The sequence below is a fragment of the Somniosus microcephalus genome, chromosome 10, assembly GCF_052327205.1.
Source record: "Somniosus microcephalus isolate GS21.2 chromosome 10, FLI_Smic_1.0, whole genome shotgun sequence".
Taxonomy (NCBI): domain Eukaryota; kingdom Metazoa; phylum Chordata; class Chondrichthyes; order Squaliformes; family Somniosidae; genus Somniosus; species Somniosus microcephalus.
In genome coordinates, this window is record NC_140996.1 from 175,764,735 (window position 1) to 175,908,913 (window position 144,179).

Sequence of the window (144,179 nt, forward strand, 5' to 3'; positions counted from 1 at the left end):
AAATCTGAAATGCAGTTCATTCACCCAAAGGATCACCAATGCCTGCATATAGATGTGTGTATTATAGATGTGCCAACTCATTTAACATTCAGTTAGCAGCATCAACCAGTTAATCAGGCTTTTGCAGTTCACCCTCAACAATTGAACAAATGTCACAGAAAACAATAGGCTACATTTCAGATGTGTTTTGTTTATTTGTTGGTGTGTGAATTTGAAAGACTATGGTTAGTTCATTGATATCTTTGAAAGGGTGCAGGACAAATACAGGTCCAAAATTCAGAAAAAGTATAGTTTTAGGTCTCAAGGCTTTTATTACAATTAATCTTCAGCAAGGGTGTATTATCATATATTGCTTCCTAATATACAATATACGTGGCAAAATGTAGCAGGTATTACACTTTTACAAGTATTTGGATATATACTTGAAAAGGAAAAAATTGCAGGGCTATGGGGAAAGAGCTGGGGAGTGGGATGGATTGGATAGCTCTTTCAAAGCTCTTCCAGCACAGGGATGATGGATCAAATGGCTACCTTCCATGCTGTATGCTTCTATGATAAGAATGGCTTGTAGACATCCCTAGCATCTAGATCTGGTATATCACAGTCCAGGCAGCATCCGTGGAGAGAGAAATAGGAGTTAATATTTGAAACCTTAATGCTGTTTCTCTCTACACAGATACTGCCTGACTTGCTGAGTAATTCCAGCATTTTCTGTTTTTATTTCAGATTTCCAGCATTCGCAGTATATTGCTTTTGTAGATCTGGTATTTGTCAGTTATTCACAGATGGATTGCTACAGTTGCCACTGTGTGAATACCTAACACAGTTTTGGCTTAACTGCCATAACTTGGTGAATTTCTTCAATTGGTTGTTTTGACATGAAGAAATTATTCTTCGATAAAATTCCTGGTGTTGACTGTGACAAATCTTGCAACTTCATAGGATCATAGAAATTTACAGCACAGAAGGAGGCCATTCAACCCATTGTGTCTGTGCCGGCCAAAAAAGAGCTATCCAGCATAATCCCACTTTCCAGCTCTTGACCCGTAGCCTTGTAGGTTACATAGAATCACAGAATCACCAATCTACCTGTCGCAGATGCATCTGTCCATGACAGCAATGGCAGCAGTGACCACCGCACAGTCATTGTGGAGACAAAGTCCCATCTTCACACTGAGAACACCCTCCATCGTGTTGTGTGGCACTACCACCGTGCTAAATGGGATAGATTCAGAACAGATCTAGCAGCTCAAAACTGGGCTTCTATGAGGCGCTATGGGCCATCAGCAGCAGCAGAGTTGCATTCCACCACAATCTGTAACCTCATGGCCCGGCATATCCCTCACTCTACCATTACCACCAAGCCAGGGGACCAACCCTGGTTCAACAACGAGTGTAGAAGAGTATGCCAGGAGTAGCACCAGGCGTACCTAAAAATGAGGTGCCAACCTGGGGAAGTTGCAACACAGGACTACATGCATGCTAAAAAGCAGAAGCAGCATGCTATAGACAGGGCTAAACGATTCCACAATCAACGGATCAGATCAAAGCTCTGCAGTCCTGCCACAGCCAGTCGTGAATGGTGGTGGACCATTAAACAACTAACGGGAGGAGGAGGCTCCAAGAATATCCCCATCCTCAATGATGGTGGAGCCCAGCAGGTGAGTGCAAAAGACAAGGCTGAAGCATTTGCAACCAACTTCAGCCAGAAGTGCCGAGTGGATGATCCATATCGGTCTACTCCCGAGGTCCCCACCATCACAGAAGCCATTCTTCAGCCAATTTGATTCACTCCACGTGATATCAAGAAACGGCTGAGCGCACTGGATACAACAAAGGCTATGGGCCCCGACAACATCCCGGCTATCGTGCTGAAGACTTGTGCTCCAGAACTAGCCATGCCTTTAGCCAAGCTGTTCCAGTACAGCTACAACACTGGCATCTATCCGTCAATGTGGAAAACTGCCCAGGTATGTCCTCCTGTCCATCAAAAGCAGGGCAGATCCAACCTGGCCAATTACCGCCCCATCAGTCTACTCTCTATCATCAGCAAAGTGATGGAAGGTGTCATCGACAGTGCTATCAAGCGGCACTTACTCACCAATAACCTGCTCACTGATGCCCAGTTTGGGTTCCGCCAAAACCACTCGGCTCCCGACCTCATTACAGCCTTGGTCCAAACATGGTCAAAGGAGCTGAATTCCAGAGGTGAGGTGAGAGTGACTGCCCTTGACATCAAGGCAGCATTTGACCGAGTCTGGCATCAAGGAGCCCTAGTAAAACTGAAGTCAATGGGAATCAGGGGGAAAACACTCCACTGGCTAGAGTCATACCTAGCACAAAGGAAGATGGTTGTGGTGGTTGAAGGTCAGTCATCACAGCCCCAGGACATCGCTACAGGAGTTCCTCAGGGCAATGTCCTAGGCCCAACCATCTTCAGCTGCTTCATCAATGACCTTCCCTCCAACATAAGGTCAGAAATGGGGATGTTCGCTGATGAATGCACAGTGTTCAGCGCCATTCGCAACTCCACAGATAATGAAGCACTCCATGCCCGCATGCAACAAGACCTGGACGACATTCAGGCTTGGGCTGATAAGTGGCAGGTAACATTCGCACCACAGAAGTGCCAGGCAATGACTATCTCCAACAAGCGAGAGTCTAACCACCTCCCCTTGACATTCAATGGCATTACCATCGCTGAATCCCCCACTATCAACATCCTGGGGGTCACCATTAACTAGAAACTTAACTGGACCAGCCACATAAATACTATGGCAACAAGAGCAGGTCAGAGGCTAGGTATTCTGCAGCGAGTGTCTCACCTCCTGACACCCCAAAGCCTTTCCACCATCTACAAGGCACAAATAAGGAATGTGATGGAATACTCTCCACTTGCCTGGATGAGTGCAGCTCCAACAACACTCAAGAAGCTCGACACCATCCATGACAAAGCAGCCCGCTTGATTGCCATTCCATCGACCACCTTAAACATTCACTCCCTCCACCACCGGCGTACCGTAGCTGCAGTGTGTACCATCTACAAGATGCACTGCAGCAACTCGCCAAGGCTTCTTCGGCAGCATCTCCCAAACCCGCGACCTCTTCCACCTAGAAGGACAAGGGCAGCAGGTGCATGGGAACACCACCACCTCCAAGTTCCCCTCCAAGTCACACACCATCCTGACTTAGAAGTATATCGCCGATCCTTCATCTTCACTGGGTCAAAATCATGGAACTCCCTACCTAACAGCACTGTGGGAGTATCTTCACCACACGGACTACAGCGGTTCAAGAAGGCGGCTCACCACCACCTTCTCAAGGGTAACTAGGGATGGGCAATAAATGCTGGCAATGCCAGCGACGCCCTGATCCCATTAAAAAAAAAATGTTTTAATCATAGAAAGTTACAGCATGGAAGGAGGCCATTTCAGCCCCTCGTGTCTGCGCCGGCCAACAAAGAACTATCCAGCCTAATCCCACTTCCCAGCTCTTGGTCCGTAGCCCTGCAGGTTACAGCATCCCAAGTGCACATCCAAGTACTTTTTAAATGTGGTTAGGGTTTCTGCCTCTACCACCCTTTCAGGCAGTGAGTTCCAGACCCCACAACCCTCTGGGTGAAGAAATTTCCCCTCAAATCCCCTCTAAACCTTCCACTAATTACTTTAAATCTGTGCCCCCCTGGTTTTTGACCCCTTTGCAAAGGGAAATTGGTCCTTTCTATCTACTTTATCTCGGCCCCTCATAATTTTATACACCTCAATAAGGTCTCCCCTCAGCCTCCTCTGTTCCAAGGAAAACAAACCCAGCCTATCTAGTCTTTCCTCATAGCTTAGATTCTCTACTCCCAGCAACATCCTTGTAAATCTCCTCTGTACCCTCTCTAGTGCAATCACATCTTTCTTGTAATGTGGTGACCAGAACTGCACGTAGTACTCTAGCTGAGGCCTAACTAGTATACAGTTGAAGCATAACCCCCCTGCTCTTGTATTCTATGCCACGGCTAATAAAGGCAAGCATTCTGTATGCCTTCTTAACCATCTTATCTACCTGGCCTGCTACCTTCAGGGATCTGTGGACATGCACACCAAGGTCCCTTTGTTCCTCTACACTACTCAGTGTTCTACCATTTAATGTGTATTCCCTTTCCTTGTTAGCCCTCCCCAAATGCATTACCTCACACTTCTCCGGATTGAATTTCATTTGCCACTGTTCTGCCCACCTGACCAATTTATTGATATCTTCCTGCAGTCTACAGCTTCCTTCTTCAGTATCAACCACACAGCCAATTTTAGTATCATCTGCAAACTTCTTAATCATACCCCCCTATATTCTAGACTAGATCATTGATGTATGCCACAAAAAGCAAGGGACGTAGTATTGAGCCCTGCGGAACCTCACTGGAAACAGCCTTCCAGTCACAAAAACACCCATCAACCATTACCCTCTGCTTCCTGTCTCCGAGCCAGTTTTGAATCCAACTTGACACTTTGCCCTGGATCCCATGGGCTTTTAATTTCGTGACCAGTCTGCCATGTGGAACCTTATCAAAAGCCTTGCTAAAGTCCATATACACTACATCAAATGCACTTCAAGTGCATATCCTAGTATTTTTTAAATGTGATGAGGGTTTCTGCCTCTACCACCCTTTCAGGCAGTGAGTTCCAGACCCCCACTGCCCTCTGGGTGAAAAATGTTCTCCTCAACTCCCCTCTAATCCTTCTACCCATTGCTTTAAATCTATGCCCCCGGTTACTGACCTCTCTGCTAGGGGAAATAGGCCCTTCCTATCCACTCTATCTAGGCCCCTCATAATTTTATACACCTCAATCAAGTCTCCCCTCAGCCTCCTCTGTTCCAAAGAAAACAATCCCAGTCTGTCCAATCTTTCCTCATAGCTAAAATTCCCCAGTCCTGGCAACATCCTTGACTTCATTTAAGCTAGAAAATAGAAAAACATTTTGTATCATGATTCTAAACTACTGTCAAAGTTCTCTCGACAGCATATCTAGTGAATAGTTAAGCTACACAGAACAGAAAGATCCCAGGTTCATTACTGGCCTGTGCTGATCTGAGCCAGAGTGGCTGTAGGAGCACTCAGCATCCCTGGGTTAAGGAGGGGAATATCAACAGGAATCCCACTTTTGATTACCATTGAACAATCCCTACTACACGTTTGGACATTGGATCAGACAAAATTTGGTTTTGAAGCTCCTTGCAGTCAAATAAGCTGTGGCACTCGTTGTCAAGGCTCACACATGAACAATGATCACTTAGGCAAGGTACTGGAGGACAACCGGACCTACACTTCAGCTGGGAGTCAACACCTACTGAACAGGGGAAGGGGGAAAAAGCTAGCAGAGAAAAGTCAGTGAGAAAAATAGCAAAGCCAAATTCCCATATAAAAAATCCTGCCAATGTCAAGATGCATGAAAATGATCCCATTTTTGCCCATTTTGATTACTTTTTGTATACAGCTTTGTGTGGTTGTATACAACTTTGTATGTATTCTGACTCATTACAGGGGGTAATATTCCATGCAATACAGTTTCAACAATAAGAATCTTGCAGTCGTTATTATTATTATATTATATAAATATATAAGTGCGTCCACGCATTCATATTGATTCACGAGATTTTCAAAGATGCATGTATTGAGAGTAAACGAGATACTGCATCTAGCTGTGGATGCTTTGCTAGTCAGGATTAGGCTCTCCATTTAAGCAGGCATGTGTGCAAACCCAGTCTGAAGAAGGATTAAAGTTTTGTTCTATACTATTACCAACTTTCCCCAGGATGCCTCATTCCTAACCAATCCCTTTGCCGTCTGAAGTTTAGATGATGTCATGGGATCTGAAGACCGAGATGAAAGGGATAGACTGAAACCCCTGGCGCTGAGAAGTGCTTCACACACAGTCTGAAACTCACAAACACTCCAGAGCCCAGCGATTAGACTCAGATAAAGCATCACACAGTGCAGGAAGTCTGGCACGGCTCGTTGCTTTTTTCGGACTGCTGGGCACAAGAAAAGCGATCGCATCCGAGAGAGAGAGAAAAAAAACAAGGGGTCGACTTTGGAGGTACAGAGCAAGGTTGTTAAATGGGGTCTGCGATCTAACTCTGCGGTCGGTGCTGTACCTGTTTAAATGCTCATGGTCCGCAGCAGCCTTTGATCGCGCAGTGATCCGCGATCAGATTACCAGAGTCTGATGGCCGTGGCTGCTCCCTTTGAAGTGGTTGCATTGCATTGAAATGTTGCTGGGCGATCAGAGCGTTCGGCGGGGAGGGGAGGGGGGGGGGTTGCGGACAAGCTCGGCGGGGAAGGGTGGACGGGGACTTTCGATTGAACAGAGCGAAACCAGAGGAGAAAGTCAAGGGAATGAAGATCGCCACGGGTTCGGGGCAGGTAAAAAAAAACGATGGCTTGTGGGCTTTAGGGGATCGGCGGCTCGGGGTTTTACTTGTCCAAAAGGCGAGTGCAGTTTTGTGTTCCCTGTTTCCAACTTTAATGGAATGGGTCGATCGGAGTGATTGGAGCTTCTGTCGATCACAAGCCTGGCTCGCCAAGGCACCGACACTTGGTGCTTTTGTTTCCACAGGCAGGGAAAGTGTGTTTGGGGTTTTATTTTTGATGGGTGAAGGAAGGGGCGAGTTCACCCGCGGGATGGTGATGATGTTCGCTCATCCGTGCCACTCGGGACAAATATTCGCCGTCTACTGTCGTCATTCACTTCACCAAATCCTCACCCTTTTTACCATAGAATCGGCGAGTGTGCGTGGATTAAGTATCGGTGTAAATCATGTGTGGAGCTCCAAAACCCGCCATCAGCTGCCAGACCCCGGGGTCAGGGGGTCGGGCTGTGAGGAGGCTGCGGAAAAAAAGGGAATGTTCATTGAAAATCAGCAAGGGGCATAAATGACCGTCAACGCCGTTACAACATGAACTTACAGCGAGGAGGGAAGAATTGCTCTGGTCGGAATGTGTAGCGACATCGCAAACACTTTTTTAAAAATGTACTCACCCTGTCGCTACACGTAGCGGCCAGAGAACATTCTTTGCCCCGAAGGTGCGATTGAAACAAGCTGGGGTCTAAGTCGGCAAACTATCTGATCCCTGGCCTCCGGCAATCCGCCGCCAGTTTGGGCGGCGCTGCAGAGAACCGTGCGAATTTAGCCACCTTTTTTGGGAGACACTGCCTGTGGAAAAACCGCCTCTGCCAGTCAATAAATAAACAAAGCGGAGCTGTTTGTGCAAAGATTCCTTCATCCAGGTCCGTATTTCCAAAATGATCGGGTCTTGCTTAAAAGTAGAAAGTTCTCATCTTTAAATTTTATAACAGGAATTCGGCACTTCAGGATTCATAAAAGGGTTTTATGATCAACCTCACAAACTCTTAGTTAAAAAAAATACATTAAGTACAAAAGAAAGAGGGAAAAATTGGGAAATCTGAAACAGAGTGTGTTGGAAATACATTAACAAGACCCTCAGCATCTGCTGAGGAAAGATATGCTAACGTTTGGATGTAAAACTTCGTCAGGAGCATTAAATATGTCTACAATTTCACAACAAAAGAACAGAATAGGTTTGCTGCAGTTTAATTTTAGAACTGGACGCGGTTTTGGATACTTATGAATAATTCTGATATTCCAGAATTTCATTAAAAGGAACCAGGATTGAATCACATCTTGCAGCATTGTAACAGTGTCACTTATATATGGCAAAGGCATTCTTCAAGCATTCCACGGGAGCATTTTATTATTGCGATATATAAGGACCGATTGTTTTGTGATACAGTTCTTATTATAACTCTTTGTCCACTTGAGATTTACTAGAAAGTCTTTTACTTTCCAGTCCTATTTATTGATGAGAAAGCCGAGGCAGATCTCAGTGGAGATACTTTGTACAGCAGGAATGAGAGTCGGGATGTCCCACAAACAAAAAGGCATGTTGCAACACCTGCTGATCGCTTTGTTTTGTCTGGTAAGGAGTTTGTATTTGATGTCTTTGTACCAGTCCTTGAAAAAGTCTCTACTTTCTAGCAAATTACAGTGCATCATTGCAGGAACTATTGCAAATATCAGAATACTCCAAAGTTATGATTGTGATATTTTGTGTTCAAATGTGATGGGGTTGCACTTTGTGTCCAAATATAGAATATACTTTCACCAAAATGGGGACTAGTCACTCCAGAAACATAATGCTGCACTTCTTTTGCCAAATACAGCTATGGTGGATAATCTTTCCAAAATATTCTTTTCAAATTGATATGTTACAATTAACCCTTCAAAGTGCTTATTAGTTGTGCACATTTTCTAGAGTTCTTGTTTATTCAGAAGGGTCAGGGAAAGGGTTAGCTTATATACATAGTTTATTCAGAAAGAACTAAATACAGTCAAACCTTGTTATTACAGACTTAGGATGACCAGCAAAGTAGCTCTTATCTGGAATTTGGCTTTTTGAGGTTTGAACTTCTACTGGATATAATGATAGCTTCTGCCTGACCTGAGAGCATGTTTGTTCTAATGAAATGTTTGTAATTACAGTTCCACTGATTCTGAAGTGTTTGTCTTTGTCTTAAATCACCAGGCAAACACACATTACTGTCAATGAAACATTTTAGATCCTGCGCTATTCTTTGTTCACTGAAAGAGATCAAACAAAATATGCAAAATCTATGTAAAACAGCTACTTTTTAGAAAATAGATTTTCTTTTTACTTCCTTCTTTTAAAATCTCCATAAGAATCTATGGTGTACTACCAGATACTCTTAAATAGATATCTTACAGCTGTGCTCGCTGACCTACATTAGCTCCCTGTTGAACAACGCCTCAACTTTAAAATTCTCTTCCCTGTTTTCAAATCCCACCATGGCCTCTCCTTATCTATGTAACCTCCTCCAGCCCTACAACCCCCCAAGATCCCGGTGCTCCTCCAATTCTGACCTCTTGCGCATCCCCGATTTGAATCGCTCTACCATTGGCGGTCGTGCCTTCAGCTGCCGAGGCCCTAAGCTCTGGGATTCCCTCCCTAAACCTCTCCGCCTCTCTACCGCTCTCTCCTCCTTTAAGACGCTCCTTAAAACCTACCACTTTGACCAAGCTCAGTGTCAAATTTTGTTCGATAACGCTCCTGTGAAGCGCCCTGGGACGTTTTACTACGTTAAAGGCACTATATAAAAGTAAGTTGTTGTTGTTGCTGGGTCTGTCTCATCGCAGCAAGTCCTGCTCACCCATCACTCCTGTGCTCGTTGATCTATATTGGCTCGTGGTCCCTCAGTACCTCCAAATTAAAGTTCTCATCTTCATGTTCAAATCCCTTTCCTTTCTCTGTAACCTCCTCCAGCCCTACAACCCTCCGAGAACTCGCATTCCTCCAATTCTCCCCTCTTGTGCAACCGTCCATCCCCTTTGCCCCACCATTGGTGGCCATGCCATCAGTCATCTGGGCCCTAAACTCTGAAATTCTCTCCTTAAGCCTCTCTGCCTTTCCACCTCTCATCTCCTTTAGGACCCTCCTTAAAACCTACCTCTTTGACCAAACTTTTAGTCACCCTCTTAATAGCTCCTTCTTTGGCTTGATGTCAATTTTTGTCTGATAGGGCGTCTATGAGGTACCTTGGGGTGTTTTTATATGTTAAAGCCACTATATAAATGCAAGTTTGTTATCTCAGCAAAGGATCTGTCAGATTTATAAATCAAGTATTTGCTCGACCTGTGCACAGGGTGACTTGGAAGTAAGGCTAAAAAGTAAATCAGTTATTCTAATAGAATTTAATAACCTCTCAAAACAATAATTTGAGAAAAATAATTCAACCAGAGGGCAATCAATGCACATTTGGTTCTATTTATGTTTCAATATTAAGCTGAAAAGTGCTAAGCAAAGTAATAAGAGCATAAGAATATTCGATTAAGAAAAGGCTATTCAGATTGTCCAATTAGGATGTCTTTCAGGGCTCATGCTGGGCTACTCTCATCTGTCTCTTACTGCAAAACATTTCACTCCACTCCTCGTTGAATCAGAAATCTTTCCAATTCTTTTTTGAATACATTAGTTGGGTTGTAACTAACCACACTAGGTGGCGGTCTAACTCAAAAGTTAACAAAACTTTAAAGGGCTACAAGTTATTTCTCACATTACACTCAACTCATAGTTTAACCTAGCTGATTGCATAGAATTTACAGTGCAGAAACAAGCCATTTGGTCAAACAGGTCGATGCTTCACACGAGCCTCATCTCACTTTACTTCATCTCACCCTATTAACATATCTTTCTATTCCTTTCTCCCTCATGTACTTATCTAGCTTCCCCTTAAATACATCTATGAATGACCTACCATGCTGAGAATATGCTGTCTTGTCATTTTCAATGTACTGTAGTACATAATTGTTGTAAAAAGCAAGTCCAGTTGGGGCCATAACAAATTTCCAGCCCTTTAATTATGTAAAATGAGGAGTTACTCAGTGAGTAGTGATTGCAAAACATAAATCAGACTAAATGCCCATGTAGTCGCAGAAAACTGATGTAATGGACTCCCAAGTAGATTCTTTACAATCCTTGTAATGTCAGTCCAGCTAATCTCTCTTCATATATCACAATGCAGCAACAGCACTAAAATTACTTTGCAATTCATAGATGTTTGTTTCTGTGAAGCCAATAATAAGGCCTTGTTTATCCTGTCTTTTTAAATGAATCTCAAGGACTTTTCACGCTTGCTATTCCTTAACCCTTTATATCTATATTCAGATTTCAACAAGGGGCAGTTTATGTTTATGTTTACATTGCTGTCTTTCTTTAACCACATGTTCTCACACCTGTTTTAACATTTCTGAATTAAATGAAACCAGAGGTAACCAGACAAGGAATTACCAGAATAATATGCAGGAGAAAAAATAGGTATTGTCTAACAATAAATTTGGAACTTAAGTTGATACCATGCTGAGGCCATTGCATGACCTAAATGCTGGGAGTTCCAGAAATAATGTGTCTTTTGTCAGAGAAGGTTTTGATGTTGTAGACCACGCTGCTTATATAGTGTTACCTCCCACAGCAAAGTCATGCAGGTATGGCTCATTCTGGGTCCTGCTGAGATGTTTGATGTCCCAAACATTTCCACCACTACAGGCGTCAGACCATGGAATCAAGCCGTGCAAGCAGACAGCGTAGATAGTAAAACAGTAACATCATACTGCCAGCCTCCCATTGTCGGGAGGACAAATGGCGCAGATCAAACATGGACTCCATTCTTTTCTTTTCTCTCCAGTTTTGAAGAAGGGTCAAACCCGAAACGTCAACTCAAATTTCTCTCCACGGATGTTGCCTGACTTGCTGAGTTTTTCCAGCATTTTCTGTTGTTATTTCGGATTTCCAACATCTGCAGTATTTTGCTATATGGACTCCATTATCTTGCCAGAAGCTTTGTTTGCAATGGCAGTGCCAGTATGGAGCCTGCAGTAGCAACTGGTACAACAAAACTCGCTCTGGCATTAATTCCACGTCAGAATTCCTCCCGCACCAAAAATCGGAATACTGCAGATGCTGGAAATCTGAAAACCAAAACAGAAAAAGCTGGAAATACTCAGTAGGTCAGGCAGCATCTGTGGAACAACACAAGGCAGTTAGTTGATATTTTAGGTTTAAAAGACCCTTCCTCAGGCTTTATCTGTTTTTGATTCCTCCTGTACCAGCTTGGTTTAGGGCAGCCAAGTAAAATTTATACATTTAATATACATATATATATTGCATTTATCAATAGCTGCTTTTTCAATATTATTCTGCAGACTGTCTATATACGAACAGAAAAAACACCCAGTTACTACTTACCAAGTAGTACTATTTTGCTCTTCCAACTTCAATGAAAAACAAAAGACTCTTTTGGAACTGAGTTTGTTCAGTAAATCTGCCTGTTTTCATTAGGTTCTGGGAGCTGCAGGCGAGACAGGAGACTGCCGGGAGCAGGAATACAGAGACCAAGCTGGGAACTGTGTGGCCTGCAAACAGTGTGGTCCAGGACTAGAACTCTCAAAGGTATGAAGAGCTGAAGAATTTGTTTCTCCAGTTTCATCCTCTGCTTCCTATAGGCATAGAATGCATCAATGAATCAGATTCAATCTATCCTGAGCAAGTTCATTCTGAAATTTGAATCTCCATTGCGTACACTTGCCAGCACACATTCTCAGTGAATGGAACTGCAGACTAGTACTGACAGAGTACAAAACACAAGCAGAGAGCCACAGCTATAATCTGTGAGTTAATGCTCCTTCCCTTGAGTACATTTGAAACAATTAATTTAAATCAGTCGCTGCCTTAGACTTGAAAAGTGAGTGAGTTCATGTCATTTGGATTTGTTTATGGGTCCTGGTACACAAAGGGGCACTGGTTCAGAGATCACAAGGAAATACAAAAAGGTCAGGCCCGACGCCCTGCTGTGCTCTGCATTGTCTTTTTGTGCATACGTAGTAAAATCAACTCTCTACACACTGGGGCTTAGACTGATTCACAGTGATTACCATAAAGGCCCATTTACACAGGAGGCACATACTCAAGACAGAATAAAGTAACATTTGCGTTGAACTAAGCTATGTTGTAAATGTGGTTAGAGACCATTTTAGAATAAATTTAGAACTATTGACAAAAAACATCCTCTGTGTTTTGAACTAAAACCAAGTTTGCTTTTCCTCTTATGTTGTTTCGAGCTGTCAGGCAATCTGATGAAATGGTGGTAGGCGGTGTTGTCAAAATGTGTGCGGCAGAAGTTTTGTCGATGATGTTGCGTGCATAGCCCAGGCTATGGGTCTGGCATCCCAATGCTGGAATTTGAGGGTTAGCCTGATTTAGATCTTCTGGGGGCTCTGCCAATTCCTGTTGCAAGTTCAAAATAAAAGTTAACAGAATTGACTCCAGATTCACTGTGAAAATGAAGCTTAAGGCCAGAACTGATTAAGAGGGCCTTTTTTCCAAAGGATATTAGAAACATACACTGTTCTTTTGAAGAAAAAAAATGATAAATCATTGGGTTTGTTAACTCTTTATGTCCAGAATGTGATAACCCCTCACTGTTATTTTCAAAACTGTATTCTGAAGGCTGTGTGTTTGAATTGAAAATGAAGAGAATATAGTAGTAACATTTTCTTAGCAGCTAATTGAATCTCTTGCCGAAATCAACAACGTAATGTTTAAAAATAAGTCCAAAATGCTCCCATAATTCTCAAGAGGTTAATAAACTTGCTATCATATGATCCAAACTGGCATGCAACAATTAAAATCCTGATATAAAATACAACTTGGGTTAAAATCGATTAATGATTAGCATGAAAATGGGAGGGGGGAGAGAGAGAAAAGTGATTTAGAAGTCCTATTGTTGGGGAAACTAGATTAAGTTGTTGTTTACTTTGTCAGACATTGATGACTGTTTTGGCTTCAAGTTATCTTTAGTTCTATCATCTTGTTCCTACCCACATTAGAACTGCTTTACATGGTCATGCTAAGAAGTCAGGAACAATGGTGACTTTTTGTTTGTGAGCATGCCATGTCATCCATTGAAATTCAAGTGTTTGTTCTTGTGCACATTGTGCCTTTGTGCTGAACTAACCCTTTGTTGTTCATGGACCATTACGAATTTTGATCATTGGCCCGAAGAACCGAGGAGCAAAATTACACACAAGTTTAGGCAAGGGTAGCCAAATTAGTAATTCCTATTTACCATCTCATCGTCTTCCTCTGATATTCCGGCAATCCCAGCACAAACGCTTTCCTTGCCTTTTACACCCCTTAGTATTGGAAAGAATGTTTCTGTTAGAATTATTGCATTGCGTGCTGAGCTAGCTGATCTCAGCTAGGGAAGCAGCAGGAGCACTGCAATTGGGCTGCATGCCCCTGGGCTAGGGAGTGGAAATATCAGCCACATTTCCAACTCATGATCACTATTTAGTTGATCCCTGCTGGAAAGTGTATGTGTGGATGTCAAGTGAAGACAGGTCAGACTAAGCTCTGATGCCTCCCGCAACTTTATGGCTCCGTTGGGAGCAATCTTCAAACTGGGTCAGAAGGATGTGGCTTCAAGCCCCATAACAGGGTTTGAACTCATAATCTAGGCTGACACTCTAATGAAGCACAGAGGGAGTCCGTTGCATCGCTGAAGATACTGACCTTTGGATGAGATGGAAACTGAAATCCTTTGCTTGCTCCAGTCCTGTCTCCGTACTCTGGTGGTTCAAGTGAATGTTGAAGGTCACAAGACACAATATGAAGACAAGCAGAGAGTTCTCCTGTGTCTTGGACAATATTCCTTTCTCAACCAACAACAGCAAAAAGCAAAATAAACTAATATTCATTTAATTGCCTGTTTGTGAATGCTGTTAGTGCAGGAATCACAGAATCACAGAAACCCCACAGTGCAGATAGAGGCCATTTCAGCCCATCGAGCCTGCACCGACACATATCCCACCCGATCCCCGTAACCCCTACACCAACACATATCCCACCCTATCCCCGTAACCCCACGTATTTAATCCCCCTAACACTAAGGGTCAATTTATCAGAGCCAATCATCCTAACCCGCACAGGATGGCTGCCTCATTTGGTTACATAGCAACAGTCAAAGTCATTTATTTTGTGAAGCATTTTGAAAAATGTTAATTTGATAAAGCATGATATAAGTGTATGGCTTACTATTAATTATTATGATGATCGACTAGCCCGCCAGTCCTAAGTGTCTAAACACAACAACAACTTGCATTTATATAGCATCTTTAATGTAGTAAAGCATCGCAAGGTGCTTCACAGGAGCCAACCACATATCTGCACCATCACTAAGATCACCTGTTTCCACTTACGGAACATCGCCCAACTCCGCCCCTGCCTAAACTCATCTGCTGCTGAAACCCTCATCTATGCCTTTGTTATCTGTAGACTTGACTATTCCAATGCTCTCCTGGCCGGCCTCCCATTTTCCAACCTTCAAAACCTTAAACTCATCCAAAACTCAGCTGCCCGTATCCTAACCAAGTCCTATTCACCCATCACCCCTGTGCTCGCTGACCTACATTGACTCCCGGTTAAGCAACGCCTCAATTTTAAAATTCTCATCCTTTATTTCAAATCCTTCCATGGCCTCGCCCCTCCCTATCTCTCTAACCTCCTCCAGCCCTACAATCCTCCGAGATCTCTGTGCTCCTCTAATTCAGGTCTCTTGCGCATCCCCGATTTTAATCTCTCCACCATTGGCGGTCGTGCCTTCAACTGCTGAGGCCCTAACACACTCTTGAAGAACAGCTCACTTGGCTGAGCCATCAGTGCCAACCGTACTGCAGCATAGATCAGCATGGACTAGAGAGGGGAGAGAAAGTTGCTTAGTCATTTTTAAAATCTCTTGCTCTGTCAGCTTAGCTCAGCTGGTAGCACTTGTCACTGAGTCAGAAGGGTCAAGCCCCAGTAGAGTACATTATCTAGGCTGACACTTTAATGCAGTACTGAGAGAGTGCTGCATTATCTTTCCAGAGTGATTATCTGCGGCCTTCTGCACATGCGCGCTGTTTACAGAGACCGTGCATGCACAGTACCCAACAGTTGTGGCCTGCAGGAGGCCATGCTTTCTCCAGCTCCGTGGGAGAAGGTCACTGGATCCGTTGGTGGCCAGGGTAGAGAGAGGATCAAAAGGGGAGAGAGAGAGGGAATCGGAGGGGGAGAGGGAGGGGAGATCGGAGGGGGGAGAGAGAGGGGAACAGAGGGGGGAGAAAGAGAGGGAATCGGAGGGGGGAGAGAAGGAAGCAGAGGGGGAGTGAGAGGATTGGAGGGGGGAGAGAGAGAGGGGAGATCGGAGTGAGGAGAGAGAGACGAGATCGGAGGGGGAGAGAGAGTGAATCGGAGGAGGAGAGAGAGGATTGGAGGGGGAGAGAGAGGATCGGAGGGGGGAGAGAGAGAGGGGAGATCGGAGTGAGAAGAGAGCGACGAGATCGGAAGGGGAGAGAGAGGACCGGGAGGGGGGAGAGAGGATCAGAGGGGGAGAGGGAGCAGATCGGAGGGGGGATAGAGAGATAGAGGGTGAGAGAGAGAGGATATTGGAGGGGGAGAGAGATCGAAGGGAGAGAGAGGAGGGGGGACGAGGAGGTCAGGAACTCAGGCGGAGAGACGGTCAGGAACTCGGGGGGGTGGTAACGAGCACAGAGAGCACAGTGGGGATGGGGGAGGAATGTGATCCAGGTCTAAAGGGGGGGATGAGAGCAAGAACGTGTTCCAGGTGGTAAGACAGGTCACATTCTTCCAACCCCACCCCACCCCCTTTACACCTGTACCATGTTCTCCCTCTCCTCCCCCTAGACCTGGTTGATTTCTTGGAAAGCTCGATACGTGTGTGGCAAGTGACATCATTGGACTGGACAAAATCCGGAGGTTATGACACTGTTACTATTCACTTCATACCCAATAAAACTGTTAACAATCCGTGACCCACACACAATGCCCCATCTCTGGGGAGGTGGGGAAAGTCAGGAACTTGTTGGGGGGAGAAAGTCAGGAACAGGGAGGGGGGAGGACCTTGGGCAGGGGGAGAAGGTCAGGAACTGGGCCGGGGGGGGGGGGGCGGAGGTGGAGGTCAGGAACTTGGGTGAGGGGGAGATCAGGGACTTGGGCAGGGGGAGATCAGGAATACAGGGAGGGGGGCGGTCAGGAACTTGGGCAGGGGGAGGTCAGGAACTTGGGGGGAGGAGGTCAAGAATTTGGGATGGGGAGGAGGTCAGGAGCTTGGGCAGGGGGAGGTCAGGAACTCGGGGGGAGGAGGTCAAGAATTTGGGATGGGGAGGAGGTCAGGAACTTGGGCAGGGGGAGGTCAGGAACTTGGGATGGGGAGGAGGTCAGGAACTTGGGATGGGGGAGGTCAGGAACTTGGGCAGGGGGAGGTCAAGAACTTGGGGGGAGAAGATCAGAAACTTGGGATGGGGAGGAGGTCAGGAACTTGGGATGGGGAGGTCAGGAACTTGGGCAGGGGGAGGTCAAGAACTTGGGCAGGGGGAGGAGGTCAGGAACTTGGGATGGGGGAGGTCAGGAACTTGGGATGGGGAGGTCAGGAACTTGGGATGGGGAGGAGGTCAGGAACTTGGGATGGGGAGGAGGTCAGGAACTTGGGCTGGGGGAGGTCAGGAACTTGGGCAGGGGGAGGTCAGGAACTTGGGCAGGGGGAGGTCAGGAACTTGGGCAGGGGGAGGTCAGGAACTTGGGCAGGGGGAGGTCAGGAACTTGGGATGGGGGAGGTCAGGAACTTGGGATGGGGAGGAGGTCAGGAACTTGGGCGGGGGGGGAGGTCAGGGATGGCGGGGGGGGAGGTCAGGAACTTGGGCGGGGGGGAGGTCAGGAACTTGGGCGGGGGGAGGTCAGGAACTTGGACGGGGGGGAGGTCAGGAACTTGGGGGAGGAGGTCAGGAACTTGGGCAGGGGGAGGTCAGGAACTTGGACGGGAGGAGGTCAGGAACTTCGGCGGGGAGGAGGTCAGGAACTTGGACGGGGGAAGGTCAGGAGCTTGGGCAGGGGGAGGTCAGGAACTCGGGGGGAGGAGGTCAAGAATTTGGGATGGGGGGGAGGTCAGGAACTTGGGCAGGGGGAGGTCAGGAACTTGGGATGGGGAGGAGGTCAGGAACTTGGGATGGGGAGGTCAGGAACTTGGGCAGGGGGAGGTCAAGAACTTGGGGGGAGAAGATCAGAAACTTGGGATGGGGAGGAGGTCAGGAACTTGGGATGGGGGAGGTCAGGAACTTGGGCAGGGGGAGGTCAAGAACTTGGGCAGGGGGAGGAGGTCAGGAACTTGGGATGGGGGAGGTCAGGAACTTGGGATGGGGGAGGTCAGGAACTTGGGATGGGAAGGTCAGGAACTTGGGATGGGGAGGAGGTCAGGAACTTGGGCGGGGGGGGAGGTCAGGAACTTGGGATGGGGGAGGTCAGGAACTTGGGATGGGGGAGGTCAGGAACTTGGGATGGGGTGGAGGTCAGGAACTTGGGCGGGGGGGGAGGTCAGGGATGGCGGGGGGGGAGGTCAGGGATGGCGGGGGGGAGGTCAGGAACTTGGGCGGGGGGGGAGGTCAGGAACTTGGGCGGGGGGGAGGTCAGGAACTTGGACGGGGGGGGAGGTCAGGAACTTGGGCGGGGGGGAGGTCAGGAACTTGGGCGGGGGGGAGGTCAGGAACCTTGGACGGGAGGAGGTCAGGAACTTCGGCGGGGAGGAGGTCAGGAACTTGGACGGGGGAAGGTCAGGAACTTGGGCAGGGGGAGGTCAGGAACTTGGACAGGGGGAGGTCAGGAACTTGGGCGGGGGGGAGGTCAGAAACTTGGGCAGGGGGAGGTCAGGAACTTGGGTGGGGGGGAGGTCAGGAACTTGGGCGGGGGGAAGGTCAGGAACTTGGGCGGGGGGAAGGTCAGGAACTTGGGTGGGGGGGAGGTCAGGAACTTGGGCGGGGGGAAGGTCAGGAACTTGGGTGGGGGGGAGGTCAGGAACTTGGGCAGGGGGAGGTCAGGAACTTGGGTGGGGGGGAGGTCAGGAACTTGGGCAGGGGGAGGTCAGGAACTTGGGTGGGGGGGAGGTCAGGAACTTGGGCAGGGGGAGGAGGTCAGGAACTTGGGCAGGGGGAGGTCAGAAACTTGGGCAGGGGGAGGTCAGGAACTTGGGCGGGGGGAAGGTCAGGAACTTGGGCAGGGGGAGGTCAGGAACTTGGGCAGGGGGAGGTCAGAAACTTGGGCGGGGGGAGGTCAGGAACTTGGACGGGGGGAGGTCAGGAACTTGTGGGGGGAGGTCAGGAACTTGGAACTTGGGCAGGGTGAGGTCAGGAACTTGGGCGGGGGGAGGTCAGAAACTTGGGCGGGGGGAGGTCAGGAACTTGGACGGGGGGAGGTCAGGAACTTGTGGGGGGAGGTCAGGAACTTGGAACTTGGGCAGGGTGAGGTCAGGAACTTGGGCAGGGGGAGGTCAGGAACTTGGGCGGGGGGAGGTCAGGAACTTGGACGGGGGGAGGTCAGGAACTTGGGCGGGGGGAGGTCAGGAACTTGGACGGGGGGAGGTCAGGAACTTGTGGGCGGGGGGAGGTCAGGAACTTGTGGGCAGGGTGAGGTCAGGAACTTGGGCAGGGGGAGGTCAGGAACTTGGGCAGGGGGAGGTCAGGAACTTGGGCAGGGGGAGGTCAGGAACTTGGGCAGGGGGAGGTCAGGAACTTGGGCAGGGGGAGGTCAGGAACTTGGGCAGGGGGAGGTCAGGAACTTGGGCAGGGGGAGGTCAGGAACTTGGGGCGGGGGGGAGGTCAGGAACTTGGGGGGAGGAGGTCAGGAACTTGTGTGGGGGGGGAGGTCAGGAACTTGGGCGGAGGAGGTCAGGAACTTGGGTAGGGGGGAAGGTCAGGAACTTGGGGGGAGGAGGTCAGGAACTTGGGCAGGGGGAGGTCAGAAACTTGGGCAGGGGGAGGTCAGGAACTTGGGCAGGGGGAGGTCAGGAACTTGGGGGGGGGGAGGTCAGGAACTTGGGGGGGGGGAGGTCAGGAACTTGGGGGGAGGAGGTCAGGAACTTGGGGGGAGGAGGTCAGGAACTTGGGCAGGGGGGAGGTCAGGAACTTGGGGGGAGGAGGTCAGGAACTTGGGCAGGGGGAGGTCAGGAACTTGGGGGGAGGAGGTCAGGAACTTGGGGGGAGGAGGTCAGGAACTTGGGCAGGGGGAGGTCAGGAACATGGGGGGGAGGAGGTCAGAAACTGTGCGCAAATTGGCTGCCGCGTTTCCCTCATTACAACTGTGACTACACTTCAGAAAAGTACTTCATTGGCTGTCAAGCGCTTCCATGTCCCCTCTCACCATCATCCCTCACATGGGCCACCCGCACTTCCCTGCTAGCAAGGAGCTGGAGAGCACCTTGCTGCACAGCAGTGAAAGAAAAGAAAGACTTGCATTTATATAGTGCCTTTCATGACCACCGGACATCTCAAAGCGCTTTACAGCCAATGAAGTACTTTTTCTATTTTGTACAAGCTCAAAAAAAAGTACTGACTGGCCTTACAAACCTCGAGTAAACACCAACCTTGCTCCTGCCATCTTTAAAATATGTTTTATAGTTTGGATGTCCTGACATAAATTGAAGACCAGTAAAATATTATAATGGGATTCTCAGCTTTTTTCAAGCACTGTTTGTGGTTTTCCATTTAAGTTGTTTGGTCTTCAAAGGATAGAACTTCTGATCAGTAAGATTCACATACAAATGCTTAACACACTTGTACAATATTCCTGTGTGAGCTATTTTTGCACACATGTTAGCCCATTTATATTTTAAACATAGAATACATAGAATGTAGTGGGAGCACTTTAAGCACATGTACATGAAGTTCACTGATATGAAATTCTATCCTAAAATGTTTAGTGAATGGTCCACATACTTGGTAACAAATCACAGGAGTCAAACATGTTTAGTGGCCAACAATAAGGACTATATTTTGGGGGGGAATAGAAAGGTTAACAACACTTTTTTTTTGTACAATTTAATGGCTCTCAATCCAAACAGTGGCTATGCCTGATTTTTCTGTGGGAAATTTCATGACACCCCTTCTCATTAGAAACAATGACAGAAAGTCAAGACAATCACAACACATCTGTAATAATACTGCTTCACATTTTGAAGTATAACTAGCCATTCAAATGGTTACACCGAATGAAAAGTTTGGTATTCCAGCTGTGGAATGCACAATAATTATATGTAATGACACCATAAAAATGGAGAAAATGCCAGTTTAGCTACACAACCCCATATCCAATACTTCTCACTGATCTGTTCTTCTGTTTCACTGGTCCATTCCTGCTTGTGCATTCGCTGTAGGGATGCAAGCTTTACAGCCATTGAACACGATTTAGACACTTTAAGACGCTCCTTAAAACTTACCTCTTTGACCAAGCTTCTGGTCACCTGCCTTAACTTTTCCTTACGTGGCTCGGTGTCAAATGCTTTGTCTTATAACACTCCTGTACAGCACTGGGACGTTTTACTATGTTAAAGGCGCTATATACATACACATTATTGTTGTTGTTGTAATCTGGACAGGTTCCAAACTTCCAGCTACTTACATAGCCTACTCTGTCCATTTACCTGTAAGCTGTGTGAAAGCACTTAATGTGTGAACAAATGTTGCCTTGAAAATTGAACACATTGTACAAGCTACCAATTGAATAAATATGTGCAGAGATTACACAGGGATTAATTTGTGCAAATCTTAACAGTCAGTTGTCTCACCAAATGAGGATGATACTTAATCTGGCTGAGGCCAAAAGATAGAAAACTATTAACATATCAGAATTTAAAACCGCTTGTCTGCAAATTTATATAATTAACAGAATGGATGTTGATACAAAAAGTACCGACACAAATCTGTTTATTTAAAAATGCATACATAATAGACATATTCTTAAGCGCAGTCTGCTGAATGAACAATTTACAGCAACTTTCCATTTGTTTTCAATTTATTAGGTACAGTGTTAATTGAGTACTGTGGAACTTTGTTTAAAAGCACATTTTTTCCATTCCAAGCTACTTCATCTTAACAGTGTCACCTTATATATCATTCACACTGCGTAACTCCAGTATTGCTTGTTTCTTCCTTTAATGTATCACACACATCATTTAATGCAATCATGTAACTTTATAAATCACTCACCTGTCTTATGTTCAGTTTCAATGTAGCATATTTTGCGTATAACCCTGAATTGATAAGGAAATCTTCATGCGTTGCCTACTTTTAGTTTTTTCTAAGGTATCATAATTAAACAAAAGTACAGAAATTATATTTATCAATACAATATCTTTATATCTTTATAACACAGGCATCAAAAGAAGAAATATTGGCCCAAAATTTGCGATCGGAGGCTTCCCGCGGGCGGATGCCTCCGACCTGTAAAAAAATCTACGCATTTACCTGGTGGCCCGGGAGGTACGGAGGCTTGCGATCCTGGGCCTCTCCGGGTACGCGCAGGCAGAGGCCCACGTATCCATGGGGCGCAGGTGGTTCACAAGCGCCCCTGGGATCACGTGGGCCAGCCCAACCAATAAAAGAAGGGAATCCCCATTCATACTTGTGGGAGTTGCATCCGTACGGAACTCCCATAAGTATGAATGGGGATCACTTAAAAAATACATGAACACATGAAATAAATAATTAAAAAATTACATATTTAAAATTAATTAAAATGCCATTTAATTAAATATTTTAAACGGAAATTAAATTTTTTGGAAAAAAAATTCTATGTTTTAACGGGGCTAAAAATAAACTTACCTTATTGGACAGGGTTTTTAATGTATAAATGAGTTTTCAATTTTTTTAAAACTCTTATGCTGGTAAAAGCAGGCGTAAGAATTTCACAGGCATTCAGCGGGTGGAAGTTGGGCAAATAGCGCAACTCTCCACCCGCAGTGGCCCATCTCCCGGGGATGTGGAGGATCTGGATTCTTGACAGATCGCGAGTTCCGGGTTTTAGCACATGCACTTCGCATGCCCAAACCCGGAACTTGCGCGGCCCCTATGGGCGCGTACTCACCCGTAGGGGTTGCAAAATACGGCCCATTGTCTCTGACCCCAGCTGCGTCACTGTGATGATACTTGGCATTCTTTCTGTTCAAAGCTGGCCAATCCCAGTTCTGGGTTTGTTAAGAAGCTACTTTTCATTTTCATCCACAATGCCCCATGTGCAGTGCTGAGCCATTTTCTCATTATTGGCATTTACCAATGCTTTAACAGCCCTTAACAAACAACATTTTTTGGTAATCTTTCACACATTTTAGGATGGAAGCAAGGCTTAGAGTAGTGGTAATAACAAACAAAAAGCTGGTTACTGCTTTCCATCTGTCTTGCTCACCTATTAGCTAATTCTTTTGTTAAATGAACTCAGAAGAAATATCTCCCAATTTTACTTTGCATGTGTGCTGTTATACTATTTTTAACCATACTAGCAGATTTTGCCTGGTGCTGCTCGCAGGTACTTTGGGGCTTTGAGTGTTAATGTTACCTGTACTGAACTGAGGTCAGCACTTTGTTCCTGATCAAGGTCTTACCTTGTTTATCTATCAGGATGAGGATGGATAGCAATCCAGCAGAGCGGATCGGCCACCCTTTGTAGAACGTGCTCGATTTTCATACCATTGAAATCAAATGTATTCTATAAAGGGCAGACGATCCACTCCAGCAGATTAGTGTTTTGAGCGTTGAATTCGTAAGTCTACCCCCATGTGTCCATCTTGGAGCTACCTGGTATACAGAGTTTGTTGAGAATTTTAGGGGCCTCTGGTAAAGCTACTCTGTGTCACTCACTTTTGCACTCTCTTGCAGTGACTTTTGCTTTTTCTCTCTCTTTCTCTATGCTTGTTATTCTCCCTTTCTATTTTTTCATGTGTTACTCCCTCTGTGTGTCTCTGTTACTCTCCCTCTTTCTCTCTGTTTTCCTTGCTTTGTAACTTTTCCTGGAACCGAACCACAGTATGCCAGAGGAGAGAGCAAAACAGAGGAGAGCAGGCAGCAACTTCAGCTGGCAGCAGCATGCAGGGAGTGACAGACTCATCAGCAGATTTGTGCCTGATAGGCTCACGAGTTCTTCAGCATCAGACCTTACCACACTGGACCAGGGCACAGAGTACAGGCGTGGTAGTGTTTACTAGTGATAGAAGGTTTAAGCGGGATTCATTCTTCTTGCTCGTGGGGGATCCTCGGAGAAATTAGAAGGTGGAATGGGCAAGTTTATGAGTAGCTTTGGGGGTTACTAAATTTGTTTTCTATGTTAATTATGTGGTAAAGTTTAGGAGTCTGTGGTGGAGTGGTTGAAGAACTGCCACAGCATCTGCATGACAGAATTTGATTTGGTCGAATTTGATTCATTGACTTAGTTACCTGAAATGACTACAGTGATGGTTGTGGGATCTGATTGGTTGAACGGAGACTATGGGATCTTTCCAGAGCCATTTATATTATAAGACAGCTCTAAGGAAAGCATAATTAAGACTGTATCACTCTCCTGTATATACTTTCAAATCATGACTTTGGATTGTCTGAATTGAAGGCAAAAGAGAAGTGCATGATGCACAAAACTTGTCATATGCATGATGACGTCATGATATCATCCAAATGGGGCACGCTTAGTGCCACCAATGCACTACTTTACAAGACACGAGCAGGCACTAAGATCCAGGGGAAAACATGTTTCCTAGATGCTGATCTAACAAAATCCAGTAGTGTTACCTTCATCTGACCTCTGGCTGCATGAGACCTGGGCCACAGGAGCGAGCAACAGCAACAATTTGCATTTATAGTAGCTGCTGTTGCCAAGTAACAATGTAAAAGGCTTAGGAATTGATGGATTAAAATTCTGAGATATGATTGGTTGAAGGGAAAGTGATCTCTGATGCACCTACATTCACACAGATAAAAGATTAAAAAAGATATATAGTATAGGTTTCTGTCTTTCTTGTTTCCAGCCCTAACATTTTGAAAGAGATAAATACACTTTAAAAGCCAGAGTAAAACAATAAAAAAATTGGTGGAAAAAATTTGTTAGCGACCATTTTGGGTCACCAACATCGCCTGGGCGCTAAATTTAGTGCCTGGCGAAAAATAGCGCCGGCGATCGCTAACTTAATTTTTAGCGCCCCCAAGAGGGAGGTGGAGCGCTAATTCAAGTACTCCACTTCCTTGTTCGAGCGCTAACCCCGAATATCAGGGCGGTGCATTCTGCAGTGCTATGCACTGGGCCACGTAGCGCTGTCAGAAACCTCCTGCCGCTCCGTTCCTGCCCCGCAAACCTCCTGCCGCTCCGTTCCCACCCCGCAAACCTCCTGCCGCTCCGTTCCCGCCCCCTGAATTGGTCGCTGTCATCGCCCAGCGTGCATTCAGAGGCGCGGGCCAATTTTGCAGGCGGGGCAAAAACGGGGCGCTGCACACGGTGATGACGTCGTCATCGCCTGCGCAGTGCAGCTGGGCGCTACCAGTTACCGCCACCGCTAAACTTCCGCTGAAATTAGCGGCGCCGTCCCCAGGGGGTGCTACCGAGCAGCGCAAATGCACCGAATTTCTAGCTCATAGTGTTATTCAATATGAGTATGGCCAGCTACTTTATTTCAAGAAACTAATGGTGGCTGAATGAGAATTTTCACATGGCAATCCAAAAGGATAGACATATTTGATCATCAAAAGTGGGGTTAACTTGAGGCCTGGAGTCTATTATATTGTTTAATCTTCTGATTTATTTAACATGCATCTTATGAAATGACTTAAAAGGATTGCTTTTACATTGAAGATTGTATTGTAAAAATAAACAAAAGACATTACAACTCTTCATTACATTGGAATTGATTCAAATGATGCACAAAACTTGCTGTTCTGACAGGTACTGTCAGATGTATTCTCTTTTACAGCTGAAAGTACAGAAGGAAAGATATTTTTGGAATTGTTTAAATGAAAGGTGCATTCACAAAGTGCCAATGGGTTGCTTGTATCTGCTGATATTTTGGCAATTTTGTTCTTGTATTGGAGTGTTACTATGGTAACTAAAAGAAAACGATAGAAAATAAAGCCATTCAGCATAACGTAAAGTGAAAAGAATGTATTACAAAAACTGTGATTTAAAAAAGATGCAAAGCCCATTTCACAATGGAATAATTTTGTAATCTCACTTGATCTTTTAATTGAATAATTAAGTAAATGTTTGTTCATTTGAGCTATTACTGATATTCTTTTGAATATTCAGCCCAGGAGAAAAAGCTAAATACTGCAGATGCTGGAAATCTGAAATAAAAACAGAAAATACTGGAAACACTCAGCATCTGTGGAGAAAGAAAGGCAGACTTAACGTTTCAGATCTATGACCTTTAGTCATGTAGGATGGGTGCAGCAGCACTTCCAAGAACGGGGGAGGTTGTGGTGCTTCGAATAGGGATCTCCAATCGGTACACAGCTCTTGGGATGGCCTGCACCATTTTCAGGTGTCAGCCGTGGCTCAGTGGGTAGCACTCTCACCTCTGAGTCAGAAGGTCATGGGTTCAAGTCCCAATCCTGTTGTGTATGTACCTTTAAGAGAATAGCTGGTCTCAGACTGCAGTACCGGCAGTGACCACCCCTGTATAAAAGGCGCTAGTGAGCCTCTGTTGTTTCAGTTTCACTATTGACTTCCATCAGTAAAGACTTGTTTTGTTCAACTCCTGCTGTCCGTGTCTCAATCATTCACGGACGTAATACTGGCGACGAGCAGATACGAACCTACCTACAGTCTGCACCACCTCCTGGGATCCATTCTACAGCGAAGTGAGCAGAGGTTGAGGCCAGAAAGAAAAGAAAGTAAGAGGCAGTAGAAACGGGCGTCGACCGTGGGCATCCGCCCGTGTGTTTGCGGAGTTGAAGATTGCTGGAGAAGCTGTCGGAAGCGGGGCCTGGTTCCTGTCGACGGTGCTTCAGCTAATCGGGCTGGTGGCAGGTAGTGCACTGATCCTTCCTGGGCTGCGGCGGTCGCGAACTCGAGCGGGTGGTTTGCAACGGGGCCGAGCAGCGTTGTCGGGAAGAGAGAGAGAGGGTGGAGCACACAGGGCGCGGCCGGTGCTACAAAGCCGGGCTGCGTATAGACCCGCGAAGAGGGAGGCAAGAGTCCCACAGGGTTGTTCCACGACGGGAAGATAATAATAAAAAAAAAATATTAAACGCGCAAGAAACCGCGAGGAGCTGCAGGTTGCAACGGGAACCGCGGAAAGCAGCGCTAACAACAGCGGGGAAGAAGGCAAAGCGCGTGAGGCGCCATCTTAATCAGCGGGGAAGAAGGCAAAGTGCGGGAGGCGCCATTTTGTTAAATCGGGGAAGAAGGCAAAGCACGGGAGGCGCCATTTTAGATTTGCAAGATGCCGAAGACTGGCTGTATCACTGCTTTTGATAATACAATAGAGGACTGGACCACGTATGTGGAAAGAGTCGAGGTATATTTCGAGGCAAACGAAATAGCGGAGGGGAAAAAGGCATCGATATTGCTAAACTTAATGGGCGCTAGAACGTACGGCCTATTGCGGGACCTGATTACTCCAGCCAAACCAAAGGCGAAGAGTTTTAACAAAATTGTTGCTGTCCTACAGGGACACCTAAACCCTGCACCGCTGTTGATAGCAGAAAGATTTAAATTCCACAGGAGAAATCAGCATAAAGATGAGAGCAATGCTGAGTACCTTACGGAACTACGCAAGCTATCAAAGCACTGCCAGTTCGGAGCAGGACTGGCAGATACCCTACAGGACAAATTTGTCTGTGGACTCCTGAGTGAAGGAACACAGAAGAAGTTACTCTCAGAGAAAGAGCTGACGCTAGATAAGGCTTTCAGCGTGGCAGTATCGTATGAAGCAGCAGCCAGGGGAGCTGCAGAAATTCAACAAAAACCACAGGAATACGGCACCCACGAGATGACACGGGGATTTGCAAAATGTTATCGCTGTGGCAGAACTAACCATGACCAGAAGGACTGCTGGTCCAAAGACAAAATATGCAGGCAATGCGGGAAGATGGGACACATTGCACGAGTTTGCAGGTCTGGGAAGAAGACCAGCGACAACAAAAAGGCTACTAAGGAACCGTACAAGAAAGTACAAAAGATGACGGACAGTAGTTCCGAAGACCAGATGAGCGATAGTGAATCCGGGAACAGGAGACTAAGCTGTCTCAAACTTCACAATGTAATCGCAAAAGAGGATCACCGAACCATTTGGGTCACCCTCACGATAGCAGGGTCCCAAGTTAAAATGGAATTGGATACAGGATCAGCGCTAACCGTCATGAATCGACGAGACTACGAGCGGCTATTTTCACACATACCCTTGAGAGAGACATCCATCGTCTTGACGACGTATACGGGGCAAAAAGTATACCCCAGAGGAAAAATAAGGGTGCCTGTCGAATACAACGGCAAGAAAATACGGAAATTGTATCTCTACATACTGCCAAATGGCGGACCACCGTTATTGGGACGGGAATGGATCAGGAAGATAAACTTAGATTGGCACTCCATTCATGCAATGACGGTGGACAGTAAAAAAGATGAAGACGTCACTCCTGGACGATTGTCAACAATCTTAGCTAACGCCAAAGAGGTATTTCAACAAGAACTGGGCACGCTTAAAGGCGTAACCGCCTCAATAAAAATAGAAGAGAATGCAGTTCCCAAGTTTTTCAAAGCAAGACCGGTACCATATGCAATTCGCCCAGCAGTCGAGGCAGAGCTAGAGAATCTGGAGAAGGCAGGCGTGTTGTCTAAGGTTGACTGGAGCGAGTGGGCGACACCCATCATTCCTGTCATGAAGAAAACGTTAAGCAATAAGTCCGGGGAGCCAAGGAAGATTCGCATCTGTGGGGATTTCAAGGTGACGGTGAACCCAGTCCTTCACACAGTACAATATCCTCTTCCAAGGATAGAAGACATCTTCGCCTCACTGTCTGGAGGGAAGCGTTTTACAAAAATTGACCTAGCACAAGCATATTTGCAGATGGAGGTGGAAGAGTCCTCTAGGAAGTATCTCACGATAAACACTCACAAAGGTCTTTACCAGTATCATCGATTGGTATTCGGAGTAGCATCGGCTCCGGCGATATGGCAAAGAGCGATGGAACAAGTCCTGCAAGGGATTCCGGGGACTCAGTGTTACTTGGACGACATCCTTGTGACAGGTGAAGATGACAGTGAACACCTTAACAACCTAGAACAGGTGCTCACTAGACTCCGGGAACATGGGCTGCGAGCCAACCACCCCAAGTGCGAATTTTTTAAGAAACAGATATCGTATTGTGGCCACGTGATTGATGAAGAGGGGTTACATAAGTCCCCTGACAAAATTGAAGCGGTTGTTAAGGCCCCAGCGCCTGAAAATGTGTCGCAACTGAGGTCATTCCACGGATTGGTGAATTACTACCATAAGTTTTTGCCGAACTTGTCGACAATTCTGCACCCACTGAATGCCCTGCTACGAACGGGGGTAGCATGGAAATGGAGCGATGATTGTAAGTGGGCCTTTCAGAAGAGTAAGGACTTAATCACTTCAAGGGAAGTATTGGCTCATTACAACACAGCACTGCCGATCAGATTGGCATGTGATGCGTCTCCCTACGGCATTGGGGCTGTACTGTCACATAAATTCCTTGATGGTTTAGAGAGGCCGATAGCTTTTGCGTCACGCTCGTTAACTTCTGCTGAGCGTAACTACGCCCAGATTGACAGAGAGGCCCTCAGCCTAGAGTGGGGGGTGAAGAAGTTCAATCACTACCTGCACGGTCAAAAATTTACTCTACTTACCGATCATCAACCTCTTGTCTCCATTTTCAACCCTCAGAAGGGTGTACCGATAATGACAGCACAACGGCTGCAGAGGTGGTCCCTTTTCCTAGGGGCACACCAATACGACATCGAGTACAAAGGAACTAAACAGCATGGAAATGCTGATGGATTGTCACGCCTACCGTTGCCGACGGTGGAAGAAGAAGACCTTGCAGTGGATCCAATGGAGTTATTCCACTCGACCATAGTCGAATGTCTCCCTGTGACGAATGCAAACATAGAAAAGGAAACACGGAATGACCCGACACTATCACGGGTCTATGATTTAACGGTGAAGGGATGGCCAGCACATGGCGAACCACTGCTTCCAGCATTCTCACCGAGAAGAGAACAGCTGTCAGTGTGCAGAGGAACCTTGATGTGTGGATCCAAAGTAGTAATTCCACCTAAGTTGACGGATAGAGTGCTCAATGAGCTTCATGAGGGTCATCTGGGTGGGGTAAAAATGAAGAACTTAGCCAGAGCGTTTGTGTGGTGGCCGGGAATCGATAGAGAAATCGAAGAGATGACCAAGAGCTGTGCAGGATGCCAGAAGGTTCAAAACGCCCCACCACAAGCTCCTCTGCATCCATGGGAGTGGCCCTCATCTCCATGGCAAAGGGTGCACATTGATTTTGCTGGTCCCTTCATGGACTCAATGTTTTTAATTGCGGTGGATGCACATTCAAAGTGGCCAGAGGTAATAAAAATGTCCTCAACCACCACGGAAAAAACTATCACAGTTTTATGAACCATATTCGCCAGGAATGGGCTGCCTGAACAGATTTGCTCTGACAATGGACCACAGTTTGTGTCTGAAGAGTTCTGGAGGTTCTTAAAGAACAATGGTGTTAAGCATTACACATCTGCCCCATATCATCCAGCCACTAATGGATTGGCCGAGAGGTTTGTCCAAACATTCAAGAAGGCTATCAAGGCAATGTGTAATGAAGATATACCCCTACAACACAAGGTGGACAACTTCTTGTTTGCCTACCGGAATGCAACACATGCGGTTACCAACCAAACTCCAGCCATGATGTTCTTCAATCGAAGACTACGATGCCGCTTGGATTTGGTTAAGCCAAACGTCCGAAGAGATGTGGAGAACAGGCAGTTGCAGAATATGAATGAAAGGCTGACCAGGAGTTTTAAGATAGGTCAACCAGTTTTGGCCCGGGACTACCGCACTGAGAAATGGCAGCCAGGAACAATTTGTACACGACAAGGACCTCTCGTATACCGTGGACGTTGGGGAGAGCATTGTAAGACGCCATGCTGACCAGATTCTAGAGTCACTGGAAAACGTCAACTCCACACCACGATCTGATACACCTGGTAATGAAATCGACGTTCCAATTGCAGCTACCACAGAACCGGTAATATTGGAAGCAGATGAACCAAACAACGACATTGATTTCAACTCAACATTGCCAGAAGAACCTGATACTCCAAAGAGGCGTTATCCAGACAGAATCAGGAAGCCTCCTCAAAGACTGAACTTATAATTGCTTAAACTTAACCAATGTATCTAGCAACCGTAATTGTGATTGTAATTAGTTATCATTTAGTTGTTAAATGAATGTTATGTACTGTTTATCTAAAAGGGGAGGAATTGTTGTGTATGTACCTTAAGAGAATAATTGGTCTCAGACTGCAGTACCGGCAGTGACCACCCCTGTATAAAAGGCGCTAGTGAGCCTCTGTTGTTTCAGTTTCACTATTGACTTCCATCAGTAAAGACTTGTTTTGTTCAACTCCTGCTGTCCGTGTCTCAATCATTCACGGACGTAATAAATCCAGAGACTTAAATCTAGGCTGACGGAGGTGCTGTCTTTCAGAGGAGACATTAAACCAAGGGCTGTCTGCCCACTCAGGTGGATATAAAAGATCCTCATGGCACTATTCAAAGAAAAGCAGGGGAGTCCTGGTCAATATTTATCCCTTAACCAACATCCCTGCTACATTTCCCTTTATTACAACAGTAACTCAGGCTGTGATTTTACAAACCTCGGCGGGTCCGTGGCGGGCGACGTCGGTGGAGGGTCCCGACCCCGCTGCTGTCCTCATCCCAGCCTCTGAAATGACTTTCCATTGATTGGGCTTGTTAAGCCCGCCCAGCGTGTCTCCCGGCTAATTAGAGGAAGTGGGTCTGGTGACGTCATTTGATGCCGTATCATCAGCCAGTTTCCTTAAAGGAACCATGGCCAACTTTCTTTTGACATTTGTGCTGTCAGTGTTCTACAGCATTGAGGTGCTGCAAACACTGACAAGCACTGCACAGAGGTGCACGGCTGTACCCAGGCTCTCCCATGATTTCCTCTATAAGCTTATGGAGGGAGTCACAGCACACAGGGAGGACCTCTTCCCTTCCCATGGGCGGAAGAGACCTCCATAGGAGATCAACACAGCCTGGTTGCACATTGCATAGAAGGGCACAAGCAGGGATGTGGTCAGGAGGACCTGGGTGCAGTGGCGCAAACCTTTCAATGATCTCAGTAGATCACAAAACTTTAGTAAAGGCCACACTCAACCTCATCCTGCTGTGCCTCTCATCACATCCCCATCACTCTGCCTTCCCTACCCTACTCCTGCACAACCTTACTCACACCAACTTACCTTGCACCTCCACCCACCCCTCTTAATCTACATTATCACATCCCCATCTCACTCGCCACCCCTCACACTCACCCTCATCCTAGTCCAATCATACCAACTAACAACACACAAGGGTAGGCACTTGGGTATTTTATGCAATGTTCATGTAAAGTTTCTGTTAATGTAATGTCAAACTTTGAAACCTTTTTTCAACACTTTGCGATCTTGGACAGATTTGTGTGCATCTTTGGAAGTAGCTTAGTGAGTTGCAATGAATGGTGAGACATAACGGTACCCCGCAATGGTCATGAGTGTGAAAGGAACGGCTTGGACATTGTAGGGATGCTTTATGGTGTTGGTGTGGGGTGGTGCCAATCTGGCACATCATGTGGCAGCCAGTGTGTACAAGTAAATCTGGCCATGGTGAGGCCATCCCTGGCATCCCGGACAGCAGTGTGGTCGGGTGTTGATGCCCTGTGTCCTGTGCAGCATCAGTTGATTGTGGAGAAGGTTGGTGTTGTTGTTGGTGCTGCTGGTGTGCCTGGTGCTGATCGTGGTGGGATTCTGAGGACCAAGGTGAGAGAGTTTCAAGGGCATCCATGCTAATGGAATAGATGGCAGGTGAAGTAGAGATGACAGAAGCGATCTGTCAATGGTGGGAGAGGAAATGAGGTCAGACTGGATGGAGACTTGTGTAAAGACTTGCAGCATCCTGAATCTGTAGTGGAAATGCAGTTTGGAAAAACTAGTGGTTAAGGGAACATATCTCAATCAGCTGGGAGTTTTGACTTGACATTTGAAGCGGTCAACTCATCAGCTGATTCAATGGCCACTGACCTCCTGCCTCAGCTTCACAGACGAGGCCTAGGCACAGCGGGAAATCAGTGGGCGACCTGTCAAATCTAAAAAGCTGGGAAAAAAACTATTGATAGGTGGCTGTAAACAAGCCACTAATGATTTTAATTGCCTTCCCCACCATTGCTTGTTGGGTGTGCTCAGCGCTGACAGACCCGACATTGGGGAAAACACGTGGCGGCGGGTTTACACCGCGGTCCCAACCCGCTGGGGGAAAAAAATCTTTCTCATCCAACCCGCCACCGATCATGCCCGCTGACCCCCCCTCAAAATCTAGCTCTACATTTTCAAAAAAGTACTTCATCAGCTGTGAAGTCCTGAGGACATGAAAGGTGCTATATAAATGCAAGCTCTTTTATGTTACAAAATCAACAAATCCAACATTTAGCATTCGTTGATGGACTATAGTATTTCTAAAAAGTTTAGGTATATTGTTTGTGCTGAAGATAATAAACCCATTCTATCAACTGTCACTTGTACATTGATGGTTGCTTGCCCGAAGTGGATCCATTCAAATCAAGGACAAATTCCAAAACTATAGATCATTAATCCCTACCCGCAGGACAATGCACAAATGCCCTTAAGCAGCAAACGATTAACTTTATTAAATGAATACTGTACTAGTGTTACTGTCTTTTGACAGAAAGCCAAACGATTCTGTGTACTGCAGCCAAAAAGGGATATGATGCAGAATGTGCAGTTTCCACTATAAACCTGAGTGAATATGTAATCTGGACTAAAAAAATTAATTTACCAGCATTCAACAAAGATTATAACATGTACAGACATGGTTGGAGAAGTGAATTTCTGGTTATTTAACAGAGTTCATTTATATAATGGAATAAACCATATCTATAATTTGGGATCTGTGGATTGTTTTTCAAAGAATTGCGTTACTCCTACACAACCCACATCTTTGCTCTTATCTAAACGTTACCCTGCATTCTTTTTAACAGACTGTCAGGAAGTGGGCTTTTCATAAAGCCACTTCTATTTTTTATTCATGCTTGGCACCCACTTCAAAGTCATCTGAACTTGTTAATATTACAGCAGTTTATATATAACTGATTTGGTCTGACAATGCCCCACTTTCCATGTAGTCTGATATAAGCTCATCATGTTTGAGATCTTGTTTGCAGCCTGATCCTGACAGGCCCCCTTCATCATTTTCTTTGGCAGGGGATGTTCTAATTAAAGTTTGTTTTGATTCTGTCCCATGTATTTTGGGAAGATAGCTTTTAAAGCCGGGCCAGATCAACAAGAGAGTATGCTGCAGAAGTTAAGGATTGGTCACATTCTCCTTGTTAAAGGAAATAACATGGCAAGATTATTTTTTTTTAAAAACAATCAATGATAAATGCACTGCAGATTGTGGAACTGAGCTATATAGGCAGAAAGTAGGTTCTGCTGGCCTGTCTGCAGTCATAGTGGTTAGCACTGTTGCCTCACAGCGCCAGGGACCCGGGTTCAAATCCGGCCTCGGGTGACTGTCTGTGTGGAGTTTGCACATTCTCCCCGTGTTTGCGTGGGTTTCCTCCGGGTGCTCCGGTTTCCTCCCACAGTCCAAAGATGTGTGGGTTAGGTTGATTGGCCATGATAAATTGACCCTTAGTGTTAGGGGGATTAAAATGTGTGGGGTTACGGAGATAGGGTGGGATATGTGTTGGTGAAGGGGTTACGGGGATCGGGTGGGATATGTGTCGGTGCAGGCTCGATGGGCCGAAATGGCCTCTATCTGCACTGTGGGGTTTCTGTGATTCTGTGATTTGGACAGTGGTGGGTGCTTCCTAGTAATATCGATACCTCGATTAGGAAAAGGGAAAGGAAAAGTCAGCCTGGGTTCTCATTCTTATGCAGTGACTTCTGCTGGAAAATGTGTGTTAATGTGGGATAAGAACAGGATTGAGCACACCTGTGGTGGCCCAATGCCAAAATACTGCAGCCTGCCAACTCTCACTATCTAAGCTCACACATGAGAAATGGCTGCTAAGACAAGGTGTTGAGTGCGGCCGTGCCAATGGAGCCATATGCCAGCAGAATTCACGCGGGGGAGTGCCCGGCCCAGTTTCCCTGGCCACGTGTTGTAAAGGCACAGATTCAATGGACGCATCACTGCGTCCCAGTATCTGATGCTGGCCAAATTCAGCCTCCAGTCACTTGGTTGTATGCTCGGCTAATCCTTCTTTTCCTTTGTAAAAATGCATCTGTGGGGATTTGGGGCACCAAGTAAAAGGACGTCAGGGAAGATTTTTTTCTGAATAAAGCAAAAATCCTTTTTAAGCTGTGTTTATGCAAATAAATCCATACAAGTTTGGAAATCCAACGTAGACTTAAATTCATGCTCATGATTCTGCAACTTGGCCTATTTGACCTGCCAGAGCTGTTTTAAATTGAAAACACTTTTCTTTTCTATATCGAACTATCACTTTAATGAAGAAACAAACTTAAATCTCCAAATAGCAGTTGATTAACAGCCTGTTAATGGGAGCCCCTCTTCAGTGTGCAAGTCTTTAGTTTTTATCCAGTTATTTCTAATGTTTGAGTAATGGTCTTTCAAGGCACTTTGCCAGGTACTAAACAAAGAGTTCAGTGTTGTGATCAGTGACAGAATCACATTGCCAATTAATTATTTTAAAGTGACACTTAAAAGCTAAAATTAAAAGTGAAAATTGCATCAGATGTAGCTGGAGGCCTGTCTGAAATCTCCACTGTTGCCCCTTAAGAAAATGGGACAGCAAATTCTGTACTGATCCCGGTTATTGATAACGTCCCAAGAACTGATGTTATTTTATAATAAGAGGGAGCAAAACTGAGCTCCTTAGAATTGGACCTGCTGCTAACCCTAGAGGGAGATTCCAAAACAAATTACTTAAATAAGCTGATAACTTGCCAAATTACCAACATTTACAATACTCGGCTAATGAGTTGAAGACTGTTCAAGAGAGAAAGTTGAGATTCAGAATAAATGTAGGCTATGCAGATTTATTTTAGAAGTGTATTCTAGTATTCCCTCACCCACCCACCCGCAATGTGTCCCTTCCTCTCTTGTAGGCTTTATCTCTTGCAGGGGTATAGTACCATTACACCAGCTACCCTCCCGTACCTTGCCCAAGGGATCATTCTTCATGTGTGAGCCTTGACAATGAATAGTGGCATCTGTACATACACACACTTCCCAGCAGCACCTCACTGGATCAGAACCAGGAACCTGAGGGATTTGCCCCTCTTTAGCCCAGGGGTGCTGAAGCTAATTGTAGCACCCCAACTGTTGCCCTGGTTGCTAACAACAAACTCAGCACGGACTGGTTATTGAGCCTGTGACCTTCTGATCTGCATGGCTTAGTGCTGCATTCGATAATACCTTACCCAATAGTTATTGAAGGAGCTGCTTATATGAAAGTAATTTTCAATTAGTATTTACAGACATTGAAGTCTTCAACATTAGATTTTTTCAGGAGTGACCTTCATCAAAGGAGATGCACCAGTTTCAATGGTTGCTTTTGGGTGTGTGCACAGTTAGAATCTCGTCTGTATGCGAAGGAGGTGTTGTTTCATCAGAGTATTTGTATCATGTTATAGTGTGTGCAAGATGCCTCAGTATGTTTGGTTGTGTGTCAGGCCATTTATAGCCATATGGTCCATGTGTGTGGAAGACTGGGAGCTGGTAATATCTCTTCAAACATTGTTTATCTGAGTCCCTTTGTGTATGACTGTGAGATAATGCACTGAAGAAAGAATCTGTTTTATTAAATCAATAATGGGTTTGAGCTTTCAAAGGCAATAACTCACTATAATGACCCAATAAAACCCGTTGAACTCTGACTTCAAAGGGTTTTCCTTTTTCAAATAGCTAAACAAATATTATAAAGTAACTTTAGGACAAATAATGTTTCATTAGAAACTAGAAAGAATTAAAAACCCGCTTTTAAGTAAACTGAGACCGTTTATTTCATGTAGCAATTCCTTGTTAGTTGTCAAAATTGCTGTAATGCACACCTGATGGTAAAGTTTCTATTAAAATTATTTTATTACCTGAACACATGGAAAATTACTTCAATCCTAAGGCAATTGCTTCAACCTGCACTCAAATCTATTCTTTACCACATCTTAATGGTACCCAGACTGTCTCTGTTAGGCTCACTTTGAGCACAAGGCTGAGGTTTATAGTATTTGCACTGGTTCAGTGACTTAAAGCTGGCATTATAGTGTTTTCAAGTCCACTGCTGCCTGTAAACAAACCAGGAGGCCCTTCTACAGTCAGGCACACCATAATAATAAGCTCAGGCAAGAACTGGAAAATGGATCCCAAACATTGGCACCTGATGAGGAAGCCAGAGGTCTTATCTGCAACCATTGTTTGGGAGATAGTCAACACCCTTTAACTGTACTATCAGAGATCCAAGCAGATAAAATAAAAGCCACGGGGGGTACGAATTTGCTCTTTGCAGTTAAAAACACACACTGACCAGTACAGAGACAACAGACATGTCAATCTGAAACATTTGTAAAAGGTGACCAAGAAAAGCTGACACAGTCCATCAAAGCTGAAAATTCAAACACAACTGATAACTTAAAAATTCCCTGAACATAGGCTTATGATGAGGGCCACTGGTTTCTGATAACCAGATAAATCAAATTCTGACATCATCAATTTGAATTCTGGGACTTTTACCAGTCTTTAGGGGACCATATTCCACAATTCCATTTGCTTTTCTCTGAAAACTGAAACTCAGTTGCTTTAGCTATAATATGAAAACATAGAAACATAGAAGCTAGGAGCAGGAGTAGGCCATTCAGCCCCTCGAGCCTGCTCCGCCATTCAATGCGATCATGGCTGATCATCCAAATTCAGTACCCTGTCCCTGCTTTCTCCCCACAAGTACAGCGATTGCACTAAAACTGCAGTGGGACAGAGGCTTGGCTTAATATACCCAGCATTCATCACTTGCATTACAGGAAAGAAAAGGGCATGAAAATGCAGTTGTACAGTAGCAGATTTAGAGAATTTTCAAGTGTTGTGGGCATTGAGGGTATTTTTATAGGGTTCTGTGCATAGGCAAAACAAGGAGGTTTCATTGAGGAAATTCTCCGGGGATTTGGGCGGGCAGTAACTGATAAGATCCTTATAAAAGAAACAAGAAGAATGGTAGAGGGTTAGGTGCTCAAAATAGACAAAAGTGTCAGAAGAGTAGGGGTTGATATAGAACCATGAGGGCCATGGGTGGGACAAGTGGCGAATCTTGTAAGTGGGGCAGGGCAGCCGGCCTCTGTGAAGGAGGAGGAATTGCCACCGGGGAGTCAGGTTTTGGTCAGGCTCAGGATGTCGATGGACTCATCCAGTGTGAGATTGTGGAGAGTGGATGAGTAATAGGGTACCCACAAAGGCAATCAGAGGGGTTACAGGGGAGCAGAGAGAGATATGAAGGAGGTTATAGAGTTTTGCTTCCAGGGAAGGAGGCGGCCAGGAGTTGTGCCATCGGAGAGGAATGAAGTGAAGTAGGTTGTTGCTTTAGAAGATCAGGAACAGCAGTGGGCATGGCAGAGGATGTCAAGGGCGGAGCAGAGGGAAGCCATGGACCTATCCAGGGAGGGACACAACCCTGGGGCAGTGGCAGGAAAGGAGATCAGCAGAGACGCAGCAGCATATGGGTTGCAGAATCAAAAGGGAGATGTGGGATGTATTGATAATAGGGGCCTAGTAGGAAAGGGGACAAGTGGAGGAGAGTGGGGCTAAAAGATGAGAGAGAACATTCAGAGCTTGAGTCCAGAGCAACAATGGTTTGAAAGGGGTGTGGGGGAACCTGGTGGAGCTTGTATCCTAGCAGAGCAACCTCAGTGAGGAAGAAGTGACTTGAGTTACATGTACAAACCAGATGCCCTATACGAGTCAATGATTGGGGATCAAAGCCTGGGGTAAAAGGGTATTCAGCTCGGTTAGTTGGCTGCATTCGGGGTCTGAGGTTTGGCTAGCAGTGAGAATCTGAGACCAAGGCAGTCAGGATTTGGGTCTGGTTAGCTGGCTGGCAGGCAGAGTCTGGGGTCTGGCTGGCTGTCAAATGAGGCCCAGAGCCTGGATGACACTGATTGTTTGTTTGTCGACTACCAAATATATAGATGACTAATAATACTTAAGAGTAGATGGAGTAAGGGAATTGTTACATTATACTCAGGGTTCCAGTGCTTCAGTGCTGTTCTTGTTTCATTGGACTGGAAGATGGAGATGAAATTTCTAAGCACACAAATTAAATTGAGCAGCATAATTTACAAATAGAATTTTAGCCTCAAACAAGTCCTTAAAGGTACAGAAATAATCTTCTGTTCCTCAGAAACAAATGAATCCCACAGCACTGTTCAGATTTTAGAACACAATGAATGAATGCAGAAGCACTTAATTTACTCCCTACTCCTGGACATTCACATGACTGACTTAATTAAAAAAATAACTCCACCATAGCTATTAATAATATAGCTGTAGGAGACCTCAAGCCTTATTGTCATTCAAATTATCTGTGCGCTGTGAAATGACTGAATGATTAAGTGTTGATTAAAGCAGTAAGGGAGATTATTAGTAGTGAAAGGGACATTTGAATCCACTGAAAGGTTGCCATTGTCTCCTGACTGAGGCCTGTCTGCAGTAATCATTACACATGCCTCTTGTTTTTATCCTAGTAATTTCTCCTTATTCACGCTCCTTTTTTTCTCTAACAGTGGGTATTTCTTGTTAATCCTTACAGGAATGTGGGTTTGGATATGGGGATGATGGACAGTGCGTGACCTGCAGGCCAAGCAGGTTCAAGGAAGACTGGGGATTTCAGAAGTGTAAGCCATGCTTGGACTGTGCTCTCGTAAACCGCATCCAAAAGGCCAACTGCACAGCCACCAGTAATGCGGTGTGTGGAGACTGCTTGTCGGGGTAGGTTCAAGGAGCATCAGATTTGATCTGTGTGCTTGCCAAGTATCTGGGATGACCCAATTTCAATCTCCCTCAACTCATAAAGTGTTGTAAAATTCCCACTCATCAGTTCCCACAGGATGCTGGGTTACAAAATTGAAATCTGCTCATTATCTGCGCACTTTTGTAAAATAATCCACCTGAACCATTTTAAAACCTTCCCCGTTCATCTTAATGTCATTTATCACACTTTCTGTTGTAACAGAGCTTTTTTTGATGGTGGGAAATTTAAAGGGACTGTGTATACAACAGAAATTGACAAAATTAAATATCGCCTGATTTGGGACAAATCTACAAGATAGCCAGTGTGGAATCTGCTGTCACTTTCTTTGGATGGGCAACCCTCTTCTCTTTCTAAGTTCTATTCTCCATATTTTCTCAGTTGGGTTTCCCTGAATTGTGCAACAATTTGGGTTTTGCCTTTAACATAGAAAAACATCCCAAAGCATTTCACAGAGGCATATTTGCTGTAAAAAGCATCAATGAGAGGACCTGCAGGCAGTGCAGGAGGACAATCTCCCCATGGACTCAACCATGTTGTTCTGAAAGCAGGCACTGGGAGGTGGACGAGTCACCTAGAGGATGATGATTCCTCCCTCTCTCTGTTGGGAAATCCCTGCATGCACCCAGTGCTACCCCACAGCAGCTCAACTAAGATCAAGATCAAGAGCTGAGTGGTGTGTGTTTTTATTTCGGGGTAGATGGTTGAGGGAAAGGTTTGCTGTGATCCCACATCCCATTGCTCCATGGAGGCACATGTTTGCACTTCATCAAGCTGCACTGTCACACTTGCATCAATCAAAATATGTCAGGCCACAAAATTCCTGTCAATGAGAGGGGTGATTGTGGGCTCTCGTTTTAAACTTGGTTAAACTTCACCTAGGATTCTCATCATAAACACTGAAAGCACTGCCCTGCAAATGGACTGTTCTACTCAGAATGGGAACCCCTGTTCATTTTGTACTGCAATGTGCTACACGTCAGTAAAACTAGCATCTACACATAACAGGGACAGAGACGGGGAGTGCTCAGATAAAAATGCTTGGTCCCCATCCCCCCACCACCACGCCAAGATAGTTTTACCCTCTTTCCCACCCCTACCTCTGTCCCTTTATCATCTCCCTTCCTCTTTCCTCCTCTCTCCCCAACCCACTCCCTTATCGTCCCTCCCCCAACCCTTTCCTTCTTTCCTCCTCCACCCCCTCCCTTCTATCCCCTAGCCCCATCAACTCTCCAGCCTCAGTCCAGTTATCCCCCCTGAACTCTAATGGCATTTGACCTGAATGCTGCACTTGGTCTTCACTCCCCCTGTGTAACCCCACAGGAGATTGATTAGTGTTTCATAATGTTGGTTTTGATTGAATATTTTGAGGCATCTAAGGCCTGACTAGATGTTACTATTAATCAAAAGCTGTCCAATGTGACTGTCCCACCAACTTTCGCTTCTTGCATGTAAAATAAATGCATAGCCTTCAATCAATACCTCCTTGTAACATCTCAAAATTGGAAAATTATGGAGAACCATGAATACAAACTTGGAATTTACCACTCTACAGCACAGAGCAATAAAATACACTATGGTCTGCACCAACCTTGAGTTCATTAAGGTTCACCATGATCTGTGCCACCCTCAATTCATTTGTTACAATATGGTAACTTATTTTTAAAGAAATGCTGGGTTATATACATCGTGAAATTAAATTGAGGTATTAGATTGTTCAAAGGTTTTCAAAATCACAACTGCCACTATTTTTTATTTGTTTTTGAATGTGACGTCTTGATCCTTTAGCTAACATTGACAACTGTGACTATTAGAGCAGATTTTTACAAGCCATTAGGCATGTTTCTCAGTTTTATTGCCTGCCATTCTGTTTATTGCTCACTCTGTGATGAACAGCCTGATGCTCTTTTGTTGCGACGCTTTTCCCATTCCTTTGTTCAATATGTATGCTTTTAAAAGAGGTAATGGAAGGTCAGCTTATAAAATGGAATGTCTATCATTTTAGTTAAATACTTGAATTTAATACTCTGTCAATTTACTTTAGTGAGGAATTAACTCAGGAAATGAGAACTGTAAACAAGGGTGGATACTAAGAATGTTCCACAATTGTTCAACTAGTCAAGTAATGTCCCCGGCCCTGCTATATGTGCAGGAGCTACTTTTAGTGAAGTGTAGCACAGTGCAGCACAAAACAAGCAAACCGTCCCATTTTAGTGGGACAAAAATCTTTTACAGAGCAATGATTTCAGTATGTATGAGAGGAAGAATTTTTGAGAATCCCAGGCTGGGCAACACATCACCGAGGTTAAAAAGAATGAGTGAAAACAAGGAACGGTTTAGCCGATGCCAAGTTTCAGTTTTAAAAGCCTGTAGATTGCAGGAGGAAAGGAGTTCCACAGTTTTGAGACAGTGTTTCAGAAAGTTCTGAGTTGTTGAAGGGGAAATAAATATTTGGTATGTAGGAGGAACTCAGCTTCTTGGATGCTGCACAACAGGCAACAGGACTGCACAAAGGGAAATTTTAAAGTTTTTTCTCCTTTTTAACCCTTCCAAAAATAGAATAGACATTTGCAATATGAGAACAGTCTACAATTTTGCTATAGTGATTTGTCACATTATACACACTTAAGCCCAATGTAAAATGAGTCAGTCTGAAGCTTTTCCTACTGTATTTCCTATCTGTAAAACCACTGATTAACCCAAATGGATGCAAGAAAGCCTCTTGTTATATTTCTGTTTTATAAGTAATAATCAAAGGACTCCCAACCACTAAACTTTTTTTTGATGTTTTTCAATGTGATTCAGCCAGTTTTATATTAGTTTTTCCAGCTGATCTTTAGAGCACCTTTAGAATGACTTTTTCACCCTTTAAAATCTGAACCTTTTTTTTCAACTATAATTGGAAAACTTGACTTTTTCTTAAATGAAACTAAGGTGAAGGGCCGTGGGTCACAGTGCAAGATGCACCAAGTTTGAAAAGAATAGGAAAGAAGTCTAGGTAAATCAAGAAACGATGATTAGATGACACCAAACTTTGATTGTAAAAACCTTGTAGATTGTAGGATGAAAGGAAAATTAAAAGGAGCAAGGAGTTCCACAGTTTGTGGTCTTTGGAAAAAAATGAGTTCAAGTAGGAGATGCTGGAGTGCTTCTCGATTTCAATACAGTGGTTGCAGGGAAAAAGAGGAGCATGGAAGGGAAGATCGTGTATTTGAAGCTTAGGGGGAGAGTTCAGAGGAGCACTGGGCATAGTAATTTCATTACAACAGAGTTAGGGAAGTTGATAGCCAGAGGTGAAGAAGGATCACTGGTCAGACAGCTAACGTTTTCTTTTTTTTGTTATTTTTTATGCATTTTGTGTTTTTCAGGGTGAGACATTGTGGTTTCAGGAATGGAACACCTTTCAGATCAGACACCCACCCAGTTTCAGTATTAGCATTCCCAGGTTAAGTATAGCATAGTTAGATCCTGGGTAAAGCTCCCTTTATTCCAACAATGTGCCTCAGCCTCAACCTCAGAAAAGCACTTCCTATGGTAACAGTATAAGATTTTCCATTTCCCCATGACTCCTGTGGTGTCTCAGTGAGACTGCCAATTTAGTGCCAAATCGTGTCAGGTTAGAGGCGGTTTTATGCAATGGGCTCATGCTTACTAGGAATTGAATGAGAATACCAAAATAACACCTCATGTTTGTAGAATGGATTTGAACCCAGGTCCTTGAGATGAAACCCTTTCTAATACTGAGAGTGGAATTAAAAATTCTATAGAACAAAAACATTTATTAATTTTAAATATTTTCGCAATCAACGTTTTTTCTCTCCAAAATGTCCAGTTGTGTAACGTAATAGATTTTTTCCGTGCAGAACTGTAGTTTAAACAGCAATAAAACCATTTCCTTTGACTTTCTGTGAGATTTACCCTGCAGCAGTGCCTCAGTTTACACTATTATTACCGTGCACAGGGTTTGGTGTTGGGTAGCTACCTTCAACACCATGTCCTACAATAGATCTTTAAGGAGGCAGTAGTACTTTGAAGTACTCAAAATTAGTTTTTAAAAAGCATTTCCTCTAGCATTAATTTAACGTGTCATTCCTGCTCTACATGTGCTTTGATCCATCTCTAGCCACATGTACACAGTAACCTGTGAATAGACTTCTCCCTTCACTTAATCAATGAACCCTTCTACAATTGATTTACCTTATATATTGCACATCCCTCTCTTTGTGTTCCTCTTGCCTCCAATTACCTCTCCTTCTGAAGGCATTAACTCCCTAACTGGGGTAGGATTCCATAGGTAGCAGTCGCCTCTCTATTATGCCACCCAACTTTTACTATTTAGCTGTGAAGCATATGGTAAGTGTTGGCCAGCTATCCAACTGTAGAGGTCACCACAGTCAAGACCAAAGGTACAGCACCATGTTTAGAGTGCAATATTTCTCCTTTATTCAGAAGATTTTTATTTTGAATATTATATTAGTCAAAGGCAGAAGCATTTTACATTATAAAATGCATATGCTTCCTTCCAGTTGGTATCCTCCCGCCTTACAAGGCCTAAGGCCTTCCATTTTTTACAGCTGGTATTGGTATGAAGAGTGAGCCAGCTGGAGTCTCTCTGAGTAGTAGGACTACAGTGGCTCCTGGGTGCTTGGATCCTGTATCCCAAAAAGTGAGAAAGGCAAATATTGAGTGCATTGTTAATCCCATAAAATTATATTCCAGAAAACTAACATGACGCTCTCTCCTTCCAGGTTTTATAGAAAGACCAAATTGGGTGGCTTTCAGGAAATGGAGTGCATTCCATGTGGGGACCCTCCTCCTCCTTATGAGCCTCACTGTGAGTATACAAGCTTGTTTCATGTATCTTGCAGACCCAGCGCTGCAGTTGCAATTCATTTAGAGCTGGAGCTGCACCAATATCTTTTGAAGGTATATCAGAATCATAAGGAGATAGTAAAATGCATACCAGGTAATCATTACCACATTCAGTCACCTCTTTCAGGGTATGATATAAAGTGATTCATTTTTTCAAATCATTTTTATGGAACAAATGTAACAGTCACTGGCATATTTTACGCAAAAAACGGTAGATATCAAATTAACTACACACCAGCAAGTATATAAAGAGTTTAGAGTACAGATACAGAGTGAATCTTACTGTATTTATTCAAGCAAAATCTACCAGTTACTCCTTGCATCCAACTCTATGAAGAAAATAGTGATCAGCAAGTAGCTGCAAGAATGTCAAGATGCATCATTTATATCCAGCCTGATGCAAGAAATAAAATATGCAACTGTGAACTGGACAAAAGTGAGTCCTAGAAGAAGTATATCTAAAGGTCTAGTATAATTGCTGAATCTCCAGTTGACTCATTCACACTGAACTATTGCCACAGAGACATAGAAAAGATCCACAAACATACATCTACTACATCCCTGAAGAATGTGTTTCCAGTGTGGCTTTGATAGACCACTCAATTTAATCTTTAATATTGTTGAATAACAAAGGCTGACAAGAATTGGGATTACACTAACTTGCTGATACTTCTTCCTCCATTAAAGGATTGTCTTTAAGAAAGTGTTTGCAAAATATTTTTTACAGTTTATAAATACATGATTGATAATATGATTCATGTCAGGATGAATTCCCATGTGACACCATTATGATGAAAATGGTGCCCATCTCTCCTGGTTTGCCCCCAACAAAGTGTTTTTACATGAAGACACCCTGGGGTCAATTTTAACTCCAGACCGGTTTCAGGTGGGTGGGGAAAATTTGAAACCTGGGCTATTTTAACTCCCGGGCCTTACTAACACAGAGCTGGTCTAATTTCCACCTGTTCCATGTGGGAAGTGGGTGGGAAAGAGCTGCCGGCCTTGCAAAATTCAGCCAGCCCATGGTTGCCCCCCTTGGCATGAAGGTAGGTATGGGGAAGGGATTTCCAGGAGGTTCTCGTGGGAGTGAAGCTTGGGGGGAGGGGCTTATGTCCGGGGCAGGGGAGGCCACGACTTTCCTTGTGGGATCGGGAGGAGCACTTCTGCTCTGCCTGGCTACTCAAAGCAAAGTGAGAAACTTAGCTGTTTGGGCCTCTTCATCTTCCTGGCATGTCTCACTTCTCTTCAGTCTGGTGGGAAAGCCTTGGCGACCTCCCCATTTAGGCCTGATTTAAAAATCGTAGCCGGGGCCCAATGATGCCATCATACACTGATCAGCATATTTAAAGAAGGCTTTGGGCAGACGGCTTAGCAGCCCGTCTAGAAGCCTGTGTAAAAGTCAGTGGGATCTGGATGGCCTTCTGGGAGGTAAGTATACCAGGACATTGCAACTGCCCACCTGCTCAGTTTCTGTCAGGTGGGTAAGGTTAAAATCGACCCAGGTGTTTCTTTAAGATATTTATGCTTGACTTTGATTTCTCCTGAGATCTTAATTATTTGAAATTCAATCTTTATTATTGATTAATCTGACACTTGACTAAATGCCATACATAAATTGAGATGTTGTGACTGTTATCAGAACAATGTACAGATAAGTAGCGTTATATTTTAATAGTCAGGTTTTTTTTTACAGGGCTAACCATAGAAAGAAATTACAGAAAGCTAAAGACAGAGTAAATGGGGGCAATTTAGTAAATTTTATAAAAGGATACCTAGGCTTTAGTTTATTTAGTGAAGGGTTGGATATGCATGTGGTATTTATCAGGTCTGAGATATCCAGTAGATGGTGTTCAACTGGTGTTTGAGTGTGATTTTCTGAAAGCAGTTCAGTGTGGAAGGGCAAGTGGAGAGTCAGTGATCACACTGAGGTTAGACTAGAACAGGTGTGCCAAGTCAAGCATGCTTATGTAACATAAGCCCTTTTAATATCTGGGAGAAGCTGACAGTGATTAATGAATATTACCACAAGCTACAGTGCCTTTGCCTTCAAATTAATCAACGGCCATTGTACCTCAAGTACTTTTCCTGCATAAAAAAGCATCTTACTGGAATGACAGCCAGTAGTGGATTTGCTGTTCTAGATTCTAGAGCTATAAAGGCAAAATGTCACTGGAATCTTCACATCATTGTCTCCCGTGGTGTCTTTTAAAGCAAAGGATGACAACTTAGTATCAAGACTGACAAATGATACCCCTGCATTGAGGACTGCTTTCATTCATGCATATACATAAGCCAAGGACCTGGGAGACAAAGCTCCCTTGAGTTTGCTGCAGTGTAAATGTGTGTGGGTGGGTTGGAGATGCTCCAGACCAAAAGGACAGCAAAGTGGAGTCAAGAGCCTTCCTCCATAATGGTGACAGTTTAATGTTTAGATAACAAATTGTCCACTAGCATTCCTTCACAGTTATCCAGCATTGCTTGTTGAAGTTCTTCCTCTGAAATGTTAAGTGGTTGAACCCACATCAACATTAAGGCCTCTTTGTGAGCCTCTTGGGTTATTTTTTTCTTTCTTTTATATTCCTTAAAAAGGTTTTCCACTTGAATAATTAAATAAAGTGTAGTCCCGATCTGCAGCGCTGTAAATTTGTTTTTATTAAAGTTTAAAAAAACCTTATTTGAATTGTTTGTAGATTGATTTGCTCAACTGATGACAGACCTGTCAGTTTTGTTCTGTGAGAATAAATATAATTCAGGAAGAAGGGGAGTGGAGGGGAAATCCCATTGAATGTTAATACATCCTTATCCCGTTATGGCAATCTTCAGAAGACTGCTATTTGCTTGTGGTCAGGCCAGTGTGCTCCAGACTGAACAAGCACACATTCAGGTGTAAAAATAAATAGAAATGGGCTGATGGATGACTCCATCTGCTGACAATATCACAATGAGGTACTTCAACACAAGCTTTTAACTTTGCAGCCTGAGCAATTCTTAGAAAAATATTTGATGCAAGAACTTTAACTGAATTCAGCCTCTGAATTCTTCTCTTGCAAAAGGAGATTTAATTTAGGTTTCCTTTTCTACTCATTTTTAATTACATTAAAAAAATCCAGCCTCTTTTATCCTGACCTGCAAAGATTGTGTTCTTTCCCTCTACTGCTGTCCATATGTGAGATTAGTTGATTTTTTTTTAACTTTCCCCCTCAGTTTTCGCTCCTTTTCTCCCCTCTCTTGCTCGAGTATGGTTCCCACAGCCCTAGAGTAGCATTCCTCATGTATGAACCCAGCGAGCATTGATAGGCAATTAATCCACTGAAGGCATCACAGCCAAGCCTGCTTTTACCCAAGATCCTTGGGCTAGCATACTATACTTTTCCACCTAAAAGATCTAGCAATGCTTCCTTAGTGATCACACTGCCCAGTTTGCTAATGAGTCACAGAGACTAGGAAGATCCCATTGAGTCACAGAGACTAGGAAGACCCCAGTTTTTAATCCTGGTTTGCCTTTTTACATTTTTTCTTGGGATGTCGGTGATGCTGACAATGCCACATTTATTTCCCATCCCTAGTTATTCTGAGAAGGTGGCAGATGGCCTTCTTCTTGAATCACTGCTTCCTTGTGGTGATGGAACTCCCACCATTTTGTTAGGTAAGGAATTCCAGAATACCAGCGGCAACATTATGGCCTAGAAATTCGGTGGGCTGCGCCACCAGTTAGCGCCTAAAGAGGGCACTCAGTGGCTTTAGCGCCACTGGCCACGCCTCCCGCGATATTTAGCGGGACGCTAATGGCGCTGTTAGCCTGTAGTGCTGCGCCGCCACCGATTACATCATCGGTGTGCGCAGCGCCCCGCTACCGCCCCGAGCGCAATATTGGGTCGCGCCCCCCCCCCCCGTAGCGCCGGTCGCAAATCGCGACCGGTTCACGGGGCCTACCTGTGGCGGTAGTGGCGCAAATTAAGATGGAGGTGCGGGGCGGCCCTTTTTTTTCGGTGGCCGCCTGCCAGCACCCCCTTGCGCCACCCTCCCCAGCCTCCTGATTTCCCCCCCCCCCCGGACAGTGCCGGCTGTGTCCCAAGAGCCCGGCACTTCTCCTCGGTGCCGGGCTCTTTTGCCGGCGATCGGTGATCGCGCTGGTGCAGGCCCCTCCCCCTTAAGAAGGGGAGGAAGGCCTGCAGTACCGCAGCACGCCGTGCCGCAGCATGTGGCGCTGCGGCACGTAGCGCTGCGATATTCAGTTTGAGCGCCCCAAGTCCCTCTTGGGGCGCTCCAACTGAATATCGGGAGGGCGCAAGCGGCTCCACCCGGAGCGCAAATTCCGGCGCCCAGGCGAGCGTGGCGCCCCAAACGCAGTGCCACTAAATTTTTAGCCCTATATGTCATGAGTCAGGAAGGTATGTGAGTTTGGCGACATATGTCATGAGTCAGGAAGGTATGTGAGTTGGAGGGGAACTTGGAGGTGATGGCATTCCAATTATATTGCTGCTCTTGTCCTTCCCAGTGGTAGACATCATGAACCTGGAAGGTGCTGCTGAAGTAAGCTTGGTAAATTGCTGGAGTGCATTCCATAGGTAGTACATACTACAGCCACAGTGCACTGGTGTTGGAGGGGCTGAATATTGAGTCCAGTGGCAGGAGAGCTGATCGAGCAAATTGATCTGTCCTGGATAGTGTCAACCAGCTTGAGTATTGTTGTGGCTACACCCATGCAACTGATCTACTAAAATTGGTCTCAGTGGTTTTGGGCTGGGGAGTGAAAAAAATCTGCCAGGATCCCTATTCTTAATCGCTATCAGTTGGAAAGTGCATGTTTGTGGCTGTCATGTGAGAACAGGATGTCAGGGTTCTTCAGTGGTCGCTGCGGCCTAAGCAGCGACCACCACCAAAGAATGTGTTTTTTTTTTAAAAGGAGCAGGCACCGGCAGCTCACCCAAATGATTGAAATGAGACCTGAGCCCCGGTCTTAGGTGAGCCTCGGGTTTCCCGGTTGGGGTAGCACTCCATGCACACCATATGCCCCCGAACACAGGCCGTATTCAATTTTTACCTCAATTTCTGTTTTTATCCATGGTATGAAATGAAAATACAATGAGCAGCTGGAGGAGCCAACTTTCATTCAGTTGGTAGAGCCAACATGGTAACAAACGCTTGGCTGTGTTCCTCTGTGTCATTCAGTCAGACCCACTCATCAGTTATGGGAAGTGGAATTTTTATATTCACAGTTCAAGGACAACACAAATATCTAAGCAATTAGTATTTGCTCTTTCTACATCATTTTATTATTGTATTGCTTCTGCCGGTTATCAGAGCAGTTCAGCTATGTTGTGGTGCAACTTTTAATTTCCTAGTGATTACATTCTTCCCAGTTTCCCATTTTTTAGTTCAAATCTATCCCCCCAAAATACTCACACACACACAATATATATCTGTGCATGGTGAATAGGTTTTATTGGTATCTGAAGCTGAACTTAATACATAGAGAAGAATGGGCAGAGATTTGGCAGATGCAATATAATGTTGGAAAGTGTGAGGTTATGCACTTTGGCAGAAAAAATCAAAGAGCAAGTTATTATCTAAATGGAGAGAAACTGCAAAGTGCTACAGTACAAAGGGATCTGGGGGTCCTGGTGCATGAAACACAAAAAGTTAGTATGCAGGTGCAGCAGGTGATCAGGAAGGCCAATGGAATCTTGGCTTTTATTGCAAGGGGGATGGAGTATAAAAACAGGGAAGTCTTGCTGCAGTTATACAGGGTATTGGTGAGGCCACACCTGGAATACTGTGTGCAGTTTTGGTTTCCATATTTAAGAAAAGATATACAGGAAACTTTGTGCTATCCGGAAGTTGAATGTCCGGCAACTTTGATCTAACGGCAGAAATCAGCAGCCGTTTTGGTTAGGTGTTTTTTTTTCTCCTAGCATTCTTTTCACAGGCAGGCTCTGGAAAGTGTCTTTGTCGCTTAGCAACAGCTTCAGAGACGCTGCCAAGCTACTGGGCCGAGTGTTTACAAGCTGTTGCTGAGCAACAGTGTTTGTGGTCAGATACTGCGATGAAAAGCTCCTATCTGATAACATTGACGCTGGTCTATCCGGAGCTTTTAAAAAAACAGCAGTAGCTCGGTCCCATGGGTGCCGGATAGCACAAAGTTTCCTGTACTTGCTCTCGAGGCGGTTCAGAGAAGGTTCACTCGGTTGATTCCAGAGATGAGGGGGTTGACGTATGAGGAAAGGTTGAGTAGGTTGGGACTCTACTCATTGGAGTTCAGAAGAATGAAAGGCGATCTTATCGAAACATATAAGATTGTGAGGGGGCTTGATCGGGTGGATGTGGTGAGGATGTTTCCACTGATGGGTGAGATTAGAACTAGGGGGCATAATCTTAGAATAAGGGGCTGCCCTTTCAAAACTGAGATGAGGAGAAACTTCTTCACTCAGAGGGTAGTAAATCTATGGAATTTGCTACCCCAGAGAGCTGTGGAAGCTGCAACATTAAATACATTTAAAATGGAGATAGACATTTTCCTAGCAGATAAGGGAATTAGGGGTTACGGGGAGAGGGCAGGGAAGTGGACGTGAGTCTAGGTTCAGATCAGCCATGATCCTATTGAATGGCGGAGCAGGCCCGAGGGGCCGTATGGCCTACTCCTGCTCCTATTTCTTATGTGGCGATTTTGATTTTGATAGCTTTGGAATTTGCTTTCGAAATGAAAACAAAAGAAATATTGTTTAAGTGATTGCCACTGTTCCATGAACTGGCACCAATCTTAATATTTTTCATGTCTGTACAAAGGGATTGATTTAGATCAGACACAAAGGTACAATTTTTACTTTCCATGTTCTACATTAAAGTAAATATAGAAACATAGAAGATAGGAGGAGTAGGCCATTCGGCCCCTCGAACCCGCTCCACCATTTAATGAGATCATGGCTGATCATTCAAATTCAGTATCCTGTCCCTGCTTTCTCCCCATATCCCTTGATCCCTTTAGCCTTAAGAAATATACCTAACTCCTTCTTGAACATATTTAATGAATTGGCCTCAACTGCCTTTTGTGGTAGAGAATTCCACAGGTTCACCACTCTCTGGGTGAAGAAATTCCTCCTCATCAGGTAAACCGGTTCACCTGAGATCTTGGGCAGGCAGGCGCATGATTACACAATATGTTGAACTTACAAAGGAAGAGTTCACCTTAAATTGAAAAGCTACAGACAGTAGAGCAGCCACTCTTTCTCTTCTTATTGATGAAACTCTGTGACATCATTCACCAATCCTGTTCATTAGGAGCCCAGCATCAAAATCCCAATTTCCTGTAGATGCTCTCAAACACTTTAGCCATTAGCCTTTAAATTATAGTGCATATCCCCAAAGATTGTATTTCATTTGTAACTAGGAGATCTGACCTAAGTAAGGACATCAAATTTCCTTGGCAATCCGGTGGATCCTACTGAAAGTTTCTGGGATTTATTAGTCAGCCTTGTAAGGTGCGGAATCTCCATTCATCCATTACAAAGCTAATGACATTAGTGGATGGCTCTGGTGGGGCGGAGATTCCCTACAACGGGAGTTTTCTCTTCACCGTCATCGAACTGGAACTGGAAGCTGATACACTGAGTGCAATCAGGAATACTGGCCTCTGGGTGGGAAGGTGGGCCCCACCAGCAGTGAGAGGTCCACGAGGCCTGGAACTCCAAAGGAATTGATACTTTTGATATCACCGCTGAATGATTCATTAAACACATTGAAATTCATGAAACTGATGTAGTCTCTAATTACTGAGTGTTAGTCATACTATGGCTGATTTTAACTATTGGCCCACTGCCCACCTGTTCTTGTCAGTATGAGGCCGTCGACAAGCTGTGGGCTCCCCGCTGCAGGTGAGTTGTGACTGTACTGAAACCCCTATCCACCATGCTTTCACACAAACTGTTGAAGCCTGTGGAGATGCTAGAGCCAAGAGCCTGAAGGCACCACATTGAGCTTTCATTGAAGCTGTTAGAGCGGTGTCACCACTGGCTCCATTACTGAGGGCACCACCACTGACCACACGCTGCATGGTTGAGTGCATTGTCTCAGTGCCATGCACTATGACCCCACACAAGTTGGAAGTGGACTCCTCCACATTGTCCGACATGGTGCAGGGGCTCCATGCACCAAACAACTTCTGATGCACACCTATTAGTCTTTTAAAGGCTAGGCCCTGGAAGTCCTCATCTGCACCCTCTATAACAGAGCTAGGACAGGAGCTGACCCTCTAGAGAACTGGTTTCTGTGTCAGTCTTTTCTCCTGCCCTCGCGTCTGCTCACCAGTGTGCAGTAAATTACTCAGTGCAGACCCCTGAAACGCAGTTCATAAAGTAAGCAGAGTATCAATTTCTGAGTTGGTGCTTGCAAGGGTCAGAGTGAGTGACAGTACTTATTCAGGTAGGCTGCTCTCATCTTTTTCTGTTGCAGATGGTCTTGGGACTTCCAAATGACCTTGAAAGAAGGGATACAGTCAGGAAATAGTACTTCAAGGCAATGGAAAGCAGCAGATGAGTGGCTGCACATTGGGTCATTAGATTGTCTTTCATGTGTGAGGGAGAGGTCAGTCTCAAGAGAAAGAGAGGAAGATGGTCAAGCACCCTGCAGGCTGCTGCCTCCAGCCTCGCATTTGCCACACTTTGACCTCTCCCTTTGTCCACGACATTGATTACCACCTCCTCCATCGGCGCGAGCTCCTGGACAGATGATGGGCCTCCTCCAGATCTGGAGAGCTCCTTCTTGTGTGCCAGCTTGTCCTGTAAGAAGAGTGGGAGTGTGTTAGTATGTGGCCTGTTGAAGGGATGTGAAAATGCCTGTGGCAGCTTAAAGAAAGAAAGCAAGCCTTGCATTTATATAACACCTTTCACAACCACCGGATGTCTCAAAGCGCTTTACAGCCAATTAAGTACTTTTGTAGTGTAGTCACTGTTGTAATGTGGGAAACACGGCAGCCAATTTGTGCACAGCAAGCTCCCACAAACCGCAATGTGATAATGACCAGATAATCTGTTTTTGTGATGTTGATTGAGGGATAAATATTGGCCAGGACACTGGGGATAACCCCCCCCGCTCTTCTTCAAAATAGTGCCATGGGATATTTTACGTCCACCTGAGAGAGCAGACGGGGCCTCGGTTTAACATCTCACCCGAAAGACAGCACCCTCCGACAGTGCAGCACTCCCTCAGCACTGCACTGGAGTGTCAGCCTAGCTTTATGTGCTCAAAGTCCCTGGAGTGGGACTTGAACCCACAACCTTCATGATTCAGAGGAGAGTGTGCTGCCCACTTTTTTTATATTACTTTATTGAACATTAAGAACATTTACAACATCGTGATCATTACATTGTATGATACAAATCAATTCCACCGCCCTGCACAGCCATTCCGCCACCACATTTTAACATCAAAACCTGAAGTTTAATTTGTCACCTGTAACATATATTAATCGATTGTACTTTAAAAATTGGTTGTAAAATACTGTCCTTAAATTCCTTTCTGAATAAAACATCCACAGAGCCTTATAATGGTCTTTTAGTTTGTATTTAAAATACTCTTTTAGATTGATTCTCCTCCCCTTAAAAAACAGAGCATTCCTTCTTTGCACAATCACGAATCTAGCCAAACTGAACATTAAATTAATTGCCGCTCCGCTAGACTCTGGCAGACTCTCCTGCAATCCCCATCTCAAAATTGAGTCCCACGGGATTCCCATTCTCGCTGTTCGGTCCCCACCCAGCAAAAAAGCTTCACACAACTGTCGAACATAGTACTTAAAGTCATTTAACTGCGGACATAACACCAGTAAATGGGACAGAGTCTCATCCGGTGTCCCACACATTGGGCAAGTTGCCGCTTCCACTCGTCCAATCTTGCACAAGACCGTCATGGTAAAAATCCGGTTATGAGCCAATTTGAAATCCAGTTCAATCCATTCTGGGCATTTAAAATTTGCCCACACTCCCTTCCAAATCCTGTTGAAGTCCAGCTGTGGGTATATACTCTGCCAAAACTCCTGACCAGCAGGTGTCTTGAATCTCCATTCTCTGAATACCTCATAGAAATCTCGAGTATTACAGTTGTCAAATTGGACTAACTCTCCCCCTTTCTCCAGTACAAAGCTTGGAAAAGCAGGACGCATTTTACTTCCTTTGGAGATTTCCGCATTTATTTCTTCCATCCAATCCTGTGGCATTGCCCTCACAATCTTCTCATACATGATTTCTATTGCTTTTCCTTCTACCTCCTCCCACACCATGTCCCTCACTATCGCTTCCGGCAACCAACCTGGAATCACCTCGTATAATACATCTTTCACCGATATAATCCCAGCTTTTATAAAAGCCTGATTAAATAAAACCTCTCCTTCGATGTTGACCCACCTGTTCAAAAATAAAGGCTGTTCTAAAAATTCCTCAGTCCCCTTGGGCATAAACTGCACACTTTTTAAAAATTGAGCCCAAGTCTCTACAACCCCCTTATAAAACCTAGGGAGAAGCTTAATCGATTTCAAGAACATATTATTGTATTCCATATACAATATCCCCTGCCCTCCTATCCCACTTCATTTAAAAAAATGCTCAAAACAACTCTTCCAAAAACTTGAATTTGACTTCTGAAGAAATCTCTTCACCCATTTGATTCTCAAGGATTTTTTCTTCAAATCAATATCTGGGAAGTTGAGTCCTCCCTGATTTCTCCGTCCAATGATGGTATTGTAAGCCACCAAGGCTGGTTTCCCTTCCCATAAAAACCTCACACAAGCCTCTCGGATGGACTTTTCTGCCCACTCAGGAATATCCTCCACCGTCAATAAGTACCATAGCTTAGATAGCAGGAGAGCAGACACCACTGTCGCTCTTCTTTGCACTTTCAACCACCTTCTTTCCCATCTTCCCAAAATCTTTTTAATTTTCATAACCTTCGGTTCCCAATTTAATCGATCCACTTCTTCCCTGTCTTTCTTGCACCCCATATGCACCCCCAGAACTTCCAAAACCTCCACCACCTTAAAGGGACATTCCCCCTTACCCCTCCCTGCAACCAGGCATTGGGACTTACTATAATTCACTCTGGCACCCGAAGCTCTACAATATTCCTCCACTACCTCCATAGCTTTCCTCACTGACTCCCCATTTCTCAATGTTAAGGTTGTGTCATCTGCATATTGGTGTATCACCGACACCAGCCCGGAACTGGGTACCACAATCCCAACTACACCTTGTTTCTTTCGCATCATGTAACCTAATGGTTCTGCTACCGATGTGTACAGCAGTGGGGACAGGGGACAACCCTGTCACACTGATCTCTGTATTGGAAAATACTTAGATAAAAAACCATTACATTTAACACAGCTAAATATGCTTGAATAAAAAATCCTTATCCACTGAATGAAATTTTCCTTGAAACCAAATGCTTCCAAAACCTTCAATAAAAACTCATGAGAGACCCTATCAAAGGCTTTCTCTTGATCTATCTTTAATACATAAGCCTCCCTCCCACTCTCTTCCATGAGCTCTATCGCATCTCGGATTGAGACCACAGAGTCTGCGATGTCCCAGCCAATGACTCCATAGGACTGAGAGGGCCAAACTATCTCCGGTAACACCTCCTTCAAACGATTTGCCATAACCCTCGCCAAGATCTTATAATCCACATTTAATAGTGTGATGGGCCTCCAATTCTTCAGATCCCGTCTATCCCCTTTATTTTTATAAGCTAAGCTTATGATACCTCTCCTCATAGATGGGGCCAGGCTTCCCTCAATTTTAATTTCCTTAAAAACTTCTAAGAGCAATGGACTTAAAACCTCGAAAAATTCCTTATAAAATTCTGCACTTAGTCCATCGGACCCTGGGCTTTTCCCCCCCTTCATTCCACTTATTGCTATTTTTATTTCCGTTAATCCTACTTCTTTATCACACATGCTTCTCTCATCCTCCTTTAAACCCTTTTCAATAAAAGCAGTAACCTTCTCCATCTCCAAATTGGAAATGTCTTCTTTTGTATATAGCTCTTGATAAAAGCTGCTAGCTGCCTCCAAAATCTCCTCACTTTCATGAATGATCTTCTCCCCAACCTTCAACTCCTCAATTAACGATAATCTCTGTCGCAGCTTCTCTTGCTCTGGAAAATATCGAGTGCATCTTTCGCCCTCCAGTGCATCTCTAGCCTTTGCACAGAGAATGGCCCCCTTGCATTTTTCAGCTTGCAATAATTCCCACTCTTCCTTTAGCACCTGGAACTTAGTCTCAGCTCCCTTATCCCCTCCGTCAACTGCTTTACAGACATCTGTAAACCTTTTGTTTATATTCTCTTCTCGATGCCAGTTAGCTGCCGCCCTCTTTTTCCCATAACGTACCGAAAAAACTTTTACCTCATATTTGAAATTGTCCCACCAAACTCTTCTTTCTTTCAAGAACAAAAGTTCCTTCCGAGCATTCTTTATTATATTTATAATCCCTTCTTTATAAGCACATTCCTTCAGGTATTGATTGTTTAAAATCCACACCCCTGAACCGATCTTAACTCTGCTGTTCCTAATTCTAAGAACCAAAGCCGAGTGATCACTAAAAAATACCTTTTTATAATAAATCTCCATCACCTCTGAACTTAACCCTTCCCGCATTAATACAAAATCTATTCGGCTCTGTTTTAAAACATCACCCACCCAACCTGCTCTGGAGAACTCCCTTTTTATGGGGTTCCGGTCCCTCCATAAGTCTCTCAGATTTAAATTTGCCATCATTTTTATAATCATCCCTCTGGAGTTATCCTCTTTAAAGGTCATCTGGGCTGAAATGTCCATCCAAGATAAAAATACATTAAAATCCCCCACTATACAAGGATTTTCCACCTCTGCCGCTTCAGTGAATAACCCCCGAAAAAACTCGCGACGCTTGCAATGGTCGTTCGGTGCATAGATATTAAAGAGATCGCAATTAAATCCCTCCAATTTTACCCTTAGCCGTAAAAATCTCCCCTCAGTGTCCTTGTCCACCAAGGCAACGTTCTTCTTCTATGGACAGACTCACCAAAACAGCCACCCCTCTACGGTTATTGTTTGCACAACTTGCAAACACCTCTCCCTTCCAAACCTTCTGAACTCTTTCTAGAATATCCTCATCCCAAAAGGTTTCTTGCAGACACAACAAGTCCGTGCCTTTAAAACCCTGCAACAACTGCTGCAATTTCTTCTCACCCCTCAGTCCGTTTACATTGATCGAGACCAATGTAATCATGGCTCCAAAGAAGGGAAATATGCCCAATAATCTCCCCATCATTTAATCTCTGGCTCCTCCCTCCTCTCATGCTCCTTCTCAACTTTTCGGGCAGCTGTTGCTTTTTCCTGCAGCCTCCGGCTCTTTTTCCCCTCCTGTTTGACCCCTCCCTGCTGTTTCAGCCTCTTCCTTGCCTTAACTTTGGACCCAGGAGCTGCCCTTTCTCCCTCCTTCTGCCCCTCACTAACCTTTCCCTTTCCACATGATGCCACCCCATCCCCGACTTCCATGTCTCTGTCCCCCTCTAATTCCTCACACTCAAGCTCTTCTGCAACCCCCTGTGCCTGCTCCCCGTCAGATACATAATCCTGCTCCCCGTCAGATACTTCATCTCCCATAGAGAGTCTTCCTGCTATCGCAGTTTCTCCCACTGTGCTGCCCCCTTCGACCACGTCTCTACCTCTGACCCTTGCACCTTGTTCCCTCACTCCATGGGACAATGGCGCACCTAAATTGTTCCCTTCTGACGTCTCTATCTCGCCGATCCCATTCTGCTGTCCCTTTAAGGCTCCTGCCTCTTGCACCCTCTCCCCGCCCTGCCCCCTCCCGCTCACCAAAATATCCAACTCCCCGCCTCTCCCTGGAGCACTCACTTCCACCACACACCCCGCTCCTGCCTTCTCTCCCCCCGCAGACACCAGACTCCCCAGGGGGAGCCGAACTGCACTAAGGCTCGAGTCTGCACTCGACCCTTGCTGCCCGCTGCTGTCTTTATTCCTCTCCATAGCACTCGCCGTGTTTTCCGCCATCTCCATCTCGATCTCCGCCAACCTCTGCCTCTTCCTGTGCTCCTTTTTCCTTCATTTTACCGGCTGTGTCCTCCGACTGCACCGCACCTCCGGCCGTTCCACACTCCTCTCCTGCTCCTTCTCCCATCTCCTCATCACTCATTTCGCTCCCTTCTGCCACACCACACACTCACAGCGGGCAGGGCCTTTACGACACACCCCACAGCTCTCCGCCTTGCAGCTCCGTGCGATATGTCCCGACTCACCGCAATAGTAACAATACAAATCAGGACAGTTTCTTACGAGATGGTCATGTCCCAGACAATAGTAACACACCTTTACTTGGTTATCGTGGAGCACACGAAAGTACTGTACTTCCAGTGTCTCAAACTTCATACTGTAAGGCAAAGACCTCACCCCTCTGGGACCCGCACCTTTACATACCGGGTTCCGTCTGCTACCCGTGTTCCCGGATAGTACCTCTTTATTTCGGAACAGATTTTAATGTCCCACGACTCCCAACTTTTTGCTCAGCACTTCGTCCTCGCTGTACACAGGCAAGTTCAAAAATGAAACCACCACCTCCTCTGAATATAGCAGAGCCACCTCCAAAAATTTCTCCCCAACTTTCAGACTGAGCAGCAGTTTTTCCACCTCCTCACGGCCACTGACCGTCACCTCAAATCCCACATTTGGTTTTGGTCGGCAGGCAAAACAGCTTCCCTCACCACAGTCCTCATGAACCGCCTGGATTATATCCCAGGCTCGAATCTTCTTATCTTCACATTGCACCACCACCGTATTTTCTTTACCAAACCTCCTGAGGTCCCGACCCAAATCTTTGGGCCTTTTTTTCCCCCTTCCCTCCACAGTTCCTTCCCTAATAAAATTCCTCTCGGGAATATTGTCCTCTGAGGGGCCCGGCACTCCGGACCCCTCTGGCTGTTTTTTGTGGGCCAAAAAGGCCCTAAAACCTGAAAACAACAACCCAAAACCCTCCACCAACTTTTTACAAAACTTCCTCCAACACCCAGCTGCAATTAGGCAACCAGTCACACCTGGCTCACTCCTAGCCCCTCCCACCTAGAGTGTGCTGCCCACTGAGCCACAGCTTAGCATATGCATGGTGAGTGAAAGAAGTGGTAGATGAGGGGAAGAGTGCCTAGTAATTGTGAGGGCATTAGCAGGTGCAAAGTGTGCAAGTGGAAGCAGAAGGAGGTACTGTGTTGCTGTGATTGGAGGAGAGAGCTGCAAAGCAGGGATGGGAAGGTTTGCTAGTGCTGGGGCTACAGAAGAATAGTGCAGGGCTGTTCAGATTGTAATTAAGCTGTTAATGGGAGTCTTACTTAGAAACTCTGATCAAGTAATTTTCTGACCGCCCCTCTTTTTCCAGACCTCAGAATTCTGACACTCCTTACCATCCTTAGTCTTTCCTTTCTACTATAAGCTTCAGGCTTTTAAAATCCAAGCTTGGTGTCACCCAATCATTTCCTTATTTCCTTATCTTCACATTTACTGTTTTCATTTACTGGTGATCTGCACTATCGACCCTTTATTTTGACTTCTCAATTTAAAGTAAAAAAAATTCTGTCAATGTCTTTATTTATTTAAAACGTCATTTACATTAGTGGGGAAGGGGATTTATATCATATATATATATATTATAGATATATTTGTGTAATTTTTTGCAGGCTGGGGCAATCAAATGGAAATGATGAGTGATTACCTTGTCCGCTCCCTCCCACAGGCAGAATTTGAAAGTTTTCACTGTGAATGCAGCCTACACTTTGTAATCCATGTTATGACTAGAAAGTGAATATGGTGTTTTTGTATGTACTGTTATTGGCTGGAAATATTGTTATGATATTATCGATGTAAATTCCAATTCTTGACGGCTTAAATAGCCCCAAGAACAAGTTTTAACACTTGTTAATTTGGCAACGCATCTGAGGACAGTGTTATTAAAACCTTCCTGTCAGTCAGAAACACAAAATTAGTAGAGAAGAGGCTGCAAAACTCAAGGTGAGCATTATAGGAACATGCAGAACTAGCAAAGACTTGGCCCATCTGGCCAGTCCCAGTGATCAACATGTAAAATTCAGGTACATACCTGCAATTTTTTCCTTTAATTATATTTGTTAGTATATATTAGTGAAAGTGAAGTGTTACTTGTGTACCACTTAAAATCTAACGCTTTTAGATTCAGAAAAGTATACAGCATAGGTCTTAAATAGGCACATTGCCTGTCATTACTTTGTAGTTGAATACAAATCGTTGCTGAAGCTAAAGAAATCATAAACACTGGAAATCTGTGAAGTAAAGGTGGAATTGCTGAGCAGGTCAGTCAACATTTGAAAGGGAGAGAAAGGAAGCTTTAATCTCATCAGACGCGACTGGGTTTGAATCCAAGTCGCTGCCTGTGTCAAAACTAGTTCCTCTCCTAAAACTTCAATACTTTTATGTTTTCTGGTAATGACCATTTTACCCCAAGTGAAAATCATCTCACCTGTATTCCCTTGCATTTGTGTATCAGTTTACCTGGCCATTACTGATACATGTTGTTAATGTTTTTTGGGCTTCTTTACTCCAGATTGTTTTTTTTGCTTCCGTGTTTCTGACAACTCTCGGAGGTGAGCTGTGTTCCAAAGTGTGTTTTCACTTGCCCAGATAGCTAAGTAAATTTGTTGTGTGCCCAGGGACCAAACAGTGACCCCTCTTCAATTTATTTCAGCTGCTGGTTTTATTACATAATTTTACCCGATTCTCCTAGTCTTTGGAAGGCAGCAGAATAACACTACACTAGACTTTGATTTTGGCTTCAGCTGCCCAATAAATTTATTAAACAGTAAAAGAACAAGTAAATAGTAGCAGTAATAGAACTTATATTTCTACAGTAGTTTGTAAGCTTAGCTATCTCCTCTGTTAGTAGAAATTAATAAATAGTTTGCAATTGATATAAGCAGTATTCTTACACAGCAATCCCTTTCTTTTACTGACCATTTATAGAAGTTGTCTGGCCTGACTATCTTTGAAGGCTAGAGATAGACTTCTTTGACTTAAACACAACAGTTTGATAAATACCTCAAAACAGCGACCAATACCAAGCAGATTTAAATTGTCTGTTACATGCAAAAAAAACTGCCAATCAAACACATATTTGAACAAATCCCACAAGATGCTTGTACTTGAGTTGAATGGCTTGGCCCTTCCCATGTGTGCCAGACACAGACAAACTGCCTAAAATCTGTCACAATTGTATCAAGTTAAGCTGTAACATGACTTCAGTGAGTGAAGCTGTTTTTTAAACCCCTTAGGTACATGACGGAGTTAAAGAAACCAACACTATGCTAAATCTTAGCCAACAGATGTGCATTTCTGCAGGAAAATTGAAAATCATATTTTTGTATTAAATTATATTTTGTTTTTAGTATTTCTTTATTAAATGTTAAATTCATTATTTAAAAAAGCAAGAACTCACTTAATCCACACTTGGAAGCAGGACTTGTCATCTTGAAGGTATTTTCAGTTGAAGGATACTACGGCCTCGATTTTCATTGGGCCGTGAGGCGGGCTTTGAGGCGGGCAGGGGGTTAAAATCGCAAAAACTGGGGGTCGGGACCCCCCCCGCCTGGTTCCCGCCTCCACGCCATTTTAACCTAGGTGTGTCTTGTTGGATCCGTGGTTCAGTGGATATGCTATTATTAAATAATCACACGGATGCTGTACATTAACAAATAACAGGTCTTTACTGGAGGAGGGTAATCTCTAGACTGGGGGTACAGAGGCATGCGCAAAGCTTATATACCGGTGTGGTCACTGCCAGTACTACAGTATACAGGAGCTGTAAAAGTAGTTCTGACTTAAAGGCACATACACTACATGTCTGAGCAGGCGGGACTGGTCTTTAGGGCCCTTAAAGCCCTAAACACATGGGAGTACGATATTGTTACTATCACGGAGACATGGTTGAGGGAGGGTCAGGACTGGCAGCTCAATATTCCGGGGTATAGAATCTTCAGGCGAGACAGAGGGGGGTGTAAAAGGGGAGGGGGTGTTGCAATATTAATTAAGGAGTCAATTACTGCTGTAAGGAGGGATGATATATTAGCGGGTTCCTCTAATGAGGCCATATGGGTAGAACTTAAAAACAAAAAGGGGGCAAGCACTTTGCTGGGAGTGTACTATAGGCCCCCAAACAGTCAGGGGGAGATAGAGGAACAGATATGTAGGCAAATCTCAGAGAAGTGCGAAAATAATAGGGTAATAATAGTGGGGGATTTCAACTTCCCCAATATTAATTGGGATAGTCAGAGTGTGAAAGGCTTAGAGGGTGCAGAATTCTTAAAGTGCATCCAGGAGAGCTTTTTGAGCCAACATGTAGAAAGTCCTACAAGAGAGGGGGCGGTACTGGACCTAATTCTAGGGAATGTAGCCGGGCAAGTGGTGGAAGTGTCAGTAGGAGAGCATTTTGGCGACAGTGACCATAATTCGGTGAGATTTCAGGTGGTCATGGAAAAAGACAAAGATGGCCCGGAAATAAGGGTTCTAAATTGGGGGAGGCCGATTTTAATATGATAAGGCAGGATCTGGCCAAAGTGGACTGGGAGCAGCTACTTATAGGAAAATCCACATCAAAGCAGTGGGAGACTTTCAGAAGGGAAATAGAGAGAGTACAATGCCAACATGTTCCCGTAAAGGTCAAGGGTGGGACCAACAAGCAAAGGGAACCTTGGATGACAAGGGATATACAAAAATACATTAGGAAAAAAAGGGGGGCTTTTGGCAGTTACAAAAGACTAAAGACGGAGGAAGCCCTAGAGGAGTATAAAAGGTGCAGGGGCATACTTAAAAAAGAAATTAGGAGGGCGAGGAGGGGCCATGAAATAACACTGGCGAGCAAAATAAAGGAAAATCCTAAGATGTTTTATAAGTATATTAAGGGCAAGAGGATAACCAGGGAAAGGGTAGGGCCCATTAGGGACCAAAGTGGCAATCTGTGTGTAGAGCCAGATGATGTAGGCGGGGTTTTAAATGAATTTTTTGCATCTGTGTTCACTATGGAGAAAGACGATGTAGACATAGAAATCGGGCAAGGGGACTGTGATATACTTGAACATATTAGCATCGAGAGGGAGGAGGTACTAGCGGTTTTAGCAGGCCAAAAAGTGGATAAATCCCCAGGCCCGGACGAGATGTATCCCAGGCTGCTGTGTGAGGCAAAGGAGGAGATTGCAGGGGCTCTGACACAAATTTTCAGAACCTCTCTGGCCACAGGGGATGTACCAGAGGACTGGAGAACAGCTAACGTAGTACCATTATTCAAGAAGGGTAGCAGGGATAAACCAGGGAATTACAGGCCAGTGAGCCTAACATCTGTGGTGGGGAAATTATTGGAAAAAATTCTGAGGGACAAAATTAGTCTCCACTTGGAGAGGCAAGGATTAATCGGGGATAGTCAGCATAGCTTTGTCAAGGGTAAATCATGTCTGACCAATCTGATTGAATTTTTCGAGGGGGTGACTAGGTGTGTAGATGAGGGAGATGCTGTGGATGTGGTATACATGGACTTCAGTAAGGCTTTTGACAAAGTCCCGCATAGGAGACTGGTCAAGAAGGTAAGAGCCCATGGGATCCAGGGTGCCTTGGCACGTTGGATCCTAAACTGGCTGAGTGGCAGGAGGCAGAGGGTGATGGTCGAAGGTTGCTTTTGTGACTGAAAGCCTGTGTCCAGTGGGGTACCTCAGGGATCGGTGCTGGGTCCCTTGCTGTTTGTGATCTACATAAATGATTTGGATGAGAATGTAAAAGGTATGATCAGTAAGTTCGCAGATGACACGAAAATTGGTGGGGTGGTAAATTGCGAGGAGGAAAGCCTCAGGCTACAGGATGATATAAACGGGTTGGTCAGATGGGCGGAAAAGTGGCAAATGGAATTTAACCCTGAAAAGTGCGAGGTGATGCATTTTGGACGGACAAATAAGGCAAGGGAATACACAATGAGCGGTAGGACCCTAGGAAGTACAGAGGGACCTTGGTGTACATGTACATAGATCCCTGAAGGCAGCAGAACAGGTAGATAAGGTGGTTAAAAAGGCATATGGGATACTTGCCTTCATTAGCCGAGGCATAGAATATAAGAGCAGGGAGGTTATGATGGAGCTGTACAAAACGCTGGTAAGGCCTCAGCTGGAGTACTGTGTGCAGTTCTGGTCGCCTCACTATAGGAAGGATGCGATTGCTTTGGAGAGGGTGCAGAGAAGATTCACCAGGATGTTACCTGGGATGGAGCGCCTCAGCTATGAAGAAAGACTAAACAGGCTGGGGTTGTTTTCCTTGGAGCAAAGAAGGCTGAGGGGGGACCTGATTGAGGTGTACAAAATGATGAGGGGCATAGATAGGGTAGATAAAGAGGAACTTTTCCCCTTAGTAGAAGGGTCAATAACTAGGGGGCATAGATTCAAGGTAAGGGGCAGGAGGTTTAGAGGGGATTTGAGGAGGAACTTTTTCACCCAGAGGGTGGTTGGAGTCTGGAACTCACTGCCTAAAAGGGTGGTAGTGGCAGGAACCCTCACAACATTCAAGAAGCATTTGGATGAGCACTTGAAATGCCATTGCATACAAGGCTATGGACCAAATGCTGAAAAATGGGATTAGATTGGACAGGGCTTGATGGACGGCGCAGACATGATGGGCCGAAGGGCCTCTTTCTGTGCTGTATAACTCTATGATCTATGATCTATGATAAACAGCACTGATTGGCCTTTATAATCCCATTTTAACAGGCCCTTGCCTGTTTAACCCTTTTCCCACGTAAAACGCGCCTGGTGGGGAGCACGCCTGTGAAACTTGGCGTGAACACTATTGGCTTGCTGACTATCAGCTGCAGGTCCAACATTAAAGCGGATATTTGATCAGTCATCATTTGCAGGAGGCAGGACTTTGTTGTCTCAGGTCTGGGGCAACTTTTACCAGGCCTAACCACACCTGTGGAAGGTTGGAGCCTCACACACTTCTCCAGTGTGACCTCCTGCAAGACCCCTCTCGCCACCCTCACTCAGCGCTTCCTCAACTGAGGCACCTACCAGAAGCATGGGAGGCCTTTTTTCCTTCCCCTCTTGGCATCAGAGGACCTCCAGCCCCATTCGCGAAAAGACACACGCCACAACTGCAGAAGTTGCCATCAGAATTTTTATGAAAAACACACAACTGATGGCATTTTCACAAAATACACAGCATTTCACCCAAGTGACTACCCTTGTGACTGTGCTTTATTTTTCTCTTACACGTGCTCCTACGTAGTGGTTTCCCCTGTGGCTTCAGCAGATGTGGAGGCCCCTTGCTGACTTTCCTGCTGCTCCTGTCTCAACACCTTTGGCGGGCGTCCTCTGGGATGGCGAGCCTGTGAGGGCTCGCCAGCAGTCTGCTGCTCCTGCGGCTGTGCAGGGGTTGAGACCTCTATCTCCATCGGGTGTCTACTCCGGCGGGGCTCTGACCGAGGGCTCTGCAATGGCATGGAAGTGTGAGCGCTTGGAGAGGAGCCCCCACTTCCTTGAGGTCTGCCACCAACCTCCCTCTCATGGGTCAGGTCCCCCTCAGTGCCTGCAAGTGGCTTGAGAGCAGCTTGCTGCACATCAGGGGGGCTATGGGGACCCGTATCTGCAATGGCAGTCCTACTCAGAAGGACTTCCATGAAGGTCTGGTTTCTCTGTTCAATAGATGCCCATCACTCCTCAAGAGATGTCATTCTATTCTGAACACTCACCATGTCTTCCATACCCTGGCGATTAACCTCCTTCATGGCCGTAGCCCTCCTCTCCTCTACCGTAGCCAGCCTTACCATGGAGGCAGCAATCATTTCCACGTAGGTAGCCATCCTTTCCGTGTTGATGCGTTCATGCGCCAATGACTCCACAAAGGCTCTGCTCATGTTCGCTATGGACTCCTCCATTCACTCCACACTTGCAGCGACCCTAGAGACAAAACCTGCCAGAGACTCCTGCATCTGTGCCTGGAGTTCCATCACCTCTGATCTTACAGATGGACCCAGAGGCACAGGGTCGACATGCAGCTGAGCTGAGCTGGCAGCGTCCTGCGCCCTCCAACGAGGACTCTCCACTGCTGTCCCTGTCTCCACAATCTGTTGATGCTCACTTGTGAGCTGTGATACACCAGGTGACAACTCTACTCTATGTCCTGAAGGTCCCACCGAGGTGTGAGTGTCTGCGCTGGTGCTGGGTGCGCTTATTTCTGCTGACGCTGCGCCCTCAGAGGTTGCAGATTCCTCTGAGGCGTCTGGCTGCTCAGGCTCTTCCCCCTGCACAGTGGGGATCGGAGCTCTCGATGGTCCTGTGGGGGAGTCAAGGAAAAAGTTAGCGATGTGATGCCAAGGTTACATGCACATTGCATTCTGCAGATGATCATAAGTCCATATGATGTAGCTTCAGAATCATTATCAGCGACTCATGCAATGCCAATGAGAGAGATGGAAAACTATTCTGTCACCAGCTTGCGGGGATGCTCCTGCCTGTCCTTCCCCAACGTCCACATCTCGGTCAGCCCCAGCAATCTCTGGGACGCCTTCCTCCCAGGGGGTGAGCTGGGCTAATGAGGGTGGCCCTCCTCCTGTCCTGGCTCGCTCTCTCTTGTTGTGAGCTCTCTTTTCCTGCAATGAGGGAGACAAGTGGAGGTTGAGTGAGAGTGAAGGAGTGAGTGCAGAGATTGCATAGCATAGATGCTTAGAAGGAGACAAAGATGGAGTGAGGTTGCAATACCAAGGGCCCTCCCTGTGTGTTGTCAGTTGTGGTCAAAGCATCAGAGTGAGAGGGAGTGTGAGGGCTGCATGGTGGCATAGTTCTGTGAATGTGAGCATAGCGAGAGAGGGAATGGGTAAGGGTGCATGGATGTGAGTGTCTAGTGGGATGTGCAGGAAGAGATTACTAAAGCTGAGTGCTGGTGAGGAAAGGCAATGGGGATCAGATTGAGGGTGATGGAAACATCATACAGTACTTACTTTTCCAGTGCAAAGAAGATCATGGAATCTTTTCCTGCACTGCAACCACGTTCTTCGTGTGAGCCCCAAGCAGTTGACTTGACCTGCCACCTCTAGCCACACAGCCTTGGTCTGGCTAGGAGGCGTCTTCCTCCCTGAAGAAGGGAAGAGGACCTCCCTGTGGGCCCTAGCACCATCCAGTAATGCCTGTAGTGAAGCCTCATCAAATTTGGGCGCAGATCTGGCCCTCCTGCTGGCCGTTCCTCCTGCAGGCTCCTGTGCCATCTTAATGTTGAAGGTTGGAAGCCTGCAGAGGAAGCAAGGCTTGCTGTGGACCTTAAAAGCAGCAGCAATGATGATGTCATATTCTGCGACTTTCTGACTGGAAATACTCAATTGCCAAGGCTTCCCACACGCTGGAAATCAATTGGCCAATTGTGTTAAATTTGCATCAATCTCACAGACCCATTTACAATCATGTCGGAATCACTAAATTCGGGGAACCCGCCAATTCCCCGCACCTGAAATAAAATCGACCCCTACACCTCCTGTTCCCCAAGCAATCAGCCTGATCCTCTCTCCATGATAGCAAACACCTCCATGATAAACTCAATAACTGAGCAAGGGTTGGAGATAGGGCCACCACACCGACTCTTCCCTTAAATGTAAAAGTGGGATAGATGAATTTACTCTATAACTGTAGTGTCTGTAGCACTGGTGGTAGCGAAAGACTGGAAAAATAAGATGAAAATGGTTCTTCTGGGTGTATTTGAAAGTAATAAGGTCACAGGTGAAAACATTTAGCTCTAGCTCTTATCTTTAGCTGATTTCCTTTACTCTGAATTACTCAACATTGAACCCTTCTCTCTCTGTCACCTCTGATTGACCTGCACTTGATTTACTTTGAATTTCTATTCACTAGAATCAGGTTAAAATATTGTTAATTTTTACAATCTTATACTGGAACATTGGCCTTAAAATTGCACCCACCAAAGCTGTCCAGCGCTGACCCCACTGTAAAGTGTGATATAGGGGTAGTGTGCTTGGTGGGGGGGGGATCTTTCACCAGGGTGAATTAGATAGTTAAGTGAGGATGTAACACTGGGTGACCACGAGAGAGCCAGAGGACTGTAGAGTGGGTGAAAATGAGTCCGTTTTCCAGAGGAGACAGAAAAGCAGGCTGCCCATGGTTTCAGAGTCAACTTTGCATCTGGACATTCAGCAAGTTGTATTAAGAATGTTAACCGGAGAAGCTCATAATGGTACTTGGGTGCTATCTATTACACCCTGCACTTTGAGAAACCCAAAACCACAATAAAACTGGATGGCCCTATCATGTAATTGTCTTGCTATCATGCAAAACTGGATGAATTCCCCAGTTCTTCTAATAAGTGTGTCAGTTATCTGACAAATGTATGGCCGGATGGCATCCTGGGTGATATATTACCCAGATTCCCCCTGTGGCATAAAACTTGAGTGCAGTTATCATTATCATAGCCACAGGCAGAGCTGTCCAGGCAGATGATCTTGGCTGTAGGTCTTCATGTATTAGCTAGCACGGCTCTTATTTATTGCCTCTTTAGTGAAGCACACTCTCCAAGTTCCCCTCCAAGTCACACATCTTCCTGACTCACCGTTCCTTCATCGTAGCTGGGTCAAAATGCTGGAACTCCCTACCTAACAGCATTGTGGGAACACCTTCAACACACAGAGCAGTTCAAGAAGAAGGCCCACCGCCACTTTCTCAGGGCCATTAGGGATAGGCAATAAATGCTGGCCAGAAATGCTGGCCTTGCCAGAATGAATAAAAAATCCAGCTCAATCTAGGTGCAAAGCAAAAATGCTTTAAAAGCTTCTCTGTAACTTCAGCAATCTCTCTTGAAAGTTTCTTCAGCCTGCAGGCTCCAAAGTAAGTTACTGCCGCTAGTCTCATCTGATGCTGGCAACAGGTACACCTCTTCTTTCATTCTAAGTTGCCCTTGGTGCATAAGTCATGGGTTTTGGAGACTCTTAACGCTGGTTATCGTCATTTACATATATTTAAATAACCCTCAGAATCATTGGCATGTACAATGCGAGTAGATCCCAGAAGCCAATGGAATCTGAACTACACCCGTTAGCGGGCAGAAAGCATTCAAAATGGCACCACCCCATATTGCCAGCTTGCAGCATCAAAGAATCACTGGAAATGGTGTTGAATTTTATTTATTATGTGACCTCTAAGCTGCTCATTGCTTCCTCCTCTGGTCAGAATGATCAAGAGCCTTAAAGTATAAATGCAAATGATACATAAGCCTGGAAATTACACTATGCCAGTAGTACAAATGTTTGCATGCAATTCCTTTGTTATTTTAAAAGTGATGTAAACCTTATTTATTTTAGTTGTAAAACTGTCCTTCTACTTGATCAGATTATCTCAGTCAGGATTGTTATGTAAGTAGATATTTAATATTACAAATATTTACATGCCTTATGATTTTTCCTAATTCATTTAAAAGTGTGGAAATTTCAACAATTAATATTATATATGATGATAAAATTGCTTAATTAAAGGTATGGAATGTTCACCAGGCTAGAAAAAAAAGTCAAATACGCATGACACTTATGACCAAATCCTTTACATTGCAGCAGCTTCTGATATGTAAATTTCACAGTGCAAATCCTGTGCAAACAGATACATGATGGGAGAGGCCAGACTCTCCTCCATCGTTATGTCGCAAATGATTCATCTCCATTCAAAGCAGCAATTACAGTAAAGGATCGGCAATCATTTTATCATGCAACTGTTCCAGTTTATACCAGAAGTGTGGGAACAGAGCCTGTAGAATAGAAATACATTTGTTAATTAATGAATGCAGCAGAAATTACTGTAGCACCATCTAACAGTATTTTCCTATGCCTTTCAGGGACGGTATAGATTGCCAACCATACTGTACAGGCAACCTCAGTAAGCTTAGTCTAATTGTAATGAGTTATTGTGTAGCCATTACCAGTAAAGGATTATGATGGAATGCTACTCAAGCAGAAAGTGATGCTTATGGAAAATAAAGGGTAGGAAGCTGCACAAAGCAGTAGAGTGATGCAGGTTTATGACTTCAGTTCCCCATACGGTAAGCTCCAGATATCATCAACACCATTGAGGGAGGCATCTAGCATATTTGAGATGGGAAAAGAAGAAAAAAATGGAGGAGAAATGTCCTACATCTCTTTACGATGCTTTTACACTTACCAGGTTTTTGTTCCTGTTTGGGAAGAGCAACCTACATGCACCATTTTACCCTGTTTAAATTTGGTGGCTGATGTCAATGTCCCTGGGTATACTGTGCTCCACTAAGTAACAGGGGCTCCAAAGCACAAACATGCATAAGCAGCTAGAACAAGTGGTATTAACCCAACAGCAAATTGATAAGCCCGCAATTTCCTGGGTCTTCACTGGTATTGGTTACCTGAAGGTCCTGTAGTTGTGTCCTATGAGCTGTGCCACTCATGTGGGGTTGGCCACACCCCTGTAATATTAAAGTGCTTCCAGTGGATGTTTAACAGAGCAATACTGGCGGAGGCTCGGGAACAGATTAGCACTTAATGGTGAATGGGAAAGCTTAAAAAGAAGAGAAAATTAGAAATTGGAAAAAGAGTTTAAAGTAAATGGCCAGGACATTTAATCACTGTCACATCATTTAAACCATTTCTGCACAACCTGAGCTTAGCTACAGAACCATTAAAGACTTTGTTTAGTTTTTTTTTAAATAAAGTTAATGAACCACAAAATACTTTTCTTATTGAACTTTGTGATGTGAACTGAAAATCTGATTGGAAATTAAATATATGTGCTCCATTCCAGTGAATGAGGCTCTTCTCTCTAATTTGGGGATCTTTTTCATCCCTGAAACATATACTTTATCTATAGACACTTTCTACAAGCAAGTGTCTTTTCCTTTATCTGTATGCATAAGGGTAGGCTTCCACTCTCCAGTAGAATACCCCTCCCAAATCTTATGCATCTCAAATATGGCACATGCATTTTCCTCTGCCTGCTGTGTTGTCTCCCAGTAGCATTTCTTTGCCCCTTTACTACATATCAGCTCTTGCACACTGTCATTTCCTTTGAGGTTAGAAGCTCTGTGCCCATCTGTCACCATTGACCAGAAAGGCTAATTAAGTAACAAAACACATAATTATACATTCTATTTGATTTAACTCTATAAAGAGCACAGATTATAAAATGTAATCTTATTGAGACAAATCACTGCTGGGATTATTAAAGAAGGCTTTAGCAGGAAGAAATTTATCAAACTACTGAAGTTATGAAAAACTTATTATGAACTGTAGCCTGGGGTTGAAGTTAATTCCTTCATTAGGGTGTGAGTCCCCTATTTGGAGCACTACATATATCTTGCTGTTAGCATTCGTATTTAATCATCGTTTGTATTTGAAAACCCATGTAATTTGAATAGTGAACACACATATGTGCCTATACATGTTCTTTTTTCATAGATTCATAGAAATTTACGGCACAGGAGGCCATTCGGCCCATCATGTCTGTGCCAGCCGACAAAGAGCTATTCAGCCTAATCTCACTTTCCAGCTCTTGGTCTGTAGCCCTGTAGGTTACGGCACTTCAAGTGCATATCCAAGTATTTTTTAAATGTGATGAGGGTCTCTGCCTCTACCACCCTTTCAGGCAGTGAGTTCCAGACCCCCACCACCCTCTGGGTTAAAAAAGTTCTCCTCAACTCCCCTCTAATCCTTCTACCAATACTTTACATTTTTGGTGAAAAGCAACATGTAAAATAACATGACAACTTTGCTTAAAGCACCGAAAAGGATCATTCAGTTAAAGTCAGACAGAAAAGCACAATCCACAACCCCATATTCTTATGATAGCAAAATACTGCGGATGTTGGAAATCCAAAACAACAACAGAAAATGCTGGAAAAACTCAGCAGGCCAGGCAACATCCGTGGAGAGAGAAAGAGAGTCAGCGTTTCAAGTCAAAACTCTTCATCAGAACTGAGAAAAAAAGGCAGGAAATTCAACAGATTAAAAGGCCAGTTTGGGGGCTGGGAAATGGGGGAGGGGATGAAAGAACAAAAGGGAAGTGAAGAGACATTAAGAGGTAATCAAGACGAGATGAGATGGTAATAGGACAGGTAAAAGAGACAAAAGATGGCTCTAGATGAAGTGTGAAATGCGCTGGCAGAATGAGAGATAGCTGCCATGGGGAGAGAGAAAAGGAAAAGGCACAAACCAAAGGTGTGGATAAAAAATATAATAGGGGCCAAGGTTATGTTCTGAAATTATTGAACTCGATATTGAGTCTGGAAGGCTGTAGTGCCTAATCGGAAGATGAGGTGCTGTTACCCATATTCTTACATTGTTGTAGTTACCTACATAACAATAGTTCTACGAGTTACTACCTGTGCTGCGAGAAAGTACAACCAATCAGGATTTTAGGTTTTCTAATCAACAGTTTCATCAACAAAAATCTTTTCCTTGTTCTCTACATTTCTTTTAAGCAGACTTCTTTGCTAGAATCCCCAGGATTTTCATCTGCAAGACTATGCCTCCAAGGCTAACCACCTACAGTTTTGTTGAAATTATTGCGCAGATGGTATGCAGTCAGACCTGTGAATACTGAGATTACGGTCATCTAGGATTTAATGTTCCTAAACTGGGGCATTTTTAATAACGAATTTTTTTTGCCTTGCAGCGCCTCAATCATGTAAACTTTTGTGGGCTGAGATAGCATTTGTTCAAACCACCCCCCCCCCCAAAGGTTAACGAGATTAAGAGTCATAAACAATATGTTCTTTTAAGAGTATTATACATTTGCTGCAAAACCACCTTTTCAGGTGTTCTGTGAATGAAAGCTTGCCTGACAGCAGAGTGGGTCAAAACACCATAGTACTGAACCATAAGACAAGGCCGGTTTGCTCCCTGGTCTGTACTGAGTTAACTGATCTAAACGAGGGACTAGTGCCAGACCCAGCATCTTAGATCTTAACAAGTACACTGTAGCATCATCCTCCCATCAAATAGTGGATAGCCCACTTAAAAAACTAAACTTAATGGAGATGAACTAGGACAATTTCATTAATCGTTCTATTCATTTTACTGTTTTGTTTTGAACAATTTTGAAGGAGTTTGCAAGAATTCTCATGAGTCAACTCAGTTACCCATCCTATTTCAAGATTCTACCTGTCATCATTCAGTAAGTACATAGGTCTTATTTTGGGTGTAACTGCAGGTAAAAGACACACTTCAGAAAATAGTGTTTAAACTTGCATATTCGTTTTCCAACCTGAAAACAATGAATGAAAATCACGAGTCAGAAGCTTGCTCTCCTGCTGGCACTGCCTGCAGTAATGTGGAAATGTAATTCCTGCCTCTGACATGGGGTCCTCTGAAACAGTGTAGGCAAAGAAATATTTAGAACAGAAATTAGAAGCACGATCCTTTCTGTGAACATCTGGATTATCAGTCTGAGTGTTCTGAATTTTTATACTTTGCCCATCCAGGACAGCACAAGTTATTACTAAAGGGTAGATTCCTCTCTGTGATGACATTTATGACTGTTTCTTCTGTTCAGTATTTCGAGTGAAAATGTAAAGGAATTCTTTTAGAACGTGTTTACCATTTTGCTCGAAATAGCAAAACAAAGGGATTCTTACTCCAAGATTCTTTCATGATATTTTAAGAAGTTGAGAAAACAAATAGTGATTTAACATTGACACCATGTTGAACTTACCAGGGAAAGTGTTGTCTGCAATAAAAAAAGGAACAGTGCCCTTGTTAGTATTATCAGCTACAGTGTTGCAATTACTTTAACTTGTAATCATGGTGCTGTATTAACCACACATTCTTCAGTAATTACCCATTGTTCCTATTTTACTGATTAAACTAATGGTTTGAAACAAGTTTTTGCTTTGGTTAAAGCTTCCTGTGACCTAGATTGGTGGAGGGGGTAGGTTGTCCCAAGCCAGTGAGCTCCTTTTGTCTGGGCAATGATTTTTTTAAGGTTCCTTTCACCGTTGCATATTTGTGCACAAAACCAGTTTCTACTTTGGTTCAGCTTCAGCACTTTATGCTGCGCAGCACTGGAAGAGTGGGAAAGGCTGCTCCCTGATTGGTGGATTTAGACCAATCAAGAAACAGTTTTTTTGCACCAATCAGAAATCAGCCTTTTACCAGTCCTCCAGCCCCTGCAAGGTAAATCGCTGAGGCTGAAGCGTCCTAGAAAAGGGGCATGGGGGCAAAGAGGGTGTGGGCTTAAATATTTATGTATCTCAGCCTTTGTGTATGAGAAGCCTTGTTTTACTTGTATGTGTGGGAGTCCCTTTTTATTTGTCTGTGGGGGTTTGAATTTTATATATGGTGGGGTTGTACTTTTGGTGTGCAAGGGCTCGCATTTCTGAATAATCATACTGGTTTTGGCACTCATAGGTTCCAGATACACATGTCAAAAACATGTGTCAAAACCAAACTCCAAATGGTTTTGCATCCTTGCCCTAGGAAAAACAATTGAGTTTGGTACTGTTTCTATTACCTGCAGTACATTTAATAAATTAATGATAAACTGTACTACCTAGGAGAAGGTTTATTTCTAGACAAGTGTGAAGTGTTTAGCTACAACCCACCTATGCAGGTGAGTGAAGATTTATGCTATGTTTTCCCAAAGCCAGCTTATTCTCAGTGGCAAATGAGATGGTGTTTCTATCATGCAGGTGCCACAACCCACCTAAATTGATGGGTTTTGCCGATGTCTCCACTGTTACCAGAGGCAAAAACCACCATCTTTTCTGGTGACAAGCTGAGTGATTCAGCTCACCTGTACAGGGCAACAATGCAGGTTTATTTACTTTGCTGACTTACATGTACCTTACCCAGCCACTGGGGAAAAGGCATGGAGGTCAAAAAATAAACTTGCATGTGCAGTTGTTTTAGGTGCAGTTCCAGTGTTATAAAAAATTTACCACATAAAGTTTGTTCTCACACAGTTATCTTCCAAACGCAATCTGAAAATCAGCACACTGGACCCGGTTTCTCCATTAGAACATAAGAATTAGGAGCAGGAGTAGGCCACACGGCCCCTTGAGTCATTCAATAAGATCATGACTGATGTTCGACTCCACTTTCCCGCCTGATCTCCATATCCCTTGAGTCCCCTAGAGTCCAAAACCAGGGGTCACAGTCTAAGGATAAGGGGTAAGCCATTTAGGACAGAGATGAGGAGGAATTTCTTCACCCAGAGAGTGGTGAACCTGTGGAATTCTCTACCACAGAAGGCAGTAGAGGCCAATTCATTAAATATATTCAAGAAGGAGTTGGATATATTTCTTAAGGCTAAAGGGATCAAGGGATATGGGGAGAAGGCAGGGACAGCCTCCTGCTCCTATCTTCTATGTTTCTATGAGTCCAAAAATCTGTCTATCTCAGCCTTGAATATACTCGATGATTCAGCATTCATAGCCCTTTGGGGTAGAGAATTCCAAAGATTCACAACTTTGGGGTAGAGAATTCCAAAGATTCACAATCCTCTGAGTTTAGAAATTCTTCCTCATCTCATTATTAAATGGCCGAACCCTTATTCTGACACTATGCCCACTAGCTCTAGACTCTTCAGCCAGGGGAAACAACCTCTCAGCATCTACCCTGTCAATCCCCCTCAGAATCTTGTGTGTTACAATGAGATCACTTCTCTTTCTTCTAAACTCCAGAGAGTTTAGGCCCATTCTACTCAATCTCTCCTCACAGGACAACCCTCTCATCCCAGGAATCAATCTAGTGAACCTTTGTTGCACCATCTCTAAGGCAAGTATGTCCTTCCTCAGATCAGGAGACCAAAACTGAGCACAGTACTCCAGGGCCTAGAAATTGAGTGGGGTTAGCACCCATTTTGAGGCGCTAGAGGGCCTAGCGCCGCAAGTACAGCCGATTGAGAAATTCACTTGGGCGCTGCCATCGGCGTTAGCCGGTTGCGCTGCGCCGGCACCGATGACGTCATCGGTGTGCGCAGCGTCCCGGTTGCCGTGGCAACGCGCCCGAACGCCGAAATTGAGTTGCGGCCGCCTCGCCCGTGGCAGCCGCAACCAACAATTTTTCAAAAGTTCGCTACGGGTCTTAGCACCGGCGCATTAAGGTCGCGCGGCGGCCGGCCGCTTTCCCGGCGGCCGCCTGCCCGCACCTCCCTCCCCGGACTCCTCCAACACCCCCCCGCGGCACAGATGCGTGTGGGCCGCGAGCCCGGCACTTCTCCGAGGTGCCGGGCTCATTTTTCTCCACAGATCAACGGCCAGCGGTCGGGTGCAGGCAGCTCCTCCTTAACGGAAGGAGGAGGCCTGCACTTCCCCAGCCTGCCGCACCGCATCGGGTGCCGCAGCGGCGGATTAGCGCCGCAATGCGGCAGTCAGCGCCCATTGCGAGGTGCTGACACCCTCCAGTAGCGCCGGCAGCCGTCTGGGCGCGGCGCTACTGAATTTTTGGCGCGCGCAGGGGGACTTAGCGCCGGCGCTAAATTTCCGGCGCTAAAGCCCTGGCGTGGCGCCAACTCAATTTCTAGGCCCAGGTGTGGTCTCAACAAAGTCCTGTACAATTGCAGCAAGACTTTCTTACTCTTGTACTTCAACCCCCTTGCAATAAAGGCCAACATGCCATATTTGCCTTCCTAATTGCTTGCTGTACCTGCATGGTCACTCTCTGTGTTTCCTGTACAAGGGCACCTAAATCTCTCTGAACACCAACATTTAATAGTTTCTCACCATTTAAAAAATATTCTGTTTTTCTATTCTTCCTATCAAAGTAAATAACCTCATATTTCCCCACATTATACTCCATTTTCCACCTGATTGCACACTCATTTAACCTGTCTATATCCCTTTGCAGGCTTTTTGTGTCCTCCTCACAGCTTACTTTCCCGCCTAGCTTTGTATCATCAGCAAACTTGGATACATTACACTCAGTTCCTTCATCTAAATCATTAATATAAATTGTAAATAGCTGAGACCCAAGCACTGATCCTTGCAGCACTCCACTAGTTACAGCCTGCCAACCTGAAAATGACAATGTTTCCTGCACATTTAGAATTACACAGTCTGTACACAAAAATATATATTCATCACATTGCTAGCAAATCATAGTTTCAAACTTTTTTGTTACCTCTAAGAGAAAAAGTAAATATTGTGCCCCTAAAATGTGATCCTCATGGGATGGAGACTTCAGGCAGAGAGGCAAAGCACGGCTCCGCCATCAAAGGGTGGAGTGGCTCATATCCTTGCAGGTAGTGGCGGACCACCCTGGATATGCAAATGACTCCATCCTCAAGATATGGAATGGGGTCTCCGGCTTTGGGTCAGGGTGGGCGGGGGTTCCATTCTGCCACATTTATGCCAGCGGAGCGAGGGTGTAGACATTTCCAGGCCTGTATGTATAGATCATAAAACCCATTCAACTAAAATAATGAGGTATGTACTGAAAAGTGTTTGGAATTTGTAATTGTTTGAACATCATCTTAACATCTGAATGAAAATTAGATTTAAAGCATTATCTTTCCTGTATATTAGAAGTGCATCAATATAGACACATGCACTTAAGAACATAAATTGGTATAGTTCTGATTTCTGGCCGAAGTGTGGGATTCAAGGTGTTGAGGTCTTGTAGTCATTCCTAACACTCCTTTCCACTTGTTCTTGTTTTTAGGTAGCACTAGAGTAAACCTGGTGAAGATCCCATCGACTGCTTCCAGCCCTCGTGACACTGCATTGGCGGCAGTGATATGCAGTGCTTTGGCCATGGTTCTGCTGGCTCTCCTCATCCTGTGCATCATCTACTGCAAGAAGCAGTTTATGGAGAAAAAACCCAGTTGTAAGTTTGTGTTAGGACAATGTTTCTGACCTCCTGAAATGGCTCAATGGATAAATGCATTGCCTAGTGTGGAATGGAGCTGTACAGACCAAGAAAGGTTTAATCCATGTCTGTGATGAGCTAACTGGTCTTGGCTAAGGTGAGGAAGGGTGATAAAATCGGTAAAAGCATCCTTGTGCCAGAGAGGGGGGAAAAGTACAGCCACTTTTGATTGATATCCAGTGACTCCCACTGGGAACTGTGTATGAATGGATTGAGAACCGGATTGAACTGAGTAACATATCGTTACAGTCAAATAGAACTGTGAACACTTACTGTTTTGGCTCTCCCATGAAGAATGGGCAGTTGTGTGAGGGACCAGTGGATTGACTCCTAGTGCCAATGTAACTGCACCCTGGATGAGTCATCACCTGCAGGAAAGGAAGGGGAAAAAATTAGAAACTGCTCACCAGCTTATAAATTGCCTCCACTTTTTATCAAATCAGGTGAAACCTCCCAATCTATCTATGTGCATATAAAGTATAGTTGCGAATACCGCAGAATTCATATGCACAAAGACGATAGCAAGTGCTTTCCAAAGGCTCAATTTGATACTGCTGCAGCTGGCCTGCTGTAATTCCAGTCCTGCTATCTCAGCTGTTTAGGTTGTAATGTTAATGCACCTGACTCAGTGATCTAAGTAAATGCTGCTACCAAAAGGCACCACCAACAACCACAACTTGCCTACCTTATGTAAGATTAGTTTGGTCAGCTGTTGGCCATGTAGTGATTTTTTTAGTAGCCGACATTGTGAAGTCAGACTCCTTACGAAGCAATATTGAAGCTGGAGCTGCGAAGAGGCTTACTAATGTACTTTCTCCTGTACAGACAGACCAAAAAAGGGACAACAATAGGGAATAAGTTGGGCATCTGTTGAGCTTATTCCTGTCCATACGGTCCTCAGGGTTCAAATAATGTCATTATGACTGTAGTACATTAGTGTAGTTAAATCATCTCATAATGGGAGTGTGCCTTGAATGAGTTACGGGGGATATTCTTTTTTTCTCGGTCTCTCGTTTAACCAAACACAGTTAACAGTGCTGCTCCCAATAGGCAGAAAAATGGAACAACTTTCTATTGCATAAGCAGCATCTGCAATTGGATTCGAAGCTGCCCATAAATAGCCACAAAGATCAAGCACAAGGATACAGACCACCCATAGACAGCAGTTTTATTATACCTACACAAACATGTTGTGTATTTTAAAGATTGATCTGGGAGACAGATGACCCGTCTAACACAGTGATTGGGTCCAGGCCTGGCTGAGAAGACTCCTAAAACTTAAAAAAAATGTTCTTCATGAAGAAGGAATGTTTTCAATTAGATTATATTAAGACTGTCTCTATGTCTGAACAAAAACCCCAGAGAAGTGACCAACCCCATTAGATCAACCATGTGCAGTAGTCTGATGCAATATGGCATTGATGTGCAGAAAGATCCACTAACTGCTTTTATTTAGAATGAGGATTGATTTTTAAATTAATTAAAACTTACGAGTGTAGAAAGTTCTTAAAATGTTGGTTGCGGAACTGGTTGTGCCTATTTAAATCATTTTTAACTTTCTTCACAAATAATGTTTGTGGTCTCATTTGGAGTAACTCAGGGTTGGATTAACACAACTTGGCTAGAATGTTCTTGGTAGTGTCCTTTGCACAAAGTCCTGGTTCTTCTCCAATATTAATGTTCATTACAGCATCACAGTGTATGCGTTGAAAACATACAAAACCTCACAAGTCTCACTTCTAGGGCTGGATTTTGCCAAGCCCGAGGAGGCGGGTTTAGAGGCGTGCGAGTTGTTAAAATTGCAAAAAATGGCGGGTGGATCCGATCTTGCCTCCAGCCCGCCTTTGAGCAATTTTCCCATAATCGGGGGTTTCAGACCCTGTTTCCATCCCACCTCCAAGAGGCGGGATAGGCCCTTCAGGCCCTTAAGAACCAGTTAAGTGCCTCTATAATCGCATTTTGAGAGGCCTTTCTGAATTTAACACATTTCCCCCATGCTGCACGTCTCCTCTGGAACACGCCAGTTAATCCTGGCGGCCTCACAAGTGGACTGCTTACTAACAGCTGCAGCTCCACCATTAAAAAGGAGGTTTCAGCAATCATCATTTGCAGGTGGCAGAACTTTGTTGTCTCAGGTCTGGGGGAACTTTTAGCAGGCCTACTCATTATTGTGGAAGTTTGGAGCCTGACTCCCATTCCCAGTGTGACCTCCTGGAAAACCCCTCTCCCCACCTTGACTGAGCGCTTCCTCAACTGAGGTATATAGCAGAAGAATGGGAACCATTTATTTCCTTTCCTCCTGGACATCAGATTTGGATGAAGACCAGCCGTGGCAGCAGCAGAACCCTGAACAACAGCAGCACCAACAGCAGGAGCAACAACAGGAGCGCCAAGCTGCTGCTCACCCACCTGAAGCTGCACAGGCCAGAAGGCGCCAGCGCATGGAAGCACGTTGCCGCAGGAGATACCCCCAAAACAGGGTTTACAGACAGAGGATGAGCTACCTCAACATGACTGAGCGGCAGTGCCAAAGGAGGCTGAGACTTTCGCGAGAGGTAGTGGGTGACATCTGCGCAATGCTGCAGCAAGACCTGGAGCCCAGAGGAGCTGGTGGACACTCCTTACCAGTGGCCGTCAAAGTCACCACCGTACTCAACTTTTTTGCTTCAGGCTCATGCCATGGATCAACAGCAGACATCAGCGGCATCTCCCAGGCGGCTGCACACACTTGCATCACGCAGGTAACCGATGCCCTCTTTCAAACGCTCATAATTACATCAATTTCTCCAAGGATCAAGCAAGTGTAACCGCACATGCGGTTGGGTTTGCGAATCTGGCAGGCTTTCCAAGGGTGCAGGGCATTGTTGTCTGCACACATGTAGCCCTTAAGGCACCCCATCACAATCCAGGTATTTTTGTCAACCGCAAGAGTTTCCACTCCCTCAATGTGCAGCTGGTGTGTGACCACAAGAAGGAAATTTTGCATGTTTGCACCAAGTACCCTGGCAGTTGCCATGACTCCTTCATCCTAACCCAGTCTAGTGTGCCTCCGCTCTTCAGTCCACCCAACCAACTTTTCGGAGGGCTATTTGGAGACCAGGGCTATCCCCTGAAGATGTGGCTAATGACGCCATTGAAGAGCCCATCCAACGAAACTGAGGAGCACTGCAACTCCAGCCACATTGCCACCAGATCCATAATCGAGCAAACCATCAATTTGCTGAAGATGCGATTCAGATGCCTTGATAGATCAGGTGGAGCCCTGCAGTACTCAGTAGCCAGGGTCTCCAGAATCGTCGTGGCCTGCTGTGCACCTCACAACATGGCACAGCATCGTGGCTTGCAGCTGGCTGAGGTACAAGTGGCTGATCGCATAGCCTCCTCAGATGAGGAGGAGGAGAGCAACAACGAACAGCTTGCGGAGGCACATCAACCAGCAACAGCACGCGAGCACATTGCTGCCCAGGATGCAAAGGATGCACTCATCTTGGCCAGATTTCTTTAGCCTGCCCAATCAAACACTTTTGCCTCGCACCTTCTTACCAGAGCATCGACAATGGACAAGAACCTGTGGATTCCTATCACTCTGACCACCATACTGACAATTGCAAGTCGCCCTAAGCTTTCAATGTGGAAGTCCCATTTGCGAAATGACAAGGCCACAACTTAAACAGTTTGCCATCAATTTTTTTTATCATCACAATTCACAGATGGCTTTTCAAAACACAACAGAACACCCAAGTGATTACCCTTGTGACTACTTGTGCATTATCTTCCTCTTACGCATGCTCCTACATAGTGCTTCCCCTTCAGCAGATGGGGAGGCCACTTGCTCACTTCCTTGCTGCTCCTGCCTCGACACCTTTGGCGGGCGTTCTCTGCGGTTGCGAGCCTATGAGGGCTGTGCAACAGTCTGCTGCTCCTGCGGCTGTGCAAGGGCTGAGATGCCCATCTCAGTTGGGTGAGGACTCTGGTGGGGCTCTGACCGAGGGCTCTGCAGTGGCGTGGTCGTGTGAGCGCTTGGAGAGGAGCCCCCACTTCCTTGTTCTCTGCCACCAACATCCCTCTCATGAGCCAGCCCCACTTCAGAGCTAGCAAATGGCTTGATAGCACCTTGCTGCACTTCAGGGGGGCCATGAGGACCCGTTTCTGCACTGGAAGTCCTACTCCAGAGGACTTCCATGAAGGTCTGGTTTCTCTGCTCAATAGCTGACCATCGCTCCTCAAGAGATGTCAGTCTATTATGAACAATGACCGTGTTTTCAAGACCCTGGTGACTAAGCTCCTCCATGGCCATAGCCATCCCCTCCTCTACCATAGCCATCCTCTCCTGTATGGTAGCCAGCCTTACCACGGAGGCAGCCATCCTTTCCAGGGAGGTTGCCATCTTTTCCTTGGTGATGCGTTCATGCTCCAATGCCTCCACAAAGGCTCTGTTCATGTTAGCGATGGACTCCTCCATTCGCTCAACACGCGCAGCGACCCTGGAGACAAAACCTGCCAGAGACTCCTGCACCTGTTCCTGGAGTTCCAGCTCTGCTCTCCTGGATGGACCCAGAGGTAGATGGTCGACATGCAGCGGAGCCGAGCTGGGAGAGTCCTGCGCCCTCCTACGAGCACTCTCCACTGCTGTCCCTGTCTCCACCATCTGCTGATGCTCACTTGTGAGCTATGATACACCAGGTGACAACACTACTCTATCTCGCGAAGGTCCCACCGAGGTGTGAGTGTCTGCGCTGGTGCTGGGTGTGTTTAATTCTGTTGACGCTGCGCCCTCAGAGGTTGCAGCTTCCTCTGAGGAGTCTTCTGGCTCAGGCTGTTCCTCCTGGACAGTGGGGAGGGGGGCTGTCGATGGTCCTGTGGGGGAGTAAAGGAAAGAGTTAGACATGTGAGATAAACGTTGCATGAACATTGAAGCATCATAATCCATATCAGTCACTCATGCAATGTCAACGAGAGAGATGCAAAACTATTCTGTCACCAGCTTGCTGTGATGCGCCCGTCTGTCCGCCCCCCACTTGCACATCCTCCTCGACTCCCACGATCTCCAGGGCTGCCTCCTCTGCAAAGGTGAGCTGGGCTATTGAGGGTGGCCCTCCTCCTGTCCTCGCCCTCTCCCTCTTATTGTGGGCTCTCTTTTCCTGCAATGAGGGACACAAGCGGAGTTTGAGTGACAATGAAGGAGTGAGTAGAGAATCCATTGTGTGAGGGCTGCATAGTCGAATAGTTAAGTGAATGTGAACATACAGAGAGAGGGAATGGGTAAGGGTGCAGGGATGTAAGGTTGAAGTGGGATGTGGAGGAGGAAGTTGACTAAGCAGAGTGCTGGTGATGAGAGGCGATGGGGATCAGATTGAGGGTCATGGGGATGGAATACTCACTTTTCCTGTGTGGAAAAGGTCATGAAGCCTCTTTCTGCACTGCAGCCAGGTTCTGCTGCACATTGAAATCGCATTCGCCTCCTGTGCCACTTGCAGCCACACAGGTTTGGTCTGTTGTGGAGGCTTTTTCCTCCCTGAGGAAGGAAAGAGCACTTCCTTGTTTGCTCTTGCTCCCTCCACCAGAGCTTGGAGGGAGGCCTCATCGAATCTGGGTGCACACTTTGGTCTGGTGCTGGACATAGTTGCAGTAGGAATCCCTCAGAAGTATGTTGATAAAGTTGTACGGCTGAAAAAGAACCAAGGCTGCTTGCAGGCCTTAAATCCAGCTGCATAGATGACGTCATCGGAGGCGAGTTTCAGTATCAAAATACTCATTGGGCCAGGGGCTCCCACACGCTGGAAATCAAGGGCCCAATTAGGGCAAAATCGCTCAATTGTCCCGCCTCACATCGGAGGCGGGGTCCTGACACGCCGACCACCTGACATGCCCCCAGCCCACCCCCAATGACAAAATCCGGCCCCTAGTGTCAGTGTTTGGGTTTGTGGAAAAATTGGTAACCACTGGTATGCTACATTGTTTTTTTAAAGGAAAGACTAAATCAGCTCTATTCATGTTATTGGGTTTGTAGTCTGGGTCACTGTTTCTCTCAAAATACTGCTTCTGTTGGTCAGACCTTAGAAAAACTGGGTATTTGAAAAACTATAGTGGCCACAGTCAACAAATCAATGACAACAAAAGACACATGGGGCCAGAAATTCAGTGGGCTTTGCGCCCAGTTACCGCCCAAAGAGGGCTTCTGCACAAGTGTAAGAGGGTGCGCTGATATTCAGCGCTGCGGTAATGGCGGCGGTAGCCGGTAGCGCTGCGCCGACACCGATGACGTCATCGGTGTGCGCAGTGCCCCGGTTCCGCCCCGCTTCCGGCCCAAACCCCATATTTAGTTGCGGCCGCCTCTTCTGCAGCGGCCGCAAACAGCGATTGAAAAACGGGGCCGTACTGCTGCGCTACTGGGGCGCTTTAAGGTGGAGGTGCGGCCGGCCGCTTTTTCGGCGGCCACCTGCCCGCACCTCCTTCCCCGGCCTCCTCCACCCCCCCCGCGGCATTGCCGGCTGCTTTCCGCGAGCCCGGCACTTCTGCTTGGTGCCGGGCTCATTTGCCGGCACAATCCAGCGGCGATCTCGCTGTTGCAGTCACCTCCACCTTAAGAGAAGGAGGAGGCCTGCAGTACCGCAGCCTGCTGCACCGCATCGGGTGGCGCAGCGGCACTTAGAGCGCTGAAATTCAGTTTCAGCGCCCCAAGCGGGGGCGGGCACACCCTGGAATAGCGGCCGGTTCCGACTTGGGGCGGTAAAGCCGAATATCTGACGGGCGCACCTGGCTCTGCGCGCAGCGCTAACTTTTGGGCGTTAGCCTGCTGGCGGGCCTTAACTGAATTTCTAGGCCATGGGCCCTAAAGGGAGAGTATAGAGTCATAAGCCCCAATTTTCTGCCAGCCGTCGGGCGGGTTTTCAGGCGGGCGGGGACCGAAATAGGATATCGCGACCACCCCCCCACCCCCACCCCCGCCTGATTCTCCGCCCCGTCTGACTTTCGGACCACCGTTTCTCCACGAGCCCATTCAGTCCCGCCCGCCGCTGGCGGGACTGACCGTCGGGACCCTAATCATCAATTATTGGCATATTTGGAGCCTCACACACTTCTCCAATGTGATCTCCTGGGAAGCCCCTCTCGCCACCCTCACTCAGCACTTCCTCAGCGGAGGCATCTACGAGAAGCATGGGATGCCTTTTTTTCCCTTCCCTTCTTGCCATTAAAGGATCTCCAGCAGCAGAGGCGGCAGCAGCAGAACCAGGAACAGCAGGATCAGCAACAGGAGCACCAGGCTGCTGCTCACTCACCTGAAGCTGCACAGGCCAGAAGGGGCCAGCGCTTGGAAGCGGCTTGAGAGCACCTTGCTGCACTTTAGGCGGCCATGGGGACCCGTATCTGCACTGGCAGTCCTACTCAGAAGGACTTCCATGAAAGTCTGGTTTCTCTGTTCAATAGATGGCCAACGCTCCTCAAGAGATGTCATTCTCTTATGAGCACTCACCATGTTTTCCGTACCCTGGCGACTTATCTCCTCCATGGAGGTTGCCAACCTTTCCATGGTGATGCATTCATGCGCCAAGACTCCACAAAGGCTCTGCTCATGGTCGCTATGGACTCCTCCATTCACTCCACACTCGCAGCGACCCTGGAGACAAAACCTGCCAGAGACTCCTGCATCTGTGCATGGAGATCCATCACCTCTTCTCTTGCAGATGGACCCAGAGGCAGAGGGTCGACATGCAGCGCAGCTGAGCTGAGCTGGCAGAGCCCTGCGCCCTCCGATGAGGACTCTCCACTGCTGTCCCTGTCTCCAGAATCTGCTGAGGCTCACTTGTGAGCTGTGAAACACCATGTGACAACACTACTCTATGTCCCGAAGGTCCCCCCCGAGGTGTGAGTGTCTGCGCTGGTGCTGGGTGCGCTTAGACGCTGCGCCCTCAGAGGTTGGAGCTTCCTCTAAGGAGTCTGGCTGCACAGCCTCTTCCTCCTCCACAGTGGGGACGGGGGCTCTGGATGGTCCTGTGGGGGAGCAGAGGAAGGAGTTAGAGATGTGATGCCAAGGTTACATGCACATTCGAGTTGACATCTGCTGACACCTGCATCCATGCAGCCTTGGTCTCAGTGGGAGGCCTCTTCCTGCCTGACCTAGGGAAGAGGACCTCCCTGTGGGCCCTAGCCCCATCCAATAATGCCTGCAGTGAAGCTTCGTCGAATTTGGAGGCAGCTCGGGGTCTGGCACTGGCCACAGCTGCTGCAGGCTCCTCTGCCATCCTGTATTGGTTCATTTGGAAGCCAACAGAGGAAGCAATGCTTGCTGTGGACCTTGAAAGCACCACGAATGATGACATCATACTGTGGGGCTTCCTGACTGGAAATGGACAATTAGCAAGGCTGCCCACACGCTGGAAATTAATTGGCCACTTGAGGGAAAATTGCGTACAGCTGGCTGACCCATTTTTTTGTGTGTCAGAACCCCACATTTGGGGAATCCGACCATTTCCCACACAATCCACAAAATCGGGCCCATAGTCATAGAGTCATGGGGCTGAATTTTGTCAATGGGGACGTGATGGAGGCGGGACTCCCACTTTTTGGACTGTTGTCCCGCCTCCACCAATTTGTGGCCAACCCACGCGATTCTCCCTTGATTGACCTTGTTGAGCCCGCCCAGTGGGCTCAGCAGGCCAATTAAGGGACACCCGGTTACAGGTGACGTCAGGGATTGACATTTCATCTGTCAAGAGCTTTTGACAGATGAAATATCAGCGTTTGACGGCTCTGTGAAGCTGTCAAACACTGACAATCTGACTTCTACAGACTCAGTTAGAAATCTCTCCAGAACAGAAAGCAGAATGCTGCAACTTTTGACAGATCGAAGCCATTCTGCTTTCTGTGCTGGTGAGATGAGGGACTCCCGAGACCAGAAGGAAGGAAGCCTGCATTAGAAAGTAAAGGTAAGTAAAACTTATTTAAACACACCAAACACACTTACTTCTGCACTCATGCACCCATCACTCACCTGAACACCGGACATCTCGAACCCTCCAAGCCCTTCAGCCCGACGGTCCGCCTTGCTAACTTGGCGTGGTTTGGAGCCGTCGGGCAGCCCACACTTCAGGGCTAAAAATAGGGATTAGGCCAAAAACTGCATGTTAACAGGCAGTTAATTGGCACTAATCCCTTTCCCGCCTCAGGGAGGCGGCTCCCAGCACAGGTCGGGTACCCGCCTCCTGGGAAACGGGCATGGAGGCGGGTTGGGGGCGGGAAGGGTTCGTGCCCCCTGATTCTGCAATTTTCCACCCACTCCTGCATCCAAACCCGCCTCCACGGGGGCTTCAAAATTCGAGCCCATAGAGTTATGCAGCACAGAAAGAGGCCCTTCGGCCCATCGTGACTGTGCCGGCCATCAAGCCCTGTCTATTTTAATCCCATTTTCCAGCACTTGGTCCGTAGCCTTGTATGCTATGACGTTTCAAGTGCTCATCGAAATGCTTCTTGAATGTTGTGAGGGTTCCTGCCTCTACCACCCTTTCAGGCAGTGAGTTCCAGATTCCAACCACCCTCTGGGTGAAAAAGTTCTTCCTCAAATCCCCTCTAAACCTCCTGCCCCTTATCTTGAATCTATGCCCCCTTGTTATTGACCCCTCTACTAAGGGAAAAAGTTCCATTCTATCTACCCTATCTATGCCCCATATAATTTTGTACACCTCAATCAGGTCCCCCCTCAGCCTTCTCTGCTCCAAGGAAAACAACCCCAGCCTGTCCAGTCTTTCTTCATAGCTGAAGCGCTCCAGCCCAGGTAACATCCTGGTGAATCTCCTCTGCACCCTCTCCAAAGCAATCACATCCTTCCTATAGTGTGGCGACCAGAACTGCACACAGTATTCCAGCTGTGGCCTAACCAGCGTTTTGTACAGCTCCACCATAACCTCCCTGCTCTTATATTCTATGCCTCGGCTAATGAAGGCAAGTATCCCATATGCCTTTTTAACCACCTTATCCACCTGTTCTGCTGCCTTCAGGGATCTATGTACATGCACACCGAGGTCCCTCTGATCCTCTGTCTTTCCTAGGGTCTTACCATTCATTGTGTATTCCCTTGCCTTGTTAGTCCCTCCAAAATGCATCACCTCACACTTTTCAGGGTTAAATTCCATTTGCCACTGTTCCGCCCATCTGACCAACCCATCTATATCGTCCTGCAGACTGAGGCTACCCTCCTCACTATTTACCACCCCACCAATTTTCGTGTCATCTGCGAACTTACTGATCATACCTTTCACATTCACATCCAAATCATTAATGTAGACCACAAACAGCAAGGGACCCAGCACCAATCCTTGCGGTACCCCACTGGACACAGGCTTCTAGTCACAAAAACAACCTTCGACCATCACCCTCTGCCTTTTGCCACTAAGCCAGTTTTGGATCCAATGTGCCAAGTCACCCTAGATCCCATGGGCTCTTACCTTCTTGACCAGTCTCCTATGCGGGACTTTATCGAAAGCCTTACTGAAATCCATGTATACCACATCCGCTGCACTACCCTCATCCACACACCTAGTCACCCCCTCAAAAAATGTAATCAAATTAGTCAGACATGATCTTCCCTTGACAAAGCCATGCTGACTATCCCTGATTAATCCTTGCCTCTCCAAGTGGAGACTAATTCTGTCCCTCAGAATTTTTTCCAATAATTTCCCTACCACTGATGTTAGGCTCACTGGCCTGTAATTCCCTGGTTTATCCCTACTACCCTTCTTGAATAATGGTACTACGTTAGCTGTTCTCCAGTCCTCTGGCACATCCCCTGTGGCCAGAGAGGTTCTGAAAATTTGTGTCAGAGCCCCTGCAATCTCCTCCTTTGCCTCACACAGCAGCCTGGGATACATCTCGTCCGGGCCTGGGGATTTATCCACTTTTAAGCCTGCTAAAACCGCTAGTACCTCCTCCCTCTCGATGCTAATATGTTCAAGTATATCACAGTCCCCCTGCCCGATTTCTATGTCTACATCGTCCTCCTCCATAGTGAACACAGATGCAAAAAATTCATTTAAAACCCCACCTACATCTTCTGGCTCCACACACAGATTGTCACTTTGGTCCCTAATGGGCCCTACTCTTTCCCTAGTTATCCTCTTGCCCTTAATATACTTATAAAACACCTTAGGATTTTCCTTTATTTTGCTCGCCAGTGTTATTTCATGGCCCCTCCTCGTTCTCCTAATTTCTTTTTTAAGTATCCCCCTGCACTTTTTATACTCCTCTAGGGCTTCCTCTGTCTTTAGTCCTTTCCTCTGTCTTTAGTCCTTTGTATCTGCCAAATGCCCCCCTTTTTTTCCCTAATACATTCTCGTATATCCCTTGACATCCAAGGTTCCCTGGGCTTGTTAGTCCCACCCTTGACCTTTACGGGAACATGTTGCCATTGTACTCTCTCAATTTACTTTCTGAAAGACTCCCATTGCTCCGATGTGGATTTTCCTACAAGTAGCTGATCCCAGTCCACTTTGGCCAGATCCTGCCTTATCATATTAAAATCGGCCTTCCCCCAATTTAGAATCTTTATTTCCGGTCCATCTCTGTCCTTTTCCATGACTACCTTAAATCTCACCGAATTATGGTCACTGTCACCAAAGTGCTCACCTACTAACACTTCTACCACTTGCCCGGCCACATTCCCTAGAATTAGGTCCAGTACCGCCCCCTCTCTTGTAGGACTTTCTACATGCTGGCTCAAAAAGCTCTCCTGGATGCACTTTAAGAATTCCGCACCCTCTAAGCCTTTCACACTCTGACTATCCCAGTTAATATTGGGGAAGTTGAAATCCCCCACTATTATTACCCTATTATTTCTACACTTCTCTGAGATTTGCCTACATATCTGTTCCTCTATCTCCCCCTGACTGTTTGGGGGCCTATAGTACACTCCCAGCAAAGTGCTTGCCCCCTTTTTGTTTTTAAGTTCTACCCATATGGCCTCATTAGAGGAACCTGTTAATATATCATCCCTCCTTACAGCAGTAATTGACTCCTTAATTAATATTGCGACACCCCCTCCTCTTTTACCCCCCCTCTGTCTCGCCTGAAGATTCTATACCCCGGAATATTGAGCTGCCAGTCTTGCCCCTCCCTCAACCATGTCTCCGTGATAGCAACAATATCATACTCCCATGTGTTCATCAACACCTTCAGTTCATCCACCTTATTCGCAAGACTCCTTGCATTAAAATAAATGCCATCCAGCCTTGCCCTACTCCCTTGTGCCATTACATATTTGCTCTGCCTTCCAAGCTGACTTGTTTTTTCCTCTATATTTGGCTGTACATCACCCCCTATTATAGCTCCACTCTTTATCCCATCCCCCTGCCAAGTTAGTTTAAACCCCCCCCAACAGTGCTAGCAAACCTCCCCTCAAGGATATTTGTCCCGTTCTGGTTCAGGTGCAACCCGTCCGACTTGTACAAGTCCCACCTTCCCCAGAAGCAGACGCAGTGATCCAGGAAACTAAAGCCCTCCCTCCTGCACCAACTCTTTAACCACGCATTCATCTGCTCTATCCTCCTATTCCTATACTCACTAGCACGTGGCACCGGGAGTAATCCAGAGATTACAACCTTTGAGGTCCTGCTCTTTAATCTGCTACCTAGCTGCCTAAATTCTTGCTGCAGGACCTCATCCCTCTTCCTACCCATGTTGTTGGTCCCAATGTGAACCACGACCTCTGACTGTTCACCCTCCCCCTTCAGAATGCCCTGCAGCCGTTCAGTGACATCCTTGACCCTGGCACCAGGGAGGCAACAAACCATCCTGGAGTCACATCTATGGCCACAGAAATGCCTATCTGTTCCCCTTACGATAGAATCCCCTACCACTATTGCTCTCCCACTCTTTTTCCTCCCTTCCTGAGCAGCAGAAGCACCCCTGGTGCCTTCCCCTGGTAAGTCATCCCCCTCAACAGTATCCAAATCGGTATACCTGTTTGAGAGGGGGATGGCCACAGGGGTCCCCTGCACTAGCTGCCTGCTTCTACTGCTCTGCCTGATGGTCACCCATTTCCCTTCTGCCTGTGCAGCCCTTAACTGCAGTGTGACCAACTCACTAAACGTGCTATCCACGACCTTCTCAGCATCGCAAATGCTCCAAAACTCATCCATCCGCAGCTCCAGCGCCTCAATGCGGTCTGCTAGTAGCTGCAGCTGGATACATTTCCGGCACACATGGTTGTCAGGGACACCGACAGCGTCCCTGAATTCCCACATAGCGCAGGTGGTGCATAACACGGGGCTGGGCTGTCCTGACATGACTTACCCTTTAATTAATTTAAATTAATTCAATACCACCAATTAAAGATATACTCTAGGACGCTTGTATGGCAGAAGTCCCCGCTACACCAGAGAGACCCTAGAAAATATAAACCGCAGAATTCAAGTTACCTTACAGCTAAATGATATATTTAAGGGCTCTGGATTACAAACAAACTATAAACCACCGAGTTTAATTTTAAAAAGAGAGAAATACTTGCCACCCAATCACTTACCTGCTTTCTGGTGACATCACACTGTAAGAAAGCCCGCGAAAGTGAGGTTTTATACTCACCCGGGCCTCGGCTCACTGGTCCCTCCGCTTCCGACTCCAAGCACTGTAAGAAAGCCCGCGAAAGTGAGGTTTTATACTCACCCGGGCCTCGGCTCACTGGTCCCTCCGCTCCCGACTCCAAGCACTGAATCTTTCCCTGGTTATCCTTTTCCCCTTAATATATACTTATAAAACACCTTGGGATTTTCCTTTATTTTGCCTGCCAGTGTTTTTTCATGCCCCCTCTTCGCTCTCCTAATTTCTTTTTTAAGTATCCCCCCTGCACTTTCTATACTCCTCTAGGGCTTCCACTGTTTTTAGTCCTTTGTATCTGCCAAAAGCCTCCCTTTTTTTCCTAATCCATTCTTGTATATATATCCCTTGACCCCTGGGCTTGTTGGTCCCACCCTTGACCTTTACGGGAATATGTTGGCGTTGTACTCTCTCTATTTCCTTTCTGAAAGACTCCCACTGCTCTGATGTGAATTTTCCTACAAGTAGCTGATCCCAGTCCACTTTGGCCAGATCCTGCCTTATCATATTAAAATAGGTCTTCCCCCAATTTAGAACCTTTATTTCCGATCCATCTTTGTCCTTTTCCATGACTACCTTAAACCTCACCGAATTATGGTCACTGTCACCAAAGTGCTCTCCTACTGACACCGTATGGGCCACATTGTACAGGCCCCGATTTTAACTCCAGGTGAATTTCCCGCTCAGGCCTAAGTTAAAATTACAGTCAGGTTTCAATGATGTCATCTGGCCACAGCATGCATATGTAAAGAAGGACCCTGTTGGCTCCGGGTGCGTGACCTTGCTGCCTGCCCAGGAGAGCCGGTTAAATTTACAGATGTGATCATGGCAGCTTTCGGACAGGAAAGAGGCAGGGCAATTTGAGCGAGTAGGGTTAAAATCGCCCCCAGTGGGTGGGAATTATTAAGGTCTGTCATAAAACACCATTTTTTATTGCTACTCTTTTTTTTCTCTCTTCAAAGGGTCAATGAGACTCCAGGATGCTCAGTTAAATGGGGCGGAACTGTCATCCTTTGACAGGCAGCGGATTAATCTGAGTCCACACAGAACCTGCACACACTGCCAACAAGGTCCAGTGCAGGCTTGTGGTAGGTGTGAAGAAAGAATCCCCAGAGGACAGCTTTACTAGAGGAGACTTGTCGACACTCCCATTGTAGTTGGATGATGTGGTTTATCCTAAGTACATCCCTTAAGTGTTTAAGACAGTAGACAATCACCTTTTATGTGCAACGTGAGATGAATACGTGGCATTGTAAAAATCACAATTTTTATTGTGTTTGCATCATTAACAGGAGCATAAAACATTTCCACTTGACGGAAAAAATAGGATATTTGTTGATTTCTCCATGATTTATAAAACTTAACAAATTTAACCAATTCCATTGATTTGGTGCCCTTGACAAGATCCCTGGTGTTTGTGCAAAATTAAATGCGTACCATTTTTTGTGGTAACCTGATAAAAAAACAATTATCTTATTTGTCATTTGAACCTGGCTGGCTCAGTTATGTGTGCTTGTCCCTATGACTGAGTTACTACATAGACTCCGCCACAAAGTATAATAGCCCATACTTTCTGTTGCCTATGGGTGCGTAGGTGGTGTCTACGCACCTGTAAGAGCCCTGCAAGTTCTGGGCTTTCGCGCGCGAAGCGCATGTGCAAAATCCCAGAACTTGCGATGTCAAAAATCTTCTTGACAGATTGTAGCCATCCCCGGGAAAAGGTAATCCACGGGATTAGCCCAACTACTGCCCAGCAAATGCCCATGAAATTCTTACGTCTGGCGTAAGAGTTTAAATGAATATAAAAATAAAAAAATTTCAATTATTTAAACATTAAAATACCTGTAAAATAAGGTACGGTTGTTTTTAGCCCCTTTAAAACATTTAAATTTATTTTTCAAAAAATTAATTTTTGTTTTAAATGTTTAATTAAATTGTATTTTAATTAATTTTAAATATGTAATTTAAAAAAAAATTATTTGGTATTGTAAATGTGTCTTTTATGTGATCCCCATTCATGCTTATGGGGTTTCCATACGTACAGAATCCCCATAAGCAAGAATGGGGATTCCCCCTTCTTTCATTCGTTGGGCCGGCCCACGTGATCCCAGGGGCGCTTGCGAACCGCCTGCGCCCCTGGGATACATGGGCCTCTACACATGTCTACGTGTAGAGGCCCAGGAGCACGAGGCTCCGTGGATCCTGAGGCAGAAGGTAGGCGCGGATTTTATTTGCGGATCGAGGGCATTTCCCCGCGGGTAGCCTCCGAGCGCAAATTCAGGCCCAGTGTTTCATCTTGGACGTGGAGGTGGGAACTATTGCTGCTTGCCTTGGCCTGCTTACGGTAGCTGTTCACAGAGTAGCATTCACAGCAGTTATAATGAAGATTCTTCAGCCTTCCCTTAGTATTTCACAGTTCTGGCTGGACAAGTATGCACGATAGTGAGTAATCTTCAGGAGACTATGGAGAATTCTTCAACAGGACGTTCCTGACTTCAGCCACATTGTTGGGGAAGATGCCAACCAAGATGATTGCAATTGCCTTCTCCAGGAGGGAGGAAACAGTGGGGACTGAGTCATCCAGACAGCCTCTTGTGCCTCAATGGAATTTATTACAAAGGGGCTTTCACAGGGGCCTGGGAGTAGGCCATCTGCCTGCCCCTTTTGATCATGGTACAAAAGGATAGAAGGAGAGAGAGAAAATAACAAAGAGGGAGTCAAGATCACAATGCTTGAATATCAATTCATCTGTACCAGTTGTTTAAAGATGATCAAATCTTAATATGGTTCACTACAGTAATTGAATTAGGGGGCTGATATTTTAGCCAGGTATGTGTGTTTCTTCTGAAGCTGTCTTGGAACTTCCCACACTGCCAACAGAATTACCGGTGTTGGTAATATTGAAAGTATCTGCCAGCACAGGCCTAGTACTGTAGCATTAACTGTCCTAAAAACAGCTGTGTGTTGTTACTGAGACCTAACAAAGGCCTTTTATAACAGAAGGTTCAAATGACAAATAAGGTAATTGTTTTATCAGGTTACCAACAAAAATGGTACACATTTAATTTTGGACAAACAGCAGGGATCTGGTCAAGGGCACCGAATCAGTGGCATTAGTTACATTTGGTTTTATAAATCACGGAGAAGCCAACAAATACTGTATTTCTTCCATCGAGTTGGAAATATTCAATGCTCCTGGTAATAATGCACACAAACACAATTGCCCTATTTTGCACCAATGATGCAATATCATGCTGGTGTCCCAAAAAAAAGCTGGAGCAGAGGGCAAAACCTGCACAGCAACCATTAAAAGCTCTTAAAGGTGTTCCTGACTTTGCTGATTTTGTTGCACCAGAGGAGCAGCCTTTTCTTTACATTTGTTTGAGAACGTGACCTTGTCACCCCAAAAATCCAGCAATCTTAACTGGCCTAGACAACCTAACCCACACCAAAAGCGTTCCTTTCGGTATTTTTCTGGCTCATCTCCAGATGAAGAATGAGGGGGAAATGGACCAGCAGCAGCAGATGAAGGGGCCACAAATGAACCAAAAGAAGAGACACAGGAGGCAGTTTTCAAGCAGTGCCCAAAATGGGGGCGAAGTCAGTGGAGGCCCGGTTTCATTAGTGCGTCACTGGCAAGCCATGGGTGTCAGGCGGAGGCCCCACCCTGCTGCGACTAAGCCCTGTTCCAGCTGGCTGGTTCTGGGATGGCAGGAAATTGTCCGGCTCCAATGCTGAGCTGGCCGGCAGCTCGAGTCTGTGGGTGACAATTCTGGGGCAAGGTTTTATTGGGGGGCCCAGGAAGAGCAAGAGTGCTCCTCCTGGACCCAAAAAGAAGAAAATGGAAAGCTTCCTGGGCTGTTTTTTGAGAGGCACCAGTGGCCTCTAAGGATCGCTGGTAAGGACGCTCAATGCCTGGTACAACTGGGCATTTGTATTGAAAATTGCATATTGAAGTGATTTGCTTCTTTAAGCTGTCGCATGCCTGTTTCAAGTGGGCAAGTGGGCAGGCTGCTCGCCCATTTACAGACCCGCCTGAAAATTGCATCAGGCAGGCCTTGGGTGTCAACGGGAAGGGTGAGACACTCCCCCCCCCTAGTTTTCAATTGCTGGCCACATGTTTTTCAGATAGTTAAAAATCGCCCCCACAGTCTGCTCACGACGAGACAAAGATGAATCCAAACCCACTTCACTTAAACGGGCATTGCCCCCTGCGGAGAAATGGGTTGGCATCAGGGCGGAGTCGGAGGGCCAGGCGGAGGCCCCACCCTGCTGCTACTAAACCCGTCACCCCTAAAAGTAAAATTCAGCTCTTTGTAGAAAGTGACAAGCAGCAGCAATTGTGAGGATAAAAGCATTAATTTTTAGTTCAGGCTCCACTCCCTTTACACTCAAAACATTTCGTAAAGATTAGAGAGTGACATTGCAAAATATAGTCTAAGGTTTCCATAGTTAGGGATGATGAACGTTACCTACATCCAGCTAAATGTGTCCCCCATTCAATATGCATTTTGTTTATTGACTGACTGTAGTGATTGTACTTTTTTTCTCTAAGGGCCTGTTCACCTGGTTCCATCTTGTTGTTTTGATGATACCTGCAGTCTGGAGTACAGCAGTGATAGCTCCTACCCTCCATCTGGATCTGTGCATCACAAAAGGTAATAGCAGAAAGTACCTCAGGAGTTATGTCCAACAGTAACCTACTTGACTGGTTATAGCAATTTCTCATTCAGTTCAGCAAGGTAACATTCAGTTATTTTTTTTGTGCTAACTAGTTAATCTTCTGTGGTGTTTTGTACACAGTAGGTCACAGATTAGGGTCACTCTCTTTCCTGTCTCTGATGTCTTTGTGTTACTGATTGTCTCTCTTTTTCTGCTTATGTTTCCCTTTCTCTTCTCTGCTGCTTCTCTCTCCTTAACTGTTGTTTCTTCTCTCTTTGTACTCTCCTGCTTCTTTCTCTGTCTTTTTCTTATTTTCTTTCCTGGGGGGTGGGGGGGGGGGGGGGCGGTAGTTAGGTGGTATGGCGTGCTGTTATGTGGCAGGGTTAGGAGCCACCTACGGCTGCAAGCTGCATTTGGAGTGGGAGTTGCAAGTAAAATGTAGTCCTACATGGCTCCCTTTCCATCCCCTCCCTCAATCAGTCATGCTTCCCCTTGCCCCCTCACACCATTGTATCCCCGACCACTTCAGCTTCCTACTACCCATTCCCATTCCTACCACTTCCTCTCACTTATTACTACACCTACCACTTCCCCTTTGGAATACCAAAGCAACCCTTGTAGGCTCCCCGATCCTTGCTCTATTGTCACTTATCTCACCCGTAATCCTACATTCACTCTCCCCCTACTTCCAATCACTCTGCCCCATCACCCTCAACCAGTTTCCCTCCTCCCCTTCCCCTCCAACCTCCCTTCTTATATGTTTCCCTCAAAGAGGCTTTATTTGCTTTCAAAATTCAACTTAGAATGAGGAAAGAAACTAACTGAATGCTTTTCACTCTATTTGTGTCTCTTTCTCTATCTCAGATATTAAAAATTAGAATCTCTGTCTCACAGGTGTATTTGATTAGCATTGACCTTTTCAAAACATCAGTGTCATAATTAGATGTCTTCAAAATTCAATAAAGGTTTTGTGCACTTACGCGGCGCGCTGACCTTTCAATCCTGGCCTGCATTGCATTTCTTGTCACTGGCCCGCTTCAGGTCCTGCCGTGCTGTGCGTGCGTGACCCAGCGGCGTACTTAGTGCGATGAGCCGGCTGGGATCACGTGAGCACTGGGCAACCAATGGGAGGTTGCAAAAGTTCATTCATGAGTTTGATAGTAAGAACTGTCAAACACATGAAAACTCCTGGCCCCAAAACACTACTTAAACTTGAAAGAAAATTTTAAAAAACATCGCACTACTTAAATGAACTATAAATAACTGTAAAAAACTATTTTAAACAATAATTTTTAATTTTGAAAAAAATTATATAAAAAATCGGGGCTAAAAATACACTTACCTTACTGTAAAGTCTTCAAAAATAATGAACCTGTGGAAAAATTTTCTAATTTTACTTAATAGACCACTTACCTGTTAAAAGTAAGTACAGGTAGACTACCCTTTATCCGGACTTCCGAAAACCGAAACCCTCTAAAAACCGAAGGTTTTTTCGTTCAGCGTAAGTCGTGCGTACGAACGAAAAAACCTTCGGTTTTTAGAGGGTTCCGGTTTCGGAAGTTCGGATAAAGGGTAAGTCGTGCGCACGACCCCCCGCCGGCCCCGACAACCGCCGGCCCCGACAACCGCCGACCCCCCCGCGGACCCCGCCGGCCCCGACAACCGCCGACCCCGCCAGCCCCGACAACCGCCGACCCCCCCGCGGACCCCGCCGGCCCCGACAACCGCCGACCCCCTCGCGGACCCCGCCGGCCCCGACAACCGCGGACCCCCCCGCGGACCCCGCCAACCGCCGACCCCCCCGCCGGCCCCGACCCCGACTGACTTACGCTGAGCGTCAGCGTAAGTCGTGCGCGCGACCCCCCGCCGGACCCCCGCCGACCCACCTTCCGAAATCCGAAATTCTCCTTTATCCGAAACTCGGCTGGTCCCGAGGTTTTCGGATAAAGGATAGTCTACCTGTACTTACAGCTGCTTTTTTCACGCGTAAAAAGCAGAGTCTTTTCCCCACGGGCAACTCTTCAAAAAAAAAAGGAAGTTCAGCGCACACGCGCTACCTGAAACCTCGCATGCGTTCCGCCTCTTAACCCCTTGGGTCAGAGGAGAGGAAATGACGGTTCTCCCCGCATGCGCTGTGCATGCTGAAAACCGGCAATTCCTCCGGGCCCCGTCCGTACTCACACGTTGGGACAGGAATTACTGGCCCAATATCCCATTAAGTCCAGTGAAATACGTAATTTTTGAATTATTTATTTTGTATTAAACCCTTCTTTTGGATGTTAGAAATTTTAGTTACTGACAAAAAAGAGGTGGATGAAAAAAACTTTCAGAAAGCATTTTGAGTTATTTTTGGGAGCCTGGTGGTCAGATTGTGTGGCCACAGTGTGATATACTGTTAAAATATAGCACCTAATGTGTGTCACACAATATGACACATTTAACAATGAAAATGCTTATCACAGTGCCACCTACAAGAGTAACAGGTCCTTCAGATACTTATAATGAGTTCTTAATGAAACGTTGACCCCATGCACTGAATTTCATATGTAATAGACAGATATTGTAGTCATCAAGCTGAGAATGTTAATGCTGCAGAACAGATTACTCAGAAGGTTTGCTAAAGACTGCCCCATCCCATCCTTTGAAAAGCATGCCATAGAAGCCCCCATCAGCCATCTCAATTGCTACTAAAATAGTCCTCATTCTGTGCTGTCCCAGCAGGTACTGGATTGAGACTGATAAATCTCATTTAATTTAGAACTCTCAGGAGACGAAATTTGTCTTCAGCACTAGTGCAAAACGGGCAATAACGAATCGGCAGCCCATTTATACCCCGACCGATTTTCTTTTCCATTAACTTCAATAAAATCAGGCAGGGTAAAACAGGCTGCTGGTTCCCGAGCACCCATTTTTGCACAACCACCAAAGACCAATTTCACCCACTTACAGGATCATCCATCAGGTTGAGTTGGGTTTGAACTTCTGTCCCATAGGAGAAAGGACAGTGCACTTAACCCACCATAGCACCTTGTAATCTGTTACTTAGTTGAGCAAACAGGTAGCATCTCCATAAGAATTTTTAGGCACTGCGACTTTGATTCTGTAGTACCTAAAGAATTAACATCTTTCAACAAGATACCCTGACTTCAGTATTAAAATCTGGTGACAATTGATGCAACTTGTTAACAGCATGGGTTTTTTCTGAGTAATACATATTTCATTAACTTGCCTATTTGTAGCCAGTTACACAATTATCAGAAAACCTATTGCGTAACACTCAAAAACTTCTTCTCACAGTTATTTGTGACATTATGGCACATTATTGGAGTACTCTCATATGGTGTCATGGCACAGAGAGATAAAGGTTTCATATCCAGTACCACTGAGTTACTGATTGCAGCCACACGCTATGAAATATGTTTAGCAACATAACTATACCAGTTAACCTTTATTAACCAGTATGTTAACTGTAATATGCTTTCTGTCACACACAGGAACACAGACTGTAGTGGAGAAATACTGCCCTCTCTCCTAGATGTCTTTACACCCTCTTTTGGTGGAGATGCCTCCGAAGCTTGGCCTCTGATGCAAGACTCTGCCTGCAGTGACACTGGTTCTTTCTGTGACTCTCTTCACCCATCAAACACTGAACCTTCTCCAGAGGACGTTGCTGCCTTTAACCCAAGGTCGGAAACCCCAATAATCCCACCCTCAGGTGCATGCCCAACGCAAGAGGATCAACCTGAGTCACTTTGTCTGCAGTCCCTTTTGGTGGAGATGGGTGGAACTAATATAGTGCCCAAAAAGCAAGAAGGTGCAGAAGATCCAGGAGATCTGCCATCCCTAAACAATGGAGACCAAGAACAGCACCAAAAGGAGAGCAATGCTGAGCAAGTTCCAAATGAAGAAGTTGGGGTAAGGCATAATAATCAACCACTCCCTTATCAGTAACGTTTCACTAGAATCTTGATCCTTGACCTGTTTACATAATACTGAAAGGCATCAAATCTCAGTACATTTGAAAATGAAATATTTCATAATACTCACTGAAGGTCAGAGTAATTCATTGTACGTAGACATTTCTGAGAGCTATGGTAAAGTGCTAGAAATATAAATCTTTCTCCTCACTATTCACAAATGAAGTATTTTTTCATCCTTTTTCCCACCCATTTTGTCCCTTCTGAAGGCAATGGCTCCTTGCTAGGGGCCAATTCCACAAGATGCCAGTCACCCTCTGGTGCATCACCCTTGGCCATTCTTCATGCGAGAACCCAGATAGTGAATGTCAGCAGATTATTCTCCCTGGAGGACATCATAGCCAAACCTGTTCCTGTCTTCGTCTGATGTCACAATCCTAGCAGCCGTCAATAGATGGTGACCAGGAGCAAGAACTGTGGCTGAATTTTCCTTCTCTAACCCAGGGGCACTGAGGCCAATTGTCGATCCCCTTACTGCTTTTCTGAATAAGATCGGGTAACTCAGCACAGACCAAATTCTTAAAGTTCTAAATGCAGAAAGTCAAATACGCAATTAATCATCACTTGCTGAACCAGTATTGCTGGAGCATATTGTTTGATAGCAAACCTGTCACTTGCCTGTCAGTACCTCAGCACAATTATCCTCAGTTTTGCTTCAATAGATTTTCATCCATCTCTGTGCCTACATGTGCTTCACACATAGATATGGGAATGAGATCAGAAAGAGGCGTATTTGGATATTTCCGAAGGTTTAACCTGTAGGTCTCCTGGGATTAAAATGTATGCAGTGAAATGAATAAAGTGAATGCAGTTTATAACCTCCTATACGAAAGTACAATTTAAATATGGAAATCCGTCTACAGCAATCAAAAATGCTGGAGGTATTCCTTTTGGTACTTTTGACAGACATAAGACGTAAATTCCACCAACATTTCCCTTCTATTGAATACTTTGAGTATTAAAGTGAATGTACTTTGATAAGGAAAATGCTGATATGTAAAGATGTGTCTTCAGTAGCTGGAGAAGGCTCTTGCTGATGTGAAATGGTAGTGATGGGAGCTGCCTTAGGCCAGTTCAAAACTGAATTTGGGATTCAACTGTCACCAATTTTCTGTAATGTTCCTGTTTGCATTATTGTGGGAGGAAGCACAGATGTTGCACTTAATCTCAACTGATAAAGAACAGCATTGCAATTCCAGGAAACCTATGGGTTAAAGCATTGAGAATTATCCAAATATGCCTCTTCCCATCCTATCTTATTCCCATGTCTATGTGAGCACAAGTGGATGGCGAGTTTATTAAAGCATAGAATTTTGCAGTGATTGTTTTAATCCAAGTAGATGAAAAATGCTTCTTTAATGAAATACTTAAATTGTGGAGATAGAGAGGTTCTACAACACAACAGGATAGCAGATCTGTCAACACTGTTAGGAGTGACACTTAGGATAAGTGAGAGTGACACAGATTTCATAGCCACTTAAACATAGGGAGCTAGCTGTGTTTATATTTGAGTAACATACATCAAGGTAGGTCATCATGTTACTAACCACGTGAGCAACTGTCACATCTGATGACACTTGACAGGCCTGAGCTAGGTAGTTGTTTTTAACTTGGAGGAAATCGAATTACCCCAGTTTGAAGCTCATGGAATTCTAGGAGAGTTGCAAATTCCCAATAGAGTTTGTTGAAGTGAAAATTGGGATCAGCAGCTTAGAAAATGACGAGTGATGAAGATAGATGAGTTTTATTCCAAAACTCCCCATTTTATTATTATTCCAGGGTTGCAAGGCTAGGGAACCTCAAGTCATTTGATTTGGAGTCAGAAGTGGCTCAATCATTTTGAGTACATCTTCAGGTCCTTTAAGCCACCACAGCTGCACTTAAAGAACCTGAAGGTGCATTTACTGGAAGCGGCTAGTGCATCTCCAAGTCCGAACAGTTCAAATTCCAAACATCTATTCAGATAATGTTCACATTTTCACCAAAATTCATCCACAATCTGAAAGTTAACACACCACACCCTATCTGGAGGGTTGAAGCCTATAAATGTCAATCAAACACTTATCATAGTGGCTTTCTAATAGCTATGTTTTTTTAAACTGTCGCACCTATATATTTTAATTATACCGTTAGCATTGCTGTGGATGCTTTAAAAATGCTATGTGCTCCTTTTTAATTGCTGGTATATAGAGGATTTTTTTTTGTTGAAGTCTAATAATGTAGAATTAAACACACTGGTTATATAATGTTGGAATAAATGAGACCTTATTTTTTACTGGTTTGCTTGTTGTGCTCAAAAGGTTAGTTATTAATTTTCTCCAGCATGTCGGTGAAATCCTATTTTTGGTTTGATCCTTCGTATTGACTGTAATTTTCTCTTTTCAGGATTGTGTCTAGAATACATCTTGATGGTGCCAGAGGAGTGTCTCTGTTTTGATCCTTCTCTGTTGACTCTCTCAAGCTAAAGATACACTCTGCTGAGGCCTGAAATCTCAGGATCCTACAGTTTTCCCAGCTGAACTATGGCAAATTGTTTGCTACATCTGTCTATGTCCATCGCAGACAGGAACCACATCCAAGTGAATATATGCTTCATTTTAAGCAGCAGTCTATTTCTACCACTTGTGATTTACTATTTGCTTTTTTGTGTGAAACATTTGGCACCTTGTTCAAAGCTCTTGGGAGGAATGTTTACGACTGCACAGGTGACAATGAAGAACTCTGTCAAAACCTCTGTGCTCAAACTGCTAAAGGGTTTCTGAAGACAAATGATGAGGGATCCATGGTTCAGACAGCAACTGGTGGGATAAAGATCCCAGTGCGATTGGCTTATATGTGAAATTGAAGCCTTAACAACTGTAGCCATAGACACTGCCTGCAGAGGATTGTGGGAAGTGGTATTCCACCAAAAAGATTTTGATTCATTAGGTATCCAATTATAAATCTTTGTTATTAAAGCTTTAGAAAACGCGGTTGTACACTTTTAATGTCTTTTTTTTAGAAAAATGTCACTGTACGTTAATGTGGAGAATGAATTTTTTTTAAGTATTAATAATTACAAATGAAGAAGGTAGCCATTTGCATTGTGTTCCACCTCTGCCATTGTACTACTACAGTGTGAAGTAGGTATTTCAACAAAAAACTGTTAAAATGAATGATGTGTTTATCATTCTCTTTACTGAGGGAAGCTAGATTGGCTTAGCTGATAGTGCACTAAATATTGGAACATGGTGGAGGTGGTATTGAATGACTTTAGTTTCTACATGTTAGTGCATGCTATGAGTAGCCAGAAGATGTGTTTGTTCATCATACAATGTTCCACTTCATTTGAAAGGGTTGGATAACTTTCAGTTGAATCACATCATTTGAGAGACTGTGACATTGTTTATTAATAATAAAGGTTGAACTTTGGTGCTCATATACAATTTATTATAAAAAAAGTTGGTTAACAAAGTGCATCTGAGTAGCGTAGATTTCAAGATATCCTTCTTTAGCTAATGGCTACAAATTCAATAAACTAAAGAAAATCATATACAACAATGCTGTCTTTCTACTGCATCTTTAAACTAACGATATACCCTAAATGGTGAGTTTATATGGCACCCAGTGTAAGGTGCTTGGATTTACATTTATTCCAAATGATCACTCACTGTCTTGATGCCCTAGTTTGGTGGATCTTTCGATCAACAACAGTGCTTTCCGATTATTTTTCAATAATATGGTAATGGGCTGCAGTATCATGTTCCTTATTTTTGGTATGTCACTATATTTGATACAGAAATAGTTACAGCTATGATTGGGTTGTTAGATGCAACTTTTAGTTGGAACAACCATGAGGCCATATGGGTGGAGCTTAAAAACAAAAAGGGGGCAAGCACTTTGCTGGGAGTGTACTATAGGCCTCCAAACAGTCAGGGGGAGATAGAGGAACAGATATGTAGGCAAATCTCAGAGAAGTGCGAAAATAATAGGGTAATAATAGTGGGGGATTTCAACTTCCCAATATTAATTGGGATAGTCAGAGTGTGAAAGGCTCAGAGGGTGTAGAATTCTTAAAGTGCATCCAGGAGAGCTTTTTGAGCCAGCATGTAGAAAGTCCTACAAGAGAGGGGGCGGTACTAGACCTAATTCTAGGGAATGTGGCCAGCCAAGTGGAAAAAGTGCTAGTAGGTGAGCACTTTGGTGGTAGTGACCATAATATGGTAAGATTTAAGGTGGTCATGGAAAAGGACAGGGATGGGCCGGAAATAAAGGTTCTAAATTGGGGGAAGGCCGATTTTAATAGGATAAGGCAGGATCTGGCCAAAATGGACTGGGATCAGCTACTTGTAGGAAAATCCGCATCGGAGCAATGGGAGGCTTTCAGAAGGGAGATTGAGATCATACAATGGCAACATGTTCCCGTAAAGGTCAAGAGTGGTTCCAAAAACCACAGGGAACCGTGGATGTCAGGGGATATACGAGAATGGATTAGGAAAAAAAGGAGGGCTTTTGGTAGATACAAAAGGCTAAAGACGGAGGAAGCCCTAGAGGAGTACAAAAAGTGCAGGGGGATACTTAAAAAAGAAATTAGGAGATCAAGGAGGGGCCATGAAATAACACTGGCGAGCAAAATAAAGGAAAATCCGAAGATGTTTTATAAGTATATTAAGGGTAAGAGGATAACTAGGGAAAAAATAGGGCCCATTAGGGACAAAAGTGGCAATCTGTGTGTGGAGCCGGAAGATGTAGGAGGGGTTCTAAATGAATTTTTTGCATCTGTTTTCACTATGGAGAAGGACGATGTAGACATAGAAATAGGGCGGGGGGACTGTGATATGCTCGAACATATTAACATCGAGAGGGAGGAGGTATTGGCGGTTTTAGCTGGCCTAAAAATGGGTAAATCCCCAGGCCCGGATGAAATGTATCCCAGGCTGCTGTGTGAGGCAAAGGAGGAGATTGCGGGGGCTCTAACACATATATTTCAGGACCTCTCTGGCCACAGGGGATGTGCCAGAGGACTGGAGAACCGCTAATGTAGTACCATTATTCAAGAAGGGTAGTAGGGAAAAACCGGGGAACTACAGGCCAGTGAGCCTAACATCAGTGGTAGGAAAATTATTGGAAAAAATCTTGAGGGACAAAATTTGTCTCCACTTGGAGAGGCAAGGATTAATCAGGGATAGTCAACATGGCTTTGTCAAGGGAAGATCATGTCTGACTAATTTGATTGAATTTTTTGAGGGGGTGACTAGGTGTGTGGATGAGGGTAACGCAGTGGATGTGGTATACATGGATTTCAGTAAGGCCTTCGATAAAGTCCCACACAGGAGACTGGTCAAGAAGGTAAGAGCCCATGGAATCCAGGGTGCCTTGGCACATTGGATACAAAACTGGCTTAGTGGCAGAAGGCAGAGGGTGATGGTCGAAGGTTGTTTTTGTGACTGGAAGCCTGTGGCCAGTGGGGTACCACAGGGATCGGTGCTGGGTCCCTTGCTGTTTGTGGTCTACATTAATGACTTGGATATGAATGTAAAGGGTATGATCAGTAAGTTCGCGGATGATACAAAAATTGGTAGGGTGGTAAATAGCGAGGAGGGTAGCCTCAGTCTGCAGGACAATATAGATGGGTTGGTCAGATGGGCGGAACAGTGGCAAATGGAATTTAACCCGGAAAAGTGCGAGGTGATGCACTTTGGGGGGGACTAACAAGGCAAGGGAATACACAATGAATGGAAAGACCCTAGGCAAGACGGAGGGTCAGAGGGATCTGGGTGTGCAAGTACACAGATCCCTGAAGGCGGCGGAACAGGTGGATAAGGTGGTAAAAAAGGCATATGGGATACTTGCCTTCATTAGCCGAGGCATTGAATATAAGAGCAAGGAGGTTATGATGGAGCTGTATAAAACACTGGTTAGGCCACAGCTGGAATACTGTGTGCAGTTCTGGTCGCCACACTACAGGAAGGATGTGATCGCGTTAGAGAGGGTGCAGAGGAGGTTCACCAGGATGTTACCAGGGCTGGAGCGCTTCAGCTATGAAGAGAGACTGGGCAGATTGGGTTTGTTTTCCTTGGAGCAGAGGAGGCTGAGGGGGGACATGATTGAGGTGTACAAAATTATGAGGGGCATAGATAGGATGGATGCTGAGGAGCTTTTTCCCTTAGTAGAAGGGTCAATAACTAGGGGGCATAGATTCAAGGTAAAGGGCGGGAGGTTTAGAGGGGATTTGAGAAAGAACTTTTTCACCCAGAGGGTGGTTGGAGTCTGGAACTCACTGCCTGAAAGGGTTGTGGAGGCAGAAACCCTCACAACATTTAAGAAGCATTTGGATGAGCACTTGAAATGCCATAGCATACAAGGCTACGGGCCAAATGCTGGAATATGGGATTAGATTAGACAGGGCGTGATGGCCGGCGCGGACACAATGGGCCGAAGGGCCTCTATCCGTGCTGTATAACTCTATGACTCTATGTGACAAGGCTTTATGCAGCACAGAACGGAGTAAAGAATAATATGACTGTATAAGTGGTGCTGATGTAAAATCATCTTGTGGATGATGAGACAAATTTAAAGTTGGTTATGGAGCTGCATCAGCAGAGCCTTTGGAGCAGATACCCTGAGTATCCTCTTGTCAGGTGGGGATACCTCGCAAAGGGGAGATGAGGAAAACCGATTTTTTTTTAAATCCCCAAGTGCTGCATGCAGCCCATGAGGCCCATAGATTGCTGCAGTAGTTGAATCTTCCCAGCTGCTGGATATGGCCTGTAACTCGACAGATTTTGTAAATATGTACACACTGCTGCTTCAAAGTCCTTTTGATCATTATTGGCAAAGGATCAGTGAACTGGCTTTTCTTCCACAGCTAGGAAATTTGTCATCGTCAGAAAAATATACAGCTCATCTGAATCACATTTTGCTAGTATGGGGGGGGGGGTGGGGAAGGAGGCGAAAGAATCATCCACCAGTTCTAAAGTTTATGAAATAATACAACAGAATAAGCAGCAAAGTACAAAATGCTGGAACTTGGCCTATTGTATTTAGGATTCCACAGTCAGCTGTTGTGCAGAATGAACCACCTCACCAGAAAGTGTTTCAACGTATGATGAGAACTACACTAAAACTTTACATTTTCGATGGGCACTCCCGCACGACAGGTAGTCATAGTCACTCAATAATTTGTTTAAGAAAAATTCCAGAGAAACAACCTAAAAAGAATATTGCTACTAATTTATAGTCCTGTGAGATCTTAAATGTAAAACTGAAAGTCCACCAATAATTAGTATTTTAAATCATTTTTCATTCCCCCGCTCAATGCTCAAGAACGATTAGCCTGTATTTTAATTAGTGATTACATCACTGAGTTAAAGCAAACAAAACTCTCTTATCTGCCTCACTGTAGAAATAGCACCCCTACTCATTTATATCATCTGCATAGCCATGCTATATAAACTGATTCAAAAGTTATAGAAGTCTATCCCCGTAGTCTTTCTAATCAATTAAAATATTGCATCTTGGACTCAATAATAACATTCATTACAACAGATGGGTAATACTGGTTAGTAAGTGGCAGTCAATCAGATTTATTTTTTGTTATCGACTCCCGCCCCTATATTCACCCCTGTCATGAAAGTGCTGCCTTATTCTCTGCAGCTCCACAGGTGTTGGCTGCCCTCTGGTAGCTTGGCCCAGTAAGGCATTCTTCCTACCTGAGCCAAGACAGTGAGACTGTAAGGGGAATCACTAGAGCCCATTCTTGTCTTCATTTGACCGCCTCCCTTGCATGGTTTTCAGCAGTGGGAACTCGAGCAGATTTCCCATTCCCTAGGCCAAGGTAAAGAGGCCAATTGCAGTGCCTCTACTGCCACCCCTGGATAAGATCTGCTAATTTGCCATGAACCGGGGATCAAATCTGGTGCTTTCCTAGTCTGTATTACTTAATATCATACTGGTTGGGACTGTGTTCAGTTCTGGGCACCGCACCTCAAGAAGGATATATTGGTCCTGGAGGGGGTGCCGTGCAGATTCACCCAAATAAAATCGGGGCTAAAAGGGTTGACTTATGAGGACAGTTTGCATAGACTGGGCTTGTATTCCTTTGAGTATAGAAGACTAAGGGGTGATTTAATTGAGGTGTTTAAGATGATTAAAGGAGTTGATAGGGTAAAAGAGAGAAAGCATTTCTTTAAAATTAGAGCTAGGCCGTTCAGAAGTAATGTCAGGAAGCACTTCTTCACACAAAAGGTAGTGGAAATCTGGATCCCTTTCCCCCAAAAAGCTGTTCGCTGGGTCAATTAAAAATTTCAAAATTGAGATTGATAGGTTTTTGTTAGGCAAGGCATTAAGAGTTATGGAACCAAGGCAGTTAAATTGAGTTAATTTACAGCTCAGCAATGATCTAATTGAATGGCGGAACAGGCTCAAGTGGCTGAATGGTTTACTCCTGTTCCTATATTCCTATGAAGTCCTGCTTATTTTGCTTTCTCTTATTCCTAATTGGCTACTTTAGGATTGCCCTTCCAACAATGAAGAAGTAGAGCAGTGCTTCATGGGCTAGAGAGGTAAAACTCAGGCATGCAGGACATAGTTTGGACACCCTTATGCAGTTAAGTATTAATGAAAGGAGGACACAAATAATCTCCCAGAGGTGTCGGGGAACATAGGGCCTAATGAGAGGGAGGAATTGAATGAAATCAGTATTTGTTGGGAAATGGTGTTAGGGAAATTGACGGGATTGAAGGCCGATAAAGCCCCAGGGCCTGATAATCTACATCCTAGGGTACTTAAGGAAGTGGCCCTAGAAATATTAGATGCATTGCTGGTCATCTTCCAAAATTCTATAGACTCTGGAACAGTTCCCATGGATTGGAGGGTAGCTAATGTAACCCCACTGTTCAAAAAAGGTGGTAGAGGAAAAACGGGGAATTATAGACTGGTATGCTTGACATCGGTAGTGGGGAAAATGCTTGAGTCCATTATAAAAGATGTAATAGCAGAGCACTTGGAAAACAGTGACAGGCTCGGACAAAGTCAACATGGATTTACAAAAGGTAAATCATGCTTGACATCTACTGGAATTTTTTGAGGATGTAACTGGTAGAATAGATAAGGGAGAACCAGTGGATGTGGTGTATTTGGACTTTCAGAAGGCTTTCGATAAGGTCCCACATAAGAGATTAGCGTGCAAAGTTAAAGCACATGGAATTGGGGGTAAGGTACTGAATTGGATAGAAAACTGGTTGGCAGACAGGAAGCAGAGTTGGAATAAACGGGTCTTTTTCCGAGTGGCAGGCAGTGACTAGTGGGGTACCACAGGGATCTGTGCTAGGACCCCAGCTATTCACAACATATATATAAATGATCTAGACGAGGGAACTAGATGTAATATCTCCAAGTTTACAGACAACTCAAAGCTGGGTGGGCGTGTGTACTGTGAGGAGGATGCAGAGAAACTCCAGTATGATTTGGACAGGTTGGGTGATTGGGCAGATGCATGGCAAATGCAGTATAATGTGGATAAATGCGAGGTTATCCACTTCGGTAGCAAAAACAGGAAACCAGATTATCTGAACGGCAATAGATTGGGAAAAGGGGAAGTGCAATGAGACCTGTGTGTCCTTGTGCACCAGTCACTGAAGGTAAGCATTCGGGTGCAGCAGGCGGTTAAGAAGGCAAATGGTATGTTGGCCTTCATAGTGAGAGGATTCGAGTACAGGAGCAAGGATGTCTTGCTGCAGTTGTACAGGGCCTTGGTGAGACCACACCTTGAGTATTGTGTGCAGTTTTGGTCACCTTATCTGAGGAAGGATGTTCTTGCCATGGAGAGAGTGCAGCGAAGATTCACCAGACTGATACCTGGGATGGCAGGAATGACATATGAGGAGAGATTGGGTCGATTAGGCTTATATTCGCTAGAGTTTAGAAGAATGAGAGGGGATCTCATTGAAACTTATAAAATTCTAACAGCACTAGACAGACTAGATGCAGGAAGGATGTGCCCGATGGCGGGGGAGTCCAGAACCAGGGGTCACATAGAAACATAGAAGATAGGAGCAGGAGTAGGCCAGTCGGCCCCCGAGCCTGCTCCGCCATTCAATGAGATCATGGCTGATCATCCAAACTCAGTACTTATAATTTTTTCCACCCCTTTGTTTTGGGTCCTCCTTTCCACCCCCCCCCCCCCCCCCCCACCCCACTCCTTTCCTTTTGTTTCTCTCTCTCACCTGGCAGCTGTCTCTTACCTGCCAGTACACTTCACACCTAATCTCAGCTGCCTTTTGTCTCCACGGGCCTATTACCATCTCGTCTGGCTTCGAATACCTTTTATTGTCTCTTTTGTTCGATCGCAGCCTTGCCTTCAATCTATTTTATTTTCTTTCCAGTTTTGAAGAAGGGTTTCGACCCGAAATGTCAACTCAAATTTCTCTCCATGGATGTTGCCTGACCTGCTGAGTTTTTCCAGCATTTTCTGTTATTCTGTTTCCAATGGTGTCCTAACTCGCACCAACTCACTTTCACCCATCACCCTGTGCTCGCTGATCTACATTGGCTCCCGGTTCAGCAACGCCTTGATTTTAAAATTCTGATCCTTGTTTTCAAATCCCCCCATGGCCTCGCCCCTCCCTACCTCTGTAATCTCCTCCAGCCCCACAACCCTTCTCCATATCTGCGCTTCTCAACTTCTGGCCTCTTGAGCATCCCTGAATTTAATCGCTCAACCATTGGTGGCCGTGCCTTCAGCTGCCAAGGCCTAAGCTCTGGAATTCCCTCCCTAAACTTGTCTGCCTCTCTACTTCTCTTTCCTACTTTAAGATGTTCCTTAAAACCTACCTCTTTGAGCAAGCTTTTGGCCATCTGCCCTAATATCTTCTTGTGTGCAGATGCAATAACTGGAAAGTAGGTTTTACAAATCCCAAACTATTTACACCTCAGACCTACACAAGTGCTTATCTGTTATATACCCTGACATCAATTTGTCAATAAACAGTGTCATTATGTAACCTCTATATAAATCTGATTGGACAATTATTTGTGCAAGTTGTAAAAGGATTGTAACAGTAGTGTACATTTAGAAAGTGAGCAGTTACTATTGGTTACATTATAACGTTATTGTGGAAATGATTTTTTACTTTCTAAATAATTAGAAGTCTTGCATCTAGTGCACATCCATCACATGACACCTTTGAAAAGGGTCACACTCATACCTCAAAGTATGGCCTCCGAGGCATCTCAAGTCAAAAGTATCACACCTCAAAACACCGCATCTCTCAAGTTGGTCAAAATTATGCGACGGGTTTGAAAGCCTCTGAGATGATCAAAGGAAGTGCATGGCTAAGTCTGAAGATGACTTGCAGTATGTGCACAGCACTGTCTCACAAATTGTGGTTGAATATTGTGTGCTTCACAACTTTGCAATCAGGAAAGGATTAATGGTAGATGTCTCAGAGGATGGCGGAGAGCCTGATGATCAGGCTGCTGATGTTGAAGATTCGGCCCAGGAAGCAGGTGCAGTGATTGCTGCTGCTAGACTGTTGAGAGACAGACTTATTCAGCACATCTTCACAAATGAACAGAGCACGGCTATTTGGAAGCTTCAGCCCATCAACGATCTGCCTGCTCCCACCAACCTCTCGAAGGTCCATTTAAAATCCTTGCTGCTCACAGCTAGCCATTACATCCTAATATTGAGCTTCAACATCAGCACATTAACTGTTCCCCATTGAGAACCATGCAGAATATGAAATATTCTAGTGATTTATTACAACTATTTATAAAAGCATCATTTGGTTCGGTCACCATGTGAGCTTTTCTCTTACCTATTCGAACATTGCCACCTGTCACCTGACTGTCTTTAGTCTGAGATGTAGATGGCTACTGTGAAAAATAATAAGCCTCCTCTTTCAGGACCCCTAAGACCTGCGATGAACACAAGACAGGCTGACTCTTTGTCATGAGCTCCTTGGCAGCCTGGTCTTGCAAAGATGAAGGCTTCTGCGGGGAGCTGATGGCGTGTTCCTCTGTGCCGTTATTGTGAAGGGAAGCATCCTCTGAGGCATGTACACTAGATCGCCTCTGCTTTGGGAACAGGATTTTGGTTACCAGCGATCAGTGGGACAATGGGCCTCACTGAACCAGAAAGATCCTTAAATTCCTGAGAGAGTCAACCAAATATCATTTAGTCCCTCTAAGATTCTGCTCTACATACTTTGGAATCCAGTTGACATTGACCTCTCCAGATGGTTCCCTAAGGCCTGCAGTCCATCATTCAGTGCCTCCATGTTGAGTTTACTGATTTACCTGGATCGCTTATAAAGCAAGGGAAGATTTGCAGATGCTGCTGCAAGGGAGTTTCTCTGTTTCCAACCTATTGTGCAGTCTCCCCCCCCCCCCCCCCACACACCCGCAGCCCTCCTAATTGCGCTTTCTTTGGCTCAGCATACCTTTCCTTACACCTCTATGAAGCATATTGGGATGTTTCTCTACATTAAGTTATCATTGTCTTAAACACATTTTGTGGAGTGGTAGGTAAATAGTAATAGAAACAGGCCTTTATCTTTCAGTATCAGTAAGTTAGGTAATACTTTTACCTCAAGTCATTCATGTGACACGTAGCTTCAGGAAATGTGCTGTAGGATAGTGAACCATTGTCATGTTTAGACTAGTGGAACTGCAGTAAACATCAGAATTTTTAGAAACCACACTCCAGGTCCCAGACTACCCGTGAGCAAAGCCTCAGGGTATCTATTAGTGCTTATCATTAGTTGTACAGTTTCTCACACTACAATGATTGTCTTTTCACCATTCCTGTTGTGAAGTAACTGCAGTCCTTTAAAATGGCAAAACTTAACAAACCTGCGTATCTGGAGAATAATACATTCTATGTCACTCAGCTGTGATGATATTCTTTTAGTGTATTGTTATTTATTATATAAAAACATGTAGAGTGTGGAAAGAATGTGAGGAGTGGGAAAATGATTGCAGATACCCTCAGGGACCTCCAGGTGTAGTCAGCTTGCCAGCGACACCCACATCCCGTGAATGAATAAAAAAAAGAAATGATTATAAGGTAGGTGCTCTAAATTCACTATTGTTTGTGAGGCATGTCTCAAATCACTGGGGGTGTGTCCAAATGGTACCCCCTAGGGGACCTAAATAGGGCTGTGCAGCACCTGTTTTAGGTGCAACGTGGCTACATAAGGATTGAAAATGAGATCGAAGATGCGCGCGCACTACCAACAAGAACTGCGCAGGATGCCATCTTGGTAAAGGGGTTTGTGTGCGTGCATCTAACAACCACCGGCAGCATGCAGAGCAGCGAGATGATGGAGTAAATCGGTGTGCAACGCTGATTTGACACCAGCGTTGCCATTTTCAAACTCCACATTCCAGTCTTAACCTCGAACCAGCTGAACACAACATTAAACGGCATGAAGAACCCCCCACCAGTGCTATTTAAAGGGATTATGAACTACTTACAGATTAGTTGCTGGATTATTTCTTCTGGGTGGTGGTGCAATTTTACATATTTTTGGAGGTTTCCTACACTTGGCTAAAGTTTCAATACTCTACAGGTGGTCTGCCTGGTCTTGAAGTAGTTTTTAGTCATTTAAAATCTTGTGCTGAAACAAGTTGCTTCCAGACATGGGTGGCCTGGTAGGGCTTCCTCTGGCAAGTGAGCATGACTGGGAGAATGAAGAGAGGCCACGCAGAGCAGGACAAGCTGCTAGAAGAGGGAGGAGGAGGAGGGGGAGATGGGCTCTCAGCAGAAGGCCATATCTGCCGAGGGTCTTGAGGGAGCAATTTTCTTACCTTAACTTCAGCGAGGACTAACGCATGAGATGTCTTCACTTCACAAAAGATGCTGTGACTGAAACCTGCCAACTGCTGCAGCCACAACTGCAGCCTCAAAGCAGGGCAAGGATGCCACTGCCTGTGGCTGTCAAGGTGACTGTGGCTCTTAACTTTTATGCGTCTGGCCCCTTCCAGGCTGCTGCTGGAGATATAAGCAACATCTCGTAGTTTGAAGTGCACTGCTGTATAAGGGAGGTCCATGAGGCTTTCTATACATAGAAAAAGACTTTCATCTCATTCCCCCTCGTCAGAGACAAGCAGGCAAAGTGAGCACGAGGTTTTGCACAGATTGCAGGCTTCCCCATGGTGCAGGGTGCCATTGACTGCACACACATTGGCCCAGAAATTAGGTTCGGGGGCTTGCCGCGCGTGCAAGCCCCCGATGTGCACTTACCCGGCGCGCTGACATTTCAATCCTGGCCCGCATTGCATTTCCTCTCACTGGCCCGCTTCAGGTCCTGCCGTGCTGTGCGTGCGTGACCCAGCGGCGTACTTAGTGCGATGAGCCGGCTGGGATCACGTGAGCACTGGGCAACCAATGGGAGGTTGCAAAAGTTCATTCATGAGTTTGATAGTAAGAACTGTCAAACTCATGAAAACTCCTGGCCCCAAAACACTACTTAAACTTGAAAGAAAATTTTAAAAAAACATCGCACTACTTAAATGAACTATAAATAACTGTAAAAAACTATTTTAAACAATAATTTTAAATTTTGAAAAAAATTATTATATAAAAAATCGGGGCTAAAAATACACTTACCTTACTGTAAAGTCTTCAAAAATAATGAACCTGTGGAAAAAATTTCTAATTTTACTTAATAGACCACTTACCTGTTAAAAGTAAGTACTTACGGCTGCTTTTTTCACGCGTAAAAACCGGAGTCTTTTCCCCACGGGCAACTCTTCAAAAAAAAGGGAAGTTCAGCGCGCACGCGCTACCTGAAACCTCGCACACGTTCCGCCTCTTAACCCCTTGGGTCAGAGGAGAGGAAATGCCGGTTTTCCCCGCATGCGCTGTGCATGCTGAAAACCGGCAATTCCTCCGGGCCCACGTGTGAGTACCCCGTCCGTACTCACGCATTGGGACAGGAATTACTGGCCCATTGTCTTGCATGCGTCTCATGTACTCGGCCATTTTAATGAACCGGAAGGAATTTCACTCCCTCAACATGCAGCTGGTGACCTCAGGCAGCTGTTGAATGCCCATTATCCTGGCAGCAGTCTGTGGCAGTCCTCTGTGCCACCTGTATTTGACCCACCACAGCAAGTCAAAGGCTGGCTACTGAAAGTTACTATTGAATCTGCTTCCACCACCCTTTCAGGCTGTGCATTCCAGATCATAATAACTCACAGCAAAAAAATTCTCCTCATCTCCCCTCTGGTTCTTTTGCCAATTACCATAAAACTGTGTCCTCTATTACCGACCCTCCTGCCAGTGGAAACAGTTTCTCCCTTTGTAATCTATCAAAACTCATCAAAATTTTGAACACCTCTGTTTAATCTCCTCTTAATCTTTTCTGCTCTAAAGAGAACAATCCCAGTTTCTCCAGTCTCTCCACATAACTGAAATCCCTCATCCCTGGTACCATTCCAGTAAATCTCCTCTGCACCCTCTTCAAGACCTTGACATCCTTCCTAAAATGTAGCGCCCAGAATTGGACGCATTACTCCAACTGAGGTCTAACCAGTGATTTATAAAGGTTTAGCATAACTTCCTTGCTTTTGTACTCTGCCTCTATTTATAAAGCCCAGGATCCCATATGCTTTTCTTAACAGCTGCATCAAAGATTTGTGTTCGTAAACCCCCAGGTATCTCTGTTCCTGCATCCCCTTTAAAATTGTATAATTTACTTTATGTTGCTTCTCCTCATTCTTCCTTCAAAAATACATCACCATCAATCACCAATCTCGGTGATTGAAGACTTCACAGCTGCTTGGGCATTGAGCTGGAAGAAGATTAGGAATTCCATCACTCCAGCCTCCCCGGGCATTACTTTTGGTATCAAGGAAAAGTCAGCTTTTCAGATAACTGTATGAGCTGACAGGTCACATGTGCATCAACAAATCTTTCAATTATTTTAACCTCACGAAGAGGGGGACATTAGTAATCCTTCCCCGAAGACCAACTCTCTGAGCTCAGATTGGAAGAATTGGGTATTTAAACGTAGAATTGGTTTTATGTGTGCAGGGAGTGATGGTTGACATTTGAGAGACCAAGGGTTGGATTTTGTCATTGGGGCGGGCTGGGGTCGTGTCATCAGCTTTTCGTGTTATCCACCCGATTCCAAATCGATGTGGGAGATTGATGCGATTTTCACATAATTGGGCAATTGAGTTCCAGCGTGTGGGAACCCATGGCCCAATTAGATTTTTCAGTCTGAAACTCGCTTCCAATAACATCATCATTTCTGCTGCATTTAAGGTCTGCAAGAAGCCTTGCTTCTTCTGCAGGCTGCCAACCTTTTGGCCTTTGCAGTGAGAGGGACCTGGGGGCAGAATGAGCAGCGGGAGACCTAAGTCTGCTCCCAGATTTGATAACGTTACCCTGCAAGCTTTGGTGGAGGGAGCAAATGCTAGTAAGGAGGTGCTCTTCCCTTCTTCAGGAAGGAAGAAGCCTCCCCAGCAGATGAAGGCTGTGTGGATCCAGGTGGCCCAGGAGGTCAACTTGTTGTCGATGATCCGCAGAACCTGGCTTCAGTGCAGGAAAAGGTTTCATGACCTTCAGTGCACTGGAAAAGCGAGGATGACTTTGCCATCACCCTCAATCTGATCCCCATTGCCTCTCCTTACCAGCACTCAGCTTTAGCAACCTCTTCCTCCACATCCCACTTGATACTGACATCCCTGCAACCTTACCCATTCCCTCTTTCTCTATGGTCACATTCACCTAACTATTCAACTATGCAGCCCTCACACGCCCTATCACTGTGATGCTATGAAAACAACTTACAAAACACAGGGAGGGCCCTTGGTCTTGCCAACTCACTCCATCTTTGTCTCCTTCTAACCATCAATGATATGGATTCTCTACACTCACTCCTTCATTCTCACTCAAACTCCACTTGTCTCCCTCATTGCAGGAAAAGAGAGCTCACAATAAGAGGGAAAGAGCGAGGACAGGAGGAGGGCCATCCTCAGTAGCCCAGCTCACCCCTTGGGAGGAGGCGGTCCTGGAGATCGTGGGAGTGGAGGACGATGTGCAAGTGGGGGACGGACAGACGGGTGCATCAGAGAAAGTTGGTGACAGAATAGTTTTTCATCTCGCTCATTGACATTGCATGAGTCGCTGATAAATAAGAACATAAGAACATAAGAAATAGGAGCAGGAGTAGGCCAATCGGCCCCTCGAGCCTGCTCTGCCATTCAATAAGATCATGGCTGATCTGATCCTAACCGCCAATCCACTATCACAGAACCATCTCCTGAATCTAACAGAATTAGACACACGAAATAGGAGCAGGATCAGGCTACATGGCCCCTGGGCCCGCTCCGCTACCCACAGGGCCATGACCGATCCGAACCTAGACTCATGTCCAAATTCCTGCCCGCTCCCCATAACCCTTAATTCCCTTTACTTCTAGGAAACTGTCTATTTCTGTTTTAAATTTATGTAATAATGTAGCTTCTACAGCTTTTTGGGGCAGCATATTCCATGGACCTACCACCCCTCTGAGTGAAGTAGTTCCTCCTCATCTCAGTTTTGAAAGAGCAGCCCCTTATTCTAAGACTATGCCCCCTAGTTCCAGTTTCACCCATCATCGGGAACATCTTCCCCGCATCCACCCAATCCAACCCCTTCACAATCTTATATGTTTCAATAAGATCGCCTCTCATTCTTCTGAACTCCAATGAGTAGAGTCCCAATCTACTCAACCTCTCCTCATATGTCCATCCCCGGGATTAACCGAGTGAACCTTCTTTGCACTGACTCGAGAGCAAGTATGTCCTTTCTTAAGTATGGACACCAAAACTGTACGCAGTATTCCAGGTGCGGTCTTACCAATACCTTGTACAACTGAAGCAATACCTCCCTATTTTTATATTCTATCCCCCTAGCAATGAAAGCCAACATTCCATTGGCCTTCTTAATCACTTGCTGCACCTGCATACTACCCTTTTGAGTTTCATGCACCAGGACCCCCAGATCCCTTTGTACTTCAGTACTTTCCAGTTTCTTGCCATTAAGATAATAACTTGCTCTACGATTTTTCCTGCCAAAGTGCATAACCTCACACTTTCCAGAATTGTATTCCATCTGCCAAATCTCTGCCCACTTACTTAGCCCGTCTGAAGCTCTAACAGATGGACGTATGATCATCTGCAATATACAATGTGCATGTAACCTTGGCCTCACATCTCTGACTCGTTCCTTTACTCCCCCACAGAACCATCGCAAGCACCCATCCCCACTATCCAGGAGGAACAGCCTGATCCTCCAGACTCCTCAGAGGAAGCTGCAACCTCTGAGGGCGCAGCGTCAGCAGAATTCAGCCAACCCAGCACCAGTGCAGACACTCACACCTCGGTGGGACCATCGCGAGATAGAGTAGTGTTGTCACCTGGTGTATCACAGCTCACAAGTGAGCATCAGCAGATTGTGGAGACAGGGACAGCAGCAGAGAGTCCTAGTCGGAGAGCGCAGGACTCTCCCAGCTCGGCTCAGCTGCATGTCGACCCTCTGTCTCTGGGGCCACCCAGAAGAACAGCGGTGCTGGAACTCCAGGAACAGGTGCAGGAGTCTCTGGCAGGTTTTGTCTCCAGGGTCGCTGCGAATGGAGGAGTCCATCGCGAACATGAGCAGAGCCTTTGTGGAGTCATTGGGCACATGAACACAGCACCACGGAAAGGATGGCAACCTCCGTGGAAAGGATGGCTACAGTAGACGAAAGGATGGCTATGGCCATGGAGGAGCTAAGTCACCAGAGTGTAGAAAACATGGTGAGTGTTCAGAATAGACTGACATCTCTGGAGGAGCGATGGTCAGCTATTGAACAGAGAAACCAGACCTTCATGGAAGTCCTTTTGAGTAGGACTGCCAGTGCAGATACAGGTCTCCATGGCCTCCCTGATGTGCAGCAAGGTGCTCTCAAGCCACTTGCAAGCGCTGGGGTGGACCTGACCCATGAGAGGGATGTTGGTGGCAGAGAACAAGGAAGTGGGGGCTCCTCTCCAAGAATTCACACTTCCATACCACTGCCAAGTCCTCGGTCAGTGTCCCACCAGAGGCCCCACCCAACCCAGATCGACGTCTCAACCCCTGCACAGCCGCAGGAGCAGCAGACTCGCAGGTTCGCCACCCCAGAGGACGCCCGGCAAAGGTGTCGAGATAGGAGCAGCAAGAAAGTGAGCAAGGGGCCTCCACATCTGCTGCAGCCACAGGGGAAGCACCACGTAGGAGCACGCGTAAGAGAAAGATCCTGCACAAATAGTCACAAGGGTAGTCACTTGGGTGAAATGTGTTTATTTTTAAAATGCCATCAATTGGTTATTGTAAATAAAAATTCTGATGGCAACTGTTGCAGTTGTGGCGTGTGTCATTTCGCAAATGGGACTTCCACAGTGAGGGCTTAGGATTACTTGCAATTGTCAGTATGGTGGTCACAGTGCAAGGAATCCACTGGTTCTTGGCCATTGTCGATGCCCTGGCAAGAAGCTGCGAGGCAAAAGTGCTTGATTGGCTAGGCTAAGCAAATCTGGCCAAGATGAGTGTGTTCCTTGCATCCCGGGCAGTAATGTTCTCGCGTATTGCTGCCGCTGGTTGATGGGCCTCTGCAAGATGTTCGTTTTCACTCTCCTCCTCCTCCTCCTCCTCCTCATCTGAGGAGGATATGTGAGGAGCCACTTGGTCCTCAGGAATCTGCAAGCCACGACACTGTGCCATGTTGTGAAGTGCACAGCAAAACACGATGATTCTGGAGACCCTGGCTGCTGAGTACTGCAGGGCTCCACCTGATCTATCCAGGCATCTGAAGCGCATCTTCAGCATGCCGATGGTTTGCTCGATTATGGATCTGGTGGAAATGTGGCTGTAGTTGTAGCTCTCCTCAACTTCGTTGGATGGGCTCCTCAATGGCGTCATTAGCCACGTCTTCAGGGGATAGCCCTTGTCTCCAAGTAACCATCCGTTAAGTTGGTCTCACGGACTGAAGAGCGGAGGCACACTGGACTGGTGCAGTATGAAGGAGTCATGGCAACTGCCAGGGTACTTGGCACAAACATGCAAAATTTCCTTCTTGTGGTCACACACCAGCTGCATGTTGAGGGAGTGGAAGCCCTTGCGGTTGACAAAAGTACCTGGATTGCGATGGGGTGCCTTAAGGGCCACATGTATGCAGTCAACGACGTCCTGCACCCTTGGAAAGCCTGCCAGATTAGCTAATCCAACCGCACGTGCCGTGACACTTGCTTGATGCTTGGAGAAATGGATGTGATTGTGCACGATGGCAAAGAGGGCATCGGTTACCTGCATGATGCAAGTGTGTGCGGCCGCCTGGGAGATGCCGCTGATGTCTGCTACTGATCCCTGGAATGAGCCTGAAGCAAAAAAGTTGAGTGCGGTGGTGACTTTGACGGCCACTGGTAAGAGGTGTCCGCCTGCTCCTCTGGGCTCCAGGTCTTGCTGCAGCATTGCGCAGATGTCACCCACTACCTTTCGCGAAAGTCGGAGCCGCCTTTGGCACTGCTGCTCACTCATGTTGAGGTAGCTGACCCTGTGTCTGTAGACCCTGTTTGGGGGGTATATCCTGCGTCGACGGGCTTCCATGGGCTGGTGCCTTCTGGCCTGTGCAGCTTCAGGTGGGTGAGCAGCAGCTTGGCGCTCCTGTTGTTGCTGCCGCTGATGGTGCTGCTGTTGTTCATAGTTCTGCTGCTGCCGCGGCTGGTCTTCATCTGAATCTGATGTCCAGGAGGAAAGGAAATAAATGGTTCCCATGCTTCTGGTAGATGCCTCAGTTGAGGAAGTGCTCAGTCAAGGTGGCGAGAGGGGTTTCCCAGGCACCAAACTTCCACAGCTTTGGTTATGCCTGCTAAAAGTTGCCCCAGACCTGAGACAACAAAGTCCTGCCACCTGCAAATGATGGCTGATCAAATCTCCTATTGAATGGTGAAGCTGCAGCTGATAGTCAGCAATCCAATTGTGCTCCCACCAGGTTTCACCATTGTGTTTCAGAGGAGACGTGAATAAGAACATAAGAAATAGGAGCAGGAGTAGGCCAATCGGCCCCTCGAGCCTGTCCGCCATTCAATAAGATCATGGCTGATCTGATCCTAACCGCCAATCCACTATCACAGAACCATCTCCTGAATCTAACAGAATTAGACACACGAAATAGGAGCATGATCAGGCTACACGGCCCCTGGGCCTGCTCCGCTACCCACAGGGCCATGACCGATCCGAACCTAGACTCATGTCCAAATTCCTGCCCGCTCCCCATAACCCTTAATTTCCCTTTACTTCTAGGAAACTGTCTATTTCTGTTTTAAATTTATGTAATGATGTAGCTTCTACAGCTTTTTGGGGCAGCATATTCAATGGACCTACCACCCTCTGAGTGAAGTAGTTCCTCCTCATCTCAGTCTTGAAAGAGCAGCCCCTTATTCTAAGACTATGCCCCCTAGTTCTAGTTTCACCCATCATCGGGAACATCCTCCCCGCACCCACCCGATCCAACCCCTTCACAATCTTATATGTTTCAATAAGATCGCCTCTCATTATCACATGGGAAACGTGATAAAATTGGAAAGGCTCCTCAAAATGGGATTAGAGGGGCAATTTAGTGGTTGTTAAGGGCCTTAAGGGCCTATCCCACCTCTTGGAGGCGGGACGGAGACAGGATCAGAAACCACGCATTTGGGAAAATTGCTTGGAGGCGGGATGGAGGTGGGATTGGGCCCGCCCGCCACATTTTGCAATTTTAACACCCCACACGCCTCCATTCCCGCCTCCTCGGGCCTGGCAAAATCCAACCCCAAAACATTGTCAATGTGAGTGATAGCACAGAACAAAGCATCATGGCTGTTTTTCCAAACTGAATCTGAACTGTAAAACTTGAACTACTGGTTATTCCTTGTCCACCTATGTATGCTAAACGCCTGCCACCCGCATTGTTAGCTCTTTTGCCTCAATGCCTGCCACCTCTAAGTCACTCTTAGCTCCACATTCATTTTCTACTTCTACCTCCTCTTCTCAGTCTTTGCCATTAATGCTTCTCACCACCTCATCCCCCCAGCGCCCCCCTATTCCTGAACTGCTTCATACTCCTCTCCTATGTTATGTATTGGGTGTTCTCCTCCCACCTGCGGTGGCGCTGTCACAGCAGATAAATGGTTGGGGTTGTTCTCTTGGTTAAGTTTCAGCTGTCTTTGTTCGGTACTTCCCGGAACCTTCTTTTTGAATAAAGCACTTCATGTTTGAATCTCTGAGTTCTGAGTTCTAATTGTGTCTAGGTGGCAAGGTACAGACACAACAAAGTGGCGACGAGGATCGGATGAATCTGCGTGGTGGGAACTTTCTTGTTTTCGACTACAAAACACTCGGAACAGAGATTGCAGCATCACATTAATGTTACGGGTGCAGTGAGTAAACAGAAATTAAAATTTGAAACGTGAGATGGCTACTATATTAGGAAACATCGGTGATTTTGATGAAAATGTGGAGCAATGGAGCGCTTATACGGAACATTTTGACTATTTTGTTTTGGCGAATGCGGTGGCAAATGAAAAGGTCATGCCTACCTTTTTGAGTATAATGGGGGCAAAGACATTCAATTTACTTCGCAGCCCTGTACAGCCAGATAAGCCAGGAACTAAAACATATAAACAACTAGTGGAAATTCTTGGAGCACATTTTTCACCAAAACCTCTGGTTATTGCTGAGAGATTTAGATTTCACAAACAGAATCAAAAGGAGGGGGAATCAGTGACGATGTTTATTGCTGCTTTAAAAAGGTTGTCAGAACACTGCGAGTTCAAGGAGGTGCTGAATGACACCATTAGAGACAGACCTGTGTGTGGTCTGCTAAGTGCAGCCACACAGAAGCGCCTTCTTACTAAGGACAACCTTACTCTTGAAAAGGCCATTGAAGTTAGTGTCTCCATGGAGATGGTGGAAAAGGAGGCTCACCAGTTGAGTTCAACAGGGAGAGTTCACAAGGTGTCGTCTGAGCCTAAAGGTGCGTGGAACGGCACATGTTACCATTGTGGGAAAACGGGCCATCACTGTTATGTATTGTGTGTTCTCCTCCCACCTGTGGTGGTGCTGTCACAGCAGATAAATGGTTGGGTGTTCTCTTGGTTAAGTTTAGCTCTCTTTGTTCAGAACACTCCAGAACTTCCCTTTCACTTCGAATAAAGCACTTCATGTTTGAATCTCTGAGTTCTGAGTTCTAATTGTGTCTAGGTAAAAAAGGTACCGACGCAACAAAGTGGCGACGAGGAACGGATGAATCTGTGTATGTTACGGGTGCAGTGAGTAAACAGAAATTTAAATTTGAAACGTGAGATGGCTACTGTATTAGGAAACATCGGTGATTTTGATGAAAATGTGGAGCAATGGAGCGCTTATACGGAACGTTTTGACTATTTTGTCTTGGCGAATGCGGTGGCAAACGAAAAGGTCGTGCCTACCTTTTTGAGTGTAATGGGACGCAAGACATTCAATTTACTACGCAGCCTTGTGCAGCCAGATAAGCCAGGAACTAAAACATATAAGCAACTAGTGGAAATTCTTGGAGCACATTTTTCACCAAAACCTCTGGTTATTGCTGAGAGATTTAGATTTCACAAACGGAATCAAGAGGAGGAGGAATCAGTGACGATGTTTATTGCTGCTTTAAAAAGGTTGTCGGAACACTGCCAGTTCAAGGAGGTGCTGAATGACACCATTAGAGACAGACTTGTGTGTGGTCTGCAAAGTGCAGCCACACAGAAGCGCCTTCTTACTGAGGACAACTTTACTCTTGAAAAGGCCATTGAAGTTAGCATCTCCATGGAGATGGCGGGAAAGGAGGCTCACCAGTTGAGTTCAATGGGGAGAGTTCACAAGGTGTCGTCTGAGCCTAAAGGTGCATGGAACGGCACATGTTACCGTTGTGGGAAAATGGGCCATCACGCTAATGACTGCTGGTGTACGGAGCTGGAATGCTGAAATTGTGGCAAAAAAGGTCACATTGAACGTGCCTGTAGAGGTAAAAAAAGAACAGACAGAGCCGAGAAGCATGAAAGCAAAATGTCTGTATTTGGACAAGAGAAGAAAAAGAATGTTCATTCAGTGCAGTATGATGGAACAAACAAAACAGAGGGGAGCCACACCTTTGAGGAGGAAGAGGTGCACATACTGACGGTTGCAGGTGGTCCAAATGGCTACTGGGTGCCGACACTGGTGGAGGGACAATCAGTGCGGATGGAGGTGGACACAGGCGCGGCTGTGTCCCTTGTTTCAGACACTGTCTACAACAAAATGCTAAAGCATCTTACCCTTCAGCCAACAAACATTGTGCTAAAGATGTATACCGGCGAACCTGTGGCCATGAGAGGCGCCATTGAGGTGACAGTTAAATTGCACAGACAGACTGCGAAACTGCCACTATATGTGGCAAAGGGAAATTACCCATCTCTACTGGGACGTGCGTGGCTAGAGAAAATCACAACTGGACTGGCCTGCAGTCCGCATGATGTCAAAAGGGGAGTCAGGTCTGACTGCAGTTTCAAACAAACATGCAGAACTCTTCAATGGGGAACTTGGGAGCATGAGAAAGGCTGGACATTAAACCTGACAGCAAGCCGAAGTTTCACAAAGCCCGACCTGTACCCTATGCAATTAGGCCAAAAGTTGAGGCTAACTTGGAGGCCTTAGTCGAGAATGGAGTCCTGGAGCCTGTGAGCGTGAGCAAATGGGCCACACCCATTGTTCCTGTCCTGAAAAAGGATGGATCTGTTCGAATCTGCGGGGATTTTAAAGTGACTATTAACCCGGTGCTGTCTGCGGAATAGTACCCTCTTCCCCTCATTGGTAATCTTTTTACGGGCCTGGCCGGAGGGCAAAAGTTCAGCAAAATAGACTTATGCCAGGCTTATCTACAAATGCATGTCGATGACAAATCAAAGGAGCTGCTGACAATTGTGACACACAAGGGGCTATACAGGTACTGCCACCTTCAGTTTGGAATTATGTCGGCCCCTGCGCTATTCCAAAGGGCAATGGATCAGATCTTGAGTGGACTGCCAGGAGTCCAGTGCTACCTGGACGACATCCTTGTCACTGGGACAAATGAAGAGGATCATCTTCTGAACTTGGATGCGACACTACAGCGACTGAAAGAGTACGGACTCAGAGTTCGTAAGGACAAATGTGAATTCTTTCAGTCTTCAGTTGAGTACCTGGGGCATGTGATTGACTCTACTGGCCTGCATAAGGCGCCGTCAAAGGTCAAGGCGATCGTGGAGGCCCCAGCACCCCAAAATGTGAGCCAGTTACGTTCATTTCTGGGGCTACTTAACTACTATGGGAAGTTTATTCCAGACTTAGCAACATTGCTGAAGCCGTTACATCAGTTGCTATGTCAAGGCAAAACATGGAAATGGACTGAACTGTGCAACGAAGCTTTCGCCCAAGCAAAGAAAGCATTGCTGAAGTCGGAGGTCCTGACACACTTCGACCCAAAGCTACCCGTGCAGCTAGCATGTGATGCATCACCATATGGCGTGGGAGCAGTCATATCCCACATCATGCCTTCTGGGGAAGAGAAACCCATCGCATCACGCACCTTGAACAAGGCCGAGAGTAACTATGCGCAAATTGAGCGTGAGGCCTTGGGAATCGTTTTTGGAATTCGAAAATTTCATCAGTACCTGTTTGGGAGAAGGTTCACACTCCTGACGGACCATCCTCCATTGACTTCAATCTTCGGGCCCCACACCGGAATTCCGTCTCTTGCTGCAAGCAGGATGCAAAGGTGGGCTTTACTGTTGTCAGGACACACATACAACATCAAATATCGCAAATCAGACTTGCACAGCAACGCAGACGGTCTCTCGAGGCTGCCCTTGCCTGTTACTCCCCCAGAGCCTCGTCAGATAGATATCTTCTACTTTAGACAAGTGGAGGGAGCACCTGTCACTGCAGTTCAGGTGCGAAGGTACACCCACAACGATCCAGTCCTGTCTGAGGTAATGGACAATGTCATTCGAGGGAGAGCTATAGGAGATTCTCCTAGTTTGAAACCTTACGTTTCAAAAAGAAATGAGCTCTCCGTCCAGGCAGGTTGTCTTCTTTGGGGACGCCGTGTCATCATTCCGCCACCTCTGAGGGAACCTGTACTGCAACAACTTCATACAAGCCACAGTGGGATGGTTCGGATGAAGGAAATGGCAAGAAGCTACTTCTGGTGGCCAGGTCTCGATGGAAATATTGAGGAGAAAGCCAAAACATGTTCCCCATGTCAAAGGGTCCAGAATGTTCCACAGCTGGCAACCCTACGCCCCTGGGATTGGCCTGAAGAAGTGTGGCAGCGAGTACATGTGGACTTCGCCGGTCCTTTCGAAGAGAAGATGTTTATGGTGGTTGTGGATGCTCGTAGCAAGTAGCCGGAGGTCGCTGTGATGAGGTCTACCACGGCAGAGAAAACAATTGAGAAACTGGGTGAGATGTTCAGCCGTTATGGCTCACCGGAACAACTTGTAAGTGACAACGGTCCACAATTTGTATCACAGGAGTTTGCAACCTTCCTGCATGTGAATGGTGTCCAACACATCAGGTCTGCGCCCTATCATCCCTCTACTAACGGCCTGGCAGAAAGGTTCGTGCAAACTTTGAAGCACGCCTTGAAGGCATCGCAAGGTCAGGGCTCAATCCACCAACGTCTGAACAGCTTCCTGTTGTCCTACAGGAACGAGCCGCATGCCACAACCAAAACTTCCCCCGCTTCGCTCATGATGAAGAGGCAGTTGCGGACAAGTTTTGACTTACTCAAACCTCCAAGGGCAGAGCAGGTTGTTCATCGTCAACAACAAGCTCAAGTTGAAAGGAGAGAGAAAAGAGCCAAGGAGAAACAGTTTCATCCTGGAGAGCACGTCCTAGCTCGAAACTACAACACTGGACCGAAATGGGTTCCTGCTACGGTGATCGCGCAGGTGGGCCCTGTGTCTTACATGGTTGAGACTGCTGAGGACGTCGTCTGGAGAAGACACACAGACCAACTGTTGCTAGGAGCAGAGACAGCTACAGAGACTCCAACGGCTGGTTGGCCTGAACTGCTTCCGGATGATACCGCAAACCAGCATCCTTTGCCACAGTGCTCTTCTCCAACACAGGAAGTGGTGTGGAGATGCCGGAGTTGGACTGTGGTGGACAAATGTAAGAAGTCACACAACACCAGGTTATAGTCCAACAGCTTTATTTGAAGTCACAAGCTTTCGGAGCACTGCTCCTTCGTCAGGTGAAGTGGAGAGATGCATAAAGACACAGCTTATATAGTCAGAGAATAATGTCAGATGTTTACAGGTAATCTTTCTAACTGCCATTTATCACACCTCGGCAGAGAGAGAATCACAGCAATCAAAGGTGTGAATGGTGTCCAAACAGGTCAGTCAGGAAAACATTACATCAAAGAACAATGAGGTGGGGTCACAAGGGGTCAAATGTTGCAGATGCTGGGGTCTGTGTGAAAAACAAAAAAAGACAAAAAACATTTTTTTTGCTGGAAATCACAGCAGGTCCGGCCGCATCTGTGTAGAGAGAACAAGCCAACGATGACTCGAGTCTGGATGGGGTTACATGTAGCATGACATGAACCCAAGATCCTGGTTCAGGCCGTCCTCATGGGTGCGGAACTTGGCTATCAGTTTCTGCTCGACGATTTTGCGTTGTCGTGTGTCTCGAAGGCCGCCTTGGAGAATGCTTACCCGAAGATCAGAGGCTGAATGTCCTTGACTGCTGAAGTGTTCCCCGACTGGGAGGGAACACTCCTGCCTGGTGATTGTTGCGCAGTGTCCGTTCATCCGTTGTCGTAGTGTCTGCATAGTCTCGCCGATGTACCATGCTCCGGGGCATCCTTTCCTGCAACGTATGAGGTAGACAACATTGGCCGAGTCACATGAGTATGTACCATGTGCCTGGTGGGTGTTGTCCTCACGTGTGATGATGGTATCTGTGTTGATGATCTGGCATGTCTTGCAGAGGTTGCTGTGGCAGGGTTGTGTGGTGTCGTGGTCGCTGTTCTCCTGAAAGCTGGGTAATTTGCTGCGAACGATAGTCTGTTTGAGATTAGGTGGCTGTTTGAAGGCTAGTAGTGGAGGTGTGGGGGTGGCCTTAGCGAGGTGTTCGTCGTCATCGATGACATGTTGAAGGCTGCAAAGAACATGGCGTAGTTTCTCTGCTCCGGGGAAGTACTGGACGACGAAAGGTACTCTGTTGGTTGTGTCCCATGTTTGTCTTCTGAGGAGGTCTATACGATTTTTCGCTGTGGCCCGTCGGAACTGTCGCTCAACGAGTCGAGCGTCATATCCCGTTCTTACGAGGGTGTCTTTCAGCGTCTGTAGGTGTCCATCGCGTTCCTCCTCATCTGAGCAGATCCTGTGTATTTGCAGGGCTTGTCCATAGGGGATGGCTTCTTTAACATGGTTAGGGTGGAAGTGTGGTAAACCACTTTTATCGTTCACTATCGTTACACTATGGTTATCACTGTTATATCGTTACACTATGGTTATCACTGTTTACACTGTTGTATCACTACACAAGGTCGCCTCTTGTCACGCTGTTATACCTGGGCTGACCACTGCTGACTCCGCCCATGGCTCCACCTACTTGCCCAGGTATAAAGGTGGTCGACTGGCTGGTATTCCTCCTTGTTGGATCCGATCACCCACGAGGGTGGGCTCTGTTATTTAGCCAATAAAAACCTATAGTTACTGTCTTAACTCGTCGCTTTTCATTGGATGAATTGATAGGTATATCAATTTTATTGGCTAAATTTTGAAATGCCTTTAACGGAGCAGCCAAACGACCAGTCAGACGCCCAGCTACAACAGCCACAGCAGCCGGCCTGGCTGCGAGCCCTCCGACCGCCGTACCTGGATCTTCCAAAGGGAGATGGACCGGATGGTTGACCAGAACGGGCTGCAAGCCACGTTCCCCTATCTAGATAACATCACCATCTGCGGCCGCGACCGGCAGGACCATGATGTTAATCTGGAGAGATTCCTCCGTACGGCCCAATGGCTGAACCTCACCTACAATAAGGAGAAATGTGTGTTTAACACCTCGCGCCTTGCCATCCTCGGCTGCGTAGTAGAGAACGGAGTCATCGGCCCCGACCCCGAAAGAATGCGCCCCCTCATGGAGCTTCCCCTCCCCCACTGTCCAAAGGCGCTGAAGAGGACCCTGGAGCTCTTCGCCTACTATGCCCAATGGGTGCTGAATTATGCGGACAAAGCCAGACCCCTCATGAAGTCCGCCTCCTTCCCCCTGACGGCAGAAGTGTGCGCAGCCTTCTCCCTCATTAAGGGAGACATTGCTAAGGCCACAATGCATGCGGTGGATGAGTCTATCCCTTTCCAAGTGGCGAGCGATGCATCCGACTTCACCCTAGCCGCAACCCTTAACCAGGAGGGGAGGCTGGTGGCCTTCTTCTCAAGGACCCTCCAGGGCCCTGAGATCCGACACTCCTCGCTCGAGAAGGAGGCCCAGGCGATCGTGGAGGCTGTACGACGCTGGAGGCATTACCTGGCAGGCAAACGATTTACCCTCCTCACCGACCAGCGTTCGGTCGCTTTTATGTTTAATAACAAGCTGAGGGGCAAAATCAAGAACGACAAGATCTTGAGGTGGAGAATCGAGCTCTCCACCTATGATTATGAGATCTTGTACCGGCCTGGTAAACTGAACGAACCCCCAGATGCTCTATCACGAAGTACATGCGCCAACGCGCAAATTGATAGACTGCAGACCCTCCACAACGACCTCTGCCACCCCGGAGTCACCAGACTTTACCACTTCATTAAGGCCTGCAACCTGCCCTACTCCATCGAGGAGGTCAGGACCATGACCAGGAACTGCCAAACCTGTGCCGAATGCAAACCGCATTTCTTTAGGCCGGACAGAGCAAGCCTGATCAAGGCCACCCGCCCCTTCGAGCGCTTGAGCATCGATTTTAAGGGGCCCCTCCCGTCCTCTGACCGTAATGTGTACTTCCTCAACATCATTGACGAGTACTCCCGTTTCCCCTTTGCCTTCCCCTGCCCAGACATGACCAGTACCACGGTCATCAAATGCCTGAACGACCTCTTCGCCGTGTTCGGGTTCCCGAACTATATACATAGCGACCGGGGCTCCTCCTTCATGAGCGAGGAACTTTGCCAGTTCCTACTAGCGAGAGGTATTGCTGCAAGCAGGACCACCAGCTACAACCCCCGAGGGAACGGCCAGGTGGAAAGAGAGAACGCGACTGTCTGGAAGGCCGTTCTCTTAGCCTTAAAGTCCAAGGGCCTCCCAACCTCTCGCTGGCAGGAAGTCCTCCCGGCAGCGCTGCATTCCATCTGGTCACTGCTTTGCACTGCCATTAACGCCACCCCCCCATGAACGAATGTTTGTTTTCCCCAGGAAGTCGACTACGGGAACCACGCTACCAACTTGGCTGACCTCTCCGGGGCCCGTCTTGCTGCGAAAGCACGCGAGGGCCCATAAAACGGACCCCCTGGTCGAGAGGGTGGACCTCCTGCACGCCAACCCCCAGTACGCCTATGTGGCATACCCAGACGGGCGGGAGGACACAGTCTCCTTACGAGACCTCGCACCCTCGGGCATCCGAGACACCACCATTACCCCCCACCACCCCCCCAAACCCAGCCCAGGTAGACGGCATGCCGGAACCCCACGAGCCTTCGCCGACCACGCAGACACCAGCATTAACATCGGATACTGCATCACCGCCGCCGCGACGATCGGAAAGGCTTATGAGGCCTCCGGACAGACCGACATACCCGAACTGGTAGTACACTTCACCCCGCCGGACTCAAATCTAAACAAGGGGTGAATGTGGTAAACCACTTTTATCGTTCACTATCGTTACACTATGGTTATCACTGTTATATCGTTACACTATGGTTATCACTGTTTACACTGTTGTATCACTACACGAGGTCGCCTCTTGTCACGCTGTTATACCTGGGCTGACCACTGCTGACTCCGCCCATGGCTCCACCTACTTGCCCAGGTATAAAGGTGGTCGACTGGCTGGTATTCCTCCTTGTTGGATCCGATCACCCACGAGGGTGGGCTCTGTTATTTAGCCAATAAAAACCTATAGTTACTGTCTTAACTCGTCGCTTTTCATTGGATGAATTGATAGGTATATCAGGAAGCTGGAGAAGTGGAGCATCGTGAGGTTGTCCGTGGACTTGCGGTAGAGTGAAGTGCTGAGGTGTCCGTCTTTGATGGAGATTCGTGTGTCCAAGAATGAAACTGATTCTGAGGAGTAGTCCATGGTGAGTTTGATGGTGGGATGAAACTTGTTGATGTTATTGTGTAGTCTTTTCAGGGATTCTTCGCCATGGGTCCATAGGAAGAAAATGTCGTTGATGTATCTGGTGTATAGCATTGGTTGGAGGTCCTGTGCAGCGAAGAAGTCTTGCTCAAACTTGTGCATGAAGATGTTGGCGTATTGGGGTGCGAATTTGGTCCCCATGGCTGTTCCATGTGTTTGGGTAAAGAACTGGTTGTCGAAGGTGAAGACATTGTGGTCAAGGATGAAGCGGACCTGCTGTGATTTCCAGCAAAAAAAATGTTTTTTGTCTGTTTTTTTGTTTTTCCACACAGACCCCAGCATCTGCAACATTTGACCCCTTGTGACCCCACCTCATTGTTCTTTGATGTAATGTTTTCCTAACTGACCTGTTTGGACACCATTCACACCTTTGATTGCTGTGATTCTCTCTCTGCCGAGGTGTGATAAATGGCAGTTAGAAAGATTACCTGTAAACATCTGACATTATTCTCTGACTATATAAGCTGTGTCTTTATGCATCTCTCCACTTCACCTGATGAAGGAGCAGCGCTCCGAAAGCTTGTGACTTCAAATAAAGCTGTTGCACTATAACCTGGTGTTGTGTGACTTCTTACATTTAACACAGGAAGTCAAAGAGACTGTTCCGCCTGTGCAAACTCCTGACTTTCGACTGACACAGGCACCTTCTCTATCTAGGCCTGCGTCAATGCCTACTGCTGTGGAAGCCAGCGATGACCGCCGGTATCCTGTCAGAGAGCGGCGGCCTCCAAGACGCTTGGACCTGTAGGCTTAGTGACTTACCCACAAGACTGGGGCAGAATAAACCCCAGGGTAAAGTCAGGGTTTGAGGCAGTCTACCTCTACCCTTGGTTAGTTGAGTGCATTGAAAGTAACTTAGCTGTTGAGGAATAATGTGGACCTTTCATTTAAGAGGGGAGGAATATGTTATGTATTGTGTGTTCTCCTCCCGCCTGCGGTGGCGCTATCACAGCAGATAAATGGTTGGGGTTGTTCTCTTTGTTAAGTTTTAGCTCTCTTTGTTCGGTACTTCCCAGAACCTTCTTTTTGAATAAAGCACTTCATGTTTGAATCTCTGAGTTCGGAGTTCTAATTGTGTCTAGGTAGAAAGGTACAGACACCTCTTAAAGCATACCCCACCTGCTACGCTCGTCAGAGGTCAACTTCTCCAACCTGCTCCGCACACCCTTCACCATCACCCATGGTCCCCCAATTCCCCCTCCGCCACCCCCACAGCCCACAGAAACTTTCCAGCAACCGACCCAGTCTATATTGCTCTGAAAAAATGTTACCTCTTTCATGAACAAGAATTGTGGATGACATGGTAGACATTTTGGGGCGGACTGAAATCTGGTTCGTTAATTGGTGGGGAGAGATGGACTAGAAAAAGAATGCTGGTATAAAAAAATTCTGTGTTATGATTGCAGTCTCCCAACTCCCACATCTGCTATGGAATTTCTCAGTCGATACTTGGCAGGTTCACAGTGGATGAGGGAAGTCTTGATGCTACACTTTGGAAAAGGTGAAAACTTCTTAGTGGCATTGTAAACTAATAAAATATCTTTGTCTAAAGCTTACTACAGGACTGATTAACAATTGCCACAAACTGGCTGGACAGAGGAGGCCAGAGCCGAAATATAAGAACATACCCACTGTTATGCCTTTGGGATTTCTATACTCTTTTTTTTCATATTAGGTATTTCTTCAGTTTCCATAACTCAGATTACTGTTATTGGCAAGTCCAAGCTCTCGGTGTCCCAGAGTGTGTTTTCACTTGCTCAAATACCTGGGTAAATTCAGAGTGTGTGAGGGATCAACCAGAGAACTATTCAAGCAATTGGTTTTATTGTGTGATTTCACATGATCCACCTTGTCTTCAGAAGGCAGAATAACACACTAGACTTAGATTTTAACTGCCAAACAAATTTATTAAACAGTAAATAAAGACAGCAAAGAGTCCCAGTAATACAACATATATTTTTACAATAGTTGTTAAACTTAGTTAACTCCTCAGGTAGTGGAAAACAGTAATGACCTCACAAATGCGCTAAACCATCTGTATATCAATATATATATTTTTTTAATCTGTTGTGTCTGTGTGTACTTCCTGTTGACAGAATTTTTGGTCACATTTTTACATCAATATTCAACATCAAAACTGCCTATGTAAACATCTAGACCTAGAAATTCAGCCATGCAACACTAAACTGTTTCCAAAGCTTCCAACATGGCGGGCAAGAAATGCGTGCTCATTACAAGATGGAAGTGCGGCACCCGTCATATTGGCGCGGGTAGATGCATTGGCGTCAGGAGGCCACATCCGGATTATGCACACAGCAGAATATTTTATTTAAGTTAGGGTCCTGCACTTCTTGTAGGCCCCATTTCCGATATTGGTATGCCACAGTGCATTGCTCGCCATGTGCTGAACTCACACAGCAACACATGGCACTAACCAGCAGGAAGAACCCCTCACCAGTGCTATTTAAATGGACCATACATTACTTACAGGTTTATTGCTGGCTTGTCATTTGAGGCTGCTGGTTAACTTCTGGACATTTCTTGGTGTGTTTTATCACTCTGTAAAGTTCACTTTGTTTAAACAGAACATGATGTTGCTGATGTTATACTGCTGTTGGCTGTCTCAGATATAGTTTGGCTGCCTTTGGGACTGGCGGATGAGAGGGAGCAGCAATGAAGACAGCACAGAGCAGGAGCTGCTGCAATAAGAGGGAGGAGGGCATTGCGTGGGAGGCCGTATCCACAGCGGGTATGCAGGGAGCACTTCTCCTACATTAACTTTACTCAGGAGCAATGTCTCAGGCATCTTTACTTCCCCAAGGAGGCTGTCACTGAGATGTGTCACCTGCTGCAGCCACAACTCAAGCCACACACCAGCACTGCCTGTGGCTGCCAAGGTCACCATGGCCATTAACTTTTATGCCGCGGACTCCAGTCAGGCTGCAGCGGGTGACATCAGAGACATCTCTCAGTTTGCAGTTTATCACTGTATCAGGGAGGTCACCGAGGCTCTCTACCCCAGGAGAAACACTTGCCTCTCCTTCCCTTTGGACAGAGCAAAGCAGGGCAAGAGAGCACTAGGCTTCACCCGCATGGCAGGCTTTCTCTGGGTGCAAAGTGCCAAAGATTGCTTACTCTTTGCCTTGCGTTCTCCCTATCACCAGCCTGCCATCTTTATCAATTGTAAGGGATTCCATTCCCTCAATGTACAACTGGTGTGCTGCATTGAGAGTGAAGGGATAATTACTAGTCCTAGCCCTTTTTGGGCTACCCTGGATCAGGTGTATTCCCCAGACGTACACCTTCAACGAAAGTTAGAGATAGCCGAATTCTATAAGATACTTAATTGGGCCTAAAAGGTCCAGGCTATCGCTCTCTAAAGGAAAGGAACGACTTGAAGAGATTCCCATCCTCCAGATAGCACTTTTAATAAGTTTAACTAGACTGTAACCTTCCGGATATTATGAGGGTCTGGAATACTCCCCCAGAATTCTGTAACTCTTCACCAGAGAGTGTACAGAGATTGAGTTCGCGAGTTTGATACAGAAGTACTCTGAGACAATTTTAAAAATATATAGATTTATTAACATAAGAACATAAGAAATAGGAGCAGGAGTAGGCCAATCAGCCCCTCGAGCCTGCTCCGCCATTCAATAAGATCATGGCTGATCTGATCCTAACCGCCAATCTACTATCACAGAACCATCTCCTGAATCTAACAGAATTAGACACACGAAATAGGAGCAGGATCAGGCTACACGGCCCCTGGGCTCACTCCGCTACCCACAGGGCCATGTCCGATCCAAACCTAGACTCATGTCCAAATTCCTGCCCGCTCCCCGTAACCCTTAATTCCCTTTACTTCTAGGAAACTGTCTATTTCTGTTTTAAATTTATGTAATGATGTAGCTTCTACAGCTTTTTGGGGCAGCATATTCCATGGACCTACCACCCCTCTGAGTGAAGTAGTTCCTCCTCATCTCAGTTTTGAAAGAGCAGCCCCTTATTCTAAGACTATGCCCCCTAGTTCTAGTTTCACCCATCATCGGGAACATCCTCCCCGCATCCACCCGATCCAACCCCTTCACAATCTTATATGTTTCAGTAAGATCGCCCCTCATTCTTCTGAACTCCAATGAGTAGAGTCCCAATCTACTCAACCTCTCCTCATATGTCCATCCCCTCATCCCCGGGATTAACCGAGTGAACCTTCTTTGTACTGACTCGAGAGCAAGTATGTCTTTTCTTAAGTATGGACACCAAAACTGTATGCAGCATTCCAAGTGCAGTCTCACCAATACCTTGTACAACTGAAGCAATACCTCCCTATTTTTATATTCTATCCCCCTAGCAATGAAAGTCAACATTCCATTGGCCTTCTTAATCACTTGCCGCACCTGCATATTAACCTTTTGAGTTTCGTGCACCAGGACCCCCAGATCCCTTTGTACTTCAGTACTTTCCAGTTTCTTGCCATTGTGGGAGACTACAGTCTCCCGCGTAAAGAAATAGGCAACACAGCGAGCTACAAGAAATAGGTCTTTACTCCAACTCTCACAATACAGTACTGAATTCGTAAAGCTCGCGAGCCTGTGATGACTCACGGATTGGTCACCTGCTGGAACCTGATTGGTTTTCCTTCTCTCAGCAGCAGGCAAGTCTGAACATGCCTTATTCCTCTCAGCTTGCAACTGTCTTGTGGGGGGAGGGGAATACAGCAGTTAAAAGGGGATTATACAGGTTTATCTACATACACACAGTGTTTCCCCAGTGTGGCAACGCCACATACACCCCCCCAGAATCCTCGTTAACTGTAAAAGTCAGTCTCTGCGGAGGTTTGACCAAACGGCTGTAGTAGCCATCTGGCGTGTGAGGAGGGCTGTCTGGGAGGTCGGCCGGTTGGTTCGTCGGCTGGTCTGGCGGCTGGTCTGCCGGTGGGCTGGCTGGACGGGCTGCCGGCGAAGGTGGGGCGGCGGCTGGGAAGTAAGGTTCTGGCGTGTCTTGGTCCTCTTGTGGGGCCGCCGCCAACGCGGGAGGTCTGCCCCGCCGTGGGGGAAGAGCCGGACGAAACGGTAAGCTGAGGTCCAGGTGCGCCGGTTTGAGGCGGTCTACTGAAATAAGGTCCGGCTTCCCGCCGACGTCGATAAGAAAAGCTTTGTCCCCCGTCTCCAATACTGAGAAGGGGCCGGTGTATGGTGCCTGCAGCGGGCCTCTGTGCGCGTCCCGGCGCACGAAGATGAACTCCGCATGTCGTAAGTCCCGAGGCATGTAGGACGGCTGCGGGCCGTGTTGCGAAGTGGGCACTGGACGGAATTGCTGGGCCGCGACCTGGTGCAGGGAAAGCTGTCTGGTGGCCGACCATGGCTCCGTTGTCAGGGGGACGAAGTCACCTGGTACTCTGAGCGGTCGGCCATAGACCATCTCGGCCGCGGAGGCCCTCTTTGGGCACGGTGCGCAATCCCAGGAGGACCCAGGGTAGTTTGTCGATCCAGCTGGTGTCGGCCAGGCTGGCGCGGAGGGAGGCTTTCAAGGAACGATGAAAGCGCTCGCAGAGCCCGTTGGCCTGCGGGTGGTAGGCTGTTGTCCTGTGCAACTTGGTGCCGAGGCCGGCGGTGATGGCATTCCACAAGTGGGAGGTGAACTGGGGGCTTCTGTCCGAGGATATGTCGGTCGGCACGCCGAACCGGGCCACCCATGTCGAGACGAATGCTCGCGTGACGTCAGTCGTGGTGGTGGAGGCGAGGGGAACCGCCTCGGGCCATCTGGTGGCGCGGTCGACGATCGTGAGGTGTGTGAAACCATGCGACGGCGGCAAGGGGCCTACCAGATCGACGTGGACGTGGTCGAAACGCCTCTCGGGCACCGGGAAACACTCCAATGGCGCCTTGGTGTGCTGCTGGACCTTAGCGCGCTGACACGCCACGCATGTGTTGGTCCAGTCTCTCACATCCTTCTGGAGTCCAGGCCAGATGAACTTGGCGGACATGAGTTTCTGAGACGCACGCATCCCTGGATGTGAGAGGCCGTGGATGATGTCGAAAACTCGCTTGCGCCAGGCGGATGGGATGACCGGCCTTGGCGAGGGGACTGAGATGTCGCACAGGAGGGTTGTGCCGGCTGCGTGGAAGTGGATGTTGGCCAGAGTGAGGCTGATGGTTGACGTCCTGAGGGCCTGGATCTCCGCGTCGGCGGCCTGGTCTCTCGCCATGCTGGCGTAGTCGACGCCCAGGTGCACTGCATGGAGCGAGGGTCTTGAGAGGCAGTCGGCCACCAAATTGTCCTTGCCGGCGACGTGGCAGATGTCCGTGGTGAACTCCGAGATGAAGTTGAGTTGGCGCTGTTGGCGCGCGGACCAGGGTTCAGTTACTTTGGCCATGGCGAAAGTGAGCGGCTTGTGGTCCACGAATGCGGTGAACGGCCGGCCTTCCAGGAGGAAACGGAAGTGCCGGATTGCCAGGAACAGGGCCAGGAGCTCTGTCGAACGTGCTGTAGGCCTGCTCGTTCTTGCGCAGCTGTCGGCTGAAAAATGCCAGTGGCTGCCACGCGCCTTCGACCCACTGTTGCTGGACAGCGCCGACGGCGTAATCCAAGGCGTCCGTGGTGAGGGCGGTCTTGGCGCCCGGGATGGGGTGGGCCAGTAGTGTGGCGTTGGCCAAGGCGCTTTTGGTCTGGTGGAAGGCTGTCGCCATCTCGCTGGACCAGGTGAGTTGCTCTTTGCCCGTTTTGCCCCTGGTGGCTTCGGAGAGGGGGCGCATGAGTGAGGCGGCCTTGGGCACGAAACGGTGATAGAAATTGACCATCCCCAAAAATTCCTGCAGCGCCTTGACCGAGGTGGGCTGGGGAAAGTCCGCCACCGCCTGCACCTTGGAAGGTAGGGGAATGGCTCCCCTTGGCGAGATTCTGTGGCCGAGGAAGTCAATTTAGGCTGCTCCGAACTGGCATTTGGCCGGGTTGACGATTAGCCCGTGTTGGCTGAGGCGCTGGAAAAGAGAGCGCAAATGCGCGATGTGCTCGGCCTTGCTGGTGCTGGCCACGAGGATATCATCCAGATAGACGAACAGGCAGCTCAGGTCCCGTAGGACAGAATCCATGAGCCGTTGGAAGGCCTGTGCGGCGTTCTTGAGCCCGAAGGGCATGCGCAGGAACTCGAACAGTCCGAAGGGGGTGATGACCGCCGTCTCCTGGACGCCTGCGTGGTGGACGGGGACCTGATGGTAGCCGCGAATCAGGTCGACCTTGGAAAAGACGGACTTTCCTGCTAGGTGTGCCGAGAAGTCTTGGATGTGCGGAATGGGGTATCTATCGGGCGTGGTGGCGTCGTTGAGCCATCTGTAGTCGCCGTAGGGGCGCCAGCCACCGCCCGGCTTGGGCACAATGTGGAGGGGGGACGACCAGGGGCTGTTCGAGCGGCGGATGATGCCCAGTTTCTCAATCATGGCGAATTCTTCGTTGGCCACCGCCATCTTGGCTGGGTCCAGGCGTCTGGCTCGGGCGAACACTGGTGGTCCCGTAGTGGCGATGTGGTGCTCGACACCATGCTTGGCTGCCACGGCTGAGAAGGTCGGTTGTGAGCGCCTCGGGAAATCTGCGAGTAGGTGGGCGTAGTCGTCCTCCGCCGGGGCAGAGCAGGACCCGACGAGGGCCGGGCTGTTGCTCTGCTGGCAGGCCAGTGAAGCGAAAGTTGCTGCGTCGATCAGGCGCCTGTCACGGACGTCAACCAGGAGTCCGTGGGCACAAAGAAAATCGGCGCCCAGCAAGGGTTGTGCCACCGAGGCCGTCACAAAATCCCACGTAAATCGCTGGCCATTGAAACAAACCTCGGCCCGTCGCTTTCCAAAAGTAGCGATGGCTGCGCCATTTGCCGCCACAAGGGGTGGGCCGCTGCAGCCTGCCTGGATGTCGAGCTGGGAGGCAGGAATTATGCTGCATTGCGCTCCGGTGTCGCAAAGGAATCTGCGCCCTGAAAGGGAGTTGGTTATGTACAGCAGTTTACCTGCGGTGCCGATGGCCATCGTGGCGGCGGGGGTGCGGTCGAGTGGGCCTAGACGGCGGCGCGGGGCTGGCACGTTGGGCCGGGCGGCCATCTTGGTTTGATCGAAAGAGCAGGGTGCTCTGCAGCGTTGGGCCTTGTGGCCGAAACGCGCATGGTAGTAGCATAGTTCTGCGGCCTGGCGTGGTGGCACGCGCTCGGTGGTGTCGGGGAGCCTCGCGGCTGCACAGCCGAGTTGGGCGACGGCGGAGACTTTGTCTGCGGCGGCTGCCAGTTGTACGCAGTCTGTGATCGGGGACCCCGCGAGGGCAGTCTGTACCTGCTGAGGAAGCAGGCTGAGGAAAAGGACCTGAAACAAGAAGCACTGCGGTTCAGAGCCCAGGAGCACAAGCATCCGGCTCATCAACTGGGTCGGGGTAGAGTCGCCGAGGACTGGTAGTGAAAGAAGCCTACGGGCCCTCTCCTCCCCGGACAGGCCATAAGCCTGCAGCAAGCGACCCTTAATGGTTGAGTACTTGCCGGTCTGTGGTGGGTTCCCCAGCAGGTCGAGAACTTCGGCGGCGGTGGAGCTTGCTAGTGCTGAGACTATGTGGAGGTACCTTTCTTCATCGTCTTGAACCCTGCGAAGAGTGAATTGGGCCTCCGTGTACGCGAACCAAGCTGGTATATCCTTTGAAGTTTTCTGCTAATGTAAGCCAATTATCTCTAGTCATTCTTTCTGTTGACTTCTTTCTAATCTTACTGTCAGTTCAGCTGTTAACTTGCAGAATCCTGTCTCTACCTTTAGGTGTTCAAATTTTATCATAAAAAATGGTTATGACAGATGTATTTATTTGATGCCATTCTTACGAAGTTCTTCCATTCAATTCTTAAATCACCTCAGCTGGTTATAAGCAGATATCGTGTCTCCTAACTGTTCCATTTTCAACACAAACACAATGTGATTGCTTGGTGCATCTATTGATATCATATCTACAAAGTCTTCTGTTTGTATCTCTTACAATATGTAAATCAAAAACACTTCAACTAGGGTGTTCTATGCATTGCTTTGCTACTTCAATGGTTATATTACAAATTATGTCTCCTGTCTTTCATTTGATATTACTTTGACAAAGGCACATGTTCCTTTAATGTTCTGTGTTTCTGTTCGAAGTGTTAGTTTATAACACTTTAAACTGGGTAATAGTATTGTGTTTCTCCCAAACGGCAGACATTCTGGAAGCAATTCTTTGCTTCTTCAATAGGGCCATTGTTTTAGTATTAACAACCAATTCCCATTTCAAAAGCTTGTATGGTGTTTACAGCTTTGTGTCAACAAACCATCTTATCTCAGAAGCCTGTATTTCTGTTTACAGCTTGTGTCGTTGAAGCTTTTAGTTTTTTAACCCCAGTTTGTCATGTTTTAATAAAGTCAGAATTCTGTTCATAGAATGGTGTATTCTTCTGAAATATGGCTATTTTTTTTTTTTTACAAGAGGGCATTATAATTCTTTGGTACAGCATATTCCCCAATCAGTTATTGATGGGAGCCATGTAGTTACCTGGATCCCTAAGCACAATAACATGTCACTCATGCCACTCTCTTGGCAGGGGCTTAGCTGCAGGTGCCCATGGAGTTACCACAAGCCCAATGGTGCCCTGCAATTCTGAAAGTTGTGGTGTACAACTGCACAGATGAAGCTCATGGACTCTTCCACTGTCTCTGTCAGACCCTACAAGGTGTTGGGCACATTATCAAATAACTCCAGAAGGCAATCATGCTCAGATCGCAATCTTCTTTTAATCGCTGTGAGGTCCACGTTCAAGCTCTGCAAATGAGGAATGATGCAAGCTGGCTCTCAAGGTAGCTAGTTCCTGCTTCTTCACTGGCACAACTACATGCTCCTCCTCACATGCACTCTGTGATTCACCCAGTGCCACCTCCTCAAACTGACTATCTAAATCCACCGGGGTGGATATATGTGTGATGTCTGCACCGGGTGGTGTGCAGTGCACTGGGTGCTGTAAGAAGCTGCCTTCTTCTGTGCCCTTGGGAGTGTGGTGTTTTCTTGAGGAAAGACATTAGATACGGATGAGGAACATATATTAGCATGCTGGTTTCATGACAAATATTACTTGGCAATATACTGTGTGTCAGTCTTGAGTGCGCTCTTTAGTACTATTGGCAGTTCTGATGACTGACACCTCCTCCCAGGCATCCTGGATTCCTCTCCTATGGGGAAGATGCCCTGATGCGCCAAAAAAGACAATCTTTTTGGTGTACTCTTGCAGCAGTAGTTCCAGTTCTGAATCTGAAAACCAAGTTGTTTTTCCTTGACATGCCCTCACTGTTCTGATTACAGCCACGACCTCCATTACAGAAATTCCACCCCACATCTGGCCCCTGCTAAACCTGGCCTGGGAATGTGCTATTCCTCTGTGATGTCTTTCACCTTGAAAAAATAAGAAAAAAGATGCATTTTCTGTTCACTCAAAATAAGAAATCATGTCATGCAGGAATGGCAGGTTTTTTTTTCCTCTTCTTTAATCCCAGTGACTAATAATATATAAGGGAAGTTACCATCAGTGAAGTTATTATATGAATGCTTAATATGCTTGTATCAAATTCCTCCCTGCTGTTTTAATAGATGCATTATTCTATTTAAAATAGGTCTAATGCCACTTTGAAGGTATTGTCTTTGGACCCCGCCACAAACTCCGTTCCCTAGCCACCGACTCCATCCCTCTCCCTGGCAAATGTCTGAGGCTGAACCAGACCGTTTGCAACCTTGGTGTCATATCTGATCCAAGAGGAGCTTCTGACCACACATCCACACCATCACTAAGACTGCCTATTTCTACCTCCGTAACATGGCCTGACTCCGGCCCCGTCTCAGCTCATCTGCTGCTGAAACCCTCATCCATGCCTTTGTTACCTCTAGACTTGACTATTCCAACGCGCTCCAGGCTGGCCTCCCACATTCTACACTCCGTAAACTTGAGGTCATCTAAAATTCTGCTGCCCATGTCCTAACTCGCACCAAGTCCCGTTCACCCATCACCCCTGTGCTCATTGATCTACATTGGCTCACAGTTAAGCAACGCCTCAATTTTAAAATTCCCATCCTTGTTTTCAAATCCCTCCATGGTCTCGCCCTCCCTATCTCTGTAATCTCCTCCAACCCTACAACCATCCGAGATATCTGCACTCCTCCAATTCTGGCCTCTTGCACATCCCCGATTTTAACTGCTCCACCAAACCTACTGCTTTGAACAAGCTTTTGGCCATCTGCCCTAATATCTCCTTACGTGGCTCAGTGTCCAATTTTGTTTGATAACTTTGGGGCGTTTTACTATTTTAAAGATGCTATATAAATGCACATTGTTGTTGTTGTTGTTGAAAATAGTGACAGAGGAATTTGGTACAAATGCCTTATACTCTACTTACGAACTTTAAAAAATCCAGAGTGAGAAAAGGTCATCAAGCCCATTCTATCCAGAGTCCGTGTATGATTAACTCTATCATTGACATCTCTCTCAACAACAACAACTTGTATTTATATAGCATTCATTTATATATTAAGTCACTTGTTAATCCCCTACTTTAGGGACCATTAATTTCCTTCTCCAATAAAGCCAGTCTCTGAACAGCATCACCTACTGCATGAAAATCGCATGATCATTTCTCACACATCATCCATCTTAATCACATCTGGTGGAATTTTCTGAGCCCCCAAGCCACTGGCAGTAGGTGACTTATCAGAAAATCATGGATTTGCCACATTGTGATTTTTCAACCATTAACATTAACAGGAAGAAAACCAGAGAGAATGTACCTGTTATTTTCTGACATGTCACCCATTGTGTGCAAGCTCTGCTGGTGGCATGGAGCCACAGTTGGTTCTGCTCAGCATCTAGAGGGCTTATGATTCATACCAAACTACAGGTAGTTTTAGAATATCCAAGTTCTTAATTTCACACCAAGCCAAAACAATCATTAGACAGGAGACGTTCATCTCACCTGTTTGAGCTAGTCTTGAGCCCAGGGGTGAAAGGGTGGTGTTATTCTCTGCAGCTCTACCTAATACTGTCTTCCTTGTACACG

General features: G+C 46.1%; 1 protein-coding gene and 1 long non-coding RNA gene across 9 annotated transcripts; one reads left to right on the forward strand and one right to left on the reverse strand.

Annotated features, from left to right (window-relative positions):
• The first annotated feature begins 5,834 nt into the window (after positions 1 to 5,834).
• Positions 5,835 to 104,146, forward strand: LOC147111867 (tumor necrosis factor receptor superfamily member 19-like). 6 transcript variants are annotated; one of them, XM_085999197.1, is made up of 10 exons: positions 5,835 to 6,080; positions 7,853 to 7,981; positions 11,915 to 12,025; positions 39,508 to 39,686; positions 44,475 to 44,560; positions 78,306 to 78,470; positions 93,059 to 93,184; positions 96,652 to 96,754; positions 100,253 to 100,673; positions 103,121 to 104,146. In XM_085999197.1, exons 2-10 carry the CDS (start codon positions 7,865 to 7,867, stop codon positions 103,130 to 103,132), a joined length of 1,320 nt encoding a protein of 439 aa, XP_085855323.1. In that variant the 5' UTR covers positions 5,835 to 6,080; positions 7,853 to 7,864; the 3' UTR covers positions 103,133 to 104,146. The 6 variants fall into 6 exon arrangements, with proteins under 6 accessions (XP_085855323.1, XP_085855327.1, XP_085855325.1 ...); XM_085999201.1 differs by lacking the exons at positions 5,835 to 6,080; positions 103,121 to 104,146 and adding exons at positions 6,300 to 6,406; positions 101,120 to 101,203; XM_085999196.1 differs by lacking the exon at positions 5,835 to 6,080 and adding an exon at positions 6,301 to 6,406.
• LOC147111868 (uncharacterized) lies at positions 70,037 to 115,602 on the reverse strand. Of its 3 annotated transcripts, none has more exons than XR_015079758.1 (4): positions 115,421 to 115,602; positions 78,786 to 78,880; positions 71,057 to 71,208; positions 70,037 to 70,429 (listed from the first exon to the last, which is right to left on the reverse strand). It is a non-coding gene; the product is annotated as an uncharacterized LOC147111868 (long non-coding RNA). The 3 variants fall into 3 exon arrangements; XR_015079757.1 differs by having other exon boundaries at positions 115,400 to 115,602; XR_015079759.1 differs by lacking the exon at positions 115,421 to 115,602 and adding an exon at positions 114,963 to 115,005.
• Between the last annotated feature and the right edge of the window lie 28,577 nt (positions 115,603 to 144,179).

Coding starts and splice junctions, on each gene's coding strand:
- LOC147111867 (XM_085999201.1), top strand. CDS start 6,380: ATGAAGATCGCCACGGGTTCGGGGCAG. Junction 78,471..93,058: donor TATGGAGAAAAAACCCAGTT/GTAAGTTTGTGT, acceptor CTCTCTTCAAAG/GGTCAATGAGACTCCAGGAT. Junction 93,185..96,651: donor AGGTCCAGTGCAGGCTTGTG/GTAGGTGTGAAG, acceptor TTTTTCTCTAAG/GGCCTGTTCACCTGGTTCCA.